General features: G+C 52.5%; 2 protein-coding genes across 2 annotated transcripts; one reads left to right on the forward strand and one right to left on the reverse strand.

Annotated features, from left to right (window-relative positions):
- The first annotated feature begins 14,745 nt into the window (after positions 1-14,745).
- LOC144937987 (uncharacterized) lies at positions 14,746-103,686 on the forward strand. The gene is made up of 35 exons (XM_078865664.1): positions 14,746-14,887; positions 19,339-19,420; positions 37,579-37,841; positions 38,332-38,664; positions 52,863-52,985; positions 67,522-67,755; positions 68,095-68,250; positions 68,388-68,573; positions 69,218-69,331; positions 72,422-72,535; positions 78,669-78,902; positions 79,432-79,542; positions 79,760-79,952; positions 81,130-81,275; positions 81,859-81,972; positions 83,802-83,921; positions 84,893-85,045; positions 85,189-85,417; positions 85,581-85,782; positions 86,862-87,015; positions 87,808-87,992; positions 88,284-88,416; positions 88,792-89,049; positions 89,477-89,589; positions 89,881-90,145; positions 90,527-90,860; positions 91,257-91,625; positions 92,198-92,340; positions 93,105-93,324; positions 93,790-93,886; positions 95,227-95,398; positions 95,885-96,216; positions 96,671-96,818; positions 99,000-99,097; positions 99,258-103,686. The coding sequence occupies exons 1-35, from the start codon at positions 14,821-14,823 to the stop codon at positions 100,665-100,667; spliced, it is 7,605 nt and encodes a 2,534-aa protein (XP_078721790.1). The 5' UTR covers positions 14,746-14,820; the 3' UTR covers positions 100,668-103,686.
- Positions 103,687-105,051: 1,365 nt separating this feature from the next.
- On the reverse strand, positions 105,052-131,305 carry SEC22B (SEC22 homolog B, vesicle trafficking protein). Its single transcript, XM_078865665.1, has 6 exons — positions 131,229-131,305; positions 129,743-129,828; positions 116,703-116,812; positions 109,626-109,786; positions 108,406-108,552; positions 105,052-107,594 (listed from the first exon to the last, which is right to left on the reverse strand). The coding sequence occupies exons 2-6, from the start codon at positions 129,824-129,826 to the stop codon at positions 107,440-107,442; spliced, it is 657 nt and encodes a 218-aa protein (XP_078721791.1). The 5' UTR covers positions 129,827-129,828; positions 131,229-131,305; the 3' UTR covers positions 105,052-107,439.
- Positions 131,306-144,179: the final 12,874 nt, after the last annotated feature.

The following is a 144,179-nucleotide window of genomic DNA, read 5'->3' on the forward strand; positions in this document are numbered from 1 at the left end:
TGATCGAAACGTCGTAGTTTTTTGTTATTTTATTTGAACCTATCTACGTGACTTTATCGAAAGACCCAAAGAATATGAATAAGTTTAAATCCACGCAACAGTCAGGAATCATATGATAAATTAATGCAACAAAAATCTAACTAGAAAAGGTTGTCAACAACCAAGCTAGCTTGTTATATAGGAAAGCCTGGCTGCACTTCTGTAGTGGTGATACGTGCTGGCAGGGAGGATCGTGAGACAGTGCGTGGTGGGTGGCTACATTACGGTCCGCAGGCGGGTGCCCACATTGCGGTCCGCATAGGCCCCGCCCCCTGGAGCGGAGGGCTATGTAAGGCGATGCGCGGGGGCACTCGGGGAGTTGGTAACCGGCGAAGACAGAAGACGGAGGAAGAGATAGGCCCTGGGACCCCTAGCCCCGCTGCCCTTGTAAGGGCCGGGGCTCTGTGAGGCTCAGAGGCGAGGCCTTGGGATTCACGGCCTGACGCCCTTGTAAGGGCCGGGCTGTGTAACTCAGTGGTCGAGACCCGTGGCCTGGAAAGGCGGGTCTGATAGCTCCCCGTGGGGAGAGCGTAGCCGGAGAGCCTGAGTGCAAGGCAGAGTTAGGCACGCGTACCCTACGGGAGAGACTGAGTGCGTGGCCGAGCCGGCGCGCGTAGGGGTCTGATAGCTCCCCGTGGGGAGAGCGTAGCCAGAGGGCCTGAGTGCAAGGCAGAGTGAGGTACGCGTACCCTACGGGAGAGACGGAGTGCGTGGCCCAGCCAGGCACGCGTAACATAGGCGTTATCTCGGTTGTGCCTGTTACTGTGCAACCATTGTGAATAAACAAGTGCTGCCCCGTCAACTCGTCTCCCGCCATTATTGAAGATATTACAACTCGTGTCAGAAGTGAAACTGTCTTCAAGTTATGGATACCAGGAAGACTCATCGGACTCACGAGCGTGACCGGGAGGACGACCACGACGAATCGGGACAGCGAGCATCGGGAGGAGAGGAAGAGGAGATGCCGACGCCACAGAACCTTTCGGGGAAGCCCGACGCTCCGCTGGGGTCCGACACCGGACTCCAGGATGCGCACTCTCGACTGGCGGAGCTGCTACTCGCCGCGGCGTCCATTTTTGCGGAGATCACCGCGTCGGGAGGAGGAAGGACGACGACGGGCGTCGAAAAGAGTCGCGTGGGAGATTCTCGCCAAAATGCGCTTCGCCCCACTGACTTTTAAAATGGTGCCATTTTTACGGAGCGCCCGTCAATTGGCGGGAATCACGAGCAACATGTGACCGGGGACCTCCACTCTCCGCCGCTCACGTCATCGGCGCGCACCACGGCCCGCCATGAACCACCCATGGTAGGGGCCGCCATTTCCCATACCGACGGCGCAGCGCGGGAAAATCACCTGTCGGAAGACGACATGGTGTTTCAACAGCGACTTCCCGCGTTGACGGCCTTCAAAGCTGAGGGGGGTGACTGGGGCGCCTTCCAGCGGAGATTCCTCGCCCATCAAGAAATGTCGGGGTGGTCCGACGCTACGGCGCTACGGGCACTGCCTGCAATGCTGGACGACGACGCGCTCGCAGCCTTCAGGTCCGCCCCGAGATCGGGCCGCTCCACACTCAAGGCCGCGCTGGGCCTTATGGCCAAGGTGTATGGACCACCCTCGGCCTGCCGCCACCAATTCTACGGGCGACTAAAGGGGGACACGGAGACTACGCTCGCCTACCGCACAGCGCTGCTTGCTCTCGCGGACGCCGCCTTCCCTCGCATGGACGAGGAGGGGCAGGACGCCATGGTGATGGAAGAGCTGCTGGCAATAGCTCAGGACCTGGGGGTCCCCATCAACACGGCGGACGAGGTGGACATTTGTTCGTTGCGGGTTGCAACGAGCATCCAGGCACATGAGGTCCTGAAACGGAAGCAGGCGGTCGTCTGCGCTTCTGCCGCGGTCTCAACTCCTGCCCCGGTGGACACCGACCCCCAAGTCATCCGGCCTCGGGAGGAGGCATTCGCTATAGCGCGACCGGGGGATTGGAGGTCGGGAGGTCGTTTGCCTCTGTGATCGACCCGCAAGCTGGAGCAACCGAAACCTGCGACGTCCCTCGTCACGTGCTACAACTGCGGCCTTCGCGGCCACGTGGCGTCCGGGTGCCGCGCTCCGCGTCAGCGCGCCACGGGACCTCGGCTGGACGACGACCAAGGCCTAAAGTCGTCCCAACTACCCCCGGCAAGTCGCGGCACTACACATGCTCGGTCCACATACACGTCACACATGGGCCGCCGCTTCGCGGCGGAGGAGGTGCGCATGAAGGCCCGGTATTCAATTCGGCAAGGGGGGTTCGTACGGGGGCCGGGAGCGATCAAATGGTCCAAGTTGGGCCACAGGATGGTGGCTGCGTCGGCCGGGTCGTCTGTGGTTACGGGATTTATAGACGGTATTGCAGTCAGGGTGCTGGTGGACACGGGTGCGTCGGCGACTATCATTTCTGATCTTATTTACAACATTTTCCCCGTCCAATGTCGGCCCCTGCTCCCGGTAGACGTGCCATGTTGGGGGCTCGTTGGGCATTGTCGGCCAGATTCGGGCGAGCATTTGTATAGGGGATATTAAATTGGCGGGACCTGTTTTGGTCTCTTCTTCCCTGGCGGTTCCATGTCTGTTGGGCACAGACTTTTTGGCTAAAATGCCGATTAAAATTCTCGTTGATCAGGGTTGTATCGAGCTGCCATCGGGTCGCCGTATTTCTTTTTTGTCTAACCCTACAAAACTGCGCACAGCTTGTGCGACGGTCCAAGCGCTGGCGACCCATACGGTGCACGTACCCCCGGGTTCGCAGATGTTGGTACCCCTCTGGTTGCTGAAGCCATTGGGTGGGGAGACTGCGGGGCAGGGCGTGCTGTTGGGTCTGTCGAACAGAGCTGTTGGGGGTCTGGACTTGGCGGTGGCTCAGACGTTGGTACGGGCTGACAGGGACCCGTTCGTCATGGTTTTGAACGCGGGGTCGCGGCCGGCCGTGATTCCACAGGGCACTGTGCTTGCTCACGCGGCACCGGTCCCTGTGGAAGAGCGGCTCATTGCGCACGTTGATCCCGTTCCGGCGAAGAAATTTCAATCGGGGGAGGACCAACAGTGGTTGGACTCGCTATGTGCGGGCTCCAGTAACTTGTCAGGTGTGCAATTGGGGGCGCTGCGTGCCCTGCTGATTGAATTCTCGGACGTGTTCAGCAAGCACAAATATGATATTGGGTGCACGGACCTGTTATGCCACCACATTGAAACGGGTGACGCGGCCCCGGTTCGGCAGAATCCCTTTCGGTTAAGCCCAACCGAGAAGGAACACGTTCAATCGGCCGTCAATGACATGCTGACCGCCGACATCATTTCGCCCTCATCCAGTCCATGGGGAGCACCCATCGTGCTTGTTAAAAAACAAGACGGGTCCTTGCGATTTTGTGTAGATTTCCGCCGCCTCAATAAGATCTCCGTGGCTGACGCGTATCCGCTCCCCAGAATGGATGAATCTCTGGATGCATTAGCGGGGGCGCGTTATTTTTCTACGCTAGACCTACTGTCGGGATTCTGGCAATTACCGCTCGATGAGGAGTCGAAACCTAAGACCGCATTTTGGACCCCAGTAGGCCTGTTTCAGTTTAATCGCTTGCCCATGGGACTCCATTCTGCTCCCGCGACGTTTCAGCGCCTTATGGAATTGGTTCTGTCGGGTCTCCAATGGGATACCTGCTTAATTTACCTTGACGACGTCATGGTTTTCAGTAGAACTTTCGAGGAACACCTCCAACGCTTAAGGGGAGTGTTCCTGAGGATGCGATCGGCTAAGTTAAAGTTTAAACCGGCTAAATGCCACCTACTTCGGGAATCCGTACGGTACTTGGGGCACATTGTCGGCCATTCGGGGATCTCCACCGATCCCGCAAAGACAAACTGCGTCAGTTCATGGCCGACGCCCACGTCGGTTACTGAGGTCCGCAGTTTCATTGGGTTTGCTTCCTACTACCGTCGGTTCATTGAGCACTTTGCCACCATAGCCAAACCCCTGCATGCTCTGACAGCTAAAGGGGTCAGGTTTCGCTGGGGGCCAGAGGAGGAGGCCGCGTTCTGCTCCCTTCGGGACGCCTTGGTGAGTGCCCCGCCCTTGTGTTACCCTAATTTTACGAAACCCTTCCTGCTGGATACGGATGCCAGTAACACAGGCATTGGGGGGGTGCTCTCACAGGTGGTCGGGGGAGTCGAACGGGTGGTCGCCTACGGTAGCAGGGTTTTGTCACCAGTGGAACAGCGCTACTGTGTGACCCGTCGCGAGTTGCTGGCTATCGTTTTTTTGTACAGCAATTCAGACCGTATCTCTACGGCCGTCATTTTACGGTCCGTACGGACCACGCGGCGCTTCAATACGCAATGCGGGTCGCCCAACCCTTGGGCCAATTATCACGGTGGTTGGAGGTCCTCCAGGACTACCAATTTACGACCACTTACCGTAAGGGGTTGCGCCACACCAACGCGGATGCCCTGTCGCGGTTGTCGCCTCGTTCCGAATGTGCGTGTTTTCTGGGGTCGGCGCGCTTTAAGCCGCATGTCGCTGTCCCCGGAGGTGAGTTGGTCGCGGCCGCAAATGCACCACGGGTCGACGTTCCCGCTACTCCTGCGGGCGGGGACTCGCTACTTTCGTTGTCTCTCGTTGAGTGGGGCCGACTCCAGATGTCTGACAGCTCCCTACTTGCGTTGCGTCGTAGGGCAGGGGGTCCCGAGGAAGGTCAGATGGGAGCCGGCTCCTGGGTGCTCAAACAGGGCCTGCTCATGAGATGAGACAGTATGTCCTGGTGACATGCGCTTGTCGTGCCTTCCGCTATGCGGGGCAGAGTTGTTCTGGCCGCACACGAACGCCTCTTGCATCTGGGAGTTAACAAAACGCTCGCTCTGCTCCAGCGGGACTATTATTGGCCGGGGATGGGGAGCGATGTGGTCAACATACTAAAGGGGTGTGTAGGGTGCGCTCAACGGAAACCACCGCCCATTGCGGCTAATCCACCGCTACAGTCCATTCAGGTCTTGCGCACGAACGAGCTCGTTGCGCTGGATATCTTGGGGCCTTTTCCGGTGACGCCTAGGGGTAACAAGTACCTGCTGGTTGGTGTGGAATACTTCACTCGATGGCCCATGGCATGGCCGCTTGCCAACCAGTCGGCAGCGGCCGTGGCGGACGCCTTTGTCCAGGGCTATGTCTTGGACAAGGGTGCTCCCGAACGCTTGCTGACCGACCAGGGAAAGAATTTTTCGAGCATTTTACTGCATGAGGTGTGCGACCTTTTGGGTACAAAAAAGTGCGTACCTCCCCGTACCACCCACAGACTGATGGGATGGTGGAGCGACTCCACAGAATGATTACTTCCATGTTGTGCCAACAGGTATGCGAGGCACAGGTTGACTGGGACTTGCAGGTCCCTGGTGTCCTCGCCGCGTACAGGATGGCCCCCCATGCGGCTACGGGGTTTTCCCCATTTTATCTGATGTACGGTCGGGAGGCCGATCCGCCCATGGAGGCCCAGCTGGGGATTCCAGAGCCGCGGCCTAGATCTAAGTTGGCCGACCAAATTAAATTTAACATAGCGAAACTGGCCGAGGCACGGGAGGCTGCAAGGCTGAATTCGAGGTCTCGCCAAATCGCTAACGAGCGGTTGCGTACACCAAAGGTGTACGTGCACGAATGGAAACCGGGCGATAGGGCCTGGCTGCACTGCCCGCATGCGCCATTGGCTACATCCCCTAAACTACTGAGGCCATGGCGGGGACCAGTGGAAGTCGTGCGGGTTGCACGACCCCAGTGTGTTCAGATAAAAGGGGGAAAGCGCCTTTGGTACGTTCACCCCTCCCGGCTGAAACCATTCTCGACACCATATGGCCTTCCTTTATGTCGTGATGACCGAGCATGTGATGTGGCCGTCGACTCGGGGAGGGAAATGTCTCCGCCTGATCCTCACATGTCTCCGCCTGATCCGCTCCCAGGTGTCTCGGAACTGACGGCTGCCGACCGTCGGCGACCGGATCCCCAAGGCACGTGCGGTTCTTCCAAGCCTGCTCCGTGCCTTCCTGGGCTGCCGGAGCCACCAGACGGTCAACCACGTCCCGTCCCGTACGATGGACCGGCCAGGCGGACTCGCGCTAGGTCGTGCCACTTTTCCTGACTGTAAAAGGGGGGGGTGCGGGACGGTTCCGCCGGATCGTCTCGTCACAGCGTTCCCCGTCGGTCCGACCGCTCTAATGTTCCGTTCAAGGGGCGAGCGGGGTGGGGGGGGGGGGGACCAGGGGGTCGAGGGGACGCTGGACACGTCATTCTTGTAAATACTTTATTCGGTTTACTCGTCGGTGTGTACATATGTTCGTTATTATTACTGTTTAATGTTCGGGGTTATTGCGGTTGTGTTGCGTTGTGTTGTGTTGATGTTACGGGGCGCACATGCGGAGTGGGGTTTTTTTTTGCCGCCGGGCGGGCTGCGAGCTATGTGGGAGGGGGTGATGTAGTGGTGATACGTGCTGGCAGGGAGGATCGTGAGACAGCACGTGGTGGGTGGCTACATCACGGTCCGCAGGCGGGTGCCTACATCGCGGTCCGCATAGGCCCCGCCGCCTGGAGCGGAGGGCTATGTAAGGCGATGCGCGGGGGCACTCGGGGAGTTGGTAACCGGCGAAGACAGAAGACGGAGGAAGAGATAGGCCCTGGGACCCCTAGCCCCGCTGCCCTTGTAAGGGCCGGGGCTCTGTGAGGCTCAGAGGCGAGGCCTTGGGATTCACGGCCTGACGCCCTTGTAAGGGCCGGGCTGTGTAACTCAGTGGTCGAGACCCGTGGCCTGGAAAGGCGGGTCTGATAGCTCCCCGTGGGGAGAGCGTAGCCGGAGAGCCTGAGTGCAAGGCAGAGTTAGGCACGCGTACCCTACGGGAGAGACTGAGTGCGTGGCCGAGCCGGCGCGCGTAGGGGTCTGATAGCTCCCCGTGGGGAGAGCGTAGCCAGAGGGCCTGAGTGCAAGGCAGAGTGAGGTACGCGTACCGTACGGGAGAGACGGAGTGCGTGGCCCAGCCAGGCACGCGTAACATAGGCGTTATCTCGGTTGTGCCTGTTACTGTGCAACCATTGTGAATAAACAAGTGCTGCCCCGTCAACTCGTCTCCCGCCATTATTGAAGATATTACACTTCCATGACCCCTCCCCTGGCAGTGGCCAGACTGTTAGCCAGAATGGTCAAGTCCCAGCGACACCGCTCGTTTATTGCTTACATCTGGCGCGGGAAGGACCCTCGTCAAACTTAAAACCAAAGATATTAACACTCACTTTAGGGAATTCTGAGTCTCTGTACACTTCTGAATCCCAACCGGTGAGGAGATATACACCTTCTTAGCAAAGATTACACTTCCTAATCTGAATCCCCACCAGAGTGGAGAGCTGGTCAGGCCTATTCCTCTCCAAATTTTATGGAAGACATGGTCTTGTCATCTGTAGGGAAAGCGGCTGGTCCAGATGGTATCCCAGCGGAGCTTTACAAGAAAGTTGGAGCCCCCCTTTACTTCCCAACTAATGGTTAACCTCAATGCGACCTTACATTCCTGCTCTCCATGATTGAAGCCAGGATCTCGGTTTTACATAAACCGGGTACCCCAGTGGAAATTTTAGGTAATTATAAATCTATCTCCCTCTTGGATGCAGACTATAAACTCTTTGCACAGATCCTTGCAAACAGACAGGATGAGATTATTCCGACGATCATTGGAGAAGCACAGACTTGTTAAGAATAGGGACTCGGCAGATAATGTGAGGACTCTGGTTAATACAGTGGATATACTATGAGACCTCCTTTTCCAGTGGCAAAATATAGTAATAGGTTTTTACCCTTTCAACTGGTACAGAAACTGACACCTTTATACAAGGCATCATGTTTGCAATAACCACAACACAAGCAGTCAAAATGCAAACAAAAAAAACAACTCTGATGATGATAATGATATGCACTGTCCTGATGCCTTGTATAAAAGTGTCAGTTTTTGTACAAGTTGAAAGAGTAAAAACCTATTACTACAGTGGAGATAGCCACGAAGGACAGCTTGGTCACCTATGCCCTTATTCTGGATGGGGAAAGGCATTTAACAGGGTGGAGTGGGCCTTCCTATTCCGGGTGATGGATAAATTTGGCATTCCTCCCCCATTTATTGACAAATGAACCTTATGGCGGGACCCGGAGTCCCACATGCCCCTGGCTCTCGCATAAACATTATATCATAATGTTAACAAAAACTTTGCTCTTTTTCACCAATGGGTTTGAAGGATGGTGGCAAGTGTTGTCTTGTTAAACTATGCCTTTAAAACTGAAAACTACTTACCTGCAGTACATGTATTTAAATCCACTATCGAAAAAAGTATTCACACCCCTCTGTTAATCATCGTGTTCCTCAGTGTGTATTTGTGATTACACTTTGTAAACAGTACACGAAATAGTACGCATTTTCAATGTGCTGTTCATATTGTAACAAGCGTTTATACCAATGTTACTCTACAGAGTAGTGGGTCGCCGCTCCTCTTATCCGCATTGATACGAGCTATGGCTTAACCGCAACAAAAACCTATCTGCACAGATGCATACGGACAAGAGAAGTATTATCAAACAGGATGAATTAACGGTGCAACGCATCTCATCTGTTAAATATCTGCAGGTAATAGGATTGTTATCGATTGATCCTGGCTGCAGACATTGGTAGGTCACAAATAATAATGAAGATAAGAGAGCAGTTTCACTGTATTATGCATAAGACTTACGATCCTGCCCATACCCGAGCATGGAGTGCATTCACTTGTACAGCTCTTCTACGCATTCGTCCTCGTTGCACTTGGACGACATGACAACAGAATGATCCATGCCAGATGGGTTGCGGCGTTTATGTGCGCGGTGGGATGGAGTCGCCAAAAACAAATTAATTAATTGCGTTTTTTTTTTACTTCCGTTTATTTGGGACCACGGGGTCCCGCCAAAAGGTTCAAATGTAAATTCCTATATGCTAACACATCGGCTCGGTGGTTATAAATTGCTTGGTATCTTCAAGTAGAGGCACAAGGCAGGGTTTCTCTCTCTCTCCGCTACTGTTCACAAGGGAGGGTTGGCCTCTCACTCCGCCATGGTTTACTTTGGCCATGGAGTCATTTGCTGAGTGTGTCTGGAGTAGTCAATAGATCTCAGGAGTAAGGTGTGGAACGGTATCAAGTAAAATTAACCTGCATGACAACGATGCTCTAATCACGTTCATGGTCCTGGAAACTTTGATCTCCGCTATTTTAGCCTCAGTAAGGGAATACGGTGGAGCATCGGGATACAAGTTGAATGTTTCTAAGTCGGAACTGATGCCCCTATCCCCTGTATGCCCACCCCATATAAAACATGGATGTGGCAATCCCTTCTTCCCTAGCATCGCTTTTCCAGAAGAACTTTCCTTCCCTGCTCCAGGATATTACATCTTTACTAGTGGCATGGGCAGATGTCCCCCTATGCCTCCACAACATTTTATTAAGATGATGGTCCTCCCTAAACGTTTATAATATTTACAAATGGTCCCCTCCCAGATCCCAAGGCCCTTTTTCTAAATGATTTCACTCCCAATTCTCGTCTTTTATCAGGAACTATAAACTCACACGGGTAGATAATCACTCCGTTACTCGCCCTGTGAAGGAAGGAGATATACTTAAATGTCATAAGGCAGTCGCCCTCCAGAACATGAAAAGCTGGTTTGACCCTACAAAGTGAGGGATCGGTAAACGGTGGGGGTGAAATCTGTGAGCTCGTGGTCCCTTGCTCGACTTTTTTTCTCCTCGGTCAAAGATAGACCCTGGGGCATTAAGTCAGGTGTGGATAGTTTCCTCGATGCTGGGGATATGTAGGGATAGACGCATCCCCCCATCCAGCGCCTTTTCATCAAAGATCCTCACTTTGGGGCAACACCTCGTTGAAAATGGAGGGCAAAGAGATGAGGAGGATTTGCTGGAGATAGTTGGTGACCTCTTGTAGAAGGAAGGCAACGTGTTGCCCTTCGTTCAGTTGCAAGCAAGATACAACATCCCCCGGTCACATTTCTTCAGGTATTTACAGACTAGGGACGCCATCACTAAAGCCCCTGGAAAGAACATACATTATTTGTTTTACCCGAAAATAGACTGGCTAGAGATACCAAAAGTTAAATGCATATTAGTAGAGGTAGAGTGAGTCACTCGGAGACACTAATCGTAGGAGGCACTTTATTTATTTCAGCCTTCACAGGCACAAGGGTTAACTAGATTAAGGTCAGGATAGCTAACAAGCTCCCTGACTTACAACGCCGGGAAGGTGAAGACGGTGAGGAAGACTCACGCCGCATGACGGTTCCACACCAACAACAGCCCCGAACCCGCACTTGGGGTCTTTCCTTTATACACCCAGCGTGACCTCGCTCCGCCTTCAGCCATGCCCCCTTCTCGAACCATCAAAAGGTTCCTGGGCTTTACCACACATACTCCCTCTATCCCCCTTGCCTCACGTCCCTCCCTCTGGCTCAACACATCCTGCAGGCACAGGGCTACTACACCTCCGATCCCCTTCTGTGCCAGCAACCAGCGCTATGCGCCACAGTGAGACATTCAATGTCAGTACATCACCCCCTCCTGTGAAAAAAAACAGCCATCCCCACTGACCTCCATACCTCGCGTAACAGGACAACAAACACAACAATAATAACCGTCATCCCATTCTGCGAGTTGAATTAACGATAACAATAAATAACTGGAACAATAAAAAAAAAATCGCGAACGCACAGCAATAAACCCGGCCCCCAAGAATATACAACACCCAACGACCTTCAGCATGCCTCAGCCCACGAGCACAGGAAGGACCTCAGTTCAACTGATAGCCACAGCCCGGCTTGTGTTTGCGACTACCCGCCAGACAGTGTTGGAAAAAATAGGACAACGGGAAGGGGCGGGTTATTTGAACCGAATAGTTTTGGAACGAGTCCTCATCGCCAGGCCCCAAGGCGGGGCAAGAATGGGTTTCCTAGGAACCCCGGGGACGTCTTGTAACTGGCCTAATGGGCGCGGCCCCTCCCGGGAAGAAGATGTAGGGGGAGAAGAAGCGGGTGGCGGTCGTTCCGTCCTCCCTGGCCCGCCTGTGGACGGCGTCGCTGGTGGTTCCACGGGTGTCAGGCGCTGGTATCCTGGAGGTGGAAGAATAAAGTCTCACTGAGACGCAATCTCCGTGACCGTATGTCCCGGGCTCAGTGGACACATCAGACACCCGGCCTTCAGGTAGTGGGGATGAAACGACCTCGCAAGTGGGAAATAGGGTTTCCCACCTTGACGGGTGCACATACCAACGCCTGCGACCGACCTGGATCCACACGCACTGCGGCCTCCTGACCTGCAAATTGAGTACAGGGCCGGATGGACACACGCAAACGCGGACGCATTGTTAAGGCGACCTGCGGTGTGCTCCAAGACACGGGCTGAGGAGGCATGCCCATGCTTCATGGGGGGACCGCTGCCAATAGGCAGTGCCCCCCCCCCCCTGGAATTCCTTGAGACTAACCCCCCTCCGTTGAGAGAGAGTGCCATGTGTGCCACAAAGGTCCCTGCGGAATGAGCCGGGGGCCTGGGGGGCCACCCGGCGGGCACAGAGCCCACACCCAGGGGCCCGAAGGGACACTCTGCCCCGCCCGATTGGATCCAAGAGGACATTGGCTGTGCGTTCCCTGGCCTGGATAATGAACAGCTGCGACAGGCCCAACAGCGGGACCCGGATCTGGCGGCGGTGGAGGCGGCCCTGCAGGAGGAGGTCGCCGTACAGGGACCCTGGAATGGTTTGTACCTCCGGTTGTGTGTGAAAGATGGGGTGGTGCGGGAACTAACCGAAGCCGGACAGCCGGGGTGCATCTGTGTTCCCACCCAGGTGCGACCCCAGCTGCTATGGTTGGTGCATGACCACCCGTTCAAGGTCCATGATGGGGAACGGTGTACTCGGGAGACCCTGCGTCGCCAATATCTTTGGCCCAAACTGACGGAAGACGTGGCCGCCTGGGTACAAGGCTGTCGCACAGAAGCCGGCACGGTGCCCCTGAGGCCGTTCCGCGTCACCTGGGCGAACCTGTTGGTTGGGGTGGATCTACAAGGGCCATTCCCACGGTCCCACTGAGACAGTGATAGACAAGGTTCTCACCTATCTCCGTCCCTCCGCCTCTCTCAGCGTCCGTGCAACGCCGTGAGAACAGCTGCGAGGTACATAACACCTGATATTCATTTGAGGCTGAGTCGACCTAGGGGAGGCCCAAGACCGTTTCAGACAATCGTCACTGGTGTTGGCCATGAGCCAGAATCGAACTCGGGTAGCCGGGTTAGTAGCGCAGCATGCTAACCACGCACCACCGCTCCCCCACATCACGCATCGCAGTGAGCGAGACTCAACTCAATCATTAGCGTCGTTGTGAGGAATAGAAAAATATATTATCGCCATATAAATAACAAACATTCTCCATAATAACAATAATGATTATTCTGTTGTGTATTATGTAAAGTTACGGAGATGCTCCTTGCAGTTAGCCCAGAATTAGTGCAGGTGTAGTGGGTTCGAATTAGGTGCACACACACGCAGCTTGGAGGCCACCCTATTTATTAACGGTAAGTAATATAACACTGTACATGAGGTGGTGACCACCTTCCTCAACTCACTAACACTCTGGAACGCGACACAGACTGGACTAGGCAGGCAACGGCCTGCCTGGCCCAGGACGACGACTCGGGACTTGACGACCGATGATGTCTTCACTTTGGAGTACAGTACAACAGCCTCGCTCTGCGTTCACACCACGCTTATATCTGCTTTGGCGTGGCTGGCTCCGCCCCGGCGTGGCTGGCTCTCTTCAGGCCACGCCTCCCTTCCCAGGACACGCCTCACTTCCCCCACCTCTGGGAAGGTCCGGATCTCTTCACCACGTGACCCCCCAGGCACCCCCTTGGGGCCCCCAGCCTTCGTACGGGCCGACACAGTAGTGACCGTTCTATGTCACTACACAGGCAAGCATCACCACTGATGAGATACTGAATGTTGAAAAACTCGTCCAAGGTTTTGGTTGCACTGAAACAATGCTGAACTCCCAGCAGGAGGCCGTGCGGCTGATGGGATGTGTAAAAAAATACTTCACGTGGAGGGCGGATTACATGTGAAGGGGACATTGTCTGCCGGTCAATTTATGGGTTGTGTGTGATTGAAGATCTCGCGGTGGCAGTTGCTGAGTGGCTTAACTTTGATCTCTTTCCTAAATCCAAAGTCAACATTCAGCGACGTTGACCTGATATTGCGATTATCGCGATATCGTGAAGTGTGATACCGAAACGTATCCTGGTCATTATATCGTGCCGACTCGTATCGTACAGAAAGACAACCAACACAGATTCGCCAACGCCTTGTGTGTGTCCTTGAAGGGAAGCGTACACAGACAGGGTGGCCCAAAAGTCAGGACACAGGGTTATTTAATGTATTGTAACACTGACATGAACACATTTTAATTGTTTATACCGTTAAGTTTATCTTTAGTCTCTTATTATTGTTTTCCTGTGGGGTCACCTCAAATCTGTCGTTTAACTAAGACCCCTGAATTAATTGAGATTAAACAGAGTTGATAAATTCTAGTTTTGAAACTTTCGTGACTGCAACGATTCATACTCCTAGGTTTTTTCGGTAAAGTCACGTAGGTAGAAAATAATAGAAATAAAATAATAATAAATGAAAATAAATAAATTACATCACGACGTTTCGGAGGCAGCCAACATCGGCCGTAACCCCGAGCGAGGTGCACCAACTGCACCCTCCCTGCTAGCCCCGCCCCCCCCACACCGTTCCATTCCCTGACTACCACAATCAGATAAGCCCCTCCACCCCTCCCCTTAACTTGTATTTAAGAGCTTGTCTCTTGGATTTTTCCTCACTTGATAGAGTAAATTTAGCTGTGACGGTCCCACTTGAAGACGGAGAGTTGTGTTGCCTCTGAAACGTCGTGATTTAATTGATTTATTTTTATTTATTAGTATTTTATTCATATTATTTTTTACCTACGTGACTTTACCGAAAAAACCTAAGAGTAGAGTTGATGAATGTTCACATTACATCTTAAAAAAAGCCTTACATTAATTTCAAAAGTTAATTTATGCACGCATTAACGTTAACATTTGTAAAAATAAATTAAATAACTATTTGTGATTTGTTTAAAATAAATATAACCCTATGAGTCCGGTCTTTTGTGCGACCCTGTATAATAGGCAACGTTTCGGGCAATTGCACTCCTTCACAACACGTTAGCCCGAACCGTCAGGCATTAAAGCCACACGTAGACGTTGACGACTGCGCCGAGTGGTTTGTGATCACTCCACTCTACTCCACTCTGCTGCATTGTCGGCGCTGATTGAGCCAGTCGCGCACTACGTTTCCTGTCGGCTGGCGGAGCGCTCCACTGTGCTGGAGGGAGCGGAGAACGGTGACGTAGCGGAGGGATACAGCGCGTGGAGAAGGAGGGGGAGTCAAGTCTCACGAGAGGGGCGGGGCATAGGGGAGGGGCGGGGCACGGCAGTCGAAGGAAGGGGGAGGGGAAGTTGATGTCTCACGAGGAGGGGCGGGGTACGGGGGTAGGGGGATGGGCGGTGGAGGGGGCGGGGCGTGGGGTGAGTGGGCGAGACGGGGGGGGGGCCGGAGAGCTCGCGGAGGCAGTCGCCTCGAGAGGAGCAGCGGCAGCAGGAGCAGCAGCAGGAGGAGAGCGGCGCCATGGAGCCCCGCGCGCTGCTGCCGCTTCTTCTACTTCTACTCGCGCTCGGCGCCCGGCTCAGCCGAGGTGAGAGACGGGGAGAGGAGAGACTGTGAGAGGACAGGCGGGGAGAGGAAACTATTCGAGTTGAAGGAAGCGAGGGACGGGAGAGACGAGTGGGAGAAAACTCGAGAGTCGAGGAATGTGAGACGGAGAGGCGAGGAAGGGTTGGGAGAGCCGAGGAGAGACGGGAGGGAGAGTCAAGAGGAGAGACGGGAGGGAGAGTCAAGAGGAGAGACGGGAGGGAGAGAGGTGGGAACAAGGGATGGCGACACGACGAGGAGGGAGAGACGGGGGAGGCGAGTCGAGGCGGGGATGGATAAGGGGAGAAGGCGACGAGGAGAGACGGGGCGATACGTGGGCACGGACGGGAGAGCCTCCAACACACACCCACGTGCAGTACACAGATACAGCACACACGTGCAGCACACACGTGCCAAAGCCCCCGTATAGCCTCTAACATTCTGTTGGGGCAAGTGATGCTCGCGAGCAGCACCTCTGAAGGTCGGCACGGCACACGAGGGGGTGGTGTGGCCTACAGCTGCACATGCTCGTGGTATATATCTAACGTGTGTTTGTGTACACATTAGATAATACCACGTGTGCAGTACACTCACACGTGTGTCGCGGCGAGTCGCTCTGAGTCGGAGTCCTGGGACTGGAGTCATGCGCTGCGGGCTGAAAGGTGGAGTGAAGGTGGTGGTGGAGGTGGATGAGACGAAGGTAGAGGAGTTTGGTTGCGTGGTGGCACGGCTCAGCGGTAGCGTATTCGTTCGCCAGTTATGGAATTTCGTGGTTCTAACCCAGCGGCCGCCCTGATTAATACTGCCGCGTGTTACCCATCATTACGCGCCGACTGCTTCGCAGGAGATGTTACCGATCCCCTGAGGTCATTCGAAGCGAGTAGGCCATTGCGGTATAAACTTGCCAAATGAGTAAAATTACACCGCAAATTATTCAATTAGGATTACATATAGCGCTAGTATGAAGGAGGTCGTGGGCTCAATCCCGACCCTGACGCCTGTATATTTGGAGTTTGCGTGTCTCTTTCCTCGTGGTCGCATGGCATTTTCTCCAGGTCCTCCGGTTTTCCCCTCCACATTTAGAAACACGTGTTTAAAGTATGTAGCTGATATAAATTTCACATGATAAGCCACTTCATTGGGCTGCCATTTATGGCCAGGTCGCTTCTGAAAAAGAGCTACGTAGCTCAGTGGACCTTCCCTGGTAAAATAAAAAAAAGTTTTTTCATGGTTTACTTTTTAGTTTTACCATCGACCCCTTTAACTGTGACAACGACTGCAGACTGGGGAACCCAGCCAGCGCCGTCGTGGGAACCTGGCGCCCGTAAGAATGGCGTGAAGACAACATTTACTCCGTTATTGTTATATTACTGCTTTGCAATGGGGGGTGTTTACAGAGGCAAGGAAGCCGAGGGTTGGTAACCTGGGCAAAGTTCGCTCGCACTAGAAGTTAACGCTCCGCAGTCCGCGCGGATGGGGTGACAAACCTATTTGCTGTACTGCTGTCCCTAGGCCACCGGGCAGGCCAGCCGGCTGGCTATGGGTGTGCAACAGCAAAGCAGCTGATCTCTGTGTGCGCCACCAACCCCACTTGTAAAGCTGTGGCTGTCAGCTGCAGTTTACATCATCATGTGTAAGCTCGTTTACCTAGGATGAGCCGTGCCCAGTCTCAAAACTCCTTTTTTAAGGAGGGTCCTGCCATGTTTTTTGCAGTAGGTCGGTGATGATGTTGCTCTGTAATCCCATTAGAGTAAATGTGCAGGTAATTTTTAAGCAGTCAGATGTTTGGTCAATACCAGTTACATTGCGTGTGTTTATCTAAGGTAGGAAACCCAAGCAGAATAACAGGGTAACATACAAACTCCACGCAGAGAAGACACCCGAGGCAGAAATCGAACCCAGGCACTTCTTGCTATAAGGCACGAATTTCGCCACTGCGCCGCCGCCGCCGTCGCCACCAACCACTGCCTGGCGCCCGTGATGTAGAGGCTAGGAGCACTTGGCACTGCTGCGCAGAGTCGATGGTGCCAGAGCTGAGCCGAGGGAGCCCAGCTGACGTGAGCCCCACTCCCCCGTGTATCCGTGCAATAAAGGCCGTTGGCTCGTGCCTGTTAACCTCGCTGAGTCGGGCCCATATCTATCAGGAAAAGGTTCCTGCTCATCAAAATCTGACTACCACCAGCAGCGGTTTGAACAGCCTGGCTCTGCTGATGAGACACTGAATCTTAAAACTGGTCCAAGGTTTGCATTGAACCAATTGCTTCTGAAAATGTTCACTCCCAGAATGTGGCGTGGCTGATGAGATGTGTGAACATTTTTTTTTTTAAAGTGGAGGGACAGGTGTGCGAAGGAAGGAGGCGGATTGCTTGCTTAGCGATTGAGAACCACATGGGTTCTGTTGTTCCTTGTGGGTGGTGGTGGTGTCTTTGGAGGTCAAGGGGTCGGTGAATCTTCTCATTGTTTACAGATCTCACAGGGCTTGTGGGGGAAGTGCACCATGGATAAACAACTCTCAGGCCTGCCATACAATGGGTTTAATTCCTTGAAAGTTTAATTGTGTTGATAGCGTGGTACAATCATGACCTGCCTTTAAATATGGATGTAAGTTTTGCAGATCACGTGAAAAACAAGATTATACAACTCAAGGGAAATAAAGTTTTTTCATTTTGCAGCCAGACATTGTAAGTCACTGTAAAGTGAAGTTTGTTACCACGTGAAGCCTGACTTTTAATGACTTATATGATTAACTCACCTGCGGGGAAATTGATGTCATGCAGCAGAGTCCCATGTGAACTGAATTCACAAAACTCCCTCTGAGCTGGCCTCTTGGCTCAGCGGTTGGGGTACTGAGTTGGCACTCTTGAGAAGCGGGGTTCAAACCGGGGTCTCGTTCGCCTGCGGGTAAAACAAGCTTCTCGGAGTGTGGCTTTGGCCTTGTCACCAATGACTGCACTCAATTCCCAACGTGTTCCAGTCGCTTTTGTCGCTTTAGTTTGGTAAATTTCCAGCTCTTGAGAATCGTGCTAAACTGCCATGCGACGAACGTTTCTGAGGAAAGTATGTGCGCTCGTGAGTAGATAAAACGGTCACTTGAAGGGAGCTCAGATATAATTTGCCAGGTAAGGCCCACTTATTTACGTAGCTCTTTTTCATAAGCGACCTGGCCACAAATGATAGCTCAACGAAGTGGCTTATCTTGTGGAAATTTATAGCAGCCAAATACTCGAAATGCATGTTTCTAAATGTGGAGGGGAAAAAACTGGAGGACCTGGAGAAAAATCCACATTAATCCACATTAACACGGGGAGAGCGACATCCAAACTCCCAAATATACAGCTGCCTGAGTCAGCATCATACCCACGACCACCTGTATACTAGGCGAGGGAGTAAACATCTCGCCATCGTGGTGAGATGTTAACGTGAACGTTTACCTATGAAAGTTTTGAGTCTGAAGACTTTTTTAGTGAGGCGTGAGCCGTCAACGTTGCACTGCCGCCCCCCCCCTGCCACCGTAGTTATATTACCGTCGCTGACCCTGGGGCAGCTTCTTGGGGCTGTTGGTGTGCTGTACCCTTGCGCTGGTCTGCGAGAGTTTCTCAATGGCCACCTCATCTCGTGTCGCGATGCTTGCCGATAGCGCTCTTGGAGCACAGTTAAGAAATAGACCAGAAGCTGTGCTCACTCCCCCCCACCTCTTTTATATGAATATCACATTTATCTTTCGTGAGTGTATTATATCATGAATAACATTAACCTTTCGGCTCATTACAATTTTCAAACTGCAGACTTGGTGCAGTTGCTATGGTGCAACTGTGTTCCACAGCTTTTATTACAGACGTGACATCTAATTATTTGTGGTCTTTGGTTGACGGTGTTGTGGGTTCTTAACGCTGGGCGGCGGAGGAATACATCGTCGTGCGATCTTTTGTGTTTGTTCTGAACAAATCCCAAAGAGAAATTCCCCCCCCACCACCTCCGTCAGCGACGGCGACGAGTGGCCAGGCACGTGCGCTTGGTGGTGGACGCTGCGTTTCCCACATGTGCTTGCTTATTTTGATGAGTCTTATCTTCGTTGTTGCCCCTGCAAGACCCGTCTGCATTGGCTGCTTTCCATTGTTAAAATGAACAAAGTAAATACAAAAGCGCGTGACGGCACACTGCTGCGGAAAGCCACAGACAGGTGTTTGGGGAGGGGGCCAAAACCTGCACCAACAATTGCCCAAGCTCTAGAGTCCTATTTTGCGATGTTTTTCCAGCTCCATTTAATGAGTATTTATACAGGTGGGAGAAAACCAGAGTTCCTGGAGATAACCCGTGCATGCGAGGGTGTAACACTCGATCCCCCGTACACATGGAAATGGACGGAGATTGATCTGCCACGTTCCGTACGGGTTGCCGTGCCGCCCGTGTTTTTATGGCATTGTGCAAGGCTGACACTTTTTCTTCTGTTTGCAGGGCTGCAGTGCCAGGACTCTAACCAACCGTGCATCAACGGCGGCACGTGCGAGACATTTGCCAACGGCACGGGCATCTGCAAGTAAGTGGGACGCCTCAACATTATCGTTATCATGATCATCATCATCGGCATCAAGAATTTTGGCAACAAACTAAATATGCAGAGGTCGCCGCCTCGCCACGTCTGACACTTTGCACACACACAATGGAAGACATGTTTTTGTCCGTCGTGTTTTTGTCCGTCGTGTTCTCCGCGACGCCGCCAAGGCTTGTTTTGTGCTTTGTGGTTGTGCTTTGGCCACCAGAGCCCGTCGACGCAGTGGTTCACCCTCCCTCTCGTGTTTCTCCGAGAGTCGTGGCTGTGTGTGTGACGCGCCGAAGTCGTTGTCATCATTATCCAGGAAATACTTTTTCAGGAGGGTCCTCTGACGTTTTCACAGTAGGAGGGTGATGTTGCTGCTCAGTGTGATCCCAATTGAGTAATTTTCAGGTACATTTTTTAAGCATTGGTTTGATTTGGCCGGTGTGAGTTCCATTGTGTAGTTTAATTTTTTTTAAGTAAGGGAGAAAAACGGGAGAACCCGGAGGAAACCCATGTAGAACAGGGGGAGGGAGAACACACAGAATCCGCGCAGAAAGTCGCCTGAGTCGGGAATCGAACCGAGGTGCTTCTTGCTTTGAGGTGCGAGGGGGTTACCATGGCGTCATGGCTACCGCCCTCTTAGGAGTGTTGGATGGTAGGCACCTCTTGAACTTTAAACAAGCGGTCGGGTCGGTTCCTGTCGTGTTGCGCTTGACGGGCCGAGGTGTAGAGGACGGGTCGAGGCACAGCCCTGCAACTGCCTGCTCATGCCACTGCTGGCTGAAGGACCTCCACTCGAGAGAGCCCCAGAGAGTCCCTCTAGTGGATATTTGGCTTTCACTTCCACGCCAGCCGCACTTCACCCCACCACATGCGATCTGCTGATCGGCCACCAATGTTTGGGATCGCCGCAGGGGTAGCAGCATTATAATAATGCCCGTGAAATAACCATAAAAATGCTACGTGCCACTTGCTTCATTTTACAGTGGCTGTTGAAGCTCCCTTGGCGGCAATGGGAGGGCCAATGTGCGCTGGCGTCGGGGTCAAAATTTGGGTCCTTATACTGAAAATTACTCAATTGATATCACACGTACAACAGTAATCGTCGCCTCCTAGGGACAGCTGCCATGGGGGTGCCCCGTGTGTGAAGTGTGTAGAGATGAGATGCCATATAAATGGTTCAGAGACACCCCCGGCGTAAGGAGGGTGCTCGATGGCGATAATGCGTTGCGCCAGGGCAGATCGCCGGTGCGTCTCCCTCCGGCTCCCCTGCCCTCACGTTCACTTCCTCCGCTCTCGCCGACCGCACCTGCGGCCCCGCTCAACAGTTACCCTAGTGACGGGGTCATATTGGGTGCCAGCCAACTTTCGCGTTTTGTGGGCGGCTCGCAGGGCCCTGGCGTGAGCGTGGTTTTCTCGTTCGTTACTCACAGAACCCCAGGGAGGAAGGTCAGCACCGACACGCTCAGCTGGGTAGAGGAGACACGGCGCTGCCCACAGCCACAGGGTAGCTCAGCGTCAGGCCGGAGAGGCCCACACGGCCATCGAGACCAGTGGACCTCAGGCCTTGCCTCAGTTGGTGTGGAGACAACGAGCTCTGTCAGAGAGGCTATTTTACACGGATCTTTGTGAGTGAACTGTTTTACACGAAGCTCTGTGAGAGAGAGAGAGAGGGGGGTTGTTTTACACGGAGCTGTGTGAGAGAGCGAGGCTGTTTTACACGGAGCTCTGTGAGAGAGAGACGGTTTTACACGAGGAAGTCTACTGCTAGCTCCCACCACCTGCCTTCGTGTGGATGTATGCTTGATATCTACCTGTGGTGTACAAATCATCCCTCCATACACATTATCTGTCCCCAGGTGGTAACTTCGCGATTAAATGGAACTAAAGCGTTTAGAATGGCGACCTCTGGAGTGCGAGTCTCGTGTGCCAAGTCTGTTCCCCTTGTCACCCCTCATGATTAGAAACAATTCAGCTGCTTGGCACGACGATAGAACGTCTGAGCGTTCACCGGCGGTGTATGAGACACGCACAGATACACGAGCACATGCAAGATGATTATGCACGTACGTATGTTGAACTTCTTTCGCACTGTACGTAGCCAATCGTACTAATCAGAGGTGCGGGGAAGGACAACAAACCAAACACAAAAAAAGCAGTTGACTATTTGGTGTCCACCCCAAACTCTTTTTGAGCGCTGCCACCATTGGTCCGTATTCATGAAATTTGTCCAACATTTCCTTGCCATTGTTCTGTTATGAGGATTATTCCGTTTGATTCTAATTTATTTGTCTGAATACACAGCTGATCGCTGTGTATTCAATGTTTGAGTTATTTTGCCAGTAAGTTTTCTAAATTGCCAAATTTGGACCCTGACGCTGGTACACAATGGCCTACTCCTGCGTAGCCTGCGAGTGGCCCCTGCGTGGTTCCTGCGTGGCTCCTTTATGGTTCTTTCTCAGCCCGTGATGTAGTCCGCAAGCAGCCTGCGGTGAGGCCCAGGTATAGTTGAAGGTGCAGTTGGTAAGTATGCAGCTGGCGCTGCTTGTGCCCGCTGCTGCTGCTTGTACTGCTCTTGTTTTCAAGGGGGGCGTAATGGACCACATGCAGCCTATTCCAGGCTCTCTCAAATTCCACTCCTTGTGCTGCGACGCGGGCTTTTTTTATCCGTCAGTCTCGTCCATTCAGATGCAAATGATGCTGTTATTCAGTGCATACGCATGATAAGTGGAAAAACTGGAACTCTAGACTGCATTGAGTTCAGAGAGCCGCGGTTTGGGAAGCACTGCACTCGTGTGAAAAATCATTTGCAAGGGGACTTACGATGACCAGCAGCAAGTCACCATTAATCACGTGGGATTTAACAGTGAACTAGTGATCAAAAGCACCCTAACAAAACACCTTTGAGGCCAATGTAAATAACCGAATAATGTACGCTGAAGCGTTCCTATTGATCAGGTGCGGTTCTGTGAGCAGTATCGGATAAACGGTTCCATCGCGCAGCTTTCCGTGGAGTTGGCGCTGGATCCGCCTCTCGCTTGGTTGCACCGCACGCGTTGGCAGAGCCGCGTTGGCAGAGCCGCGTTGGCAGAGCCGCGTTGGCAGAGCCGCGTTGGCAGAGCCGCGTTGGCAGAGCCGCGTTGGCAGAGCCGCGTTGGCAGAGCCGCGTTGGCAGAGCCGCGTTGGCAGAGCCGCGTTGGCAGAGCCGCGTTGGCAGAGCCGCGTTGGCAGAGCCGCGGTGGCAGAGCCGCGGTGGCAGAGCCGCGGTGGCAGAGCCGCGGTGGCAGAAGCAGCAGCTCCACGTCTGTTCCACAGTGCGGAGTAAGGCAAATAAAAACTTGCCTGAAAACTCTACCGCCATTGCCCCATTACAGTAAAAAAAGAGATTTATGCAGATTTGAGTTTTTCACCACCGGTGCTGTCAGCGGCCCCGAGCAGGAGCTTCAAAGTGGGCGATGTGTCGGCATTCAGGGATGAGAGGCCTCGGATTGGCTGGCCTGCACTCTTTTATTCGTGCCCATTGAGGCCAGCTGAACGCGTAACAATGGCCCACATTGTGTGCCAAGAGCGTGTTGGCCGGTGGGGGGGGGTGAGGGGGGCTCCAGATCGGTGCACGTGACGGCGCCTGCTAAATCGCACTCCCACCTTTGTGAACTCGCAAGGCCCGACTCCGCTGAAACCGGCCCTGAGTTCGGTCGCGTCGAACCGATGCCGCTGGAATGTCGCGCTCCCAGACGGGGAAGGCTCCTCGTGTGTCTGAAGGAATGTGTAACCTTTTGGTGTGGTTGGACAGGGATGTCAAAGGGTTTGTGCTGTACCCGCTTAGTTGCTGGCGATGTGCCTCTTGCTTGGAGGTCACGTATTTTTGCTGTGGCTTGACCTATGCTGAACATGGCGGCTGATTGCGGCACTCATCCCACGGCAACTGATGGAGTCAGGCAGTGCGCGCGCTAGCAATGGGGCTCGGTGGCGCATGCGAGCATGAGCCGATGAAACCACAGCAGGGTGCTCTAAGGGGTCCGCTTGGTGTTGCTCGGCGTCAGGACGGTGACCCCCCCCACCCCCCAGTCAGATTTTGCATTTGTTGCGCAAGTTGTTATTCTGGTTTCGCCCACAATGATTATTCAATGTTCATTGTACATCACCGGCTTGGAACCTCTTGGGCATCTTGAGACGCAACTGCATTCATGCACTGCTCGAAAGCCAATTGTGTTCCAGTCGTATACATTGTCATGCAAATACAATTTAATATCGTAAAAACACGCATTCGTAAAATGGAAAACCCCAAAATATCTCAATAAGTGTAGAGAGGTCTGTAAGTTATGCACTTTGTTGGGTGCCTGGACGAGACACCGTGGAGACGAATGCAATATCTCTTAACGCAGTCGTCTTTACCCAGACACAAAGCTCTTCGGACGCAAATTCCTTGTTGCGAGGATCATGCAACCAGTGTGATCTGCTGCCAATTCGGGATGCGCTCACTTCCTGAGTCCTGTCCGATGGTTGCCTGAAGATGCTGGGTGTAACCTCCGGTGACGCGTCGTGACAACATTTTTGGTGTGAATTGCCTTCCAAGATGCAATTGCCGCGTTTACTTTTGTTCGTTTGACAACCTGATGCTGTCGTAAGATGTCACACGTTTGGCGCAACGCTCCTTCACTGACTATGCGTTTCATGAATAACAACCTGATGTGTTTGTCCGTGTAAGGTGGAGGAGGGTATACGAGACCATTGCACATTAATGGGTTGTGCTATATCCAACCCAAAAAGGAATTGTAAACGTTGTTGTTGGTTGTGGCTGCATTATACTCCCGTCGCGGGCCCCTGAGCCTGCACCCTCCTGCACGCTGCCCTGTGCAGCGATGCGACACGCCACGGGTGGGAGGCTGACAGCCCAATGGGCAAGGGCGCTCAATAGCAGATGCTGCTCTGCCACTGATCACTCACACATCGTGTATATCATCAAACTAATATGAATACTATTATTAATATGGTGTATCTACAGTCTGTTCTCTTATAACACAAATTGGATATAATGCGATGAATGTATTAGGGAACACATTTTTTTCATAATGCGGACGCGAATTGGATATAACGCGATTGAGAGAACAGAACTACGTCGCGCGAGTAGGAATAAGCGGTTGTACGGCTGCCTCGGCGTAGCATCACACAAGGCATTGGGATGATGCTGGATGCTTCGAGATGCTACCCACGCGCCTCAGTTTTTGTTCAGCCTGCGTACACATCTCACGTGTTATCGCGGACTGTCCTTTACCCTATATTATATTTTATTCATCGTAACGCGATTTTTCCATGATGCGGTGTTCTTCAGGAAAGCAACAAATACCACGTTATAGGAGAACAGACTGTATGACACTGCATAATAGAGGTTTTTTGGGTTAGATCGCGACACAGCCAACTAGTAAAGGTTGTCACGTAAACAAAACATTCGTCACTAGTCAGTCTCTCCAGAAAAACGCGATTATCGATCACAAGATTTCACGCAAAATCAGCCAAAGTCCGCATATTTATGCGGGGGACGCGTTTTTTCAAATACGCCGCACTTTCGCCGCATAAATTGCAGATTTCCGCGCGCAAAATATGCGGGCTTGCTTGATTTCATAATCCCCGCATTTTCGTTGCAAAAAGTCACATATATCTTAGCAGAAAGTTGAAAAATGTTGCGTTTACTTCACACAAGCGCAGCCATTTCCCCTGTTGCCATGGGAACGTTATGAAGTGACGTCACTCATTACGCGACATCATTGAAAAGCTGCAAACCCCGCGATGCCAATGAAACCATGATGAAGCCCGCAAATCTTTCTCATTTGCCAACAAACATAAGCGCAAAAGACCGCGCAAAGCAGTTCCCCAGTGTGTTACATGACAGTGGGGGCAAATTATTTTGCATAGCTACCTCTGTAAAACAGGAAGCACACATTTTATTTTTTAATATTTTATTTATTCATTTTTACAGAAATTGTAGCATATTCATTTTGTAAAGCTACAGAACTTGTTCGACTCAATGTTTTGTAAGTTTGAGCCATCTGTTTGTTAAGGTCTGAAATAAAACAAGATGAGAACTTAAATATTCCCAGCACTTTCTGTGATGTAGTATGCTTGCTTATCATAGGAAGTAATAAGAAATGACTCTTTACATTAAAGTAGTAGCCTAGTGAATAGGGTGTTGGGGGAATCGCTTTTTTCTCTTTTTCATCAAACCGCAGTTTTTGCAAGTTCCCGCAATTTTTGCAAGTTCCCGCAATTTTTGCAAGTTCCCGCAATTTAATCGCATAAAATTGCATAAATATCCCGCATATTCCATCGCATTTTTTAAGAAAACGTGCCGCATAATCAACGATTTTTGCCCGCAACAATCACCAAAAAACTCCGCGTTTTTCTGGAGGGACTGACTAGTACAGCACTAACCGGTGTGTTGTAGAGCCAAGCCACAACATGTACAATCTGAGTACGACGTTTCGCCAGTAATTACAACTAGCTTCATCAGGCGACAGACAGATTTGTGGAGAAGTCTATTTCGTTCCTTATATAGAGGCGTAGATGTGGTGGCCACGATTCTGTGCTCTTGCGCCACGTGGGGGGGGGGGGGATTACTGAGGCAACGTACATTATGCATTATGCGAGCCCTTTGAACTTGTCCTTCCTGTCTATTGTGTGTATTAAAATAGCCGTACCAACGGTAATCTCTCTTGAAGTATGCGGCCCTTTGTGGGCATGCATTTAAATAATGTATTATTTGATGATTCGCTTCCACGCAGCACTAAGGCGGTAGCTATCCGAACAGTTAAATTTATTTTTTATTTATTTGAATTTCGATAGATTATCTAATGAGTCTTGGCCAGTAGTAGATAGTTTTGCACAGAACTTCAACATTATCAAAATCAATTGAGTGTCCTTGTTGGCACGCGTGTTCTGCTACTGGTGACAGTTGTATTTGGGATAATTTAATATTTATCTGATGTTCTTTTAGTCTCATGCTGATCATTCGTCCTGTTTGCCCAACATATTTACCACACGTGCAGTTAATCCTGTACACCTTCTGTTGATAGCTTCGGTAATACATCTTTTGTACCAGATATTCAATTCTGTATTTTATGTACCGTGCCACATCTGACTCGGATGTTTTGTTTTTCCAAACATCTGGCTAGTTTATCAGTTACTCCCGCAATGTATGTATTTTGATTGTTTTAATTACTTGGGCAGTTTCAATGCTCGTGTTATTTGATTTGGTTTTCACATTCAATGCCCTATTGATTTGTGCATCATTGTAACCGTTCATTTGCAGTGCTTCTTTAATATGTTGAATTTCCCTTCTCAGACTGTCACCATCTGACACTTTCTTAGCTTGATGAATGAGCGTCTTGATAAGAGCAGATTTCTGTACGGGATGATGGTGCGACTCTGCATTCAGATAGGCGTCAGTATGCGTTTTCTTTCGGTAAGCACTGTGTTATTTTACCATTTAGATCCCATCCGAGCAGAATATCCAGAAATGGTAGAGTTCTGTCAGCTTCCACTTCCATGGTGAACTGGAGGGATGGGTTTTGCGAGTTGAGATGATTTAGAAATGCGTTCAGTGTATCTTTGCGGTGTGGCCAGACACTGGACTGCCGATTGTTGCAGATGAGAAGAGTACAGACTCATTAGCATAAAAAGCCTTCAGGCTGGAGTCCAACATTTCTATTGTGAGCGTAGTTGAACCTGACTGTGCCCGGTTTGTCCAGTTTGTCCAGTCCCCATTCACTCTGGCGGGGAAAGTGCTCACTCCAGATATCTGCGTGGCGCTGTGAAATATGATGGCTCGATGCACAACAGTTGCAATTGAACACATGGCCGACTGACATGCTACACACGTGTATATGCTACGCATATTATGCAATGTCAACTGGGAAATGCCATTCAATTTTCCGGTATTGCCTCGTGCTCTCGGTGTGACGGTATTCTTACTCTCGACCGGCGTTCTCGGGAGTGACTGGGCCGCCGCAGCCACCGGTTGGCGCACGGCGTCCATCTCGGACCCCGTGGCCGTGCTGCGGGCGAGCGGAGCGGTGCGTCGCATCCTCCCGCTCGGCCCCCCGATGCTTCCGGAGCTGTGGTGGTGACGCACCGAGTAGCGTGCTCGGCTCGGTCCGCGCGCTCACAGGAAGTGGGTATGGAACTTGTGCAACACGCGTGGGGTTGGGAACGGTGGAGTTCTCTCGTCCGCTCGCGTATCTCGAAACGAGCACTGTACACGCGTGCGCGTGGCAAAACGATAAGGCGGCATCGCATTGGGGGGGCACGGACGATCAGGGTCACGGCGGTGTGAACGTGGGCGGTGCAGACTGCCACAGGCGCTCCTTGTTGCCGATCGTGCATTTGCTTCTGCCTCATAGTGAACGTTTATAAAACTTCAACAGAGTTATTTCCTGCTCATTGGAGCATCGAGCCACTGTCGGCTCATCTCTTGTTTACAGCACCCAAACCATTGGTGTGAATTTCATATTCGTGCGGCGTAGAGATTGTCTCTGTATCAAACAATTGCTGTTGACTTACACGTTAAGTGGTACGCATTTTATTGATCCCGTGACCAGGATTTGAACTTGCAACTTTCCGATTGTGAGCCGCTTGCTCTGCTCTGAGCTAAGTATGTCTCACGTGTATTATTTAGCAGCCACTCCTGCTGCTGCAGTGCCTGGTTGCCTTGTCTAATCGGTCGAGGTATTCCAGACGAAGAAACATAAATTTGGAAACGTCGCTAATTTATTCTCCTTCACTGCTACGCACAACACTCCTGCAGCTGTGTACACATTGAGGAAATACCGGTCTGGGGGAGGGGGGCGGTGAGCGCCCACACCCCACTCAGCCTGATCAAGCTAGCAGCACGCTCGGCACGGGACCGGGAGCACAAGCATCACTGGAGGCTCGATACGGCACTTCAGCCCCCCGTTCACAGAAACGGAAAGCCAGGCGGAGCGCGGCACCAGCTCCTTCCATCCTGCCCCACCCTCGCCACGCCGCCGCCGCCTCCGGCTTTGCCACAGTCACTCCCACGGCGGAGCGGGAGGGGACGCCGCTGTGCAGTCCCGATCGCCGCGCTCGCTTCGTGCGGCCCAATGCTGCTGTTGGGGCCCTCGACTCCTCCGTATCAACCCAATGCGAAAGGCTTTGAACCCCCCGTGAAATAACGCTACTCCAAGATTATCCTGAAACCGAACACGCGCACTCACCGGTGCAATACAGTCATACCTCGAATTTGGTATATGTCGTGTTTTGACGAGAAAAAAAAATGTCTTGGGATACGACGTCTTGCATGGGATACGACGCGCTTGCTCGAACTTGTATGGGTCGAGATGAGTCACCGCGTACAGTACCCGCGTACACAATACTGTTACGGCTCTAACAAGCCGCAACAGTATTGTGTGGAATGACCAGACAATGTCACACTTCAGGAACATTCTTAGAAGAAGGCAAAAACGAACTTCAATGGACAGGTTTTTAGTAAAACTCAAACCTGGTGAGCCTCAACCAGGTCCAAGTCAAGAAAAAAAAACAGAAAAGAGAAAGAAAAAACCCCAGAATTTTAGTTTCCTGAAATTATAATGGAAGGGGACTCTCCTTCCAAAAAATAACATTTCCTCCCCTTCCTCACCACCATCCTCGTAGGCTATCAACTCCCCTCAGCAAGGTAAAGTGATGTTACGTTTAATTTCAATTTATTTTAATTTATTTATGCATTTATTTAAATGTATGCATGCATTTTAGTAATAAGTAGTGTCTCAATTATTTTATACAACCCCATTAATGTATAATATGCCATATAAAATATAATTTCTTATACTCTGGAACAGATTATTTCCTTTCCCTTTATTTGTTATGGGAAAAATTCGTTTGGTATATGTCATTTTCGGTATAAGTCCTACCTTCTGAAACGAATTAACGACGTATACCGAGGTACCACTGTATCTCACAAACCGTAGCTGCCGTTGTGGAGAATATAAATAGCGAAATAAATATACGCAAACAACGCGCCTCCTTTGCACGTCTGTCCCTCGTAAACAAACAAAAGTATTTCTTGCACAAGGCATCGTCCCGACGGCCTTCTGGGAGTGCGTAATGCGAACGGCGGTCTGCCCTTTTTTGTTGTTGCTTACGTTCCGCGCAAGGACACTCGTGGTTACGTTACCACTGCATAATCGGTGGTGGTTTTGAGAAGCCGCACTGAAGCACCAAACACTTTGGAAAAACGCCATTTGTTATGAAGGCCACAAAGTAAATGTGTCATCTGCGTGCCATGAACGGGGGCCTTTCACAGTGTGTAAAACATCCAGCCACCCATGCCCTCCCTACAGCAAGTTTTATGGATGAGTGAGAAGGGAAAGAGGTCCCCTTGAGCACAGATTAGCAAAGGGCTTCACTCAGGACTGCTGCCTATTTGGATTCTCCAAAACCCCGCTGGTGCTTCATTTCCAGTCCTAACATTGCCACCGCTAATTTTCATGAGAGCTCAAGCCGTGAACACAAAGTGACAAACGGAGTCGGCAGACCCCTGGGCTTCACGTTCTCTGCCCCTCAGAGGAGACTGACGGGGGAACCGAGCGGGCATGTGGGCACGCGCGCGGCAGCCGTCTCTCAGTCACACGGTTGCTCGCGTTCGTCCAAAGACATGGCTCTACCCAAACACCCCGATGTGTGTGTGTATATATAGGGGCCCGAGTTGTAGATAATTAGTATCGTAAGAGCTGAGTAATCTCTGGAGACTGCCGCCTAATCCAGCGGCGGCTGCCGCTCTCTAGCTGTGAGGCATCGGAGTAGCGGGTGGGCGGCCCGCTCCGTGGGCAAACACGCGCAGGGGCGGGTGGCGTGCGTGCGGGCGAGTATCCCGGGGGGGCGGCTCGTGATCTGGTTTCCCCCGCACGCGACAGCTGCGGCATTCCGCGGAGGCCCCTCACGGAGCGGGGTGGCACGCTCCTCCGGGGCGACGCGCGGCGGCGGCCTGCAAACTGCGGGGCCTGGCTTCCTTTAAACCCTTAAAGCTGCCGTTTAAGGAAGAATTAAAAACAAGCGTGTTGCCACCAATAAATATATCAGCGCCGCTGTCTCTACGTCGCCCGTAGTTTTTTTCGTTAGCTGATGTTATGAGGCGTGAGAAATGTTTGGGTTCGGGCCACGTAATTATCCATTTGCTAAATCTGGGTATGAGAATCGCTCTTTAATATTACCGCTGGTGAGCTGATACAATAATAATAATCGGCGTTCTTTAAACACTTGTACTTGTGACAGTTTAATTTGTTGGCTGCGTTGGGTGGTGGAGGGTTTCATGACACATTTGGTCAGATCATGATGAGGCCTGACACAAAAAATCTATTTGTCTATTGTTGCGGTTTAAGCTTAATTATCTGAATGTTTTTACTGATCTTATTGCGATCTCAGGGCTATTCTCAACATTAAGATACATTTGACACCAATTGTATTGGAGAAAAAAAAGGCATAGAAATCAATGGAGATCATGTGAGCCACCGTGCGGATTTTTAAACGTATGCTTCGTATTGAATTTGCAGCCAGTGTTTGGCAGAACCCACGCACTGGATCCCTCGCACTGGGACTCGTTCACACTGCGCGGATGAATCCAGAAGATGACTGCCTGGCATTGATGTGTATGCCTAACACCATTACATAAACTCAACACAATACGTTGAACTTCTTTTGCACCGTTCATAGCCAACCGCGCACTACATCCGTCAATAACACGGGCCTGAAAAGGAAATGCTGTGTCTGTAATAGGTGACATTTTGGCCAATGGGGGCCCATCTTCATCGCACGTGTGCTATGGAGACTGGTCGCCCATTATCTTGTTTCTTTTGAAGGCCCACACAGTTGTTGTTGACGAATGTCCAGGTGTGTTGTTGTTTGTGGTTGTGCACCACTTTCCGCATGGCAGCAGCAGCCCCACATAATTAGTGCAATACAGTGACAATTGTTCAAAGAGCACGTTTATACTAAGTGAGCTTGCACAACAGTGTAGGACACAGCTTCACCCGACGGACTTTTGAGCACGAGGATCGCACCACGGTTTGTTCGTGCCCAATTGCGCCGTGCAGGAAAGAATGATCGGCGTAACGCGATGGGCACGAGTCGCCGTGTCGGTAAGTCACATTCGCAGCCTCTGCCTTTACGTCAGGGGTAACTTCCTGGCATAGAATAGCAAATCCTTCCGAGGGTTTCATCCCAAACCCTGGCGCTTTATCCGTGCGGGAAGGCTGCTGGTGGAACGGATGGGGTTTGTTGTTCCGGTTGACTCGGCGTTGAGCGCGAGCTGCCCGCGTGCGTGTGGAATGAGAGATCTCATACGTGGCATTTCAAGTGCTTTGGCCAGGTGTCGAGACGTAGCTGCAATATCACCGTGGCCTTCACAGGAGGGAACAGATACATCTACAATGGGCGAGGCTTTCGGCCGTCGCCCTCCTGGATGTGCTCTGAAGAATGGCAATTGGCTGAAAAGACTCTCATTTGTCGACATTTCTTTGACGAAGGTGGCGAGTTTGTGATGTTTGTGCTTTTGTGCACCGTTGCTGATGCAGCAGCAGCATCACTACCACTGAATAATCGATTTAACTTAGTGTAATGAGTGAAGTTTTTTTGTTTTTACACACTTGCTGAGCACAAGTTTTTGGCCCAACACGTCGAGCTTGCCAGCAACAAACAGCACTGTGATTGTGTGTAATAGATTAGGGTGAACACGTTTTTAACAAGGTTATGATTGTAAGAGGTTGGGAGGGGGGGAAGAGACAATGGCAGGGAATTGAGCAGTGCGAGGGAAGACGCAGGAAGAGAAGTGTTGTGACCTGCAGTTTGGTGAGTTTGTGAGAGTAATTGATTGGGTGAATGGGTGAGTTAGTGAATTGTTGTAACCTGCAGTGTGGTGAGTGGGTGAGTTGTGACCTGGTTGAACACCGTGTGATTGAGACAAAACAGTCGGTCGCTGGGAGACCGATTCCTCAATTAGGGTGGTAACCACGGTAGTAGTGATAGTGATAGAATGGTGACAAGGAGGCGACTGAACGCTGGTGAGCGAGTGACCGGAGTGAATCGGTGAGTGCTGGATCAGCCACCCTGACTGTTGCTCTTCTCTGAATTCTATCGGGTGCAGTGAAGTGGGAATTGGGTGCTCCACTCCGGATGTGTTATCTTGCTTACATGCATTAAGGAACACTTACGTAAGAGCTTATGCCACTTGCGTTTCAGCCACGGGCGCAGCGTGTAGGCAAGCCATGTGCTCGCCGTAGACACACGTGCCTTGTGTGTCCACGCGAAGGGAATGCGCGGGTATCTTGACACGCGTGTGCTGGCTGTATTTTGGAATGTGTGCCTACAGACAGACACAGGTGCTACAAAGTGGCCCATGGGAGGAATTTCTATTCTTTTTGGAAGATGGAGTTTTTATTCGGGATAGTTTAGTGCTACACGGTGGGAGCGAGAGAGGGAGCGGCTAAGTTTATATTGAGTGTGGTAAATTAACCCCATGTGGTGTTAATTTGAAGACTCTCCACGCTGCCTCGAGTGATTGATAAACCATTTGTTTGGATGAGCCCTGAGCGAGCAACCAGGGGCGCAGCCGGCGCGTAACGCGATACGTGTGAGAAGCGGCGACTGAAGGACGAGAGGGCACATGTGGGGTTCCCATCGGGGTCGCCACGTCACCCGCCGCACCGGTTCCACGACGGCACCCACCGTCATCCCGGCGCGTGCCGTCGAGCGCGCCCGCGCGTCGTGTTTTACCCGCGCACGGCAGGACGCGTGCCCTCGGTCGCCGGTGGAAACGAGCCGGTACACCGTGCCGGTGAAAAAAAGCGGCAGAGCATGAGGGACCGCCCGGTGGACCCTCCACGCCCATACGGTGACTGCTGCTTGTAGAACCGCAGGTTGGCACAATTTGGTGACAGGGTAGCGCAGTGGTGACGCTTGTGCCCCAAACAGCAAGAAGTGCCTGGGTTTGATTCCCAACTAGGGCACTTTTCTGGATGAAGTTTGTGCGCTCTTCCCTCCTCCGTTTTTCATGGGTTTCCTCCGGCACCTCCGCTTTCCTACCATAGCTAAACAAAAGACAAAGATACCCCGTTAGGCCTAACAGACTGTTGGGGCAGGTGCTGTTAGCAGGCACCTTATGAAGGGCGGAACTGCACACGAGGGGGTGGGTGGGCAGCACCACGTCCGACCGCCTTTGTCTCCCCAGTGGTGATGTTAACACACTGCACCAGGTACTCATTTGAGGCTGAGTCGACCTAGGGGAGGGCCCACGACCAGTTCAGATTATTGTCACTGGTGTTGTGCCGTGAGCGGAAATCGAACGCGGGTCACCGGGTTCGTAGCACAGCGTGCTATGCGATACACCACCGCTGCGCCCTAGCTAAAGACACACATGCAACACAATGTCACAGGTATTGGTCAAACATCCCAATGATAAAAAAATAACCCTGCAAATAACTCAATTGGGATTAACACACAGCAGAAATATTGCCTGCCGTATTGCAACAAAAAACTTTGCAAGGAACCTGCTGAAAAAGAGTTTTGAGAAAAAATGAGGCTCTCCCGGGCAAACAAGTTCAGTGATCAAATAATATGACATTCTCTTGCCACTTGGGAAACACAAGAATCCCCCTCCACGTGGCTTCCCCGCATGGCTTCCTCCACCGGAGTGAACTGGGCTGGCGGCCGCCACCACTCCTCCAGCCCTGCTTCCCAGACGTGCGGGCTGCTGCGATGAACCCACTCGGCTCGCTTAGATCGATGTTTTGCTCTTATTATGAATGAGATTCTACGTTAAATAACAACCCATGCGTTTTAACAACCCTGGGGCAGTTTATTAGCCTATGAATAAAATATTGAGTTGTAATTTTTTTTAAAGCACTGCAGGGAGAATAAACAATATTTATTATCGAAGCTTAGAAAAATTGCATTTGCTGAATTTAAAACGTGAAAATCAGATTTCCCAATAACTCGTTCCCCGAGATGTTGTTTGGACAAACTGCAGTCGTTCGTTGGGCTGCATTTCCTAAGGGGATGTTACAGGTAGGAACAACAGGTTCCACACTGCCCACCAGGGGTTATTTGTCTGTCTGTCGTGTATAGCCACGCCCTCGATTTGTATTTCATTGAGCGCTTCGGGCGGGCTCAGCACCACGTGACGCGCCGTCCCACGCAGCTTTCACCGCGTGACACGGATCGCACGAAAGCGCTGTCCAACCAAGTTCCTACCTGCCCACTCCGAAGGAACGTGTGTTTGTGGCAGAGGAGTGGGCTTCATTGCTCTCGAGGCCTGCTCCAGACCTGCTGCTGCTGAAGCCAGCTATGCTGCTGTGCTGATGCAGCCATTCTGCTGCTGCTGCAGCAGACTGGCTGCAGGCGGGAGGGCGAGGGCTAGGGCGGGCGGGATTGCTAGGGCGAGGGCGGACGGGAGGGCGAGGGCGGGCGGGAGAGCGGGAGGGAGGGCGAGGGCGGACAAGAGGGCGAGGGCGGGCGGGAGAGGGTGAGGGCGGGCGAGGGCGGACAAGAGGGCGAGGGCGGGCGGACAAGAGTGCGAGGGCGGGCGGGCGGGCAGGAAAGCGAGGGTGCGGGCGGGAGAGCGAGAACGTGGGAGAGCGAGGGTGGGCGGGAGAGCGAGGGCGCGGGCGGGTGGGAGGGTGGCGCGGGCGAGAACGTGGGCGGGCGGGAGGGCGAGGGCGCGGGCGGGAGGGCGAGGGCGCGGGCGAGGGTGCGGACAAGGGTGCGGGCGGGAGGGCGCGAGCCGGGTCTCTGACCATGTGGAACTTGGTGATGAAAAGAGGCTGGAGAGGAACATCGCATAGCCGGTGCCCACAAAGAGAAGGGAACAAAAGCTGACATGTGCGCAAAAGAAGCGCGCAGAGGACGCGCGCTTAAATTACACACAGAGAGGGACGCTTGCATTGGAGAGCAGTAACAAATAAGACATCTATAGACTCCATAAGAGGTTTTTGGGTTAGATCGCGTAAATATATAAATGTGTCGTTAAAACCCGCCACCACCCGACAGCCAACTAGTAAGGGTTGTCACGTTAACAGAACATGCCAATTCGTCACTCGTACAGCACACCGGTGTGTTGGAGAGCCAAGCCACAACATTTACAGACTGTCAGAACAGTCATCAGTAGGCTTAGGCAGAACACATGGTAATAATCATAATGACAATGACGTAATTGCGTAGAAATTCTAATGTGCACAGTTGTTGACTCTCAGAGGGAGAGAGAGAAGGATTCAAAGGCACGGGAAGCCTCAGACAAGCGCGGGCGAAGGCAACCAAAACCGGAGCCAACAAAAATGTCCAGTTCTGTGGTCCGATGTTGGGATGTTTGGCCAAGAAAGGGATAATGGCTGATGGACGAACCCGCTAATGGAATACCGAGCCGTAGGAGGGAGCGAGCACTGTGGAGACAGCCACGCCATCGGCTGTTGTGGTGGCTGCCTCCATTGCTTCGCTCCGCTCGGAAACCGGTGGCCACGACGTACTGCCTTGGCGAGGTTCGCTGGCTGAGCGCGAGGTTCGCTGGCTGAGCGCGAGGTTCGCTGGCTGAGCGCGAGGTTCGCTGGCTGAGCGCGGGGTTCGCTGGCTGAGCGCGAGGTTCGCTGGCTGAGCGCGAGGTTCGCTGGCTGAGCGCGAGTTTCGCTGGCTGAGCGCGAGGCTCGCTGGGTGAGCGCAAAGCTCGCGAGCGCCCATGCTCCGAGCCACCCCGGGTAGTTCTGTGTTGGGGGTTCTCCTGTGAGGCATTGCTGGCTCTCGTACGTCTTGGTGTTTTTTACTTTCTTCGTGTGGTCTTGGTGAGACCAGGCTGTGGGGGAGGAGGAAGAGGGTTGGGGGGTAAGATGAAGACTTAGTATGATTGGTTGTGTCGTTGGTGCTGCAGTGGGTGACAGCGCGTGGGGTTTGAAAGAGGACGTTGGCTGCCGTTGGGGTGGTTTGGATGACGGCGAAGCCCTGGAGTCTCCCCGGTGTCGTTTTGTAATCGGCTCAATGGCTGGGAAAGGCCAAACCTTCCATTGTTCGCACGCGGTGCAATGATGAGAACACTTCGCTCGCTGTGCGTCCTGGCGTGTCGCGTAACCTGCCACGGAAGCCGATGCGCAGGCGACTGCCACCGGCGGTGGCGGCTAGATTCCTCACCGATGGTTGTGTGTGTGTCATGCACCCTCCTCCGCCCGACACAGCCCAGGAGAAACTTTGATGTGTTTTGTTGTTGTTATGCATTCCACGTGTGTTTTGTTTCGGACGCGTCCTGATAAAAGTTTTGGTTTTTAAGGAAAGCAGCTTTTTGAGATTTGCATTAGTTAGGAGCGAGTTGCCGTTGCAGCATAAGTCAGGGGGTAGTGACAGGGACACGCACCCTGGGGCCTCGCAATCCTCACCAATCTACGTTTACCCCTGGATTCCTTCTCCTCCTCTGTGCACCGAAAATACGGTCGTGGCGTTGTGGGGTGCTCTGGGTGTTTTTAATGTGGCCCTGCGTTGTGGCCTAACCCGGTGCTCGCTTTCTACCGCTCATGCTGTAGTTGAAGTGTTTTTATGACGTAGTCATTATTATTTTATTGTTTTGTAAGGCAAGGAGTCTCGATGGGTCTTAGGCATCGACACTTTTTCATGACTTTCTTGGGTAATTTTTCAGCATTGATATGTTAGACCAATGGCAGATGCATTGTTTTTTTAATTTTTTTACCTATGGAAATAAATCGGAGAACCTGGACGAAACCCATGCAGAACAGGGAGAGAGCATGCAAACTCCACACAGAAGGGAGCCTGAGTCAGGAACCAAACCAAGGCCCTTGTTGTTGTGAAGCGAGAGTGTTACCACTGGGCCACCACCCACCCTGCTGCCCTTTAACTGGCGAATGACTGTGCAGAGAAGGACACGGGAGGAGTGGCACCGCTCCCTGCTGCCCAACGCCAGCTCCTCAACAGGAAATTAAACCAAACCTCTCCTGTGAGCTGCCGAAAGCGGCGATCGATCGAATTTAAATTGCCTTCTGTTTATGATTCTGCGTCACCATGACCCTGGTGTCTGTGCGTCACCCTGGCTGTGCATCACCCTGACCCTGCTGTTTGTGCATCACCCTAACCCTGATATCTTTTGTGGTTTGTGTGATGCGCAGATGCCAGCGCAACTTTGTGGGCATCTACTGCCAGCTGGATAACCGGTGCGCCAGCTCGCCGTGCCAGAACGGCGGCACGTGCAGCACCGTGGTGCGGGGTGGTGTGCCGGACTACGCTTGCGAGTGCCCGTTGGGCTTCATGGACCCCGTGTGCCTCACCCCCGCCGACAACGCCTGCCTCGGTGTGCCGTGCCACAACGGCGGCACATGCCGCCTGCTCTCCCTCCACAGATTCGAGTGCCACTGCCTCCTCGGGTGGAGTGGTACGTTCCACACGCCAGCCTGGGTAGTACCGCAGGGCGATCGCGTGAGGCGGTGCGAGACTCGCTTGGCGGGAGGGAATGGGATATGGGTTGACTGGCAGATGCACCGACATGTGCTGCCCACTGTGTGAACGGTGGTACATGGCCACGCATGCACACTGCTGTTACACACATGTGCCTTTGGTACGCAAGGTGTTTTTTTATGCTCGGTGACATTCACGATCCACAGTGATATCCACCTCAAATGAGCATCTAGGCGGTGCTCATCTCCTGTTTACCACCCTGAGCCTGTGGTTGAAACTACAAATTCCTATGGCGGGGGTGAGTATACCCTTAGCACAAGCACTTTATTTTTGACACAAAGCAGTGCTCATTTTTTTCCACCCCAGAGGGATGATGGGCCGAGTCAAACCCCCCCCCACCCCAGAGCAGGAATTGAACTAACCCTGACTCTCCCCCGTGCATCTCCGTCTCCGTGTTCGTGACACAGGTAAAACGTGCGAGAAGGCCGACCCGTGTGCCTCCAACCCCTGCGCGCACGGCGGTGCCTGTCGCGCCGTGGGCTCACGCTACGCCTGCGCCTGCCGGCCCGGCTTCTCGGGGCCCATGTGCCGCGCCGACGTGGACGAGTGCGCCGCCAGGCCCTGCCGCAACGGGGGCTCTTGCGCCAACGTGCCGGGCTCGTACGCTTGCGCATGCCCCGCTGCCTACACTGGCCGCCACTGCGAGACGGCGTACGTGCCCTGCGCCCCGTCGCCCTGCCTCAACGGGGGCACCTGCCGGCAGACGGGCGACACGGCCTACGACTGCTCCTGCCTGCCAGGTGACGGCTACCACGTGCCGCGGGGTCGCACTCGGGGTTGCCGTTACGACGGCGCGCTTTCCCAGGGCCGTCTCGCCGAGTCTCCGCTCGTTTTTCAGGAGGGTCCTGCTGAGTTTGCGCAGTAAGGGGGGGAGCGGTATTGCTGTCGTGTGCTACCGGACCTGCCAGTCAGGACGCGTCAGTTAGGAAGTTCCTGTCAGGAGCTGCCAGTCGGGACGCGCCAGTCGTGACGCGTCAGTCAGGCAACTCACCCTTGCTGTGGCACGTGCCTTTCTGCCATTGAACCTTACCAGGGATTGAGACTGGTTATTTGAACTTTGTCTGGCACATATTCTGGTATGTGCTGTCAGTTGGTGACTTAAAGTTATTCAGCTGTGTAGCCTCATAACGACCACTCATGTCTACTGTGGGGCTAAAAATACCCCCCAGAGAGAGCTCCACTGGTGGGTATTTTTGTCTTTGTCTTCCACCCTGCCAGACATCTTGGAAGAGGTGGTCGTAACCACACTTTACCCCACCACACGCGGCCTGGCCGATTGACTAACCGTGGTGGTATAATTTATCCTGCTGAGTGGACAGAGGTGGGAGATTGAATAAACGTTTCCCTATTGTTTCAAGTGCCACTCCAGGAGGTTGAACTGGTGACCTCTGGATTGCGAGCCCAGTGCGCTAAAACCACTATGTGGATTCATCTTCTTGGTTCTTTCGGTAAAGTCACGTAGAAGGGAAGTAATAAAATAATAAAAATAAAACATAATAAAACAATTCTCACGACGTTTCGGCCACAACGCAAGCAGCCATCCTCAGGCGAAGAATGAAACACCCCAAGCTTGGAGCGTATATTTAAGCTGGGTTAGAGGGGGGGGAGGTGGGAAGAAGAGCGCCTAAACAAAATAATTTGCATATCAAGAGGAATTCAGCATATGGAAAATGCGTAGGAGGTGGGCGGGGGGGGTTCCAAATCAATACTATGCCCGTGCATTATGCAGGATTAGCAGCATCAAAGGGGGGGGGGAAGGGGGGGAGCATTAACAAAGGAAAGGAATGTTAATAGTATGTAGCTGTAGTTACTAAACAACCACGTAAAAAACTACAGTATAAACTGCATGACAAACTAAAGTATAAACTACATAGCATCATCAGTAAACTTACTATACTCTACAATAAGCTGAGTTACTAACAGTAAGTAATACATGAAAAATTCTACGTTGTAAAAAATTATATAATATGCTTCCATCTAAACTTTATTCTCTTACATCACACGCGTCTATACCGTACTATATACTTCCATAGGCAAAACCAACATTAAATTACATACTGTATTGCTATAAACCACCCTATACCTTATACATTTTTAATATAACACTATGTATTATTCTACCCACCCTAATGTGTATCAAAATGGTTTATTACGTCCTTCCAGTGATTGCTAAGCCAGAATCCATCTTCTCGGTTAAAATTGTCTCTGTGTTTGTAAATGTGGATCGCCTCATGTACGAATCTCTCATGATAGCCAGATGGCTTGCAGAGAACCTCTGTCTTGGAGAAGTCAATGTCATGTGAGCCCACTGAGTTGTAACAGTGATCTGCCACGGCTGAGGTGTTTGTCCTACAGTGTTTCAGGTCAGCTTTATGTTCACGGATGCGGTCCGAGACATGTCGTTTGGTTTCCCCAATGTAACTGCTACCACAGAGGCAACTTAGTTTGTAGACACCAGGGTACTGTATGTCTGGAACCACATCTTTTACAGACGGTACCAGATCACGGATTTTATGTACTGTGTTGAATCGGACCTGGATCTTGTGTTTAATCAGGATTTTGGAGATCTTTTTTGTGACCCCAGCAATGTAGGGTAAGGTGATGGTCTTGAAAGGCTCCTCAACAGGATCTTTCTTGGTGGTTGGAGTGATGGCTTTGCGGATTGTGTAGTCGGAGTAACCATTAGCCTTAAGAGCTTGGCGTACGTGTTTGAGTTCACTGGAAATGTGTTCATGGTCGGAGATGCATTGGGCTCTATGATATAGAGTCTTGATGAGAGAATTCTTCTGGGATGGATGGTGGTGGGAATCCGGTTTTAGATAAGCATCCGTGTGGGTGGCTTTCCTGTAGACAGAGTGGCTCATTGAACCATCAGGTCTCCTTTTGATTAGGACATCCAAAAAGGGTAGCTTGCCATCATTTTCGACTTCCATGGTGAATCTGATGGCTGGGTGTATGGAATTGATATGGTCGAGAAATTGGTCTAGAGCAGGCCGGCCATGTGGCCAGATGACAAAAGTGTCGTCTACGTACCTCTTCCATAAGGTCGGGCGTAGAGTCGCAGTCTGGATGGCGTCCGTCTCAAATTTCTCCATGAAGATGTTGGCTACAACCGGAGATAGGGGGGAGCCCATTGGGGTGCCCTCAATTTGCTTGTAGAAGGTTCCATTCCAGGTGAAGTATGTATTGGTTAAGCAGTGTCTCACCAGGGGGGGTACCCCAGCATTCAGTCCTTGATGAACCAAGTCTTCAATGATTGCGATGGTGTCAGGCACAGGCACCTTGGTGAACAAGGAAACCACATCAAAACTGACAAGCAGGTCGTCTGGGGACAGGGCAATCCCCTTGATTGTTGATACCAGGTCAGTAGAGTTTAGTACTGCAGAGGTGGTTTTTCCAGTGAAAGGCCGTAGGATTTCGGACAAAAAACGAGCCAGTTTGTAAGTCGGGGAGTTGATAGTAGAGACAATGGGACGAAGAGGTGTATCTTCTTTATGTATCTTTGGCAAGCCGTACAATCTTGGTGGCCTGGCTGCAGAAGGTTTCAACGAGAACTGTTTGGTCTGATCAATTAATGCGGTTGAAGCAGAAATGATGTTGTTGGTTTTGGAGACGAGGCTGTTGGTGGGGTCTCTTTTTATTTTTGTATAGCTGCCATCGGTGAGTAGTTCTTGAATTTTGTTGTTGTATTCTATTTTGTCCATGATGACAGTGGCATTGCCTTTGTCGGCTGAGAGGATGACAATGTCATCCCTCTTTTTTAATTGAGCTAATTCAAAACGCTCATCTTTGCTGATGTTGCTAGCTGGCATCTTAGCGTTTTTGAGGGTTACAGAGATTTCCGATCTTGCTACGTCTGCAGCGATGTGACTCAAGCCCTTGAGAGCTACATCTACTCGAGCAATTATATCATTAACTGGTATGTGTCTAGGTGTGACTGCAAAGTTTAGTCCTTTAGCTAAAACGGATTTCAAACCTTCAGAAATAGGACTGTTACTGCGATTAATTACGACTTTGTTAACATCTAGCTTTTCAATGTGTGGGTCCGGTTTCTTGTTTGAGAGGCGGTTGAATTTGGAAATCAAGTTGTCCTTACATTTAGTCGACATAGCGGCAGCTGAAGAGGCAGTCATTTTTTCCACATGTTCCCAATCCGATGTGGACATTGTTGCACTCAAGGATAAGTGTGATTTGTAGAGTGTCTTGTCTAACTGATCTAGTTCGGTGCGCGTAAGTCTGATTTTCTCTGAGATAAGAGCTAAGCTAGTTCTAGACAGAATTCGTTTCGCATTAGAAGAAGTTACAGCAGCAGATGTTAGTGTAAATGCGTTCGGTATTACCTTAGAGTCGCGGCATCTCTTCAGAAAGGTGAGAGACTCGATTAGCTGAGCCTTCTTGTCCCGGAGCTTGTTGAAGGATCTCAAAGTTATGTGGAAACCCTCCCCGTAGAGGCGGTTAAATTTCGATTTAAAGCTTTCGTGACTGCAGGGATTCATCTTCTTGGTTCTTTCGGTAAAGTCACGTAGAAGGGAAGTAATAAAATAATAAAAATAAAACATAATAAAACAATTCTCACGACGTTTCGGCCACAACGCAAGCAGCCATCCTCAGGCGAAGAATGAAACACCCCAAGCTTGGAGCGTATATTTAAGCTGGGTTAGAGGTGGGGGAGGTGGGAAGAAGAGCGCCTAAACAAAATAATTTGCATATCAAGAGGAATTCAGCATATGGAAAATGCGTAGGAGGTGGGCGGGGGGGGTTCCAAATCAATACTATGCCCGTGCATTATGCAGGATTAGCAGCATCAAAGGGGGGGGGGGAAGGGGGGGAGCATTAACAAAGGAAAGGAATGTTAATAGTATGTAGCTGTAGTTACTAAACAACCACGTAAAAAACTACAGTATAAACTGCATGACAAACTAAAGTATAAACTACATAGCATCATCAGTAAACTTACTATACTCTACAATAAGCTGAGTTACTAACAGTAAGTAATACATGAAAAATTCTACGTTGTAAAAAATTATATAATATGCTTCCATCTAAACTTTATTCTCTTACATCACACGCGTCTATACCGTACTATATACTTCCATAGGCAAAACCAACATTAAATTACATACTGTATTGCTATAAACCACCCTATACCTTATACATTTTTAATATAACACTATGTATTATTCTACCCACCCTAATGTGTATCAAAATGGTTTATTACGTCCTTCCAGTGATTGCTAAGCCAGAATCCATTTTCTCCAAGACAGAGGTTCTCTGCAAGCCATCTGGCTATCATGAGAGATTCGTACATGAGGCGATCCACATTTACAAACACAGAGACAATTTTAACCGAGAAGATGGATTCTGGCTTAGCAATCACTGGAAGGACGTAATAAACCATTTTGATACACATTAGGGTGGGTAGAATAATACATAGTGTTATATTAAAAATGTATAAGGTATAGGGTGGTTTATAGCAATACAGTATGTAATTTAATGTTGGTTTTGCCTATGGAAGTATATAGTACGGTATAGACGCGTGTGATGTAAGAGAATAAAGTTTAGATGGAAGCATATTATATAATTTTTTACAACGTAGAATTTTTCATGTATTACTTACTGTTAGTAACTCAGCTTATTGTAGAGTATAGTAAGTTTACTGATGATGCTATGTAGTTTATACTTTAGTTTGTCATGCAGTTTATACTGTAGTTTTTTACGTGGTTGTTTAGTAACTACAGCTACATACTATTAACATTCCTTTCCTTTGTTAATGCTCCCCCCCTTCCCCCCCCCCCTTTGATGCTGCTAATCCTGCATAATGCACGGGCATAGTATTGATTTGGAACCCCCCCCGCCCACCTCCTACGCATTTTCCATATGCTGAATTCCTCTTGATATGCAAATTATTTTGTTTAGGCGCTCTTCTTCCCACCTCCCCCCCCTCTAACCCAGCTTAAATATACGCTCCAAGCTTGGGGTGTTTCATTCTTCGCCTGAGGATGGCTGCTTGCGTTGTGGCCGAAACGTCGTGAGAATTGTTTTATTATGTTTTATTTTTATTATTTTATTACTTCCCTTCTACGTGACTTTACCGAAAGAACCAAGAAGATGAATCCCTGCAGTCACGAAAGCTTTAAATCGAAATTTACACTATGTGGATATTCTATGAATTTAATATTTCAGTCTGCAGTCACTCACTCTGAACTGGATAAACCAATCATTTCCTGCACCATAGCTACAACACGCGCAGCTGAGCATCGTAGCCGCACGCACGCACAGGGAGCCATGAGGCCGTGGCGTCGCGCGCGTCTGGATGGTGGATTGGCATCCCCCGTAATCGCCTCGATCCTCCATTCCTTGCTGGCTGTGCTCACCAGTGGACACGCTTTTCCAAACCTCACCTACTCTTGGCGCACACGAGGTCGCGAGGTCGTGTCAGCCAAAAGTGCGTACTTGGCGCAGGGTGCGCCCTCGAGCTGTGGAGGAACAGCTTCTCGCGGCTGGCTGCTGCTGCTGCGTCCCATTGAAAGCCGCATTGGTGCCACTCCCGAACGGGTCGTGTGGACGAGCGTTATAAATACGAGCGGTATGAACGCATTCGCGTGTCTTCCATGCGACGACGCCAATGACTATTTTGTGTTACGGTGGGGTGCCCACTGCCAGACCCCACCGCAGTGACTTCGCCCCCCGGTGACGTCACCCCTTGGGCTCGTTCCAAGTTTCGGTCTCCTAAAATTTCCTAACATGAGAAAGTTTTCTTAAGAATAGCTATTTTGCAATATCCGCGCTCAGCATTTCTTGTGATATTTAAAGTTACCAGCCCAGTTAATTAAATGCGTCGCGACACAGCGAGTATTTGCAGCCCTGATACTTGAAGTGGCGCATCAGCCTTGTAGCGCGAGCAGCTATGGGGTAAATCATCCTGGAGCTGGATTAATATTCCAGTTCGAGAAACACAAAACTAGAAGCAATTGTAGAAATGCAGAGGTTGTGAAGAATATTTTAATTTTCATTGTGCATGGGAGATTTCAATTCATAAGAGGTTTTTTGGGTTAGATCGCGTAAATATGTAGTCGCACTCTTAGACTTGGAGGCAGTGCATTTATTTAGTTCCAACACAACAGGGTGACTTCACCCTTTAACAAGAAAACGACCTAGGGTGGTGACCACCCTGGCTAACTACACTGGTTACTGAGTAACTATGAACTCCGGACCCGGGATCAACAACATACTGCCCGGGTCCACGTGCTGGAAGACTCGCAGACCGGAGATCATAGACGAAGGGTTTCGTCCCTGGGATGGACAACCAAGATCCCTTTCCAGCATGGCCGGCTCTGACCTTGGCCACGCCCCCCTTCCAGAACCGTCACGAAGAGCCTGGGTTTGAATCACGTGACCCTCCTAGCCCCCTCTTGGGGGTCCCCCTGTCATTCTAACCGGTCACGTGTCTTCCTGGATCAACCAGTGTCATGGCCTTACCCGACCTTCCCCTTAGATTGGCACACACACACACACCGTGCCCTCTAGGGCCGGCACTGCACTGACAGCATGTTGCCATCCAGCGATGTCACTCCACGCACACCGTGCCCCTCTAGGGCTGGTACTGCACCCAGAACATGGTGACATCCAGCGATGTTTCTACATCACCCCCCCCCCTCCTTCGTAAAACCCAGCCGTCTCGGCTGTCAACTCCCCCCTAAAAACAGAACGAAGCCCCCTAGCACGCCTCAACAAATACATATCAACAACTGGTATGTACAATATGCACACTATATACAGTGACGAACGGGGGATGGGAACAGAGGGACAGAACACAACAATAGGGCAATAACACAATAGAAGAGGGAGAAAGAAAAAAAAACGTACTAACACACAATCTCGGGAACCCCTTCCAGCACCAGCATCACCCACCCTCAACGTGTAACAAGACCCGTGAGCACAATAAAGGCCAGGTGCAGCCAATGACCAATACGACTGACGAGTGCGACAACCAACCGACGGCGTGGGAGTTTGTGTGTGTGGGGGTCACGCGAACCGGAGAGTCTTGGAACGAGTCCTTGTAGCCGGGCCCCCAGGCGAGGTGGGCATAAGCTCCCTGAGATCTTGTTTAGCCGACGAAAATCAACACAAAACCGCAAGGAGCCGTCGTGTTTTTTAACTAACACGATGGCCAAACGTGGGGTGCCACGACTTGCCAGAGTTTGTTTGGTGAGCCTTGGGTAGAGGCGCGTCGTCCGGCCGAGGCGTCGCACCGCGCTGTCGAGGAGCCTGGCATCCCGAAGCCACATGGCCCCGGAGGCCACAGTTGTAGCACCGCGTGAGCGCCCCAGACGGCTTGGGTTGATCCTGGTGACTCGGCCCGTCCCGAGCTGGCGGGCCGACGGATCTCCATTCGGTCGGGCGACCCACAGCGCAGACCTCTTCCGATGGGAGGTTGGCTGCAGTCACGGTATGCCTGGCCGCCGCCTTGCTGGCCTTGCGACGTTGGGACAGCAAGTTTGCGTGGATGTGCCGTGCGGCCCGCAGGGAACACATCTCCTTGTCGTCTTGCGCCAAGACGACGATGTTCAAATCGTCCGCCAACAGCAATATCTTCTCAGCCACCATAGCGTTCACCCCTTCCTCGTCCATCCGCGGGAAAGCCGTCTTCGCCAGGGCCAGGAGAGCTGTGCGGTATGCCAGGGGCGATTCCTTGGCGCCCCGCTGACGATCGTAATACAGCTGTCTGCAGTCAGAAGGTGGTCCGTAGACTGCAGACAGGAGTCGAAGCACCATCTTCAGCGTGGCGCGCGCCGATCTTGGCGCCGAGGTGAGGGTAGCGAGGGCGTCACTGTCAAGCATTGCCGGTAGCGCGCGTAGTGCTTCGTCGTCCGTCCATCACGACATTTCTTAGTGAGCGAGGAAACGTCTTTGGAAGGCTCCCCAGTTGCCGTCTTCCCCCACAAACTCTTTGAGGACCGGCAATCGCTGCTGGAACGAGGCCTCCGCAGCCGTAGATCGCCAACCGTCGTTCCCGCCAATTCGTACAGTATCGGCGGGAACGGCGGGCGCCATCAGCGGTCGCACTGCTGGTGACGCGCTGGCCGCTGATTGGCGTTCGCCGTCACCGGCCGCTGTTGATGACGTGGCGGCTTCTGGTTGGCAACTGTCGGTCACCTGATGTAGCCCGGCCCCGCCCTCAGCACCCACTGTACTGATGGCGGCAAATCCAACTTCCAGCCCCGTTGAAATGGCGGGAACTGGCGTTGCGTGTCGTCCGATGTCGCCCTGTGCTGCTCCTCCAACCCCCAGGCGAGTGATTTCCTCCAACGTGGCGGCTGCCACGTAGAGTAGCTCCGCCAGGCGGGAGTGAGCCAGCCGCACTCCGTCAGTGGACGGTCCCCACCCGTCCGGCCGCTGCGGTGTGGGTGGACTCGGCCCCGGTTGCTCGGATTCGCCTTCGGCGATCTCGGGCTCTGAGTCGGCCGAGGTGTCCTCCTCCCCCGGTTCCTTGGTACGAGCCGTCCGTCTTCTATCCATCTTTAGAAGACCACTTCTGACTCCAGTTGTAGTAGGTTCAAGGAGGCTTGGACGACGTAGTCGGAGGCACACTTATTTATTGAACGTTCCACTATATACAGGCCAAGATATACAACACTCGAAGGGGTATCGGCCCCTTCACCCGCCTAACAGGGAGATCCCACAATCTCTATCCCGGCTAGCCTACTCCCAGGTCCTCCACTACAGGGCTAGGGGAGGCTAGCTGACCCAGCTCTGGTCAAGCTGGGATCACGGCACCCTGAGTCCCCAGACCGGCTCTTATAAGAACATCGGCTCTGGGCTCTCGGGGCCACGCCACTGGCTTGCCCTGGTCGGTCCTTAGAAGGACGGCGATCCAGGGGAATCCCAGGGCCTATCTAGCCAGTCTTCTTTCTTCGCTGGTTTAAGCTAAACACTGAACCCCGAGCCCACCGGCTCACCGCCTTATATAGCAACTCCCCCACCTAGGGGTGGGGCCGTGGGGGATCACAGCGCCGTTTTAGCCCCCCAGGCTAAACGGTGCGGACGTGGATGTAAGCATCCTTCCGCGTGCGGGCATAACCACCCCTGGTGTGTTTGTTCGCCCTCCCGTAACACCTCTACACCTGTAGTAAGGAGAGTTGATGGCTTGAGTGGAAGGTCGTGAGGAGTAGGAGGAGGAGGTGGTGATGTTATTGTTTTGAAGGGGGAGTCCCCTTTGTGTGGGCAAGCGTCATGCATGCTGGCCATATGTGTCTCAGCCGTACAGGTTCTTTCAAGTCGCGATTGCCCATTCGACCTCCGAATTTCGTTCGGTTTGCGGGGCAAAAAATGTTCGGAAATATCGTTCGAACACTGATTTGTTCGGGTTCTGGTGCGTTCGGTCTCCGAGGTTTGACTGTAAGATTGGAGAGCTGATATATCAATATAGTAAAAGAATAGTCTTGCAGGACTTCCAACCAACATGAAAGCTGACCAGACGGCTGTTCAATGCGCAGCGCGTACTGTAGTGCTGCATGGTCAGAGCGCACCTCAAAGTGCCTGCCATAAAGGTAGGGGCAATACTGCTGCACAAATAAAACTATAGCCAAAAGTTTCGGCGTTTCACGTAGTATCGCTGCTCGGCCAGAGCCAGTACTCTGCTGCATTATGCCACAATGCTCTCCACGCCATCCACGACTTCAGACAGAACAGCGCCAATTCTGGTTTTACTAGCGTCCGTATCAAGGATGAACGGGAAGGATAAATCGGGGTATCTGAGGGGAGGGGCGTTCACCAGGCCATCCCGGAGCGCAACAAATGCGGCCTCCTCTTTCCCCCAATGAAATTTCTGACCCTTTGCCGTCAGGCCGTGTAGAGGCTTGGCGATAGTGGCGAACCCGGCGACAAAACGGCAGTAGTAGGACACAAATCCTATAAAACTCCGCACCTCACCCATGGACTTGGGGGTCGGCCAAGAACGCATGCACGCAGTTTTGTCCAGGTCCGTCGCTATCCTTGACTTACTTTGTGGCCAAGGTACCGAACTGATGTTTGAAACGGATGACACTTCTGTGGTTTAAATTTGAGGTTTGCCGCACACATTTTAAGAAAGACAGCGTGTAATCGTTTCAGATGTTCCTTAAACGTGCGGCTAAAAACAATAAGATCATCAAGATATATTAGACACGAATCCAACTGGATGCCAGCTAGAACCAGTTCCATTAGCCACTGGAACGAAGCTGGAGCGGAGTGAAGACCCATCGGAAGCCGATTCAATTCAAATAAGCCTTGTGGTGTGCGAAATGCGGTCTTCGGCTTGGAAGACTCATCCAGAGGCAATTTCCAAAATCCCGATAGGAGGTCAAGCATTGAAAAATAATGTGCCCCTGCCAGAGCATCCAGGGAATCATCCATTTGTGGGAGGGGTATGCATCAGCCACATACATTTGAGTAAGTTTGCAGAAGTCGACGCAGAAGCGCAAACTACCGTCCTGCTTCTTAACAAGAACGATCGGGGCCTCCCATGGACTAATGGATGGCGAGATAATATCAGCGGCCAACATCTTATCAACCGCCAGCCTTACGTAGTCCTTCTCTTTGGGGCTCAGTCGGTAGGGATTCTGCCGGATGGGGGCGGCATTGCCCGTATCGATGTGGTGACTCAAAAGGGTATTGCTAATCACATCGGAGAATTCCTGCAAAAGCACCTGCAACTCCTTCCTTTGAGTCTCGGACAATTCTGGGTTTGCGGAGCAGAGTGCATCCATCCACTTCTCATAGGAATGCTGCTGCGGCTCCGTAACCGAAGCGGGCGACGCGTGGGCTAGCACGGTACCCTGCTGTATAACTGACATGTCCAACCCCGCATTGAGGACCAGAATGAATGGTTCCTGGTCATTGAACACCAGAGTCTGGGCCCCAACCAACATCAACCCACGAACGGCTTTGTTTGAGGGCCCTAGAAGGATTCATCCCGCAGTTGCCTCCTGGTCAAGTGGCATCCGCAACCGCAAGGGCACTAGCATTTGTGCCCCGAGAGGAATCGTTACGGTTTTGCTCGCAAGCACTTGTACCGTAGCGTAGGCCGTATGCAATCGAGTGGGCGAAGGTAAAAAGGCCAACCTGCGGCCCAATGGGAACTCGACACATCCCTGATCTATTACAATTTTCAGGGGCATCTTCCCCAGGAAATCCCAAGCAAGCAGGGAATGGCAAGGGACGTCGAAACAAGAACTGGTCCCGTCAATTTGATCTCTCCAATGCACACTTCTGCCGTTATTTGTCCAATAATGCCCAATGAGCCGCCATTTGCGGCAAAGCACGGAACCCCGACGGGACACAGGATACGACACTTTCTGGGCAAGATGTTATAAATAAATTCAGAAATGATGGTCGCAGACGCACTGGTATCGACGAGCATCCTAATTTTTATATTTCCTGTATCATACCAATAACAGCGGACGAACCCGCAGCCGCGGCAACTACCCTATGAGCCAACTGACGACTGACCCAGTCGGAGTGGCCAGCCGACCCTGGGACGGACAACCAAGATTCCTCTCCGGCGTGGCTGGCTCCGCCCTTGGCCACGCCCCCCTTCCAGAACCGTTAGGAAGAACCTGGGTTTGAATCACGTGACCCTCCTAGCCCCCTCTTGGGGGCCCCCCTGCCATTCAAACCGGTTACGTGTCCTCCCAGGTCAACCAAAGTGTCATGGCCTTACCCGACCTTCCCCTTAGGTCGGTACACACACCGTGCTCTCTAGGGCCGGCACTGCACTTACAGCATGGTGCCATCCAATGATGTCACTAAAAATATATAAATGTGTCGTTAAAACCCGCCACCACCCGACACAGCCAACTAGTAAGGGTTCAATCTTGATTTGAAGCTTCCGTGACTGCAGGAATCCATACTCTTTGGTTCTTTCGGTAAAGTCACGTAGATAGAAAATTAATAGATCATGATGTTTCGATCGCAACACAAGCGACCGTCTTCAGGTGAGAGAGAGAAAGCTACTGAAACAAGGTCTTATGTAGGCCTGAGTAGCTTTCTCTCTCTCACCTGAAGACGTTCACTTGTGTTGCGATCGAAACATCGTGATCTATTAGTTTTCTAGTAAGGGTTGTCATGTTAAAAGAAAATGCCAATTCGTCACAAGTACAGCACACTGGTGTGTTTGAGAGCCAAGCCACACTATTTACAATCTGAGTACGACGTTTCGCCAGTAATTATAACTAGCTTCATCAGGCGACAGCTAGATTTGTCGAGGTGTCTGTTTCATTCCTTATATGGAGGCGTAGATGTGGTGATCACGCTTCTGCGCTCTTGTGCCACGTGAGGGGGGTGATTATTGAGTTATCGTACATTATGCATATACATTATGCGATCTTGTCCTTCCTGTCCATTATGTGTATTAAAATGTCCATACCAACGGTAATCCCTATTGACGTAAGCATGCATTTAAATTATGTATTATTTGAGGATTCGCTTCCACGCAGGCGGTAGCTATCCGAACGGATTTTTTTTTATTTTTTTATTTCAATTTTGGTAGATTCTCTCATTAGTCTTGGCCAGTAGTAGCTAGTTTTGCACAGAACTTCAATATTATCAAAATCAATTGAGTTTCCTTGTTGGCACGCGTGTTCTGACAGTAGCAGAACAGAGTTAGACTTCACAAATCTGGCTGTCGTTGATGAAGCTAGTTTTAATTACTGGCGAAACGTCGTACTAAGATTGTAAATAGTGTGGCTTGGCTCTCCAACACACTGGTGTGCTGTACTAGTGACGAATTGGCATGTTCTGTTTACGTGACAACCCTTACTAGTTGGCTGTGTCATGTGGTGGCGGGTTTTAATAACACATTTATATATTTACGCGATCTAACCCTAAAAAAACCTCTTGTGGATGATATTGGTCGCGAAAGCCTACGTGTTAAACTGAGATTTCAATTAATCGTCGCATTCCAGAATTCATCGTTACAAATACATGCACACACAACTTCCGAGCGTGACATTATTTTGAATCGTTTGCACTTTTAATGTAGAATTGTTTTCCTTTCTCGACCTTTGCCTGCGCACGGATTTATTCTAATGGGGACGCTCAGCAGGGCCGTGCCGAGCCGACATTTGGCAGCAGGTAAGCCCCTCCGTGCCGCGGTGCCGGCCGAGCTGCACGCCGCCACCTCCCCCGCTCCATTCCCTGGACCCCCCCCCCTCCAAGCCCAATCTGGCTCTGGGGGCAGAGCGGCGCTGGGGGTGGCTGCCCTAATGCGTTTTTCCACTGGAGGTATCGGCTCTCTGCGCGTCGGCACTTCCCATATAAAGCAGTGGCGGTGGTGGCAGCTTGTGTTGAATGCCCGCACTGCTGGTATGCATGCCTCTAATTAGCCGCCTGTGAGTGTCATGTGGCGAGCTTCCCCCTGGATCCGCGTTGAGGGCGGCCGCTCGTAAAGGGACCCACGCGGGCTTCCTGTTGTCGGGGCCGTGGCTTGTCCTGGCGCGATCGACCCACATGGTGTAATGTAATTACGGTGTTAAATGGTCCAATTTGTTAACGTCGCCCCGAACAACTTAAACTTCAATCAACAGAGGTGTCCACTGTCGGGAAGCGGGACGCGCCGTCGCTGCGGCAGACGCGCCGGTGCGAAGCGAGGTTTCGCTGCTGCTGCTGCCGCCCCGTGCTTCTCGCGGTTTTGCTGCTGAGCCCTCCGCTGCATCCTCAAGTCGCACCCCTGTATTCGGTTCCTAATAAAAAGCTCCCAGCAAGTGGAGTAAAACGTCAGACACCGCGCCAAATATTACACGCGGTTCAACCCGTAAGTGCACCGGAGAGAAATTAAGCCACCGCGTGTAGCATTCTTAGAATGCACCGGAATGGGTAAACTGATCGTACCCGCGTCGAATCGCGTTCCGTGAGTTTACGTTCGATGCTGTGTGATTTGGCTGCTGCGGCGGCGGCGCAGGCTTCGAAGGAAGGGATTGTGACGTGAACGTGGACGACTGCCCGGGCAACCGCTGCGACAACGGGGCCACGTGCGTGGACGGGGTCAACACATACAACTGCCAGTGCTCCCCGCAGTGGACAGGTAAGCGGCGGGCACCCGTCTGGGTGCGCGAGTTTCACCTCGCCTCCAGGGCTGGGTGGAGGCGTCACGGGCAAGGTTTATTCTGGACTGTCTCTCAGCCGTTTTGTGTGGAGGAATTGGGATCTGTCAAGCATCGGTGTATATCCAACGTTCTCCCAGCGATTTGCATGTTATTGACTACTTAGTTTCAACTAAGCACATGTCCTCACTCTCATCTGTCCCCTCCAAAAACAAAAACCAAAAAATTCACACCTTGCAAAAATTTCAGCAACATTGCTTCAACACAAATTCTAGACCGGTTTTGAGCTAGGCTGTTTAAACCAATGCTGATGGGAGAGTCAGATGTTAATAAGCAGCCAGGTCGATGAACTTCTAGACATTTATAGGCTAAGGGCCCTCTCTCTCTTAGACGTGGGCCCTAGCTCGACGCAAAACTCTGTAATACACAATAACATAAACAATAATAGGAAGAGTCTGTAATGAGACAATCACCGGGGCTCGGTGCCAAGCTTCCACTTGGCACGTGGAGCGGGTGGCAGTGCGGGCACAGGGACCCGGAGCCTCCTGCCGTAGAGCCAGTTCTCTGTGTGGTCATGTAGGCGCGGGCAGGGGACAGGGTAGGGAGGAACCCGCGGGGGAGGGGGTGAGATCCATGGGAAGGATCCCGTGGGAGGGGGAGGGACCGGTCAGGCAGTGGGGTGCAGGGAGGGGGCACTGTGTGTGTTTGTGTGTATTCGTGTGTATATGAGTGCGTCTGTTGTTTGAGAGCGGAAGAGTAGTAGTTGGCGTGCTGTGCTATGAACCCAGCGACCCGAATTCGATTCCCACTCGTGGCCATCCACACCAGTAAGGCTTATCTGAACTGTTCCTGGACCTCCCCTAGGTTGACTCAGCTTTAAACGAGTACCTGGTATGGCGGCCAGGGGTGGTACTGGCCACCCACCCCCTCGCTAATAGCACTTGCCCCAAAGCCTGTGAAGGCTATACAGGAGGGGGGGGGGGCGGAAGCTTTGTGTCCGTAATTGAGTGTGTGTGCTTGTGTGCGTGTGTGAATGAGAGTCTGCACTCTGTTGCGGTTCCCTGCCGGCCCACCGGTAGTTTCTATTTGACTGGAATGATTCCTGTCACTGTGCAACATCAAATGGTAAAAACGTGTCCATTGGTGAATTATAAGAATAGGTTTTACCCCTTCTGGCAATAAAACAGGAGGTGTTAAGATGTTCAGACACCAAATAGATACCTATTCGGTGTTTGAATATCTTAACATCTGAACATCTCCTGTTTTTTTGCCAGAAAGGGTAAAACCTATTCTTATTTTTTATAATTTTGGATCCTGGCAAAAAGGTGATGTAGTGTCCATTGGTGTTATCAGGTTGGAGGCTTTAGAGTGTGACAAACGTAAGCAACAATATACGTGCAAAAGTGTGTGGACAACCTACTTGCTGCTCTGCCAAGTAGCACTGCATATTTGGGAAGTGTCTCGCACGCACGAACACGCACGCGATGATCTCCGTGTGCTCCGGCAACACCGCCCTGCGAAGCCACGCTTGTCACGCTGCGCTCTCACACCCAGTAGTAACCAGCCAAGATAATTTTGCCCGAAGATCATTCCGCAGCTGCCCATTGTTGCAACGGTGAAATGGTTTGTTTAGTTTTTCACACAAGAGTTGCCTGCCGCCTCGTAGAAAGGTGCCGGCGGCCAGACGGGCACGAGCAGAATGTTCGTTATGAGCAGGCGCGACGTTTAGCAAACGAGGCCTTGCGTCAGCGTTGCCACTCGGCAGCGCAAGCCGCCCCTCGCCCCTGGTGCTGCTGCTGGGCGTCTCCGTCCCAGAAGCCAAGGATGGTCGCTGAGATGCTCTGGGAAACTGTCAAAGCAACATTGTTTATGATTATGACATGTTTGTACAATATTAATATAACATGAATACGACCTGAAAAATTACTCCCATTTAACTTGGTGTGCCATAAAAAGCTGACGAGTAACTTAAGTCATCGTGCACCCATTATTTTATGATTATTTATTATTCTTGTTTACCGAGGAAAGCCTCACTGAGGCTCAAGACTGTCATGAAGGAGAGTCCTGCCTCTCAGGTGTACAGACAATTGGCCCAATGTGAGAGATAGCCGTCAGTCCTTCGTGTCTTCAGGCTTTTCATCTCTCGTGTGCCGTCTCTCTTGCTGGCGAGGTTTCATGAAGTGAAGTCTACTTTGTGCTCCTGTGCTGAGTTGCCCTGCCGATTCCGAGGTCCACCCATTGGCTGGTACAGCCTGTTACCCCGTGACCCTGTGACCCAGGAAACGAGTTTTATAATGAGGTGCATCGCTCTTGCAAGTGAGACTGCCGGTCTCTCTTCAATTCTCACCAAGTTCAACAAATTAACTTGGTCGCTGTGTCTCAGAATGCTAGAGAGCTCAGACTTACCTTCCAAATAATCTTGGCGAGGTCAACAGGAAAGGGTGCCGCGGTGGGCGAGATGTTAACTACCTTGCCTGGTATACAGGAGGTCGTGAGTTCGATCCCGACCCTGATGCCTGGTGTATATTTGGAGTTTGCATGTTTCTCTCCCCGTGATCACGTGGATTTTTCTCTGGTTTTCTCCTCCACGTTTAGAATGTATATGAGTTTAAAGTATTTGGCTGCTATAAATGTCCACATGAGCCACTTTTTGAGCTATAATTTGTGGCCAGGTCACTTCTGAAAAAGAGTTAAAGCTCAGTGGGGCCTTCCCTGGTAAAATAAAAATAGTTGAGTTTGGAAAGACACACAAGGGAACGTATCGGTTACCCGTGATGTGCACGCACGCCACCTCTCACGTGGTCCAGGTGGGAGCTTGCGAGCTGCTGGGACCTGGAGCCCTCCCTTGCCACCTATGCGGCTGCAGCTCTTTACCGACCCGGTTCGCGTACGATCCGTAAACCACAGATGTGACGACGCCCATCAGAATTATCTCGCACACCTACATTTGACAGGGCCTCTGCACGAGAGCATCGCCGCATGCCTTGGCCTCCTGACATTGTCTCAAAAATAAAACGCTGGACAAATAAATGCACTTATTATTGTGGACGTTTTATTTCCACGAGACACGCGTTTTCCCGCACCTTTGCGTGCCCACACGATGCCAGTTGTAACCACGTGAGTTGGAGCGCCGAGCAACGTGGGTGGCCATTCTCTGCTTCCATCCGTTACCTGGCCCAGTTCACCCACTGATGAACAAGGCGAGGACTCATTGCTACCCACGTGAGAGGCGAAATAATGTAGTTAGTTTGCATGTGCGGTGACTGTACATTTCCTCTAAGTGGATAAACTGGTTTCATATTTGTGCCCACTGCTACTCGGTTACCATTTAAAATGTATTTCATTATGTCGTGTGACCACTTTATAAGTCGAGCCGTGTTCCCATGCTCTCTCTCCTTCCCATGGGTTAAGCCCTGAAGACACAAGACTATAAACCACTCTTCAAGAGCCAAAGCCACGCATTACGTCTTTATCAAATTCATTTTCCACGGGGAGGGGGGACGAGTGCTGTGTTTTTTTGCCATGAGCTGTGTAGGTGTTTAGCCCGGGCAGCTTTACAAGTGGCGTCATTTTTCTCAGCCCATTGTCGCCACTTTTTCACGAGTCTCGCCAGCTCGTTGACACACCCCCCGCGATTATTTTGTGAGCCAGTTCTATCCATGACTCGTGATAGTTATTAATAACGCTCCGGGTTTGGGGCAGCGCTGAAACCTCCCACGTGCCCCTGGCTCTGTGCCCACCCCCACCGTTCAACTCTCTCCCCTCTTCCCGTGCGAAACTCTTGGTTCTCATTGCGCAAGACATTTGCGTGCTCCCTCGGCACGTGACGGTTCGGTGAAACTGCGACGGTGATGGATCCGTGCCCAGGCCGGGACCGGCGTGTTTTCCCGTCGCGTCCCATTTGCCAAGGAGGTTTTTGATTATTTCCATCCTCGGTGATCTGCCAGTCTTTCTGGCCGTAGCCAATCCCGTGCAGGGGCATTCTGTCAGTGAATCGGGGGGGGGGGGGGAGGCGTCCCATCCGTGCTTCAGAGTTAGCTTGTGTTGAACCAATGCTGCTGAAAATTATGCACTTCCCAGAAGGCCGTGTGAATGATGGGATGTGCAAAACTACTTTCTTTGCTTATGTGCAGGGTCATATCTGTTGAGGAGGCTTGTTTATTTTCTTCCTTGGTTAATGTGTTCTTCTCTCCCCTGCAACGGTGGGGGAGGGTGAGGGAGGGGTTAGGGGGTTTGTATGTTCATAGGATCACCACTTATGCTGATTCCCCACATTTTTTTTATTCAGTCAACCCCAATGGGTTGATTGGCTGAGTCGAATCCTGTTTGGTGTTTAAACTCACAACCAAACCTTCTGGGAAGCCGTGTGCATGAGGTCATGTCCCTCAAAAGGTTTTGCTCAGTATTTTGCACGTTTTACTCATTCATTATTCTTCAGGAAGTTGAGAAGTGTTACTCCAAATACAATTTAATAACGAGATAATCATAGACCTCCGACACGTCGTTTCTTTTCGGTTTCGAGTTCAGTTTTGCAAAAGTACTGCTGCCAGCTCCTCCGTCACGTCTTCAACTTCATCAATTCCATCTCGATGTGATCCCAGGCTGCCTGTGATCTCGTCACCTCGCTTCTGCACGTGTTCTGTTTTCTCATGTATCTTCAGTCCGTTTGGCAGCCTACATTGTTAAGTTCTTATCACATTTAGCCAGGTTGTGTAGGGTTGGGTCTGCGCACATTGAAGAAATCGCAGCGCAAGTAGAGAACCCCTTAGTTTCGCAGGGGAGACGCTCGGCACGCCACGCACACGGGTTGACAATCCACTTGCTGTACTGCTGCCACCTGGTCACCCCGTGACTCAGCAGGGCTGGGAGTTGCACAGAGCACTCAGTCGTTCACTCGAGTCACTCGAGTCACTCGAGTCACTCGCACGCAGGTGGTCAGTCGTCTCCTTTTTCAGTCTTATATAGCTACTTCCACGGTTACTATTTCTGTAAATCATTTCCTTGATTGCTCCACTCGTATTAAAGACCCGGTCTATACCAGCGACTGTCTATTTCGTCTCATCTATGTTGGTCGACCACCACACTGCAGGACACAACCACTCACTACCCATTCCTCCACCCACTATGTCTTTCACTCACACACTCACTCACCACACTGCAGGTCACAGCAACTCATTTACCCATTCACACACACACACACTCACTCTCTAAATCTCACACTCACTCACACACTCACCACACTGCAGGTCACAACACTTCTCTTCCTGCGTCTTCCCTTGCGCTGCTCCACTTGAGAATTCCCTGCCATTTTCTCTTTCCTCCCCCCCCAACCTCTTACAGTCATAACCTTGCTTGGTTAAAAACTTGTTCACTCTAATCTATTACACACAATCACTGTGCTGTTTGTTGCTGGCAGCTCGACATGTTGGGCCTTTGGGGCTGTGCTCGTTAACGCTGCGATGACTCTAATAAGACTGTGTTGGTGTGTTGCTGGCCATGTGATGTACAATGGGTACATTGGGCCTTTGGGCCGATGCTCAGCAACTGTGTTAAATGATAAATCTCCGAGATTAATGAAGCACCCCCCCCCGCCCCCCGAAAGCGTGAGGGTTACAGACCTGCCTGCGCCACCTCTTCCACAGACTTGAAGTTCTCTTGAGAATAACAATGATAGCAACGGTGATGCAGACGCAATCCACGGCGCCATGTTGAGCATTTGACCAGTGTGTATTAATACTCTTTGGTTCTTTCGGTAAAGTCGGTGTGTTTTAAATTCAATATGTAGTGAATCCAACTATTAGCACAACATACTCCAGGCTATTAACACAACACACTTCAGGCTATTAACACAACATACTCTCGGGTGGTGACCACCCAACTAACCACGCTACGGCAGAACTAGACACGGTTCCACTATCTCGGTCCGGACCACAAGCTGGGTCCCGGACCACGTGGCTGGATGCTTCTTCAAGCTTGACGTGCATCTGCTGCCTCTCCAACAGTAAGAACCCCGAGCCCCTCCCAGGGCCCCCCCTTATATTGAGTCGGGCTGGGGCTGGCTCCGCCTCTCGCCCCACCTCTCGCCCCGCCCACCTTCTCGATCTCCCTCGCCCTTTCCTGAAGGCTCTCGAGAGTTCTTCCCGGACCATGTGACCACCCATTGGCTCCCTCCACCAGTGGCCCCCTCCACTATCATCCGGTCACATGTCCCCAGGTCAGCCAAGGTATCATGCCCCCAGGTCAGCCAAGGTATCATGCCCCCAACGTAACCCTAGCTGGCTGACACTCTCTCGCTCTCTCAACGGGAGCCCGCACCGCACGCTGTGCGTGGTGCCACCGTGCTTAACCAACGCTCACCCAAGCCCCCACTAGGGCTGGTACTACACCCCGTGTCCAGGGTGTACACACAACAGTATACATCCGCCGTGGCCTCGCAGGCCCGGCACCACACAGTGACATTCCCAGTCACTGCAAATACAAGACAGCGCTTATAAATTCAACTCAAGGCAGAGCTTCTGTAAATGTAACGCAAAACCACGCTTCTGTAAATTCGACAAGAAGCAACGCTTCTGTGAATTCGACAAGAAGCAATGCTTCTGTGATGCTTTTGTCTCTGCCAAGAGAGGACGTGAAACGTAGTCAGCGTCTTCCTGCAGGAGTAACATAACCATCTGCTACAAGAGCAACACATCGGCATAATAATCCTCTCGGAACAATAAAGATTTAATGAGATTGAAGGCAGGGTTTTAAAAGGCACTTGTCCATGGTTGCTACGCTAATCTCGCTCTGGATGTTGTGCAATGGTGACCGACTATTTGCATAAAATAAAGGAATTGCTCAGACAGGAAGTTTGCGCGTGTGGTATTGGACGGAATGACCACCACCAGAAGCCAGATGTTCCGCTTCCTCGTTAGACATCGTTGGCGGATTGTGCAGCCGAGCCCCGGAGCGTGCAGCTTGGCCGCTGTAGCAGCCGCTCGCTCACTGCCAGCACGGCCCACGTCTGCGTGGGAGCCTAGCGTTGCCTCCGTTGGTCGCCGCTCACTCGTTGCCGTGTAACTTCTGTTGGTAAACGGTTCCACATGCAATCGTGGCATCAGAGTCGGGGGTGGGGAAGAGTTTTACTCTCCAAAGAAGCACTTGGTTCACACAAAAAGCTACTTTTTTTCATCGGCCACGGACAATCCACTGCTGCGCATTTCAGTTGGCGGTAGACGTTCGAAGTGGAACTGCGACCCTCAAAGCAATGGCGCCGCCCCCGTGGTCTCCTCCCCCATGATCCATGGATCAAACAAATAACTCGATACACCGGAGCACAGCAGCAAGAGTAGTTCATGCGAATGCTATCGCAAGAGGTCACACGTTTGGCGCAACGCTCCTTCGCTGACTATGCGTGATGAATGAAGACCCCACAAAGCCACCGCTACCTCTCATGGCTCTAATACATTGTCCGTCCGGCGCCTGCACATTGACTGATCTCATCGTTCTATCTCCTCGGTGGACGCTCTTTTGGATGCGTTACATTCATCAGCTGCCACTTCGTCATTATTCTCAATCATCGGCCATCATCTCTTCAAGCCGTGATGGATTTTGCCCCCAAGCCCTGCTGTTCTTCACGGTTTGGGTGGTGTCACGGACCTGTGTGTGTTCTCTAATCCATGTGGGCCCCTTTTTGGTTATGCAATACATCCTAATTCAGTTGAATTTGGGTTGAGCGGAGGTGCTGGATTGGCACGCTGGCGTTTTCAACCCTTGGCTCGATTCCCTGCCACGGTTCGTGGACAGAAAGCTCGGCAGGGCCTCGTGTCATTAACATTCCTTGTAAGTTAGAGTAAAGATTACATTTGTTATCATCTGTGAGCCCCAAATTCTCCTCAAAACATTTCCATTTTCAACATCATTAAACACTTGGTGTGCCTCTGAGAAGACGTTAACCTCCCATAATTACCTTCATAGTTTGTTGGCCTCTCAATTTAAAATCCCACTGAGAGAAACTAAAGATCAAGATCGGCTTCCTCTACAGAAATCGCTCCTGCTTCTTACGAACCACTCCCCACTAACTCTATTGCTTCCACTCAGCTGACCCTCATGGTTACAGAGGCTTGCGTTAAATACCTCGCACACGGCCTCAGGTAGGGTTGGCCTGCTTTCCTTGTGGCCCTGTGCCCGATCTTAATTTGCCACAATTCTGCTACTCATCACGATTTGCTCCTCTAACGCTTGGCCGCAAGCTGCTATCGGTACAGAGACCGGCGCGGATCCTAAGTTTGTCGTTTCAGCGCCCGCCGACGAGGCGCTCTCCGTTGAGCAAGGCAGTGTGCATCATTTACACGTCGTTTATGCGTTGAACGCTGTTCCGTGGAAATCAGATTCTGCTGAGCTGTCGCGTTTCCTCGGTGGGAAATGAGATTGTGAGCGCTTGTGATTGTTATTCATCCGTGCCCTGCTTCGTTCTTGGTATTGCTCCAAGTCGGGTTTTTTTTAATTCGTGTTCAAACCTGCTTCATAGCTTGCATCCACGTGTAACATAATATTTTTTTGATTTGTAAAATGTTTCTTTTGTTATTTTGTGGTTTTGCTGTCGCTACCTATACATATTTTATGGCAAGCACGTGTGGAGTTATGCTGTTCACTCTGGAATCACTGTGTTTGCTGACTGACCTGGCCCCTCTCGGATAAGATACTTTTAACATTGTGTCCTGTCACGCAGTTAAAAATGACTTGACCCAGGTAACAACCTATTGAGACCGGGAGTCTATTATTCATGGGATGAATTGGGTTATAATGAACATATCAAAACGGCAAATATGGCAATATTGTTAACGAGACACCATAGAGGATTGATACGGTAACAACAACAATATTCACAAATAATCGGAGTTTTGGTGTTCCCTGTTTTAAGATCGCAAGGTGCTTTGTGACAGTTGTAGGATCGCTTACTACATGCCTTACGTTACGGTGTACAGGCAGGTTCCCACGTCACACTGTACTGGCAGGTTCACCCACGTTACACTGTACTGGCAGTTTCACCCACGTTACACTGTCCTGGCAGTTTCACCCACGTCACACTGTACTGGCAGTTTCACCCACGTTACACTGTACTGGCAGGTTCACCCACGTTACACTGTACTGGCAGGTTCACCCACGTTACACTGTACTGGCAGTTTCACCCACGTTACACTGTCCTGGCAGTTTCACCCACGTTACACTGTACTGGCAGGTTCACCCACGTTACACTGTACTGGCAGTTTCACCCACGTTACACTGTACTGGCAGTTTCACCCACGTTACACTGTACTGGCAGTTTCACCCACGTTACACTGTACTGGCAGTTTCACCCACGTTACACTGTACTGGCAGTTTCACCCACGTTACACTGTACTGGCAGTTTCACTCACGTTACACTGTACTGGCAGTTTCACTCACGTCACACTGTACTGGCAGTTTCACTCACGTCACACTGTACTGGCAGTTTCACTCACGTTACACTGTACTGGCAGTTTCACTCACGTCACACTGTACTGGCAGTTTCACTCACGTCACACTGTACTGGCAGTTTCACTCACGTCACACTGTACTGGCAGTTTCACTCACGTCACACTGTACTGGCAGTTTCACTCACGTTACACTGTACTGGCAGTTTCACCCACGTCACACTGTACTGGCAGGTTCACCCACGTTACACTGTCCTGGCAGTTTCACCCACGTCACACTGTACTGGCAGTTTCACCCACGTTACACTGTACTGGCAGGTTCACCCACGTCACACTGTACTGGCAGTTTCACCCACGTCACACTGTACTGGCAGTTTCACTCACGTTACACTGTACTGGCAGGTTCACCCACGTTACACTGTACTGGCAGTTTCACCCACGTTACACTGTCCTGGCAGTTTCACCCACGTCACACTGTACTGGCAGTTTCACCCACGTCACACTGTACTGGCAGTTTCACTCACGTTACACTGTACTGGCAGTTTCACCCACGTCACACTGTACTGGCAGGTTCACCCACGTCACACTGTACTGGCAGTTTCACCCACGTCACACTGTACTGGCAGTTTCACTCACGTTACACTGTACTGGCAGTTTCACCCACGTCACACTGTACTGGCAGTTTCACCCACGTCACACTGTACTGGCAGTTTCACCCACGTTACACTGTACTGGCAGGTTCACCCACGTCACACTGTACTGGCAGGTTCACCCACGTCACACTGTACTGGCAGTTTCACCCACGTTACACTGTACTGGCAGTTTCACTCACGTTACACTGTACTGGCAGGTTCACCCACGTCACACTGTACTGGCAGTTTCACCCACGTTACACTGTACTGGCAGTTTCACCCACGTTACACTGTACTGGCAGGTTCACCCACGTCACACTGTACTGGCAGGTTCACCCACGTCACACTGTACTGGCAGTTTCACCCACGTCACACTGTACTGGCAGTTTCACCCACGTTACACTGTACTGGCAGTTTCACTCACGTTACACTGTACTGGCAGGTTCACTCACGTCACACTGTACTGGCAGGTTCACCCACGTCACACTGTACTGGCAGTTTCACCCACGTTACACTGTACTGGCAGTTTCACTCACGTCACACTGTACTGGCAGGTTCACCCACGTCACACTGTACTGGCAGGTTCACTCACGTCACACTGTACTGGCAGTTTCACTCACGTCACACTGTACTGGCAGGTTCACTCACGTCACACTGTACTGGCAGGTTCACCCACGTCACACTGTACTGGCAGGTTCACCCACGTTACACTGTACTGGCAGTTTCACTCACGTCACACTGTACTGGCAGGTTCACCCACGTCACACTGTACTGGCAGGTTCACCCACGTCACACTGTACTGGCAGTTTCACTCACGTTACACTGTACTGGCAGTTTCACCCACGTTACACTGTACTGGCAGGTTCACCCACGTCACACTGTACTGGCAGGTTCACCCACGTCACACTGTACTGGCAGGTTCACCCACGTCACACTGTACTGGCAGTTTCACTCACGTTACACTGTACTGGCAGTTTCACTCACGTCACACTGTACTGGCAGGTTCACCCACGTCACACTGTACTGGCAGTTTCACTCACGTTACACTGTACTGGCAGGTTCACCCACGTCACACTGTACTGGCAGGTTCACCCACGTCACACTGTACTGGCAGTTTCACCCACGTTACACTGTACTGGCAGTTTCACCCACGTTACACTGTACTGGCAGTTTCACCCACGTCACACTGTACTGGCAGTTTCACCCACGTTACACTGTACTGGCAGTTTCACCCACGTTACACTGTACTGGCAGTTTCACCCACGTCACACTGTACTGGCAGTTTCACCCACGTCACACTGTACTGGCAGTTTCACTCACGTCACACTGTACTGGCAGTTTCACTCACGTTACACTGTACTGGCAGTTTCACCCACGTCACACTGTACTGGCAGTTTCACTCACGTCACACTGTACTGGCAGTTTCACTCACGTCACACTGTACTGGCAGTTTCACTCACGTCACACTGTACTGGCAGTTTCACTCACGTCACACTGTACTGGCAGTTTCACTCACGTCACACTGTACTGGCAGGTTCACCCACGTCACACTGTACTGGCAGGTTCACCCACGTCACACTGTACTGGCAGTTTCACCCACGTTACACTGTACTGGCAGTTTCACCCACGTTACACTGTACTGGCAGTTTCACCCACGTCACACTGTACTGGCAGTTTCACCCACGTTACACTGTACTGGCAGTTTCACTCACGTCACACTGTACTGGCAGTTTCACTCACGTTACACTGTACTGGCAGTTTCACCCACGTTACACTGTACTGGCAGTTTCACTCACGTCACACTGTACTGGCAGTTTCACTCACGTCACACTGTACTGGCAGTTTCACTCACGTTACACTGTACTGGCAGGTTCACCCACGTCACACTGTACTGGCAGGTTCACCCACGTCACACTGTACTGGCAGTTTCACCCACGTCACACTGTACTGGCAGTTTCACCCACGTCACACTGTACTGGCAGTTTCACTCACGTTACACTGTACTGGCAGTTTCACTCACGTCACACTGTACTGGCAGTTTCACTCACGTCACACTGTACTGGCAGTTTCACTCACGTCACACTGTACTGGCAGTTTCACTCACGTCACACTGTACTGGCAGGTTCACCCACGTCACACTGTACTGGCAGGTTCACCCACGTCACACTGTACTGGCAGTTTCACCCACGTTACACTGTACTGGCAGTTTCACCCACGTCACACTGTACTGGCAGTTTCACTCACGTCACACTGTACTGGCAGTTTCACTCACGTCACACTGTACTGGCAGTTTCACTCACGTCACACTGTACTGGCAGTTTCACTCACGTCACACTGTACTGGCAGTTTCACTCACGTCACACTGTACTGGCAGGTTCACCCACGTCACACTGTACTGGCAGGTTCACCCACGTCACACTGTACTGGCAGTTTCACCCACGTTACACTGTACTGGCAGTTTCACCCACGTTACACTGTACTGGCAGTTTCACCCACGTCACACTGTACTGGCAGTTTCACCCACGTTACACTGTACTGGCAGTTTCACTCACGTCACACTGTACTGGCAGTTTCACTCACGTCACACTGTACTGGCAGTTTCACTCACGTCACACTGTACTGGCAGTTTCACTCACGTTACACTGTACTGGCAGGTTCACCCACGTCACACTGTACTGGCAGGTTCACCCACGTCACACTGTACTGGCAGTTTCACCCACGTCACACTGTACTGGCAGTTTCACCCACGTCACACTGTACTGGCAGTTTCACTCACGTCACACTGTACTGGCAGTTTCACCCACGTCACACTGTACTGGCAGTTTCACCCACGTCACACTGTACTGGCAGTTTCACCCACGTCACACTGTACTGGCAGTTTCACTCACGTCACACTGTACTGGCAGTTTCACCCACGTCACACTGTACTGGCAGTTTCACTCACGTTACACTGTACTGGCAGTTTCACCCACGTCACACTGTACTGGCAGTTTCACTCACGTCACACTGTACTGGCAGTTTCACTCACGTCACACTGTACTGGCAGTTTCACTCACGTCACACTGTACTGGCAGTTTCACTCACGTCACACTGTACTGGCAGTTTCACTCACGTTACACTGTACTGGCAGGTTCACCCACGTCACACTGTACTGGCAGGTTCACCCACGTCACACTGTACTGGCAGTTTCACCCACGTTACACTGTACTGGCAGTTTCACTCACGTCACACTGTACTGGCAGTTTCACTCACGTTACACTGTACTGGCAGGTTCACCCACGTCACACTGTACTGGCAGGTTCACCCACGTCACACTGTACTGGCAGTTTCACCCACGTCACACTGTACTGGCAGTTTCACTCACGTCACACTGTACTGGCAGTTTCACTCACGTCACACTGTACTGGCAGTTTCACTCAAGTCACACTGTACTGGCAGTTTCACTCACGTCACACTGTACTGGCAGTTTCACTCACGTTACACTGTACTGGCAGGTTCACCCACGTCACACTGTACTGGCAGGTTCACCCACGTCACACTGTACTGGCAGTTTCACCCACGTTACACTGTACTGGCAGGTTCACCCACGTCACACTGTACTGGCAGTTTCACTCACGTTACACTGTACTGGCAGGTTCACCCACGTCACACTGTACTGGCAGGTTCACCCACGTCACACTGTACTGGCAGTTTCACCCACGTCACACTGTACTGGCAGGTTCACCCACGTCACACTGTACTGGCAGTTTCACTCACGTTACACTGTACTGGCAGTTTCACCCACGTCACACTGTACTGGCAGTTTCACCCACGTTACACTGTACTGGCAGTTTCACTCACGTTACACTGTACTGGCAGTTTCACCCACGTCACACTGTACTGGCAGTTTCACCCACGTCACACTGTACTGGCAGTTTCACCCACGTTACACTGTACTGGCAGTTTCACCCACGTCACACTGTACTGGCAGTTTCACTCACGTTACACTGTACTGGCAGTTTCACCCACGTCACACTGTACTGGCAGTTTCACTCACGTTACACTGTACTGGCAGTTTCACTCACGTCACACTGTACTGGCAGTTTCACTCAAGATACACTGTACTGGCAGTTTCACCCACGTCACACTGTACTGGCAGGTTCACTCACGTCACACTGTACTGGCAGTTTCACTCAAGATACACTGTACTGGCAGTTTCACCCACGTCACACTGTACTGGCAGGTTCACTCACGTCACACTGTACTGGCAGGTTCACTCACGTCACACTGTACTGGCAGTTTCACCCGCGTCACACTGTACTGGCAGTTTCACTCACGTCACACTGTACTGGCAGGTTCACTCACGTCACACTGTACTGGCAGGTTCACTCACGTTACTCGGCGGTGTGAATGTTGGCGTAAGCTGTGGAAGACGCCTGCATGTTGCGGCGCACGCTGCTGCTGCATTGCAGGCCAGTACTGCACGGAGGACGTGGACGAGTGCCAGCTTCAGCCCAACGCGTGCCTTAACGGGGGCACGTGCCACAACACGCACGGCGGATACAACTGTGTGTGCGTCAACGGCTGGACCGGCGAGGACTGCAGCGAGAACATCGATGACTGCGCCATCGCTGCCTGCTTCAACGGCGCCACGTGCCACGACCGCGTCGCCTCCTTCTTCTGCCAGTGCCCGCTCGGCAAGACCGGTGAGGGCGAACGCTGGCAATCGGGTTTCCCCCTCGAAATCGACATTTGGTGTTTTGTCAGAAAGGTCGGGCTCGCTTGAACCACCGCTGGTGAACTGCCGGATATATTTATAGGCAAGGGGACGCTTTCCATGAGATGTGGTTCCTGTTAAACTGTACAACACACGATGCAGGATAATCAGCATATTTGTGGGGAATATGAGTAACAGTGAATGGCGGTTTTCTTGAGCGATGGCACTGTGGGCGGTGCCGTGAGAGAGTTGGTATCACCATGGACGTCGCCGGTTGTGACGCGGTCGGCCATGGTGACGTCTTTTCACCGCACCCGTGTATGCGCAGGTTTGCTGTGCCACTTGGACGACGCGTGTGTGAGCGACCCGTGCCACGAGGGGGCTATCTGCGACACGAACCCCATCAACGGCAAGGCCATCTGCACCTGCCGTGCCGGATTCACCGGCGGCGCCTGCAACCAGGACGTGGACGAATGCTCCATCGGTGAGGCGCGCCCCCCCTTAGCGTGCACGGCACAGTGAGCTGCCCTTTCGACAACGTCAGTGGCGAGCAATGTCTGTAGAGTGCTCCCCTTGGCTGTCACCGTCATTTGATCCTGCGCGGCCATTGCTCTGTTTCAGGAGCGAACCCCTGCGAGCACGGAGGCCGCTGCATCAACACCCAGGGCTCTTTCCGCTGCCAGTGCACGGCAGGTTTCACGGGCCCGCGCTGTGAAACGGACATCAACGAGTGCAACTCAATGCCCTGTCTCAACGACGCTACCTGCCTCGACAAGATCGGAGAATTCACCTGCATCTGCATGCCAGGTATGCTGGGAGATATTTTGCCGGCTGCCGCGTAAGAACCGCAATCTGTAAGTGGCGACAAAAGCAAAGGCACGAGCATGCACCGGTACAGTGCAGTCATCAATGTCTGCCGCTGCCGTGCGCCTCTGCTGTGTACGACGGTGAGAGTTTTTCGCCGACACAGTGCGTGCGTGCCACCTTATTGTGCATAGTAGGGGGCACAGGTGGTGCATCGGCCAGTCATCTCAGTCAGTCAACCCATGGCACCTGTGTCTTTCTGGGGCCTTCTGCCAGCGGGCGTTCAACTCTTCAACTGGACTTAAAGTGCACATAGCCTGGCATAAGCACCTTGGTGATGTCACCGCTACTTAGTGGCAAATGGCGGTTGTTGTTGTTGTGCAATTCCACTTTTGGGGTTCACCCGTCGCTCGCCTGGTGAACCAGAGCGGAGCGAGTGAATGAGCATTCAGGACACCAGGATGGTCTCATTTACACGAGTGACCTGGGAGCGGGCTTGGACCGCGTATGAGAGGTAGTCGCTTGTGGTATCAGCTTCTTGAGTTGTTTTATGAAGCTCTTAATTAACAAGCGAGCAATCCCAGTGTCCGTATGGCTCCTGTTGACATGCGATTAACACGGGCGCGGGGCCGCGGTGTCGCTCGCAGGTTTCGAAGGACGGCACTGCGAGATTGACATCAACGAGTGCCAGAGCGGACCTTGCCTCAATGACGGAAACTGCACGGACCATGTGAATGGCTTCTTATGCCGCTGCCCACCCGGTGAGTCGCATGCTAACGCAACGTCGCCTTATGGACCAATGGTGTAAGATTTTATTCTAACCCACTGCCCATTTCAAATCGGTGCGCTTCATCATTCACTCGGGTTCCCATTCACGCATTGATGGAAACTTTTTTTTTCACTTAATTTTTATGGAAAACGAGACACCGAGGCGGAGGGTGGTGCATGTTTGGCTGCTATGCAGAGTGCTGCCAGAGAAGCCTGTTGTTGGTTTTGTACATTAAGAGCAAACTGGTATTTTTCGCGTTACAAAGTATCTTTATGCAAAATTCTAACACTGTTAGAATGACCGCTTGGGTTCGGCAGGGCATGTGGTGCATGTGGCGGCACCGACCTGCCTCTTGCGCGCAAACGCTGCATTGTGCTCGGCGGAACCACAGCCGGGCTTTGCGGAATGCCTTCTCAGCTCCGACCGCGAGCCGATCTCCTTGGAGCTCCCACTCATGTTGTTTGCTCAGCTCTTGTCGTGTGGTGCCTTTGTCTCACTGTCGCCCATTGTTGGGACGGGCACACCTTTTCAAAGCCGCAATTCGGTGGCCCGAGCGACAATGTGGCCGCACATTGGGTTTTTGTGAGCTGGATGGTCTGGACAAGACTGAGAGCGTTTGTACATGCGATGCTGCATGCGCCTGTGCGTTTTTTAATCAACCGGAGTCGCCTTCACCTGTCCTTGTTTACACTCTTACTTTGTGAATGCCACCTGTACCCGTGACGATGGGTTCCCGACACTCCTTCAGGTCATTTTAAAGTTCTAACTACGTAGTTTAAATGTGGCAAGTGGAACCCTGTGAGCGAGTGGGGGGCCCTGCGAGCGGGGGGGCCCTACGAGCCAGTGGGGCCCCACTCGAGGAGGCCCGGCGTGCGTTTCCAGGGGCCGTTCCCGCTCAGGAGTGGTGGCCGCTGGATAAAGACCGTCTGGCCACTGCGAGCGTGGTGGCGGCGGCGGCGGTGCTGGCTTTGTGTACGGAGCACAGAGGAGGCCATTGTGAGGCTCGCACTGGGATCGAGTTCTGCGCGCCTCTCACGGCGCTGCCCCCGTGCTGCACAATGCTCATGAGCCTCTGCTTTCAAGTGCAAATGTTTTGCAACTCCCTCTCCCGCCGATGCTTGCCGCTAAAAACCGCCGAGCTGTACATGCAGATTAGTCGAGAGGGAGGGTTCATTGGTTTGGTGTGGCCGCTGGCCGGGCCCTGTGTGCATGCGTTTGTCGAACGCTCCACGGCGAAGGGAACATAAACGCCGCGGATCACTCCGATTTGGTTTTTAAAGCGTGTCATTTGTTGTTCGCATTTTTTTGGATTCGATTTTAACCCGGAGACATTTTCGCCTTCACCAGATTGAATTAGTGTGGCTTTGGCTGTTGCGTAAGCTCTTTGTAGATGTTGGAGTAATTTCGTTTATGGGCTGGAAGGTAGTTTGAACCAGTTTGACGGCAGGATTATTCTGGCTTGTGCTGTTTAAGATTGTACCGGCAGTAATTGAATATCCTGTGTGTGTTGTAGTGATGCATTAGCGCAGCTCGTCTCAGCTGGTTGCCCCATTGCCTTCCTGGGGGCTTTACTCCGTGGTCGGCATCGGCTGTGGCTATACCATCATCTTGGCTGCCAAGCAAAATGGGAACAAAATATGACACCGCAGTGGAGGGATTTAATAAGCAGTGACTTGTGCAGTTTCATTATCATCAGCATAAGTCGGGAGACGCACACCAATTCGAAACTGATGTGCAGTGATGTTTATTTTTCTCAACGTTGTCCTCGCAGTTTCACTTCTGCACTTCAGTTTTCTCCGCTCTCGTTTCTCGGTCCATGTGGAGTTCCATTTGAGAGTGACATTGGTTCCACATTGGGACTACGTTAGTAACAAGTTGGTATCAGGTTTGGAACCACATTGGTACCATGTTGGAATCACACTGGTGCCACATTAATACTAAGTTATTACCACGTTAGTACCATGTTGGTACCACGCTGGTATCTTCCTGATGTCGCATTGGTTTCAGAATGAGTGACGAAGGGGGCTGTGCCGGCGCTTGGACTTGTCGGGGGGGGGGGTGCGGGATGCCAAGTGGACCTTGTCTTTCCTGGCATGACGTGCCTTGTTGGTGTCGTGCTCACACTGGCTCAGTGCTTCAGGCTTTTGCGCTTTAACTCGTGAGAGCGGCGTGTCGGCACCCAGCATTTAGCAGTAAACAACCCTCCTGGCCAATCTGCTCTTCCCTGCCAATTGTGAGAGTGAAGATTGGCCGGTGTAACTCTCATTGGCCAAACATCCACGGTGCTTAAATATTTCCTGCAAATCCCTCAATCGGGATCACACACGGCAGCAGCAACATCGCCCCCCATTGCAAAAAAGCTTGACAAGACCCTCCTGAAAAAGAATCCTGAGGCTTTCCCCGGGCAAATAAGCGAAACGGTAATAAATATATAATTACACGATTTACGCTAAGATCCGGACTCTCTTTGTTGACCAAGGGGAGCATGGTGGCCTCGTCTGCGACTGACATGCCCATAGTAGTACCTCCTGCAAGTGCTGGCTGGGGGTCCATGCCAGGGCTGTCTCTTGCTCTCGTGGGTGATGTCAGCGTCTGCTCGCCCTACGGTGCAGCACAGCCTCCTGTGTGTGTGTGGAGAAATGAATGTACATATCCCCCTGATATGCAATTCACTGTAACAATCCTGTGAGTCACGGTAGAAAATACAAGTAACAAAATTAACACGCTCCCCTCCCATGTCTGTCCCTTCACACATAAAATACTAAATTATGTTTTTACACATTTCATCAGCCATGCGGCCAGCCTACTGGGAATGTGTCATTCCATCAGAATTGGTTCAACATGAGCAAACTCTGGACATGATCTGCTGATGAGACACTGCATATCAAATCCTGTCCGGAGGGCTGTCTTGCCGATGGCATGCGTACATTTATTTTATTACGTGGAGGAATAGATGTGCGATGGAGGAGGAATATTGTTTTATCTGCTGATTTATTGCGTGCAACACAACTCTTGCTGTCTTGTACTGCTCGTCCTGGCGCCGTGTCTGACACTGACCCCCCGCGCGTTTCGCCCCCGCCAGGCTTCACGGGGCCCATGTGTCAGATCGACATGGACGAGTGCGCCAGCACGCCATGTCTCAACGGGGCCAAGTGCATGGACCAGCCCAACGCCTACTCGTGCGAGTGCACAGAAGGTATTGTGAAATGGCACCCTCCGCACTACCGGGCCCCACAGGCCCCAGCGTAGCGGTGAGAACTTCTGTGGAAAAATAACTTCACAGCTCAGCGGACTCATCCACTCTAAATACAGATGCTGATTCTGAAATATTCCGATTATGAGAACCGATATAACTATTAAAAAATATGTTTTTATTTTACCAGATAAGGCCCACGGAGCGATATTATAGCTCTTTTTCAGAACCGACCTGGCCACAAATGATAGTCGACCAAAGTGGCTTATGTGTACATTTATAGCAGCCAAATACTCTAAATGTATATTATAATGTGGAGGAGAAAACCGGAGGACCCGGAGAAAAATCCGCGTAACCACGGGGAGAAAGACGCACAAACTCCAAATATGCAGGAGGCGTCAGGGGTCAGGATCGAACCCACGGCCTCCTGCATACCAGGCCAGGTAGTTAACATCTCACCACCGCGATGCCCTACGCCCCTTCTCTGCTTTTGGAGCGAAGTTCACAGGAACAGTTTGCCGTGGCAGCGGCGATAGAAGCACAATTTAAAGTCCGATCTTTGAAAAGTTTGGTAATGGTGTAAAACGTGTGGTGACTTGTTTAGCGATGATCAAGGTTGTGCCTGGCGCGTGACGTTGCAGCGCTCGTGCGGCTTCGAGTTGCGAGTGTGAGCCGACATTTCACGACGGCGACTCCCGATTGGCCCCGGGGAGGACGCTCGCTCGCGAAATCCTCGCCGGAGAAGAAATAACAGAACTCCTTTATTATAGCCTCGGAGGGCTCTCACCTTTCACCCGGCCTTTGTTGGTACCAGGTCAACCGGCTCCTGGGAAGAATTGCCGAGAATTATAATGAGCGGCGGGGCCCCGGGGGCTGAGAAGGGGGCAGCAGCGTGATAGAAATTCTAATGAGTTGGGGGGGGGGGGGGTTGGGCGACCCGCGTGAATAGAAATTATAATGAGCGCCCGCCTGGAAGCCGCTGCACAGAAGCGGCTCGTTCTCACGGAAATGGCGGGAAAGTTGCAGCTGGAGGCATGGCGTGCCTAGGCTGCCCCGCCGGCCGTCCAGGTTGCGGTGTTGGCCTTCCGGGCCCGTGCAGGCAGGCGAGCGAATCTCGCTGCCTGCCCGCGTCGGCGAGCGTCTGCAAGTGTTAGAGGGCGGAGCCCCCTAGCCTGGGCCGATGGTCGCGTTTACTGCAGGTTTCAGTATTAAGTCGCGTTCAGTGAATGCTTGCGCCCGCGTGGTATTGAAATAAAGTTATCTCTGAGCTACGATAGAGGGGAGGCTGCTTCCACAGTTTGATTGTTCGCGCGCTGAAAATTCAGAGGTCACCGGTTCTATCTCCAGGCGTGGCAGTTAAAACAATGGGGCGAGTTCCTTAAATCACTTCCCCCTGTGACCGCCGCCTCTGTCCGCCCAGCGGTGTAACTGGGTCCATCGCAGTCAAATCTGTAGGTAGCATTGAAGAGTAGGCCAAATACCCCTCGTCGAGGAGATCTCTAGAGCCCTCCCCCTAAACAGTGGCATGAGCGAGCGATTGCAGGGCTGCGCCTGTGCTTTGTGTTGGTATTCTTGCTTCGGAGATTTCGAAACACACCCAGACGTCTCAACTCCTGCTGAAGGAGTCCCGACTGCCTCCCCACCTCCCCCCTTCCCCTCCCCACTCTTATTCCCCACTCAACCCACTCCTCCCCCGTTTAAGCCTGTCTCTTCTACTGTACAGCTTCTGGTAACACTACTTTAGGCCAGCACGCTTCAAATCCACATCGTCTCTTGCAGTTCCTCCCCATTCGTTTTGGCCTCTGCGGAGCAGCTTATTTGGACTTTGCTTACAAAGTGATGCAGCCTTTTCAGTGCCTCTGTCTGAGAGGTGGTGCATCACAGATGCCCCCCACCAACGCACACACCTGGGGCCGCCGTGATGCCACGCTCTCGAGTTGGCGCGCGCCAACTCGGCTCCGCGCGTCGCCTGGCCGCGTGGGTCTGCCTGTCAGAGCGTTAGAGTCCACTGTGCCGTGCCACGTGCCACTTGCGGCCTTGCCATGGAGGCATTGGGATCCCCCCGGGGGCACGCCGCCATTGACGCTGCGAGGGGCGGCTGCGTGGATGCCGCCGCCAGCTCGAGCCCCCGGGTCCCTGCAGCACTCGATGGCAGCATGCCGGCAGAGTCCGCACGCCCGTCACTTTCTCTCCTCATCTGTCGCTCCTCACCGTGTCGCTGCTTGCCTGTCGCTCGCTTACCTGTAGCTCCTCACCTATCCCTCCTCACCTGTCGGTTCACTCACCTGTCCCTCACCTGTCGCTCACCACAAATACCCAGACAGTGACAAGTTAGAGTGGCATTTAAATATTTACTAATTCTTAACAAGCGTTTAATTGGTTCTGGAAAGTTGTGTTGTTTTATTATCATTATTGTTATTAAGTTTCCGCAGTGTGACGAGTTGCGTTCCATGCCGTTGCTTTGCAAAACACACAACATTAGAAATGGGAAACAGCAGAGGCGGCTGGAGTTTTTATTTATTTACATTCATTCAGTGAAATTATAGTTTGGGATTTTTGGGGTAGCTGAGCTGCGTTTGGGCCCCACGACGTCGCTGCGCAAGGGGGGGGGGGGCTGTCCAGGCTCACGGGAGCATCCGTCTCTCCTCCCCTGGCTCTGGTGGGACATCTCACTGAGTCACTTCTGCCACTGGGGCCCATCCTGAGAGCTGCACTTCACGTCTCTACCGACTCCTGTGAGCCACCCCCCCGGCCAGGCGCTGAGTTTGTTATTTGGTTCTCCGGCCCCCCCATGGTGCGTTTTTCCCCCCGCTGTGAAACGTGGTGACATTCAGGGCTGTATAAAGCTATGAACCACAGCACAGGGGGGTTGCTTGAGGCTCGCGTTTACCCATTTGGGTCCGGTCGCCCAGTGAACTGGGCCCCTGCTTTATTTCTGTGCTCTCGTTGAACGTGGCAACGTAATTATTGTTTGCTACCGCTTGAAGCAATTGAATTAACTTGCGTGGTGTCGCGGCAGCTGCTGTGGCCGTGCGGCATGGAGGAGCGGGCGGAGGAGCGGGCGATGGGCGGGGTGCAGCGCTCGCGAGCTCTCATCTCCACGCGTCTCGGGTTGCCGTCTCTACCGGCGCATGAATGCGTCTGTCTTTTCTATCCCTGCTTGACTACGTCTCTCCCTGTCCCTTCGCTCGCATCGGAATGCGTTGTTCATATCATCTCCGCTTTCTCTCTCATCCGAACACGCCCCTCTCCCATCGTTGCGTTTCACAGCGATATGTCTCCCCATTCTCTGCCTCGTATCTCCCCTGAATACTCCTCTCCCCTGTCACGTCTCCTTTCTCTCATATGGACGCATCTCTCCTATCATCTCTTGCGTCTCAGTTGACGGTGTCTATATTCACCTTCGCCTACGTGTCTCTCTCTGACACGTCTCGTGTCTCACTGCCCCCTGCGTGCCTCTGTCTATCGTTTGTAATCTCACCACATCTCTCTTCCTCTCTATTTGCATCTCCTCCTCCCTTCTCGCTACTTATCTATCCAAGGCTTTACTATGCGGATCAGTCCGGATACCTGATTAGTTGCAGTGGACCCCCCCCTCCTTCCCCCGTGTGTCCCGGTGCTGCTAATCTGTGGTGCGGATTAACCATCCGTGAAGCTCTCACTCACACGCAAGTGCAGATTTGGCGTGGTGCGCCGCCGCAAAACCCAGACGTGGAGCGTCCACACACGGATCCTGGAGTCCTCTCCCAGGACGGCACAGCCTCTGCTTTGGCTCTGGCTGTTGCCGTCCCCTGCCTGCTCTGTACTGGGTTGGGGTGGGGATGGGGGGTTACTTAACCCAGTTGCTGAGCACAAAGGCCCAAAGCTTCAAGCGGCCAGTGACAAACAGCACTATCAGAGTTGTAATAGAATATAGAGTGAACACTTTTTTTTCAATTGAGCAACGTTGTTAAGAGCTGGGGGGAGGAGGAGTCAGGGGGTGGAACGGAGAGCAGTGTGAGCAGAAAGGGATGAAAGCAGAGTGGTGGGTGGTTGAGTGGGTGAGTTGTGACCTACAGCGTGGTGAGTGGGTGAGTTGTTGTAACCTGCAGTGTGGTGAGTGGGTGAGTTGTTGTGACCTACAGTGTGGTGAGTGGGTGAGTTGTTGTGACCTGCAGTGTGCTGAGTAGGAGAGTGGTTACCTGCAGTGTGGTGGTTGAACACAGTGTGGTTGAGACAAAACAGTCAGTCCTCGACATGGCTGGAGTAAACAATGAGTGAAGTTCACGGGAGCAGTAACCATGGTAGTCGTCCTAGTGATAGAAGAGTGATAAGGAGGCGACTGACCACCGGTGAGCAAGTGACTGGGGTTCCTATACAGATGCATACAAGGGAGATGGTGAGTCGTTAGGCAAGGTGAGCCTCAACACAAGGAGTGGAGCGTCAATAGTGGGATTGGAAAGGCAGCCGTTTGATCGTCTGGAATGTGGAAGGTAATTGCAGGCCTGCTTGTACAGTGCAGCGCACTGTGGTAATTATTTTGAAATGAGGGTCCCCAACCCGTCCGGGCTCGACCCGGACAGTCCAGGTATTGGAATTTGTGTTCAGGTGGCAGCAGTTGATTTGTACCGAGGTCTGGTGCCGGGTGTTGTGTTGAACTTGTATCACAGTTTACTGCACAGTGTTGATTGACCTGGGCTAACAGCAAGGCTGTGTCATGCTGGTTTGGTCTAGAGTGGGAAAAGGTGGCGGTGGCCCTCATGGGATCTTTGTGCCGTACAGTCCAGCAGCAGGAACATGTTACCACTGTGCTGGACCACCACTCGGCACTGGCGGTGTTTTGTCGGCCTATAAAAAAATACCTCCTCGTCCTGGGTGTAAACTCAGCCATGGGGTGTTCTCTCTGCCCTCATTGCTGATTATCCTTTTACGCAGAAATTAAATCGCATATCTCGCTTGTGGGAATAATGCCTTGTTTGTTTCACTGCACACCCGGTTGTTTGCCTCCTGTTTTGCGAGGACGTGACTTATTCATAGAAAACCGACATTGTGGAGGCCGGCCATTGACCCAAGGAACCCTGTACAGCTTCTGGTAACACTACTTTAGGCCCAAAATATTTCCGACCAATCAGAAAATGAGTTTGAGATACCATCTACGCCTGGCTTTCCAACTGCAGCTCGTCACAGCTTTACGACTTCGAACACTGATGAAATCGATGAGGTCATGTGACCCCCGCGAGTGTAATGGGGGTAAATGCTGTTCATTATCGAGCTATTTTTGTTTAATAACTATTGTTCCAGGAAATACGTGTATATATTTACGAGTCATGACCATCACAATACGTCGATATTTAGCAAAATAGGAAATACAATTATTTTAGATCTTATTATTTATGTTGACTTTTACTCAGGAAATCCTCAACGAGTCTCGTGGTTATTTTTTCAGGAGGGTCCTGCCAAGTATTTGCAGTGGAGCAAGGTGGGGGGCAATGATTGCTTTGTATCATTCCGATTGAGTAATTTTGTGGGCCCATTTTTCAACTGTGGCAGATGTGGACCATGATGCTGGGACAGTGTCCTACTCTTGTAAATTATCAAATGAAAAAACCTTTTTATTTATTTTAGCAGGTAAGGCCCCTCATCTTCAGAAGCAACCTGGCCACAAATGAAAGCTCAACGAAGTGGCTTATATGGAAATTGACAGCAACCAAATGCTGTAAACGCATGTTTCTAAATATTTGGAGGGAAAACCTGGAGAAGCCAGAGAAAAATCCACACGACCCCAGGGAGAATGCGCAAACTTAAAAATGTACAGGCATCGTCAGGGTCTGAATTGAACCCACGACCTACTGCATACCAGGTGGGGGAGTTACCATCTCGGCACGTGGATCTTTAATATCCACTGTGAAACAGATGGAGTGAAGTATTTCTGTGGTCATGACACCTGCAGCGATAACCAGGGCGGCTGCTGAATGCAAACCGTGAACATCTGCAACAGGCGAGGAGTGAGCTACCTATGCTGGGCCCCATCACCGCCCCGTACCCCGCGGTCACCAAAGTGAATGTAAATGTAGTAGTGAAAGCGCAATGCTGGGCATTGATTGAATCTCCGGCCGTCAGTGTTTACTCCGTGTGTGTGTGCTCGTGGGTGATGCAGGCTTTGCAGGGCTGGTATGCGAGCTGAACGTTAACGAGTGCCAGCCTGACCCGTGCCACCACGGCAAGTGCGTGGATGGCATCGCCAGCTTCTACTGCGTGTGCAGCCCCGGCTACACCGGCTTCCTGTGCGACTCCCAGCTCAATGAATGCCAGAGCAGCCCCTGCCAGAACGGGGGCAAGTGCGTGGATCTGGTGAACCGCTACCACTGCCAGTGCCCCGAGGGCACTGAAGGTAAACTATCTCTCCTCACACCTTCACATCACTTGGCTCGCGACGTCACGTGTTTTAGCAGACCAGTACCACTCTAGCCCTGCACTTGGGTAGGCTGTGATGTGGATGGGGGGGGAGCCTGGGGGTATATCGGACTAGCTGTGCAGTACCCGAAGTGCCTGGAACCGGCCGGTTATACGACGGAGCAAGTGTACTGCCGGCAGTGAACGTGGGCTGCTGCAGGCCGACTTGGGTCACGCCACCACTGCTGCTGCCTACATTTCGACCAATGGCAACAACAAGAACAACAAAAGTCCACTCTCGATAATGTGCTAAATGTATCCTCCCTCTAAAACAGACGCACGTTGAGGTGTCATGCAGAGTGCGTACGAGTTGATTGACGAACGTAATTCATACGGATGTCGCATCTTGGATTTTTTCCGTCACGAGATAGTGTGTGCCCGTTTAACAGATCGCGGCACGGAATCTCAGTTTCCAAACGAGTTGCAGGTTGGGTTTTTATTTTTTTGTCCACCCATTGCCCCGGCAGGTGTGAACTGTGAGACGAACTTTGACGACTGCGCAGGAGATCCGTGCCAGCGTGGGAAGTGCGTGGATGGCGTCAACGAGTACCGGTGCCTCTGCGACGCTGGCTACACTGGTAAGCCTGGCAAGTGGCGTTACAGTGTGCGAGTGCGCGCCGTGTTCTCTGTTGCCCTCACCGTGATGCTGGGTATGCCCAGGGAAAGCCTCGCTGAGTCTCACGACCATTTTTTATGAGGGTCCTGCCAGGTTTTGGCAGTAGGGTGACGCGCGCTCGCGAGGCTGTGACGCGCGCTCGTGTGTGAGCCCATGACAAAGGCTGTGGCATTCCACAGGCCTGCAATGTGACGTCGAGCTGAACGAGTGCGAGTCGTCTCCGTGCCACAACGATGGTTCGTGCAAGGACCTCATCAATGCGTTTGAGTGCGTGTGCCTGCCGGGGTTCCACGGGCCGCTGTGCTACTCAGAGACTGATGCCTGCTATGCCAGCCCCTGTCTGCATGGAACCTGCCTCGACCATGGGGAATCGTACGCTCGCATGCACGCACGCACGCACCCATGCACCCACGCACCCACGCACCCACGCATGCACACCCACGCACTGGCCATCACACGCAAAGATCCCCCGGTCTAGCTTTTCACAGGCTGTTCGGGAAAGTGCTGTAGTGAGCACCAATGGAGGAACACAATGGAGTGGGTGGCCAGCACCACGCACTTGCCCCAATAGTCTATAAAAGCTATACAGGGGATCGTTGTCTTTGTATATTCCAATGGAGATGCGTTACCGACAGCGCTATAAGAAACAGCGCGATAGGAGGTTACTATAACGTGGTTCCAATGGAGATGCATTACCAACAGTGCTATTTTTTTACCTATGAGCAATATATGAGGGCTTCATTGGGTTATTGGTAATGGCCTTAATAATGATACTGTACACATCATAAACGTATTAAAGCAATTAACAAACAGAATTATACATTTCAATGATAATGACATAAAATACAATAAGTTATGTACTCGCCAGTGCATTCGGTTGAAGCTTGCCTAAGATTAACCACCGTTTGCCATAAACACACATTCCGCGGGATGCCTTACTTACCAATGGGATTACTCTATCCATGAATCGTCAATGAATTGATACAGTGATTAACCCTCGATGAATCAATACTCTTACATGGCTGTCGGATCGACTGTGAGCAAAATCGATACAATAGACACCTCGCTTTCAGGATCCACAAGACCATGTATGGTATGAGACACGCCCCTACGGGCGACGTCATGCCTATTCTCTAACACGTATCGGCTGATCTGCGTCCGGATTTACGTGGCATTACGCATTTGCTACGCATGTGTCAATCTCGGAGACATTTTCCAGTCAAGAGCCGTTACCACATGTTCGCACGTATGTTGAACTTCTTTTGCACCGTACGTAGCCGACTGCACTAGTCAGAGGTGTGGGGGAAGGACAATAAACTATACACAACAACAAGCAGTTCTAAAGAAATTAGTTCGTAAATCTAGATGATGATTTAAAAGTTCGTAGCTCACAGTGGCTTCCTAATATCAGAAAGGAAGAGCATTTCAGACGGCCGCAGAAGCACATTTGAAAAGCGCCGCGCGATGATGCAGTGACTGGGGTGGGGGAGAGGGGAGCGGCGCCTTGTCGGCGTCGCTCACGGCCAGCATGCTCCGTGTCTTGCCACAGCTATCGGTGCGCCTGCGAAGCGGGCTGGACAGGGCCGCTCTGCGAGGTGGACATCGACGAGTGCGAGTCGTCACCGTGCCAGAACGGAGGCGCCTGCCAGGAGCAACTCGACGGCTACACGTGCCGGTGCCGCGACGGCTTCAAAGGTATGCGCCCGCCGGGCTGCGCCTCTCGGCATTTGGCGATTGTTGCCCGGCAATCGCACGGCTTCGGCGCGTTTGCGAGTGGACGCGCGAGCGTGCGTCCGTGGCGCTGTCCCGGTAATTCGTGAGCACGTTAATTCCCTTTTTCCTGCTGACGGTCATGCCTTACCAGCAGGCCGATGGGTTGTGTGAGAAATAGTCTTATGGGTTTTTTTTGCAGCTAGACAGACGCGGGGAACGAGGTGTATTGTTTCCTCGAGGGTCACTGGTCATCGTCTAAATTGACACTAATTATAAAAGTGAATCGTGCTGTTAGGGTATTAACAGAGATTGACATGGGAACATGGAAGTGCCACTGGGGAAGTGCCACTATTGGTCATGCGGAAGCTAATGCTCACTACCGTTTCCCCTCTGTGGAGACTTCATACCTGGGCACGCCGATGCCCCCGAGTCGCCTGTGAATGTGGACTTTGCTCGCGTGAGCAGTGCCCCCCGCCCCCCCCCAGGTGGCTGCGTGTGTGCGGGAACACTCGCCCTGAGCGTGAACTGACACCGGAAACCATCCCCTTCCCTTGCTGGTGCGCAGGCCCTACCTGCCAGAAGAATGTGAACGAGTGCGTCTCCAACCCGTGCCTGAACCGGGGCACGTGCGTGGACGGGGTGGCCGGCTACACATGCCTCTGCACGCTGCCGTTCACCGGCAAGTAACCAAGCGTGCCGCCCCCGCTCGACCCGCTGGGGCCAGCGCCTCCACCGCCTGTCGGCTGAGAGCGCCTCGTCCGTGGCTATAATGTGCAGATCCTCGAACCGCGTTCCCATCCCGAGCTGAATGGCTGATGTTACCCGGTGATGTTACCCGGTGATGTTACCCAGTGATGTAACCCGGTCACGGTGGTGGGGGTGTGCGGCTCGTTTGTTTTCCCGTGAACCATGGCCTCCAATAGGGACGGTCTCCCTCCCTGGGGGGGGGGGAGTGGGGCTGCTTGTGATCCCCTGATGTCGGCCAATCACGTGCAAGCACCCACAGTGCACTGCGCGGCCTGCTTTTGCTGCTGCCATTCCCTTATCAAAACATTCCCCCAGCTGGATTGTAGTGATGGCACTTTTGGCGGCAACGAGGGTTGGTGGATCACACGAACATTGTTGTTATCCTTCATAACGATGATAATAATAGTAAATTGTGCATGAGAGGGCGTTTTCACACCCAGACGACTCGGAGACCATGCCCATGGTGTGGTGCCCGTGTCTCGCAGGGGCAACGCTCGCGTCTGTTGTGCTCCCTCGCAGGGTTCGCTTTGCGGTCTGGCTGCTCCACGGAAGTGAGGGAGATGGAGCCACGCTCACTAGGAATGAGTTCCCAGTCATGACCCAGGGTTTGACTGCAGGGCAACGGTTATTCTCGCATGGTTGTGGATGCTATGTTTGTTCTCCGGAATGGCTCGAGTCATGTCAACAAAAACTCAGAATAGTCAGTAATCAAAGATGCGTACTCCCCTAATGTTGTTATGGTTTGCCGTCTGACGCAGTATTAATTGGACGTTGTAGGAAACATAGCTGTAAATAACCAGGTGTCGTCGTGTCACGCAGCGTGAGTGTCTGTGCCGCCTGCAGTCCACCAGATTGTTGATCGTATTTGTCGCTCTGAGCAGGGAGCTCTAATGGCTGTTTGACTGCAGACCCTAAGGATGATTTGGTAGCTCAGACGCCTGGAGACAAACACTTTGTCGTGACTTTTGCTGTGAATTAAGGGCCATTCCAGCATCCGCTTGTGTTAGTGAGCCATGTTACACATGTGCTGATGTTTGTGTGTGTTGAATTGTACGTGTGTGTACATATATATCAGTCAGTAGGTGAGTGGTAGTGTAGTGCTTAGCGCGCTGCGCTATGAACTCGGTCACCCGAGTTCAATTCCCGCTCGCGGCCAACAGTAGTGACGATTATTTGAACCAGTCATGGGCCTCCCCTAGGTTGACTCAAGCTCAAATGAGTACCTGATGTGGTGTGTAAACAACACCACTGGGGGACAAAAGGCAGCTGGGCGTGGTGTTGGCCACCCACCTCCTTATGTGCCATGCCAGCCTTCATACGTGCTCGCTAACAGCATTTTCCCCAACAGTCTGTTCAGGCTGTACGGGGGTGTTTAGCTTTGTTTTGTTTTTATTAGGCGATAGGGAGACAGCGCATTGGTAACACTTGTGCTTCGCAGAAAAAAAAACCTGGGTTCCATTCCTGACTCAGCCTCATTTTTACGTGGAGTTTTATGTTCTCCCCCATTTTCTGCGGTTTCCTGCCATCGCTTAACAAAATAAAAGCCACGCCATGTAACCGGCATTGGCCCAAACATCCCAATAGTGAAAATTTTACACTGCAAATTACTCAACTGGGATTTGCACACAGCGGCAACATTGCCACCCCCCCTACTGTGAAAACGTGGCAGGACCCTCGTGAAAGGGAGCCTTGAGACTCGGCGAGGCTGCTCTGGGCGAACGAGCACCATGTTGACCATGTGGCTGATGCTGTGTGCCCCAGGCCGTAACTGTGAGGTGGTGATGGCCCCGTGCGCCTCCCAGCCGTGCCACAACACAGCCACCTGCAAGGAATCGGTGAACTTGTCCTCCTTCTCCTGCGCATGTCCCCCGGGCTGGCGTGGTGAGATGCACCATCCATGGTCCCCACGGACACCACAACCTCCACATCCTCCATAACCTCCACATCCTCCATGACCTCCACAGACATCACGACCTTCATGATTTCCACAGACACCATCAGCTCCACATCCTCCATAACCTCCACATCCTCCATGACCACCACAGACACAACGACCTACTTGACCTCCACGACCTCCACAGACACCACGACCTCCACAACCTTCACAACTCCCACCCCACCTGCAGTTCTCAAAACGTGGATCCTGGTCGACCTCTGCGAGCACCCCATCTGGGGCGCTTGGCGAGACTCAGGCTCGCGTGCTCCTCCTGTTTTGTGTTTGTGGGCGAGCATGTACGTGTGTGTGCAAGCGTGTACTTTTGTGTGCAAGTGTGTACATGTATGAGCATGTACGTGTGCCAGCGTGTATGTGTGTGTGTTGAACTTTCGCATCGTACGTAGCCAACCGTGCTAATCGGAGGTGCAGGGGAAAGAAAAGCTCAACCCTGTTGATGGTTCAGCTTGGAACGTGTCGCTGCCAGACGCCGCGCGGGATGCCTGACAATGGCTCCGTCTCCCTGCTTGGTTGGGCATTGAGACGAAGCTGTTAACCAGCATCTAGGTTGTAAATCTAGAGCACAGCGATGATCTCTACCACCCGTGCCCTTGAGAAATGCTCACAGCAGACACAAATTTACACCCACTCGCACAGAGACGCACCGACTCGCACCGAGACCCACAGACTGGAGATGATGGTTGGGTTTTCACAACTCTGCCAGTCCCCCAAGCTGCCCGCCATATAGCTCGGTCTTTCCACTGTGGGGCTTCTCGCTTCGCGGGCTACGCGGAGCGTGAAGGCCAGCGTCGCGCCAGCTGGCGCTGCGCACGAGAGAGGAGCGACCCCACGTGGAGGAGGCCGCTTTGCTCCGAGTAAAACTCACGTTTGTGACGGCTCCGACACCGGCCGCGTGCAGGTGCCACCTGCTCGCTGGACATCGACGAGTGCGCCGGCGCGCCGTGCCAACACGGGGGGGCTTGCATGAACACGCAGGGTGGATTCCGGTGCTCCTGCCGCCCCGGCTACACAGGCCCCACGTGCCAGACGGACATCGACGACTGCAGCCCGAGTGAGTGGCGCGAGTAGACCGATACGTGAAGGAGGCCATAATAACATTCCGCTTATTTAACACAAAGTGTTCGAGTGCCGCTGGCGTTGGTCGGTGCCCCGTGAAGGGGACGGAGCCGTGAACGTCCATCTCGTCCCCCGCAGATCCGTGCCAGAATGGGGGCTCATGCACTGACAGCATCGGCGCCTTCAGCTGCAAGTGCCGCCCCGGATTCCGTGGGTCGCGCTGCGAGACGGAGGTGAACGAGTGTGCCAGCAACCCCTGCCGCAACGGAGGCTCGTGTGCCGACTATGTCAACAGTTATACGTGCCGCTGCCGGCCCGGCTTCAACGGCATCCATTGCGAGCACGACATCACCGAGTGCACCGACAGGTGAACCGCACACCAGCCCTCTTAACTAACAGTGTGGTGCAGTGGTAACGCTCGTGCCGTGCAGCAGTCCTTACTAGCGTGATGGCGTGCGATGCACCGGCGTGTTGGCTCGTACGCATGCGCTTTGGAGGGGGAGGGTGATCGGCGTTGTGTCTGTGCGTAGCTCGTGCCTGAACGGCGGCTCGTGCGTGGACGGCATCAACGCGTACACGTGCCTGTGCCGCGGCGGCTTCACGGGAAGCTACTGCCAGTTCGACATCGACGAGTGCGAGTCCCAGCCCTGCCAGCACGGAGGCACCTGCCTGGACGGCCTGGGCACCTACAAGTGCACGTGCCCGCGCGGGTACACTGGAGGGAACTGCCAGGTATCGTTGGTGCGCCGGCGCGGCCTGCGTGGTTCGATCGCGCCACCCTCGCCGCCTGTTCAATTTCTGTCACGGTTCCTGAGCGCGCAGGCCTCGTTTTGAATTTACAGCAAGACCGTCTCTTCTTGAATTTAAAACGCACCGATAAAATGCTCAACATGGCGGCGTGCATTGGATTGCGTCTACATCGCTGTTGCTTTCGTTGTCTGTGGAAAAGGTGGTGTAGGCAGGCCTGTAACCCCCTGCGCTCTGGGGATGGTGCTTCTTTCATCATGGAGATTTATAATTTAATACAGTTGCTGAGCAGAGGCCTAAATAGCCCAATATACATCACATGCCAGCAACACACCAATACACAGTCCTATCAGAGTCATCGCAGCATTAAGCCCAGGCCCAAAGGCCCAATACGTCAAGCGACCGGCAACAAACAGCACTGTGACTGTTGTATCACCTCAAGAGTTAACACATTTCTTGAATTGAGCGAGGTTATTTTTAGTGTAAAAACTTGGGAGGGGGGGGGGGATGAGGTAAAGACGGTGTTGGGAGGGAATTTCAAAGTGCGACAGTGCAAGGGAAGAAACGGAAAGGGAAGCGTTGTGACCTGCAGTGTGGTGAGTGGGTGAGTTGAGTGGGTATGTATGTCTAGGGTGCAGTAGTGTAGCGGTATGCACGCTGTGCTACGAACCCAGTGACCCGAGTTCGATTCCCACTCATGGCCAACACCAGTGACGATTATCTGAGCCGGTTTTGGGCCTTCTCTAGGTTGACTCAGCCTCAAATGAGTATCTGGTATGATGTGTAAACATCGCCACTCGAGAGACAATGGCTGCTGGGCATGGTGCTAGTCACCCACCCCCTCGTGTGCCGTGCCGGCCTTCATAGGTGCTCGCTAACAGCACTTGCCCCAACAGTCTGTTAAGGCTATACAGGGGATTTTTCTCTTTGTTTTATGTATGTATGTTGAACTTCTTTCGCTGGGTTAGTGGGTGGCTGGGTGGGTTGGTGCAGGCTTACTATGATGATCGGTTTGTTGGCAATAGCTGGAGCTGTGCTTGTGGCTGTCGCTCCGCTGCTCACAGGCGCTCGTGGACTGGTGCTCCTCGTCACCCTGCAAGAACAGCGGGTCCTGTGTGCAGTCGCGCACGTCATACCGCTGCGATTGCCACAGTGGCTGGACTGGCCTCTACTGCGACATCCCCAATATGAGCTGCGATACGGCCGCCAGAAACAAAGGTACCAGCTGCAGCAGCAGCAGAAGCAGTGCTGTGCCGCATCACGTCGAATCGAAGAAAATTGTTAACATTCACTTTTAACACAACAAACAGAAATATAATTTACGCAGCAGGGTGGCACCCGTGGGTGACACTCTTGTGCCTCACCAGGAATGTCTGGGTTCGATTCCTGACTCCGGTGCCTTTCTGTGTGGAGTTTGTCTGTTCTCTCACCGTTCTGCAAGGGTTTTCTTCCAGGTTCTTTGCTTTACTCCCATAACTAATAAAACTCAATGTATCAGATGCTAGCCAAACATCCCATTGCTGAAAGATTCCCTGCAAATTACTCAATTGGGATTATACAGAGCAACATTGCTCCTGGGCTGTGACAAACTTGGCAGGAATCCTCCTGAAAAATAATCTAAACTAAACTATGTAAACATTTTTTTTACCATGTAAGGCCCCACTGAGCTGTGTAGCTCCTTTTCAGAAGCGACCTGGCCATCACAAATGAAAGCTCAATGGAAGTGGCTTATCACGTGGACATTTTAGCAGCCAAATACTCTAAATGCATGTTGATTCTAAATTTTGAGGAAATCCACGTGATGACGGGGAGATAGAACACGCAAAATCTAAATATACAGCAGGCATCAGGGTCAGGATCGAAACCACGACCTTCTGTATACCAGGCGAGGCAGTTAACATCTCGCTACTGTGGCGAGTCTGTGTGGCTCTCCTGGGTAAATGAGCAGAACAACAACAATAATATTAAAAAAAGCAATAAGGATGAGTGAATGCGGCGGATGTTTTGCAGGCCTGTCGGTCAGTCACCTCTGTCGGCACGGGGGCCGCTGCATTGACGCGGGCAACACACACCACTGCCAGTGCTCGCGTGGATTCGAGGGCAGCTACTGCGAGAAGGAGGTGGACGAGTGCACCTCCAACCCCTGCCACAATGGGGCCACCTGCCGGAACTTCCTCGGGAGCTACAAGTGCGAGGTTTGTAGTTGGGCCCCAACCGCAGGAGAAGCGCACGCATTTTGCAGAGTGATTCTACAGAGTGTGATTAATGCCGATTGGTAGAATTTCCCAAACGTCCCAATATAGGGCCAATAGAGCTTGCGCCTGAAAATAAAAAAAAACGCACTGTACGTTAAAAATTGTACGGCGCTTTGATCGGCAATTTGCACGAATGCTGCAGATGCGCGCAAATGATGGCGCTGCCCTTGTTGTTGTTACCTCCGTGCACATCGCTCACCTTGGCGCTCGCCATCTCCTCTCTCCCTACAGTGCCCCGTGGGCTACCATGGCTTGAACTGTGACTATGAAATCAACGAGTGCCTCTCGCAGCCGTGCCAGAACGGCGGAAAGTGCATCGACCTGGTGAATCGCTTCAACTGCGTGTGCCCGCCCGGCACCCAGGGTGAGCGCCGCAGATGCGCGGCATGCACCGCGATCGTCATGCACCGCAATCACCACGCACTGCCATCGCCACGATCACCATGCACCGTGATGTCTCTGTGGAGGGGGAAACCACAACGCGCCGTGGGGCTGCCGCACGATGGATGGGTTTCGCGCATGCACATCGAGTATGCGTTGAGAGGAAACCACACGCCGCTTCCATGTGCGGCAGGGTGGCGGCGGTGCAGCGATGGCACTCACGCCTCACAGCAAGAAGCGCATGCGCGTACGCGTGCTGCACGTGCGTAGGTATGTGCGTGCTCCTGCATGCGAGTGTGCGTGCGAGCGTGTATGCACCTGCGTGCACCTGCATATGTGCGTGCGTGCGGCTGTGTAGGAATCCTGTGTGAGATCAACACTGACGACTGCAACCCGGGCCCCGACGCGCCGATGCCCGGGCCCCGGTGCTTCAATGGGGGCTCATGCGTGGACGGCGTGGGCAGTTTCACGTGCTCGTGCCCGCCAGGCTTCGTGGGCGAGCGCTGTGAGGGCGACGTCAACGAGTGTTTGTCCAACCCCTGCGACCCCAGGGGCTCCCTCGACTGTATCCAGCTCGTCAACGACTACAAGTGCCAGTGCCGGCCCGGGTTCACAGGTTCATTCTCCGCAGCGCCGTGGCATTCTCGCCGCGTCATCACTGGGTTTACGAGCGCTTTGCGTGCACGATGTTGGGTTTAGAATTTTCACGAATCTGCTCCGTGAGGTCACCCAACCCGTGCACTCCAAAGCGCCGCGCTAGAGGCGCATACTTGGGGGTCAACTTTCTCGGCGCGATCTCCACGCCGAGGCCGTAATTTATTGTTTTGGCCAAACAGCCGTTTTTAGTAATTAACAATGATAAACAGCCACATTTGTTTGTTTTCTAATAATTTCACGCAAAACCCGACTGACCTTCGTCACATGCTTTGGCTTCATCGTTTTTTTTCTCGCCTACGTTAATCGCAAATGCTTCCATCAGTAAGCCGACAGTGGTTGCCGTCGTCGTTGTGTGACGCGGGTTTGTGTTGCATGGCGCCACGCAGGTCACAACTGCGAGGTGGTGATCAATACGTGCCGGTTGGAGCCGTGCCGCAACAGCGGCACGTGCATGATCACCGTCAACACGCCGCTGGGATTCACCTGCCTGTGCGCCCCGGTAAGTCCCGTCGCACGAGCCCCACGCGGCGCGCACTATAGACAAGGCGGAGGGCCTGCAGGAACGTTCCTGCGGGCCGGAACACAGACCGGTTGCAGTTGTTGTTGCCTTCGGGCAGGCGCCGATGGGTTCCGCATCGGGCGGAGCTCACGGCCCTCTCCATGTATGGGGCTTCCAGAGGCACAAGGTAGCGGCGAACATTCGTGGACAAAGATTGTGGAAACGAACGAGCAATTAAATGTGCGCGAGCAGTTGCGTTGTGCGTGACTGACCGTGCCGTGTCGCCCACAGGGCTACGCGGGCCATGCGTGTGAGGACAACGCGTACACGTGTGGCAACCTGAGCTGCCGCAATGGCGGCACGTGCCTGCTGGACCGTGCCGCGGGCCCGCTGTGCGTGTGCCCGCGTGCGTGGCGCGGCCCCGAGTGCCAGTACCATAGCGGCGGTGGCGGAGGAAGCAGCGCATGTGCCAGCTCACCGTGCGAGAATGGCGCTGCGTGCTACGAGGAGGTGCGCCCACCATTCTACCGCTGCGTGTGCCCACCCCTCTTCACAGGTGAGCGCCTCGCTGGCGGTAGGTCGCCTTCGCGTCACACTTCTCATTGCTCCTACCACTAGTGTGGTTACCATTTTCGTGACTTTCTACTCATTGATTCCTCCACACCCGAGTTGAGGACTTGGGTCAACCCGACGCTGACCCATTTCATCTCACCCAATCGCATGCTCGCTTACCCACGTGCGCCCAAGTCTTGCTTACCCTCGCACTCAACTCTCGCCCTCGTAGCTCCGGCCAATAGCCAGAGAACCCGGACACCAATCCCGCGCAACCGCGTCACGGGGACGCGGTTGCTCGTCCCCGCGATTGCTCGTCCCCGCGATGCGCCGCATCAAGGATGGCGAGTGAGGGTTTGTGTGAACGTCCGCTTGCTGTGTGAAGGGCCGCGATGCCGGGTGCTGGGCCCAAAGGTGCCCGGCGACGCCAGCTCGGGCCGCGCTCTGCCTGTGCCGCCCCCCGTGCTGGAAGAGAGCTGCCCTGTCGCCGAGTGCGAGAGCCACGCGGGCGACGGACTATGCGACCGGGACTGCAACAACCACGCGTGTGCGTGGGATGGGGGCGACTGTTCCCTGCACTTCCCCTCACCCTGGCGCAACTGCTCCATTCGGCTGCAGTGCTGGCTCCGCTTCCGCAACGGCGAGTGCGACGAGCAGTGCAACTCCCTGGGCTGCCTTTTTGACGGGTTCGACTGCCAGCTCGGCATGAAGAACTGCAAGTGAGTTGGCGGGGGAGGGGGGGGTGTGGCGGCGTCGCCACCGTCGCGTGGATTCTCCATCGGGTTGTCCTGAAGCACGCGTCACGTGTAAACTCCTAGAAGAGTAATTAGGCAGCAGGATCCCCTGTATGGTGTGTGTAACGTGACTGGGCGCGCTCGTCGCCCGTTATCGGGTTGGGCAAGCTCCTACGTTTTGAGTCTGCGTGCACCGCGCGTGATTGTGGAACCGGCGGGGCTGATGCGATCACACCACCGTCGAGTGATGTCCCCTTGCCTCTCGCCCCCACGAACACCGCGCGCTGCCGATCGAGCCTAACGCGATTGCGGTTCTGGTCGTTCCGGCGATCGTGCTCCAAGTGCCGCAAGTACATCTCGCCCCTCCCTTGTGCTCCGCAGCCCGCTGTATAACGCCTACTGCACGGCACACTATGCCGACCAGCACTGCGACCAGGGCTGCAATAGCGACGAGTGCGGCTGGGACGGGGGCGACTGCGCGGGCGAGGTGCCCGAGCGGCTGGCGGACGGCGTGCTGGTGCTCATCGTGCTGCTGCCGCCTGCGCGCGTGCACAACGACTCCGCCAACTTCCTGCGCCAGCTGGGCAGCCTGCTGCATGCCACCGCGCGCTTCAAGAAAGACACCAATGGCCAGGACATGATCTTCCCCTACTACGGGGACGAGGCGAGGGGGGGTGTCGGGCCGCGCCTGGAGCGCGCGTCCCGCTCGCTTTCGCGATTCGTCCGGGAGATGGAGCGGCCACTGATCGGGTGAGATGCTCGCTCGCGCACCGTCAAGCGAACGTGACTCGTGCGATCCACCCTGCGTTCGACCACGCTACGTTGGTTCGCTGGCCGCTTGGCAAGCCATGTCTTTGGGGCCGTTCACTTGAAACAAAATGGAGCCCCTCGTCGTTGAGCCACGTGTCAATTTGAACGCTGCATTTTTAAACCGGTGTGAAACGTCGTTTTGAAACTTTCCATGTGCACATGCACATGCGCACATGCACACACGCACATGGTCGTGTAGTGGTTAGCGTGCTGCTGTGCTACGAACCCGGTGACCCGATTCCCGCTCACGGCCAACACCAGTGACGATTATCCGAACCGGTCCTGAACTCTCCCCTAGGTCGACTCAGCCTCAAACGAGTACCTGGTGTGGTGTGTAATCATTGCCGCTGGAGAGACAAAGGCGGCCGGGCGTAGTGCTGGCTACCCCACCCCCTCGTGTGCCACAGTGCCAGCCTTCATAGGTCCTACTCGCTAATAGCACTTGCCCCAACAGTCTGTTAAGGCTATAAGGGGGATCTTTGTCTTTCTGTGTGTGTGTGCGTGGGTGGCAGCTCCAAGGTCTATGTGGAGATCGACAACCGCCACTGTTACCAGACCTCGGACCGCTGCTTCTCGAGCGCCGCCGATGCGGCGGCGTTTCTCGCCGCGCAGGCGACACATGGCAGCCTCCCCCTGCCCCTCCTGGGTGTCTCCAGTACGACACCCCCACCACCCCCACCACCCTCACCACCCTCACCACCCTCACCACCCTCACCACCCTCCCTCACCTCCCTTCACAGTGGGCAAAATGTAAATGTGGAAGAAGGCCTAGTATGAAGCCTACCTGCATCCCCTATGCCACACGTTCACTGACACTCGCACAGACACTCGCTCGCACACCCTCACGCACCCTCACACTGTGTGTGTTTGTAGAGTGTAGCTGCGTTGAGTGTAGGGGTGTACTCCTAACCAATCTCAGTATTCCACATTCATATTCTTTGGCCGTGCGTGTGTTAGGGCCATGTTGTAGGATCTAGATTGAAAACTAATTTCTTTAGAAGCACTTTTTGTGTGTTAGTTGGTTGTCTTTCCCCCACTCCTCCGATTAGCACAGTTGGCTACATAAGGTGCGAAAGTTCAACATACGTACATACAGGATCACCTCTGCCACGATTGCTATGAATGCGGTGGCTAAACCGCTGTTTCTGAGGTGTGTACACGGTTTATCTCCTCACGTCTGTGACAGGATTTTCGACGCATTTTTTTATTTGTTTGTAAGGACTGTTTATTCTGCCTACAGTGAGTTCTGGTGTTGGTTTTTTGTAAATAATTTGTTGCTATTTTTACTCATGAGTTGGCACATTCCCACCTACACTGCCGTCCTTATAACAGAGCTGCTTTGCGCAGTGGGGCTTTACCAGCTGAAATATAAAGTCTTAGTTTGAGTGTTGTTGATCCGGTGTCTCGCTGTGCGTGCAGGCGAGGTGCCTGACGTGACGGCGCCGCGTATCCAAGTCTACGTGCTGCTGGGCCTCGTGCTGCTCGTGCTCATGGTGGTTGTGCTGCTCGGCGTGCTGGTCGGGCGCAAGCGGCGGCGCGAGCAGGGCACCCTCTGGTTCCCCGAAGGCTTCATCCTGGGCCCCCCCTCTGACAAGAAGAAGCGCCGGGAGCCCGTGGGACAGGACGACGTGGGAATGAAGTACGCGGCACTGCGGCGTGGCGTCGGTGCCAGCGGGGGCGTGTGCCGGGAATCGTGCCGCGATGCAGGGAGGGAAACGCGCAGATCGGATCCTAGAAACGCCACACCCATCCGTGTATGACCCGGACAGCTCTCCGGAATCGGCATCTGTGTCGGACTTCATGAAAGTTTACCTAGCAGTGTTGATAGACCTGGGCTGGCATGTGGAGGCTGAGGGAGCAAGCCCCTTAATGCTTTTCAGCTCAGGCTTCAAGTTATTTGTGCGCCAGTTCCGTCCGTTCATGTTTCTGAGCACATGGTTGTATTTGAGTTTTGTGCGATGCTCGGTGCTGGCCCTGTGAAGTTCTTGAGACGTTGAACAACACTCGTCTGAGAACTAACGCGCTGGTGTTCTGTGCTGTGTGTGGCACCTTCTGTCTTTCTCCGTCTCTCTGTCTCTTTCTGTGCATGGTGTTGTGCTACCAGGACCTTGTCTCAGAGCTCCGTGGAGGACAGTCTGATCGATGGAAACCAGAACGAGGCGTGGCTGGATGGCAGCGTGCCCAGCACCAAGCGTAGGAAGGTGTGTACACACAGACACACAAAAGGTTTCCCGCATAGCCTTCACGGACTGTTAGGGCAAGTTCTAGATTTGAAGCTTTCGTGACTGCAAGAATTCATACTCTTAGGCTTTTTTGGTAAAGTCACGGAGGTAAAAAATAAAATTAATAAAAGTAATAATAGAAATAAAATAATAAATCACGACGTTTCGGAGGCAACACAAGCTTCCGTCTTCAGGTGGAACCGTCACAACACAATTGCTGTACTTGATACAGCAATTGCTGTACTTGATACAGCAATTGTGCTGTGACGGTTCCACCTGAAGACGGAAGCTTGTGTTGCCTCCGAAACATCGTGAATTATTATTTTATTTCTATTATTACTTCTATTATTTTTATTTTTTACCTACGTGACTTTACCCAAAAAGCCTACGAGTATGTTAGGGCAAGTGCTGTTAGCGAGCACCTCAGAAGACCGGTACAGCACATGAAAGGGTGGTGTGGCCAGCACGAACACCGGCTGCCTTTGTCTCCGCAAATACCGATGTTTACACACCACACATGGTACTCGCTTAAAGCTCATGTGACCTAGGGGAGGCCCAAGACTAGTCCAGATAATCGCTATCACTGATGGTTTGCAATGAACGGGAATTGAACTCGGGTAGTCTGGGTTCGTAGTGCAGTGCGCTAACCACTGCGCCGCGGCTCCCCGCATCCAAGCTGTATGATCACTCGGCTACATGCGTGGCCTGCAGCAGAGCCAGCGATTGGCGAGCCAAACCTCCGACCGGGATTTGAACTCGCGACGTGTCGATTGGGAGCCGCGTGCTCCAGCGCTGAGCCATCTGGCTCCCGGCCAAGTTTAGTGTGAACCAGAACCTTGAATGGGTCTTCACTTCAACAAATGATCACGATCCAATGCTCTTACTCTGTTCGTTGACCCAGGGAAGCCTCGCTGAGTCTCAACTCTTTTTCAGGAGGGTCCTGCCAGGTTTTTTGCATTCTGGGGACGATGTCGCTTCTGTGCAATCTAAATCAAATAATTGACAGGTTTTTTGTTTTTTGGAGTGGTGATGTTAGGCCGATTCCAGTTACATGTAATCGATTTTAGCTATGGGAGGAAACGGGGGAACCTAGAGGGGGGAAACCCATACATACGGGGAGAGCATACTAAATTCACACAGAGGCACCCTGGTGAGGAACCAAACCGAGGCCCTTCCCTTCCCATTGTGAGGCGCGAGTGTCATGACTGCGCCGCCACCCCAAGTCCTGGGTGCACACGTGCAAAGGAGCAATCGTAGCAAGCCGCGCTTACAAAGGGAGAGGCTTGCGGCTTGAGTGACGAGGCGACGCGTGCGCTCAGCTGGAGGAGCAGGGGATGTTGCCTGAGGCCGAAGAGCCGGTGGACCACCGCCCGTGGACGCAGCAGCATCTGGAGGCAGCCGACATCCGCACGGCGCCTGCACTCGCGCTGGCGCTCACCCCACCACAGGGCGAGGCTGACGATGGCATGGACGTGAACGTTCGGGGGCCCAGTGAGTCGCCGCTCCCCTCCCGCACGGTTGTGATCCGCACGCCGTGATGCACACGCAGTTACCCGCATGGTCATGACCCGCTCGCAGTTACCCGCACGGTTGTACGGCCGTGACGCGCTTGGCGGTGCCACTCACAGGTTAGGTCGACAGGGGCAGAGTAAAGTGTCCCATTCGCTGTGTGACGTCAGTGTCTGTGTGGAGGTGATCACACCACATCTCTGTTTTAACGGTGTTTCCCATGTGTATAACAGTTGAGATGATGAATACCAGCAGCAATAAAGAGAGATCACGTTTTCTTAATGGCTGTGTAACTCTCTTAAGTGGTGAAATGTTTGTTAGGTTGTTTGGCATAGCCGTGTTGGAGTATTGGGGAGTATTGGGGAGTGTTGGGGAGTGTTGGGGAGTGTTGGGGATTGTTGGGGAGTGTCGGGGAGAGTGTCTGTGGCTGAAATGTTCCCCGCCGCCTCCTATTCCCCGTGATCCCAGACGGCTTCACGCCGCTCATGGTGGCATCATTCCACGGTGGGGGCCTTGACTCGAGCCTCTGCGATGAGGAGGAGAGTAGCGACGGCCTTTTCGAGGACGGCGCCGATGACGGTTCGGCCAACGTCATCACCGACCTCATCTGCCAGGGCGCCGCGCTGCACGCACAGACGGACCGCACTGGTGAGACGGCGCTACACCTGGCAGCTCGCTACGCGCGCTCCGACGCCGCCAAGCGGCTGCTGGATGCCGGCGCCGATGCCAACCTTCCCGACAACATGGGCCGCTCGCCGCTTCACGCCGCCGTGTCGGCCGACGCGCAGGGCGTGTTCCAGGTGAGTGCCCTACCAGGGCTCTGCGTGCGGAAATTAGAGCGGAGGAGGATGAGGGCGTGGTCGCACCGTTGCGTACGAGTCGAGTGCTCGAATGGCAAAATGATCAGTGGCGCAGGGGGGGGGAGGGGCAAAGACGGCTACTGCCTGTGAGCGCCAAGCTGACGACGGAGCACGCGGCACGGTACTGCCCACCCTCCACGGCCCTCGGCAGGCAGGGCCACCTCAACAACCGGCAGGGCCGCCGGAGCAACCAGTGCCTCCTCACAGCCAGCGCTGCCACACAACAAGCCGTAACAGCTGTCGCCGTTCCGGAACGCGGTCGCTCGTCTCCGCAATGCGCTGTACGTTGAGAGTTGAGATGTGAGCCGGTGCGCCCCATAGCGTGACGTGTCACTGCCCCCGTCGCTGTGCGTGAGCCGTGTGCGTGACCCATGCGCGTGCGTTCTTCCGTCAGATCCTAATCCGCAACCGTGCCACGGACGTGGACGCGCGCATGCACGACGGCACGACGCCGCTCATCCTGGCCGCGCGGCTCGCCGTCGAGGGCATGGCGGAGGAGCTCATCAACTGCCACGCTGACGTCAACAAAGTGGACGACCTCGGTACGACCATGCTGCCAGGCACACAGCGCCCACACAGCGCCCACACAGTGCCCGCATGCTCGAGAGGAAAGCCGTGCTGCCACCCCACCCGTAGCGGCGCTGCTGCTGCTTGCTGCTGCTTGCTGCTGCTTGCTGCTGCTGCTGCTTGCTGCTGCTTGCAGCTGCTGCTGCTTGCTGCTGCTGCTTGCTGCTCTCTGCTGCTGCTTGCTGCTGCTTGCTGCTTGCTGCTGCTGCTTGCTGCTGCTTGCTGCTGCTTGCTGCTGCTTGCTGCTGCTTGCTGCTGCTTGCTGCTGCTGCTTGCTGCTGCTTGCTGCTGCTTGCTGCTGCTTGCTGCTGCTGCTTGCTGCTGCTGCTTGCTGCTACTGCTTGCTGCTTGCTGCTGCTGCTTGCTGCTGCTGCTTGCTGCTGCTGCTGCTTGCTGCTGCTGTTGGCTGCTGCTGCTGCTGGCTGCTGCTTGCTGCTGCTGCTAGCTGCTTGCTGCTGCTGCTAGCTGCTGCTTGCTACTGCTAGCTGCTTGCTGCTGCTGCTTGCTGCTGCTGCTGCTTGCTGCTGCTTGCTGCTGCTGCTTGCTACTACTTGCTGCTGCTTGCTGCTGCTTGCTGCTGCTTGCTGCTGCTGCTTGCTGCTGCTTGCTGCTGCTTGCTGCTGCTGCTTGCTGCTTGCTGCTGCTGCTTGCTGCTGCTTGCTGCTGCTGCTTGCTGCTGCTGCTTGCTGCTGCTGCTTGCTGCTGCTTGCTGCTGCTGCTTGCTGCTGCTGCTTGCTGCTGCTGCTTGCTGCTGCTTGCTGCTGCTGCTTGCTGCTGCTGCTTGCTGCTGCTTGCTGCTGCTGCTTGCTGCTGCCTGCTGCTGCTTGCTGCTGCTTGCTGCTGCTGCTGCTGCTTGCTGCTGCTTGCTGCTGCTTGCTGTTGCTGCTTGCTGCTGCTTGCTGCTGCTTGCTGCTGCTGCTTGCTGCTGCTGCTTGCTGCTGCTGCTTGCTGCTGCTGCTTGCTGCTGCTGCATGCTGCTGCTGCATGCTGCTGCTGCATGCTGCTGCTTGCTGCTGCTGCTTGCTGCTGCTTGCTGCTGCTTGCTGCTGCTGCTTGCTGCTGCTTGCTGCTGCTTGCTGCTGCTTGCTGCTGCTTGCTGCTGCATGCTGCTGCTTGCTGCTGCTGCATGCTGCTGCTGCATGCTGCTGCTTGCTGCTGCTGCTGCATGCTGCTGCTTGCTGCTGCTGCTTGCTGCTGCTGCTTGCTGCTGCTTGCTGCTGCTTGCTGCTGCTGCTTGCTGCTGCTGCTTGCTGCTGCTGCTTGCTGCTGCTTGCTGCTGATTGCTGCTGATTGCTGCTGATTGCTGCTGCTTCATGCTGCTTGCTGCTTGCTGCTCTGATCGCGCGAGACGTTCGACCGTTCGGGTGCCCCGCATCGGCATTGCACAAACACGCGGTGGGGTCGTTGTCGGCCACGTGGTGGCCATCGATCGGTCCCCCATCGCAGATTGTATCACGAGCAGCCTCCCAGCGGGCACACCCCGTGCTCCAATTAGCAACCGTGATAGCGAACATTTGCAGAGCGACGGTTTTGGCTACATGCAAGATGGCGCACACATGCTCCGAATGTCACCCACGAATAACAAAACGCTGCCCTTCGTGGTGTGAAAAGAGGGAAAGCTCCTGAGGGCCAGATGTTAAAACTGTGGATGTCGTCAGAGAAGCGGAATCGGTTGTCGGTATATAACTCGATCGGGGAATGATAACACCATCAAGAATTCTTCCATTCAAAGCGCCAATGAGCAGGCGTCCCTGGCCGCTTGCGCGTAGAGATTATTCGCGAGTCGTCAGGAACAGAAAATGTGAAGGTTTCTCACGGCTGGCAAACAATTGAATTCCCAAATCTAACGCGACAGCGATTCCGCAACGAGGAAGCACCCACCGTGAAGAGAAGAGGCGAGAGCAAGGGTGGCATTTTTTTTGAGAGAACGCACCCGAGGAGGAGACGGAACGATGATATTGTATTTTTTGTGGGAGCTTGATGGAGGGAATGGCGACGGCTTGGGGAGGACTCCATCAGGTGTGGCTAGATGGTGGCTGGCTGATGGCGTGCCAGTTCTTGAGTTCTCGTCGTCAATCGCTTGGTAGTATCCGCTCCGTTTCGGCAGTGGGCGCGTGTCCGTGTCGTCAACTCAAGACACGATTGTCGCCTCGCAGGGAAATCAGCGCTGCACTGGGCGGCAGCTGTGAACAACGTGGAGGCCACCCTCGTGCTGCTCAAGAACGGAGCCAACAAGGACATGCAGGACAACAAGGTGAGCGCACGCACAAGCTGGCACCTCGTGCCGCGCAGCCGGGCATTCCCTTTGTACGTCAATGCTGCACTGGCGAACAGTTTCTGGCTACTTTACGAAAATCTTTTTTTGCCGCGACCCGACGTGCTTGCCTGCCCACCCATGTTTGGCTTCTCTGCAGGAGGAGACGCCGCTGTTCTTGGCGGCCCGCGAGGGCAGCTATGAGACAGCCAAGCTGCTACTGGATCACTTTGCCAGCCGCGACATCACGGACCACGTGGATCGCCTGCCAAGGGACATCGCGCAGGAGCGGCTGCACCACGACATTGTCCGCCTCCTGGACGAGTACAACGTCGTGCGCAACCCCTCGGGGCCCAACGGCCTCGTCTCCCCGCCGCAGGCCAACGGCGCCTACGCCCACGGCGCCAAGGCTGGAAAGAAAGGGGTGCGGCGGCCCGGCAACAAGTCGGGCGTGGCGCACGATGCCGCCAAGTGCAAGAAGGCTCAGAAGAAAGTGAACGGCGGCATCGCGAGCGGTGGCGGTGGCGATGGAGCGCCGCTGCTAGGATTGGACGGATCGGCGTCGCTATCTCCCGTCAACTCCGAGTCGTCGCAGTCGGACGCGACCTCCCCGTCCTTGCTGACATCTCCGCACGCAGCGCATTCCCTCTACGCCTCCATGGAGGCCGTCGGCTGCGGCCCCCCTCGCGTCGGCCACCCGATGGCTTTCAGGAACGGAGCCATAGCGGTGGCGTCCGGATGGATAAACCCCATGCAGAATGTGCCTCTGTCGCAGTTCGCTCATCAAGGCCACTCGCTCGGCCTGACGTCATCGCACCCTCAGTCTAACCACAGGGCCATGATGTCACCCCTGCACCCGGCCATGATCAATAGCCAACATCACCAGATGCTGGCCTTTCAACAGAACTTGTATTCACCGAGAAATAAACCCCTCATGGAGGCTCCACAGCATCACCCGGAGCAGGCCCGTGGCGGGGCTTTTTTTCAGTCCAAGATGCCAATGATGCAGCCACAAAGCAACCTGCAGGCCGCATCCCAACAGTCGCAACTCCTAGCATCCATTAGCCAAGGCAATATGTTTCCTTCTCTTCAACAGCAGCATCAGCAGCATCAGGGAATCGCAGTGCCCATGCAGAGTTTTGTAGGGAGCGAATTTGGAGAAAGCTTTACTGCCAATGACTACAAGCCCAACGAGATGTCCCGCTCGCAGACCAGCTGCGTGCTAACGCAGACCGTGCTGCCTCCCCAGGAGGCAAATCCCTCGGCGCAGTCGAGCCAGCTCGCCAAGCGCGAGGGGGCGGCCCCCGCAGAGCAGTTCCCCACGCCGCCGTCCCAGCACAGCCGTGGCGAGGGCAGCCCCGGGCACGCGCCCCCGCCCGGCACCCCCGGCGAGCACCCCTACCTCACCCCTTCCCCCGAGACCCCTGAGCGCTGGTCCACATGCTCGCCCCGCTCGGGGGCATCAGATTGGTCCGACGGCGTCTCCAGTCCGCCCGGCTTAGCCGCACGGGCACAACGCCGGCCCGCCGACCCTCAGCAGCAGCTGCACAACCTGCAGGCGCTCATGTAACCCGGCCTCGCGCCCTCTTCTCTCGCCCACTTCGCTCCTTCTCTCCCAAACGGCACGTGCCGCCGGTCCTGTGACGTGCGGCTGCCCCCTGCGTCGCCGTAGCAATGGCGGTGATGCGGCGGGAGATGGCGTGGCGGAGGGTCGCGGAGCCACGGGTTTGTTTATTCCGGACCGGTGGCGGTTGTGGTTTGTCGTTCACACCAAAATCCCCGCGCGCTCATTCTGCCTGCATCCTCCAAAGATGGAATATCTGCTTCCGATGCCGGCAGAATCTGACCGTCTCCCACCTTGTTGTGAGCGAGCGTCGAGTCGGTAGCTGTGATTGCTGCTGTAGGGGGTCGCGTTGCTACCGCTGCTGCTGTTTTAAGAGCTTGCGTGGGGGCAAGGTTAAACTTGCACGTTCAGTTAAAATATTTCACCCGGGAATGTATGTACGTTGGACTTCTTTCGCACCGTACGTAGCCAATCGTAGGTGCGGGGGAAGGACAACAAAAATGGCTCAAGATGGAACATCTGGTTTGCAAGGGGGTCCCGGCTGCCGTTTTGACACGTGCATAGCGAACACGAGATTACACGGAGGCAAACATGTTACGTATTCAGTTAGTTAAAAAAAAGTTTCACTTAGTTAATTTTTGCACAAATCCTGAGGGCGATCGGACGCAGCAAGTGGTACGGCCAATCACAGCATCCCGTGCTCGTAATTTATGCGACACAATGCAGGCGTTTTGATTTTATTTCCGTCATGGTTTACGATTTTTCTGTTTAGCTGTGGTACCGGCGTAGATGTGTCTTATCAGAGCATGCACAAGCATTTCTGTTGTTGTTCATTTGAAATGGATCAAGGCGTGGGAGTGGAGAGGCCCGCCCGCTGTCTCGCGATGGGAGAGTGGTCGACCTTCTGCTGCTGCTGCTTTTGCAGCTGCTGCTGCTGCAGCTGCACCCTGCCGCGTGCCGTATCCCGGTCGAGTTGTTTCCCACAGTACGCGGACGGTCGGTCGGTCGTCGCGATGAGCACACGTGCATCAAAAAAACTCAAACTGCTCTGCAAACAAATAATTTCCAACTCGGATGAATATTGTTTTGAGCTATGATAATAATTGTGTTTTTTAATGAAGCTCGTTCATGCAAATCGCCTCTCAAGACGCTGCTGTAGAGTCTGTGGCGCCGTAGTATTTCGCGCAGAGATGCATTAAAAACCACAGACAAAGCGAGAAAGCAGCCGGAGCTGGTGCCACCAGTTGTCCAAGCTCTGTGGTCCTTTATTTCGATTTTCAGCCACCTCCATTTCGCCAAAACGCATTGGTTTTGGACAGGGGATGCCGGCGGCGGCACGGCCCGTGACCCAAGTCGCGGCTCGGCTCTCGCCCAGGCGAGCCACTTCAAAGCGACGCTCAACTTGAGCCGGCTCAGAGAACGGTTCCTAGCCACGCACAGGATGTACGTGAGCCATGGCTGAGTCACTTGTGCGTCTGTTTGAGGCAATTGAGCGGCTTACACCTGAGCTGGGCTGTGGCCAAGGTACCGGGCCCGAGTCTGCCAGGAGAAATCACGCGTGGCCACACACACACGCGTGCGTTCGTGCGCGCGCGGGGTTTGTGCGTGGTTACATGAACACACACGCACCGGGTGTGTGCAGTGCTTCCTGGGCCTGGTCTCCAGTGCATGCTGCATCGTGTGTTGTACCGGGAGAAGGGTCACGTCTCAAAATTGTTTAACTTGAATGGATTTGTCTTAAATAGGGAATATATCTTGAAAGCAAAACAATGTCTTATGATCGGAGCTTATTTACACGTGTTTGCCTTATCAGTAAGTGTGGTTTATGCATCACAATAATGGCATTTTTACAAACATTTTGTTTCTAAGCTAGCTTATGTAACCATGTGTAAATTATGATATTGTTATATTCTACATTTTTAAAAAAATGCTTGGGACAGGTATACTTGTCGCGAGTGCACGTTACATTGGTCACGTGTTTGCGGTAGGTTGTCGGCCTGGTGTGAGCGTCAACGTCTCAGGCTGCGGGTGTAGCCTGTAGGGAGTCACCCTCCCGTGGGTTCGATTGAATCCTCCTCCTGTGCCCCTGCTCACTCACAGGTGGGACGAATGTCCCGCAACCACGCAACCCGCGTCTGGTCTGTGCGGTGCTCTTCTCGCAAACCGTGCAGTGCTATTCGTTAATCTCACGGGCTGCTAGAATGCGTGCGTTTTCTTTTCTCTCCGTAACTTGTTCCCATCGTGCATCTGGTATGAACGGTACTCTTAGGAGCGCTTTTATTGGCCGGCGTCTATAGCCTACGGGAACCGTGTGTGTCTTGTCTCTCCGTTGTCGCTCCGAGCAAAATACCGCGGGGAGATGGAGAACGGTGTGGCCGTAAAGAGTCGGGCTCGATGCACATTCTCGATTTAACTTGGTTTGGTACCGAGTCCCTGTGGTACCAGCGCCGCGCGCGCGCGCCCGCTTACTTTCCCACGGTACTGTGGCATGCGTTTAATTGTGAACAGATGTGCTGCTGGTCGGCTGCCAGTCGTGCTGCAGGCGCGGGGGGAGTGCCGAGCGAGGAGCAGGAAGGAGCAACTCCGTTCGTTGCTGCTCGGCGTGGGTACTGCTCGCAGTGTGGCCAGTCGAGCTTTCCAAGGACAATCGTGTCGCCACCGAACGTTTCTCAGTCCCCCTCCCTCAACATACACCAAATCACAATGCTGAATACCGGTACTCACTGTATATGACACTCAACAGATGCTTCAGTGTACATAAGTAATTTGTTTCATGTTTTTATATTTGGTAACTTTTTTCTTACAAAAAGAAAATAACTCCTACTTATTTTAGTATCCAGCGCTGTTGACGTGGAGCCCGTGTTGGTGTTTGACGGAAGTTTGTGAATAAGAAATTATTATACTGTTTAGACTTTTTTTTTTACTCTTAAAATATTTTTTTATTACTAAACCCTGTAGAAATGGTATTAAAATATGTATTTTGAATTGTAAGCACCGACGTGGTAATAAAAGTGCCTATCAGTTGGCTCCGGCTCTGTGATACTGGTGTGCGACCGTGGCGGGTTTGCTTTGGAACGTCTGGGATCCTGTCTGGGATCTTGAGACTCGTGTGGCTCTCAGCGTGCCAGTGTCAAGCGCGCTGCCAGCGGGGGATTTCTCACACAATTAGCCGCGGGGAATTCATGGAAGTTCGATGGAATTCAATAACCACTTTTGTATTTGCATGGCTTCGTGTAAATTCCTCTGCAGCTGAAAGTGCCTTAAGTCTACATCTGAAGCATTCGAGGGGGGGATCCCTAGTGGCAGCTATCCCTGTGCAGGCACTTGGTGACTCAGCAGTGGTCTGTCGGAGGGGTGATAATTGATGGAATCTCAATTGATTTCCAGGAAGTGTTTGGAATTTGGTAAATATGGATCATGAAAAGTGGACTTCGCATAGTGATGTCCGTGGGGTCTTTGAAGCCCACTGACGCGGATGGCGTGCGTTTACACGGCGAATGCGCCTGGCCGCATACATTTAAACAATCGCCACCGCAACAGGGAGAAAGTGCCACCTGCTGGGCCATGCCACCTCCCGGTGAAATTGCTCATCTACTGCTTGGCCCATCAGGAACATTGACGCGGCAGACACACAGACGAGAGCCGTCGCACGGTTGAGAAACCCAGGCATCAATTGTTAAAGTCACCGTTCCAAAATGACCTGCAGTTGCTGATCTCTGCAAGGCGGATGGTGCCTGGGCTTGAATGATTCGCCGGCGCCTCCACATGGTCCCCCCTGCTTTGGTCAGTCTATTGGATTTGCTCTCATTTCACCGTTGAGAGTACGAGTCTCAACTATTCCACTGGAGAAAGTCACAAGGTCGCTGGCGTCTTGTAAAAAGCGCGAGTGAGCAGCGCAATGAGGAGTGGCATTGAGCCACCCACCCCTTGGCACTGCGACCGTATTAGCATGCTTGGATGCAGCTGTAGCAGTGGCCCCATCAGGCGCCCAAGGTTAATTGGGGCTAATGCTGACATCAATAAATAAAACCGTTGAAAAAAAGCAAGAATTTTCGTGGGTTTGATTCTCGACACGGGCACCTGTGCAGAGTTTTATGTTCTCCCCCCCTGTTCTACATGGGTTTCCTCCCTGAGCTAAACACACAGTGTAACTGGCCAAAACGTCCTAATGCTGAATAATTACCTGTGCAGGCTACCCAATTGGGATTGCGCACGTAAACATCGCCCCCTCACTGCGAAAAACTTGGCACGAAGTTCCGAAAAAAGTAAGGCTCATTGAGGCCGAATATAAAAAAAGTAGGCAGTATTTTTACTGTTGCCAAATGCATCCATACATCAAAAAGGGAGAGTAGCTGGTGGATGTGTGAGGGGTCGTCCTATAAGCGGCGAGAACCGCAGGAATATGCAAGTCCCAATCGACCTGTGACTCACTGACCAAGTGACTCAACATGGAGGTCAGAGTCCGGTGTAGGCGTTTGCAGGTGGTATGGTGACGTGCGTACCTTTTTTGTCCCCAGCAAATTGCAAACCTCACGCAGCAGCTTGGACGATTTTTTTTTACCTTCATCGGCCCGAGAATATCGAGGGCAAGAACTACGTTACTACCTGGATGTATTGCAGCGGAGGGTAACAGGATCTCGCTAGCGGCTTCCGCCGGGCACATTACACGCAGCCCTTAAGCAGATCTTGGACGTCGGAGGACATGGCCGGCCAATTTAAGAGTTGCCAGCGTCTTTTGCACTTCGAGATGCAACAATCGTTTATGCACAGCCCATACAACATCGCCACGCAGGGCGGTAGGGACGACAATAGTATAACGGCGCAATCCCCCGTCCCAATACACATGAGCAGCCCACCCCGCAGGACAAACGAGGCGACACCTCGCGGAGACGTGCAGTGTACTTCAATAGGGATTACCGTTGGTAGGGCTATTTTGATAAACACAATAGACAGGCAGGACAAGTTCAAAGGGCTCATGCACAAATGTACGTTACCTCAGTAACACCCCCTCCCCACAGTGTGCAAGAGCGCAGAAGGGTGGTCAACACATCTACGCCTCTATTTTAGGAACGAAACAGTAAGACTTCTCCACAAATCTGGCTGTCGCCTGATGAAGCTAGTTGTAATTACTGGCGAAATGTCGTCCTCAGTTTGTTAATGTTGTGGCTAGGCTTTCCAACACACCGGTGTCCTGTACTAGTGACGAATTGGCATGTTCTGTTTACATGACAACCCTTACTATAGTTTCCTGTGTCGGGTGGTGGCGGGTTTTAACGACACATTTACATATTTACGCGATCTAACTCAAAAACCTCTTATGGATATTGGTCGGGAAAGCCTAGGTGTTAAATTACCAATGCAGTTTTTGCATTCGTGGTAATCGCACAAATAGAATAACAAAACCGATTTCCAGTTTTCTGCACACAAATTATTTGTCTAGAGCCGTAAATAAGTAACATTTTTATGTTTTTAACTGAGACACGAAAGGGAAGCCAGCTTTGTGCGCTGGACTTTCAATCCAGAGGTCGCCAGTTCTATTTGATCTCTCGAGACGGCAGTTGAAACAATGGGGAAAGTATCTTAAACCACACCTGCCTCAATCCAGTAGTACAAGTGAACCATTTGCAGATTGTGTGGTAGGGTAAAATGTGGGTACTTGCAACCCTTTACGATGTCTGGTCAGTGTGGAAGTTCAACGATCCTGTAGCGCTCCCCCTAGTGGAGGCCCCTCGCACCAGCAGTGGGCAGAACGAGCAATCGCAGGGCTCCGCCTTGACCTTGTAAGTGAACCACGCCGCGGCGACCTGAGCCCGCCGCTGGTGCCTGAAGATGCCGCCGACCCAATGGGAGAGGCAAGCGCCGGTGCGGTTCGGACGGCTCCACCTGAATCGATGGCCAACTCTTCGGTCACCACAGTCCCGGACTAGCAACTCTCCGGGGGTGGACATCGCACGCCCCCAGGATCCCCATGAACTGTCCGGCTGCAAGCGTCCCGGGGGCGCGTTGTTACCTGCCACTAGCCCCGGGGGGGGGGGGGGGCGAGCCAGACGCCGACCCATCACTTGACTGCGCGTTCCTCACTCCATTCTACTTTGAAATCCTTAAATCATGTAAAAAAATCACACGAGAAAATTTTTACGAATGTATTTCAGCCAATCGGCTCTCGGGAGACGAACGCGGATCAACAACGCGACTTCTTCCGCTGCAGCAGCGTTAACAAATGCAGGGGGAACTGACCGGCACCTAGAGTTAGGTATAATTTACGTTTGCAAAGCACATTTCGCAACGTGTACATCCACGTATCTCAAGACCTTGTGTCGCCGCTGTACACATCTGTCCTGGCTATTGTCGGGTGTTTTTAAGCGCCGTAGTTTCAACCAAACAAAGTCTTTCAATTTCAAAGTCGCTCCAAACAAACAATTCTCATCTCCGCTGTACTAATGGGAAACAAAGGCATACAGGAAACGGGGTTTAGGTTAAACTGACGCAGTAAGGGAGAGGAACAACGGCCGGTCACGAAAGGCGCCTGGAGGCACCACAGTGCGCTGTGTGCGTGTTATGTGCATGTTATGTGCGTGCTGTGCATGTTATGTGCGTGCTGTGCATGTGCTGTGCGTGTGCTGTGCGTGTGTGGTGTTGTGTGCATTGTGTACGTGTTGTGTGGTGATGTGTGTTGTGGAAGAGGGCAATGTAGAAAGACAGGATAAGAGATGGGTAAGGAGGCACGTGGGAGGAAGTGACTGTGGGGATCAGCGAATAGGACGTGGCCACGGGACACTCAGAGCCACCAGAAGCGAACGTAGAGGATGAACATGATGGAGAAGACGGCCACGGCCGCCACCTTGGCGTAGGTCGAGCGCATGTTCAGGTATTTGGCGTCTTGCCGATACTTTTTGGACAAACTTGACAAGTTGCTTGCCTTTGTGTCAAGAGCTGCAAAGAGGAAAAACAGCACGTGGTTCACGTTCACCAGAGCTCATTAGCCGACAGCGCAACAACGGGGCATGCTTCCACTCGAGGGCAATTAACATGGACAGCTCTTTATTCATGCACTGCAGGAGGAAGGCCTCCCCAAGCTGCTGGCTGGGTGGGGTGAGATGTGTGGGTGATTGAGTGGGTGGGTGAGTGGAGTAAACTAAACGATTTTAATTTTACCAGCTAGGGCTCCACTAAGCTATATAGCTCTTTTTCAGAAGCGACCTGGCCACAAATGATAGCTCAACGAAGTGGCTTATCAAGTGGAAATGTATTGCAGCCAAATACTCTAAATGCATGTTGAGTCTAAATTTGGATGGAAAAACTAGAGGACCCGGAGTAAAATCCACGCGACCACGGGGAGAACATGCAAAATCCAAATATACAGGGATCAGGGTCGGGATTGAACCCACAACCTCCTCCATACCAGGCGAAGTATTTAACATCTCAAGTACATGAGTGAGTGAGTGGGTGATTTAGTGAGTGGGTGGGTGGATGGGCGAGTTGGTGGTTGGATGGGTAAGTTGATGGTTGGATGGGTGATTGGGTGGGTGGGTGGATTGGGTGCGGTGGGTGGGTGGATTGGGTGCGGTGGGTGGGTGAGTGGATGGGTGGGTGTGCCTTACCAGCCTTCATAGGTGCTCGCTAATAGAACTTATCCCAACCGTCAGTTAAAGCTTTACGGGGTATCTTTGTCTATGTGTACGTGTGTGCGTGTGTGCATGCGTGTGTGCATGCGTGTGTGCATGTGCAAGCCACGGGTCCCAACCTGAGAGGGCCTCTCCGCGCTGCAGCACCTCCTCGATGTTCGTCACCATGATCCTCTGCACGTCCTGCAGCTCTGAGTTGATGGAAGTCAGGTTCCTCCTTGCACGCGAGTCCACATACGACTTCTTCGTTTTCTGTATGAACGTGTCTGTTGAGGCACGGAGGAGATGCAGGGCAAAAGGAATACCTCCGACCACATGGTAGTAGACTGTCAGGGCACATATATGGAAATCTGCAAGTCTGCGGGTTTCTGTGTGAGAGTCGAGTCTGCGGGTCTCTGTGCGAGTCTGCACGTCTGTGGGCCTCTGTTTATTTTTGTTATTTGTATTCTCCACAACGATGTTGATGATTATTCTGTGTTATAGAGTTTTGCATTGAATTAGGACCCATATCTACTACGTTTGGCAGTTCAACAACATGGGTTTAAGAGAGCCTGACTTTGCTGATGAGACAATCAATATCAAAACTGGACCAGAGTTTTGCTTGTGTTAAACAAGTGCTTATTGCAGCCGTCTGGAACGCTCTTTCTTCTGATATTAGGAAGCCACTGGAGCTATGCACTTTTAAATCTAGATTGAAAACTCATTTCTTTAAAACTGCTTTTTTGTGTTTAGTTTTTTGTCCATCCCCCGCACCTCTGATTAGCATGGTTGGCTATGTACGGTGCGGAAGAAGTTCAACATATATACAATGCTGATTAAATTATGCACTTCAGAAGGCCATATGGGAGATGGGATGTGTAAAACAATATATTTTTTACGTGTGAAGGAGCGGATTGCTTGCTTAGTGGTTGTGGTACCTCTATTGTATTTATATTCTCCTTGAGAACGCTGGTTGTGATGCTGTGGTGTGTGTGATGGGAGCGGTGGAGCAGTGCTGAGCGCACCGTGCTACGAACCCCACTACCCGAGTTCGATTCCGGCTCGTGACCAAAAACAGTGGCGAACATGAAACCTAGGTCAACTCAGCTTTAACGGAGTACCTGGTGCGGTGTGAAAAACATTAGCTCTGGGGAAACAAAGGCAGCCTGGTGTGATGTTGGCCACAGTACCCCCTCGTGTGCTGTGCCGACCTTCGCAGGTGCTCACGAACAGCACTTGCCTCAACAGCCTGTCATAGGCTACAAGGGGGATAATTGTCTTTGTGACACGTTGCGGCGCGAGTCACGCAGCCTGCAAGTGACAGGAGTCTACGGCGGCGGCGACCGCGAGCGGCGCTCACCAAACTCGATGAAGGAGTAGGGCCGCGACACGGTGGCCACCTTCTTGTGGTAGAGCTCGTGGAACTCGGTGTGCAGATCGTCCAGGTAGGAGAACGCCAGCTTCTTCGGAAAGGCCGCCTCGCACAGCACCAGGTAACACACGCCCTTCTCGATCAGGTAGCTGGAAACACAGCGTCCACACGGGCCTCCAGCAACAACAAGTCGCCGGGTTCGACTCCCAACCCTGGGATGCCTTTCTGCGTGGAATTTGTATTTTATCCCCCTTTCTGCAGAGTGAGAGTGTGTGAGAGAAAGTGTTTGTGTGTGTGTGTGCGTGCGGGGAGCATAAGTGTAGCGGTTAGCACGCTGCGCTACAAACCCGGCGACCCAAATTTGATTCCGGCTCACCGCCAATACCAGATACGATTATCTAAAACCAGTCCTGGGCCTCCCCTAGGCCGACTCAGCCTAAAATGAGCACCTGGTGCGTTGTGTAAACATCGCCATTAGGGAGACAAAGGCGGCCGGGCGTGGTGCTGGCCACCCACCCCCTCGTGTGTCGTGCAGGCCTTCATAGGTGCTCGTTAAGAGCACTTTCCCCAACAGTCTGTTAAGGCTATACGGGGGATATTTGTCTTTGTGTATGTGTGTGAGAAGTGTAAGCATGAATGTGTGTGTGAGAGAGTAACTATGAGTGAGTTTCAATGAGTTTGAATAATTTGTTCTCTCCCTGTTCTGCATGGGTTTCCTCTGGGTTCTCTGGTTTCCTTCTATTGCTAAAAAAAACACACACAATGTAACTGGTACTGCCAAAACATCCCAATGTTGCAAAATTACTCATTTAAGAAAGCAACATAACCCTCTGCTGCAAAACAAATTTGGAAGGAGCCTCCTTCAAGATATTTGACATGCAGCTCTGCTACCTGGGTAAACAAGCATCGCAGTGTAGCAACATCGCCCCCTTGTGAAAAATGTCTGCAAATTCACTATAAAACGCAGCAGCGCCTTCCTGCACGGAGAGCCTTGATCTAAGAGTGGCGCAAATACCAAAGGCACCAGAGCAGCGCTTCCAAAATTGTTCTCCAACAGCCCCCCAATTAATGTAAATAATTTTTTTACGACCCCCAACAACGACCGGAATTTAAAATCATGCCAAGTAAGTAATGTAATGTTGCACGGTGTTAAGTTTTGGTGCTGAAGAACAACAAATGAGGCATGCGACACAGCTTCTAAAAAATATTGTGGTATGGTTGATATTACACATCCCACCTCAGCTGTGATATTAAGATTCGATGCAAACAAGTGCGCTCAATCCGGCTTCACTCACGTGTACAGTACATGCTTGCAAAGGGCACCATCGGTTTTAAGGCACGCGTTGAGGAGGTTCTTTCTTCACCGTCAACTACAATCCTGGAAGAGGAGCTCGCAAATATGTTCCGTGCCAAAGCCAATCACGTGACATTTCAATGATCTGTTCGATTTCAGCTGCGGTCAGATGCATTGTTTTAGGCTGGCATTGAAATGGATTTTGTACCCAGTCACAATATTTCACGTCCAGATCAGGGAAATTGGTTGCGAAGTGTGCTTCCAGGCAGCTGAAGTTGTCAGTCTTCACCCGAGTGAGGCACGGGTCAATTTCGTTGTCAAAGATACATTTTGAAAGTTGATTGTAGGAGCCAGCAGCTCAACTTCGACACTCATCTTCCACAGAGGTCTTTTTTAATGAATGCTGTGATTCGATCACTCATACTGGCATTCAGTTCGTTTAAGTTTACGAAATATTTGAGTTAGATAAGCAAGGAGACAAATCTTCTGCTGACCAATGACATCCATCGCCAATGCGAGCAACTCATTCTGCAATTCAAGCAATCTCTACAACACCCTTCCTGTCGACAACCAGCGAGCCTCGATGTGAAACAACAAAGCCATGAACATCACGATGATCGAGAGACCCCATGTCTTCACAAAATTTTGCACGCAGACGCCCACAGAATGGATGGGGTTCACAGTAGTTCAGAATTGATGTGAATTGCTGCATTACCTCACCAAGTTCTCCGCTCAGTTCTTTCGCTCCCAGTTGTTTTCGATGAACCATGCAGTGCATCAAAACAGCGAACCGAGCAATACTCTTCACTGAGGTGCCCACAAGTCCTGTACACAAGCCCACCATGCAATCCCAAGGCATATTTTCCCCCTCTATTTAGCCAACAGCACACGGAACACTCCCCTGAGCGCTTTCGTGTTCAGGGAAGTGTCAGAACAGAATGTCCTCAAGTATAGAATCATCTGAAATGTAGCGCGCAAAACCCGATGTGCGTGCACCACAGCCGTCGGTGCTCACATCAGTTTGAAGAGCGTAAACAGCAGTGAATTTCAGGCATTCAACTTTGTGTTTATTCCTGATCGCCTGCTATAGATTCCATTCTTCAGTTTTACGGCGTTGTTTTGATGGCGGCATATATTTCAGTTTATTTTCCTCCACTTGCCCACCCATTACAGGGACTCCTCTACTTACGAATCAGTTAGATTCCAGAGGTCTGTTCTTAAGTCGATTTGGTCATAAGTCCTCTTGTTGATTCCAAACATTTTATACGGCATGTACAAAACATGAGGCATGGCTTTAAAAGTTGTATAATCTCCTATAGATATAGATGCCACCACCACCATCTATTGCCCTGCGGTTGAACTTGGTAAACAGAGATACGACATCAAAACGGACGAGGATATCATCAAGAGATAGTATCATGTCCTTGACCATAGAGGCTAATTGGTTAGTCTCTAACAATAATTGAGGACTTGGTCCAACATGGATTGAATTCGGATGTACCTGCGCTGGTTAGGCATTGCCTCACCAACACTTATTTTACCTGGAATGGCACCTTCTACAAACAGAATGAGGGTACCCCTATGGCCACTTGAAACTCCGATCAAAACTGTCACGTTACCATACATAGCAGGCGTGACCAAAAAGATCTCCAAAATTCGAAACAAACATAAGATCCAAGTCCGATTCAGTACAGTACATAAAATCCGTGATCTAATTCCATCTGTGAAGGATGTCATCCCTGACTTGCAATACCCTGGAGTCTATAAACTGAGTTGCAGCTGTGGTGACTTATCTGACAGGCACTATTTTACTTTACCGAGTGTTAACATCCCTAGCGTTTAACAGTACTCTCTTTATTGTCAGCCAACACTGGTATAAACATGGGCATTTTCGTTTCTTTTCTATCATGTGCATCCACAGTGACTTGCGCACAAACACGTCCACGCCCACGCCCACGAATAACCCATGCCCTCTTTTAGCCCCGCCCCCCCCCCTCCCGATACGTTCCATTCATTGGCTACCACATTCTGATAAGCTCCTCCCCCCCTCTCCTCCCCTCTTAACTGGCATTTAAAAGCTTGCATCTTGAATCCCTCCCTCACTTGATGCAGCAAATCTGGCTGTGACGGTCCCACCTGATGACGGAGACTTGTGTTGCCTCCGATACGTCGTGATTTTATTGTTTTATTTTTATTCATTTTTATTTCATTTTTTACCTATGTGACTTTACCGAAAGAACTAAGAGTATGAATCCTTGCAGTCACGAAAGCTTCAAATCTAGAATTAAAGGCTTGTTCGTATCTTTGAAAGTTCGTAAGTCGAATGTTCGTAAATAGAGAAGTCCCTGTACTTTTAAAAGTATCAATTGCAGTGGTTAAAACCATATTTTCCACAATTGTATGTGGCTTCTTTCTTAGCCTGAGCAATCTGGGTAGCTCACCTCGAAGGATGCTCAGAGACAGCCGGCGCCATTTTAAAAGGCACCGGCTGACACGACAGCTCCCGTTTTCTGCATTGAAAGAACTATCTGGGCTTCAGTTTCTAAGCGCCGTTTCCCTTTTATTTGTTTTCGCGCTCTCGTTCGACGGCACAGCGAAACACAAGGCATTTTTGATTTTCTTAGTTCTTCTCGAACAGACTTGTGAAGCCACACTTCAAGAAATATCTCGTGTCGAATTTTCAAAACACGTCTCTTTGAGTTTATTTTCTCGTTTCAACGAGTCGGTGAATTCACTCCTAGAGGTGGAGTTTCAAGTTTCGCTCCATTATGGAAGAATCGACAAGCTCGTTTTTTGTGTTTCATACGTTGTCCTTTCCCTGTACATACGTACGGTGCACGTACAGAACAAACTGTAATTCTCAAAGCTCAATCATCTCCACCAATCAGATAGCCGTATGATCTGAATAAAATAACTTTACAGATTTCTGATGGGTGGAGATGTTTTGGTCTAACAACCGAAAGCAGACTGAGGCATCTCCCTCTACGATGTCGTTTTGCTTTATATGACCAAAACTTTAATTTGTGAGCATGAGACGATTTGTACTGAATTTTACTCCTGAATTTCTTGCGGCCCCATCTTCTGCTGCACTAGAGCCTGAGACCAGGTAAAATGCCAGGCAGAGATGACCTCTCAAGCGAACTATTGAGGGAGCGTGGCATCTGTGTGCTGGCTGCCCTATATGACATCACTAGCTTTACTACCCGACTTCACCCGAGACTTGGATTCTTGTCTTGGATTAATACACGGCCTACGTGGAGGGTTGGGGCGGGGGATGCGTGAACTCAGCAGGCACACTGCGTAACGCTTCCGCATGCGGGTGACATCACAGATGTGACATCCATTATTGCGCCCCCCCCCCCAAAATACAAAAATCTATTTTTATACTTTTGCAATCTGTACAGTCTCGAAGCTACCCACCCACATGCCAAATTTAAAATTAGTTGCATGTCGGGAAGTATGCTAAACATTTCGAACAGACACACATTCACAAATTTCCCGTCTTGTCTCCAGGCTGGGTCCCGCAGGATTGGAAGGATGCATTTATGTACCGCCTTTAAGAAAGGGGACAACGCTGATTGAAACAACTACCAGGGGGCATCTACCTCCTCAATGTCGGGAAAGGTCCTGGTAAGGATTCTTCAACATTTAGTTACCAGGCATGCTGATGGCTTATAGGGCCTCAATGTGGTTTCACAAAGGGGAGATTCACTCACAGATACGATGTCCTCTGTCCGTCTGTCACAACAGAGGTGTAGCAAATTTAAACAGGAACTACATCTCTGCTTTATTGAGCTGGTCATGACCTATGATACCATCAATAGGACAGGGCTTTGGGTTACTCTTCATGCTTTTAGGGTCCCTGACTCTCTGCTCACAATCTTAAAGGACTTTCATGATGATGGGCAGGCCCGGAATAAATCTGCGTCGCCAGGAGTCAGACTCATTCCTGTTCACCTTGGGGTGTGACAGGGATGTCCTCTGGCCCCCACACTATTTAACATCTTCTTTGACAACGTAGTTAGATAAGCTTTCCATGGCTGTACCAGAAGAATTTCCATCTAGTACAAATGGAATGGGAGGTTGATCAATGACTAAGTGCGGTCAAGGAATGACTCGGTATTGGTCAACCATGTTATGTATGCTGATATGGCAATTGCTGCTCAATCTGAGGAATTGAAGACTCTACTGCTCAACCTGGAGTGTATCATCAAATACTCCACCCCTTCAACTCCGCAAGAGTGGTGGGGTGGTTGTGGAAAGAGTGGAGAAGTTTCTGTAGCCGGGGAGCTTGCTTATGACCAGCTCCAATTTGGCAGCTAAGGTCTCATTCTGAATCAGTCAAGCGGCATTATCTTTTCTTCAGCTGTGTAACACTGTGTGGAAGAAACCTGGCCTATTGCTCCACATCAGTGGAGCTCCTCCTTCAGGCAAAAATGCTTTAGCTGGGTCATATAGCTTGCATGCTCAAGCAGCTTCTGTTTGGCCAAATAGAGGGGGATAAATGGGTGCTGCATGGGCTGGAGAAGAGATGGGATCATGTGGTACAGAAAGACATGGAGCTGATTGGACTTGCTGATGACTGGTACCAGCAGTGTCAAAATCGGCCTATCTTCTTCATTCTTATGGCAGGAAGGAAAAGCAACAATTTTTTACGTATGATAATTGAATGCCAAGTTTGTTTCACAAATACAAGAAGGTTTTAGATGGTGTATGGATCGGAGTATTACTGCCAGGATGTGCATCAATGGCGTGTTCATCAGTGATGCGATTGATGGTTTGGACCTCACCAGTTGCAGTTTGGCAATCCTGTGATCGTTTATTTGTGGAAGGTGGTTGCGCATCTCCCACGCTGCATTCCAGCGCGGTGTCGTGAGATCCGTGGTCATCGTGAAAGAGAGGAGCCCCATGCTTCCAGTCGGCTCCTCAATGAGGTTCATGATTGTTTGCCACATCCATAGCCACCCACAATTCCATCCAGCAAGTGCCGAGGTTTTAATTTGACTGCTAAACCGGAGACGCGCATCCAGAAAGTTTTCCTGGATTTCAGGCGATGGCGCGTGTTTTTATGTTTAGGTCTTGATGGAGCGGCAGACCAGCATTGTCCATAATATTGTGGTACTTCAGCATTTTCGCGGCATCTCAGCTGGGGCGATGTGCGCCAGCACACAGGAAACCACGGAAGTGGAGTGGACTTCAGGGGTGGTTATGCTGATGACACAGTGCGGCGTTGATTTCGGCATTGCCGAGGATTGTGAGTGAGCTGACACCCCATGCTGGGGCACACAGTTACTCCACTGCGGAGTGGGACGAGGGCTTTGCGTCAATGTCTTCAACGTTCTGGTGTAATTTCTCCACCTTGTTCCCGCATGTTTTTGAAAAATGTTGACTCGTTTTTTTTCTCCTTTTGGCTTGTTTGAGGTGCTGGCGGTAGGTGAATGTCAGCCTATGTGGAGGAGGTTCGTGAAGGATGCTACTGGTCAGTTGCCCTTCAACAATGGTTGACAGAGGAGCTTATGCTCACAACAAATGAGTGGCGATGCATGTCAGTCATCTCAGTCAGGCAACCCATTACACTTGGATCTCTCCTATAAACTTCTGCCAGCAAGCCCTCCTCATTTCACATGATCTCAAGGTACATCTAACCTGGCACAAGCACCGTAGTGACATCACCGCCACTGAATAGCAAAGAGCACAATATCAGCTTCATAGCTCGTGCATCTCTCCAACCCCACCACACTCTAATACACGAGGAGTTGGACTGTACTCACTGGAATACCATGGGCCCGGCCTCCAGCGTGCAGCGCGACGGGGACTGCTCGTTGAGTTTGCGGAAGAGCTGCTTGGCTTTCGTCTGGTACTCCGTCAGGTTCCTGCCGAACTGCAGCGTCACGCAGAACATCGGGACAACAACTGCCGCTCAGTAACGCACGCCAATGGAAGACGCAGTTAAACGTTCCGAACAAACACGATACATTAAATTTTCCTACGTTTTCTCATGGATTAATGTGTTTTTTATATGAGTACAAGAGGCAAATTCTTTTTAAGCAGAGTTAAGATTTAAACGTACAAATTCCTCTTGCGTCAGTGAAACCTTTACCATCTCATATTCATGAATCTGTTCAGTTGCTTGTAAATGCCATCGCAACATTTTTATAAATAGTAACCGGTAATTTGGGACGTATAAGGTTAAGAGGCAATGTCAGCCATTACCACCGATGACTCCAATCCTCACTCCACTGCACCTCCCGTGAGGTCCTGCAACAGTCGACTCCCAACCTCCCCGCCCCACCTCACAGGATCCCAGCATCTAGCTCCAGGTCTTACCCTGGCCACACACTCAGCACATCCTTATAACGACCCCTACCACAGCATCCCAGCATCTGGCTCCAGGTATCTCATCCTGTTGGTCACCGCCCTTTGCCACTTCAATGCCCGTCTCGGTATCCTGCCCTCCTCCACCCTGCACACGTATCCCACCCATCATAACCTCCTCCTGTATTCCCAACCTCCAAGTTTGCTTACCTTATCCTCATCCTCCTCCACCATTCACACCACGTGTCTCTCCTATCACAACCTCCTCTCTCAGATCTGATCTGCATACAATATCCCAAGTCATGGGACCTCCTTTGACAGTGTAATACGAGAGTTCACCGCCGATCACCGATCAGTGGGATAGGCTCTGCCGCCTGGGCCATCAACCAATCAGAGGGAGGAGCCGAAGTTAAGTGCGGAGCTTAAAGGCTCTGGGGAATACCCATCTAGAAGGGTCGTGAGGGGGCGTGGCTGTAGGCGGGGCTTGGTGACATAGGTCAGGGGATATAAGGGAAAGCGGGAAAGAGCTCGTGGTCAGTGTGTGGAGTCAGAGAGCGGGACCACGTCTCGCGCCTCCGGAACGCCAGCGGCCACGTGGCGGGTCGGAGGCTTCCTCCTTGCGAGCCACCTGTCAGCGGCGCGCGGGAGCGGGAGAGGGTGTGAGCTAGCTGGCGCGAGCGACAACATCTAACCGCGCGGGAACAGCAGTGCAGCCGTGTCAGAGTGAAGAGCGCGGAGCTGTCCAGCTGTGAAGGAATGAATAAATAAAGACACAAGTTCCATATTGTCGTCGCAAGTGGTTTATTATACCAGTACCAAAATATGAGAATAGGTGTTCCCCTTTTTTCTGGCAAAAAAACAGGTGTTAAGATGTTTTAGGCATCCTCTGGTCTAACACCATTTGAGACAAGGCTCCAAAGAAAGCTGTCTCTGGTGTGGACCAATCAGTTTCAAAGATAATGCATATATTATCAGTGTTTTTTTTTGCATTCTGACCACAAATATTGTGGTTAATGCAGACATGATTTCTTGTACAAGGTTTCAGTTTGGTGTTGTAACATCTTAACACCTGTTTTGTTGCCAGAAAAAAGGGGAAAACCTATTATCAATATCCCAAGTGTGCGGAAGCACGTAGAGTGCAACAAACGGCACCTTTCTCCTCAGCAGCCACCGGGTCTCTTGCAAGACCTCATCATAACCTCTCCCCTCTGTCCTTCACACCACGCCGGTGCCACTGGTAAACCGCAGCTCTTTATTTCATACCATTATTGTGCGTATGTAGTGGGAAGCGGTAGTGTAGTGGTCAGCACGCTGCACTAGGAAGCCGGCGACCCAAGTTCAATTCCCACTCACGGCCAACATCAGCCTCAAATGAAGACCTGCTGCGGTGTGTAAACATAACCCCTGGGGAGACAAAGGCAGCGGGTGTGGTGTTGGCCACCCACCCCCTCATGTGCAGTGCCGGCCTTCATATGTCCTTGCTAATAGCACTTGCCCCAACAGTCTGTTCAGGCTATACAGGGGATCTTTGTCTTTCTCTTTGTTTGTGTAGTGTGGTAAAATACGCGGTGTGCACTGCTGCCCGAGGGCAAACGAGGGCAGGCAGGTGCGCGTGTGCAATGTAAGGTTGCACGTGCAAATCGCCACCTCTTTAGCAGGAGATTCGGTTGCAGACGGGGTCGGTCCGGGGTCGTACGCTGGCACCGGAAGTGTCGCCTTGGAGACGTGCGATAAGGAGTGATTGATGGCCCGACAGGCGCCGGCCTGTCGGGCCCTAAAGAGACACAAGGGAGGAGCTGGATAATTGGGAGGAGGATATAAGGGGGTGTGTGAGAGCGGAGTGAGAGTTCGGCTTCTGGGACCAAGGTGAAGACATCTCGCCGCTGCCGCTCAAGCCAAGGATGGACCTCAACCCTCACAAGTCGATGGGGGGGGTGATGGTTGATCCTCCTGCCCAGATCGGACGAGTGAGTGGGTCTGAGGGAACGTAGGTGAGGGCAGCGGCACAGAAGGAGAGCAGCTGTGTGCAAGCTCTGTGTGAGCAAATCCTCTGTGTGAGCAAAGCCACTGTGTGAGCGCTGCCGTGTGCAAGCTCTGTGTGAGCACGACTGTGTGCAAGCTCTGTGTGAGCGGCTGTCTGTGTGCAGAGCTGTGAGGGCGAAGCTGCTGTGAGGAAGAGCTGCCGCAGGCAGGTCAGCGAGGTGTAAAGTAGATAGGGGAAGTTGGTTAACAAAGTGACCGTATAGACAGAGATAGGGATGCCTACAACTGGTGCAAGAGTAGAGTAATAAAGTGTAAGCAGGTGACTTGGAACAACGTGTCCGACTGAGTGATTCTACACAACACTACATTTGGTGTTAGAAGGGCCAACGAACCTGTGTCGTCATGTCCAAGTCGGCATCGAAACGAAGAAACCCACCTGCTGCGTGGTCAGATGATGAAGCGGAGCCGGACGTCGTCCCTCCAACGGCTCCAGTTGCCGGGGCTTTCAGCGGTCGCTCCGACGACGTTCTGCAGTCGGCGCAGGAGACCGTGGTGAGTCCAGCCCTGCCGCCTCCTCCGCAGAGCTGGCTGGACATTGCCAGTTATTTGGGGAGGCTGTTGTCGGCCGCCGCTAAACTGTTCGAGCGAATGACGGCCGCGGCGACCACCAGTCTCTAGCGCGTGCTTTCCACCGCTGTTGGGCCCGAGGCGTTGGGAGCGCTGGACCCATCCGCCATTTTGGAGGCTGCAGCGGGGCTCCGCGTGTCCGCTATTTTGAACGAGCGGCCCACGCCACAGCAGCAGCTGCCGTCTCCCAAGCTGGACGCCTCCAGGCTTCGACAACTGCCACCAGTGCGCCAATTCGTAGCTGCGGACGGCGATTGCACGACCTTCCATCGTCGGTTCAAGGCTGCCTACATCTTGGTGGGATGGACGCCCGGCAAAGCGCTCCGAGCTCTTCCCACAGCCCTCGAAGACCACTCGCTTGCCGCCTTCTTCGCCATCCCTGAGGCGTATAGGGTGACCCTCACACTTACCTACACCGAGATGGCCGCTATCAACGACCTCCAGTGGAATGTGCATCGAAGATTCCGCCTGCGACGACGGGGCGCAAACGAGATGCCATTGGCGTTTCGCAGTGCTCTCCTCACTCTGGGGCACGCGGCTTTTCTGAAAATGGACAGCCAAGCGCTGGACACCTTGGAGCGACTTCTCTCCAAGACTCGGGAGTTGGGGGTCACCCTCGCGGTGACGGAGGACGATAACATCACCTCCCTGCAAGTGGCCCGCGGCATCCAGACACACCTTGACCTAAATGACCGGCCGGCGGTGGCGGCCAGCACATTGGGGCCGAACGCGGACGCGCTCGGGGGTGCCTCCTTCGACCGTGGGTTGGAGGAAAGGGGTACCGCACAACGCCAGCAAGTGCGGAAATAGCGCCCCAGGCTACGCCAACCGACCAGTCGCCCCTACCGTACCTGCTACAAATGCGGCTGTGCAGGACACATCGCTATCGACTGCCGCCGCGGGGCCAGAGGGTTCCCGCCGCATCCATCCTACGGCTTCGACGACTCCTCTTCCCGCAACGTATAGGTGAGTCCGGTTGCATCAGACACACGGCCGTCCTTGTCCCATCATCCATCTAGTATAAGTTGCGTAACATCTCATCCCATCGCGAGTTGTAAACGGGGTGCGCGTTCGTTCATGTGTTGGCCACGCGGCGCTGATCAGTGGGACGTGCTAGCTCATTGTGTTGTGGCCACCGCGGCTGGTTCTTCAACAATTGAGGGGCTGATTCAGGGGATTCGAGTTCGGTTGTTGTTGACACGGGAGCCGTTGCGACTATGGTTTCCGAGGCCATGTTCCACACGTTGCCTTTGTCATCCGATCCACTTGCCCCCATGGAGAACACTTGTGTTGCGGCTAACGGGGGAAGCCTGGGTAATCTGGGGCAAATGTCGGCCACTGTTCAAATCGGGGAGATCCTTCTGGAGGGTCAAATTTTGGTGTCAGGAACGTTGGCCATGCCCTGTTTGTTGGGCACCGAATTGAGCAGGATGCCCTTGAAAATCCTAATCGACCAGGGATGCATTGAATTACCGTCGGGGCAGCGGTTGCAGTTCCTACATTCCCCTGGTCGACAGCCGTCGCAGAACGCTGTCGTTCACACGATGACTAGCTAAACCGTTAAAATACCTGTGGGTTCTCAAATGCTCGTGCCTCTGCGTTTGCGCAGAGAGTTGCCTTTTCCAGGGCCGGAGGGGATCCTGTTTACCCCATCTAACATTCGTTAGTGGGGGCTGTGACGGTTGCGTCCGCCGTGCAGACACCGTTTCTGCAAGTGTTGAATGCGGGACACGTGCCGGTTGTGATTCAGGCGGGTACGGTTCTGGCACACGCTTCAGCAGCCCATTGTCTTGATGATGCAGGGCCGGCTCGATTGGTTGTGGGAAATGTCGGTAATGCTGAGGAGCCGGATTCCACGTGGTTGGAATCCCTGTGCTCTGAGAACCCTGCACTTACGGTAGTGCAGAGAGCTCAACTACGCCGGCTTTTGAACGATTTTTGACATTTTTAATACTGACAAATTTGATATTGGGCGCACTTCCCTCCTTCATCACATTAATACGGATGCACTCCCAATTCGGATGAATTCCCATAGGTTCACCCCACAGAGAAGAAACAGGTGCACCTGGCTGTTGATGAAATGCTAGCAGCAGACATTATTTCTCCGTTGATCAGCCCGTGGAGAGCGCCCATTGTTCTAGTGAAGAAGCGTAATGAAAATTTGAGATTATGCGTTGACTTTTGCAAATAAAATAAAATATGGGTGGCGGATGCGTACCCTCTGCCACATATGGACTACTCGCTCGATGCATTATTGCGCGCGCAATTATTTTCGATGCTCAATTTGTCCGGATTTTGGCAATTGCCCCTCGACGATGAGTCGAAACCAAAGACCGCTTTTCGTACGCCCCAAGGCCTTTATAACTTTAATTGTCTTCCGATGGGATTGAATTCAGCGCCGGCCACCTTTAATCAGTTAATGGAGTTGGTCCTAGCAGGGTTGCAATGGCATTCTTGTCTCATATTTGGATGAGGTCATTGTCTTTAGCAAAACCTTTGATGAACATTTGCAGCGATTGCGCTCGGTCTACGAGAGAGTGCGTGCGGCCAAATTGAAATTCAAGCCACAGAATTGCCATTTGCTTCAGACGTCGGTTAAGTACTTGGGGCATGTAGTTAGGTGCGGCCGGTGTCGCAACAGATCCAGAAAAGACTTTGTGCGTGCGCACGTGGCAGGTGCCTAAATCGGTAGCAGACATCCGCAGTTTCGTTGGATTCGCTTCTTACTACCGACGGTTCATTCAAGATTTTTCCACCATTGCTAAACCACTCCATGCCCTTAAGGCCAAGGGCCAGAGATTTTGGTCGGATAAGGCTGAAGAGGTTCCTTCCTTGCCCTCTGCGCTGCCCTTGTCGATGTCTCCCCGCTCGCATACCCCGATTTCACTAAACCCTTCGTTTTGGACACCGACGCCAGCAACACAGGCATCGGGGCGGTCCTTTCCAGCTTATCAAAGGAACGGAGAGAGTGGTTGCTTATGGCAGTCGAGTCTTGTCTCCTGCTGAGCAGCGCTATTGCGTCACGTGCAGGGAGCTACTGGCCATGGTCCACTTTATTCAGCTCTATCATCCTTATTTGTATGGACGGGACTTTGTAGTCCACACGAACCATGCGGCCCTCCAGTATTCCCTGCGCATTGACCAACCGTCTGGCCAGTTGTCTCGTTCAGGGTGGTGCACAGGAAGGGCACCTGGCACGTCAATGCTGACACCTTGTCCCGGCTGCCGCCCCATGCCGTATGCACGTGTGCTTCAGGCACGTCAAGATGTGAGCCCCCGCAAGGGGAGGCGCCCATGGTGCTCGTGGCAGCAGGGACAACACGGGATGCGGGCGCTCAGTCGCCATGTGATTCTATTCTGAATCTCGACCACGAGACGTGGGCTAAACAACAGTTTGATGATGCTTTGCGGTTGACGTTGCGCCGGCGTGCTTCTCGGGGCCCGGGTCCTGTGGGTCGCCCTTCCATCGTGCTGCGGGAGGGACTCCTCATGCGGTGGGAGGGGGAGTCCCAGCGATATGCTGTGATCATACCCAGGGTCCTTAGGGACAAACTTACAAAGGCCGTACACAAAAAAGTTAATGCATTTGGTTGTGCATAAAACGTTGGCGACGTTGAAAAAGGACTTTTACTGGCCCAGGCGATTAAAAGTTGTGTCGATTGTGCACGTCCGAAATCTCCTGCCATGCGACCGCAGATTCTGCTACAGTCTATTGTTGTGTCGCGGGTGAATTCATTGCTTGCGCTGGACATTGAGTCCCTTCCCAGTCTCCTGGAGAAGGCACAAGTACCCCCTCGTAGTCGGTTGATTATCTGACTCTTTGGCCTATGGCCTGGTCCTTGGTTGACCAGTCAGCTGCGTCTATAGCCGACGCCTTTGTGAACGGCTATGTTCTGGATAAGGGAGCCCCGGAGCAACTGCTCACGAATCAAGCTCGGAATTTCTCCTCCAAATTGCTCCAGGAGATGTGCGAGTCCTTGGGCACGACTAAAATACGCACCTCACCGTATCATCCGCAGACTGACGGGATGGTTGAGCGGTTGCATAGAACCCTCACCGCTATGCTATGCCAGCATGTGACCGAGGCACAGTCGGATTGGGATCTGCACATCCCGGGTCCTTGCGGCTTATAGACTTGTTCCCCATGCCTCGACGGGGTTCTTACCGTTTTATTTCATGTATGGGAGGGAGCCCGAACTCCCTGTGCAAGTTCAGTTGGGACTGAGCCCCCCACGGAAAGGTTCGGCAGTGCCTGACCACATGTTGAAAGCACTGGAGCAGCTGCGGTTGGCCCGTGAAGCCGCTAGGGTCAACTCGGCCCGCAAACAGGCCTATAACGAGTGGCTGAAGGGTCCTGAAGGGCCAGGAATACCATGGCAAGTGGGGGACAAGGTTTGGCTACATTGTCCCTAGGTGCCTGTGGGCTTGTCCGTAAAACTGTACTGCCCCTGGAACGGATCCGTCGAGGTCATTGAGGTTTGACAGCCACAGTGTGTGCGTATCCGATTGGGCCGGTAGTGCTATTTTGTGCATCCTTCGCGTTTAAAAACATACATTCCGTCCGGTCTGGTCGATTCATCCCCACATCCCTGTCGGCCGGTGTCTGATGCGTCCGGTACTCAGACCGCCACGCCTAAAGTAACAGGCCATGAGGAGGAATGTTCTATACTGCCTGCAGGACCTAAGGACCACGGGCGGAGCGTTGCGGACTCCCGCATTGGACCACTCATCACACTCAAGCGGAACGGTCTCTACCCACGGAGACGGGCCTGCTGCACACACTCGTTCGCGACGTGTCGTTTTTAGTTAATTCCCCATTCCCTTGTTATTGTTCTTCTTGGTTCTTTCGGTAAAGTCACGTAGAAAGGAAATAATAAAAATAAAACATAATAAAATACAATTCTCACGACGTTTCGGCCACAACGCAAGCAGCCGTCCTCAGGTGAAGAACACGTCTGTCGGAAAGACAGCGTCTGAATGAACACCACCAAGCTTGGCAGCGTATATTGAATCTGGGTTAGAGGAGGAAGAGCGCCTTGACAAAGGAATTTGCATATCAACAGATGAATTTAGCATATTTATGGAAATTGCAGATATGGGATTAGTCACTACTTGTAGAATGTGTAGGAGGTGGGGGGGGGTCTCAAAGTCATATTATGCTCGTGTATTATGTAGGATTAGCAGTAATAAAGGGAGGAAGTAGGGTTAGCAGTAATAAAGGGAAGGAATTTTAATAGTAAGGAGCTGCAGCAGCCAAACCACCACGTAATAACTAAAATATAAACTACATCAATATCATCAATATACTAAATATACTCTCCAATAAGCTGAGCTACTAACAGTAAGTCATACATTACAATTCTATGTCACAAAAAATATAATATGCCTGCAGCTAAACTTTTTCTTACATCACACGGATCTACCCTGTACTATATACTGCCATAGACAAACCCAACATTAAATTATATACTGCATTACTATACACCACCTTAGACTATACATTGTAATATTACAGGTAGGAACAATGTTCCACACTGCCCACCAGGGATTTTTTGTCTGTCTGACTGTCCGTCTGTCTGTTGTGCATAAATAAATATATAACATAAACAGCTCTTTGATTGGTGGAGACCTACTTCCGGGTACAGAGAGGGGAGGTGCTTAAGGGAAGAGGGTCAGGGGAGGGGCCTAAGGAAGGGGGGAGTCAGGAGAGGGGCCTGAGGGGGGGGGGGTCAGCGGAGGGGCCTGAGGGAGGGGGGGTCAGGGGAGGGGCCTAAGGGAGGGTCAGGGGAGGGGCCTAAAGGAAGGGGGGTCAGGGGAGGGACCTAAGGATATGGGGGGTGGTCAGGGGAGGGGCCTAAGGGAAGGGGGGTCAGGGGAGGGGGCTAAGGGAAGGGGGAGGCGATTGTTAAGGGGGCTACCTAAAGTCAAGTTATTTTTTATATAGGTAGGAACAACAGGTTCCACACTGCCCACCAGGGATTATTTGTCTGTCTGTCGTGCATATTATTCACTGCGTTAACTCTCCCATGCCACTCGAGGGCATCTTGGTGCCAGTCCTTTCCCACCCCACCACCTCTGTGCTCTCTCCCTCCCCCGCCGATGCTGCTTCAAGCAATGTTGAATAGGCTTCAACGTAAATATTAAGAGTCTTCTATTAAGAGTCTTCAAGGCGGTACGTGACTCCACAGACATTTGCTTTATCACTAAAAGCACCATGAGTATATTGATCAGCTTTTCTCTCGTATCTCTTGACGCAGAGTAAGCTGCCTATGCACATATAATATCGTATTGTAAGTTAGGGTACTGGCGAAGCGTACTCAGTGTTTTGTATCTCCTGCACTTTTATTATCGATTTCTACCGTTTGCTTATGGAATATTGTATTGATTCCTAAGTCATGGAGTCTATAATCTTCTTTTTGAGTGCTTGATCAAACTGCTTGGCGCATGGGACGCATTTTTACAGACACATGTTGTAATGTCATTGTTCTGATCATTATAGATACAATATAAACAATATAATAGACGTACACCCCTTGGTCAAGCCACTGCTAGATGAAGGCCTAACCACGCCATGTCAGTCATTGAGCTTGTTTTGACCATACTTCACTCCGGTTATTGTGGGTGTGGTGAAGATTGGTCGTGGTTTTTTTAATAGGCTTTTGTGCATGCAATTATCGTAAAACCCTTAAAAATTCAATGAACATCCCTAATTGGGCATGTGTGCATGGTGACAATGGCTGCCTGTAGCCATGTTTACGATTCAACTGGAGTCCCCCCCCACTCCCAGCACACTTTCCAGTTATTCAATTAATTGTGATTGATTTACAGTCATTATTTCATTATTTTTATTTCATTTTGACCATCTCTATTTTAATTCATACAGTTATTTTTTGGTTACTTTACTTTATCCTCAATGCAACATTGCGAAAATGCAAATTGAGTTTTAATTAGGCTTGGGGCAAGACACGTCGTGGCTAAAAGGGATAATAGCAAGTGGACAGAGCTTGAGATGGAATGTCAACCGAAGGATAAAACACGTCTGAGAAAATAACCACCACAGAGATGAAGCAATGAGATCATCTCATGCGCATGAGCTGGGTGGATCGCAGGATCATGAGGAATGGTGACAATATTGGGGAAAATATTGGGGAACCTTTTCTCCCAGCAGTCGATTGAGCATGGCTGATGATGATGATGAACATTGGCATGTAATGTATATGCATCGTAAATAATCTAATCTCACGTGCATTGTTTATTTGTCAGGAGCATAATAAATTTCAGTTTTTGAATATATTTTACGTGCCTACTCAACACTTTGGGTAGTTGCTAGATGTGTAGGTAAGACACGAGGTTTCCATTTATTCATTTGAAAAATTCTGTTTGGCATTTATTAATTATAAAAAATTCTGACATGATACATTATTTAATTTATTATTTTATCTTTATACGTGACTTTACCGAAAGAACCAAAGAATAATTCCTGCAGTCACAAAAGCTCCAAAATTAAGATTGAACCACTTCTACGGGGAAGTTCTAAGTTTACCTTTTTCTCTCTCTCTGGGTTTTTTGTTCTCTCTCTCTCTGCCTGTATATTTAGTGTACTTTTTTCTGTCTACACTCGTTTTTTGTCGTTCTTATGTTCTGCTCTGTCTGTGTGTCTCCGTTCCTCTTGTTTTTATGTTTTGTCTTTCTTTAGAATTTTCACACTTAAATTCTAACTTAGCAATCTTTGAAATACGTAATCGACCAGGCTATGCGTTGTGTGTTGACCGACTCTCTGTGTTGTATTACATAACATTTCGATATTTTGCTAGGTTATTTAATTTAGTGTGTTCTTTCTCCCTCTTTCCTAATGTTCAAGCTTGCGTACAGGACCACGCGTCGCCGTACTCATTGACATGTTAATTTTTTCTCTAACCCCTCTCTCCGCCCCCGCCCCCCCCTCTGTCTATTTAAGGCCTCGCCACAGAGACGATCTCCCTCTCTGTGCCTATGTGTTACTCTCTCTCTATGTATCTTGGTGATATCTGTCTGCTTATATGTCTGTCTATAGTTTTTTGGTTAGATTTTTGTTGCTATTTCATTTATACCTGATGATGATTGCTTGTGTTGCAATCGAAACGTCGTATGCTATTATTTAATTTATTATTTTATCTTTATACGTGACTTTACTGAAAGAACCAAAGAGTAATTCCTGCAGTCACGAAAGCTCCAAATTTAAGATCGAACCACTTCTATGGGGAAGTTTCAAGTTTATCTTTTTCTCTCTCTCTGGGTTTTTTGTTTTCTCTCTCTGCCTGTGTATTTAGTGTACTTTTTCTGTCTCCACTCGTTTTTTGTCGTTCTTATGTTCTGCTCTGTCTGTGTGTCTCCGTTCCTCTTGTTTTATGTTTTGTCTCTCTTTGGAATTTTCACACTTAAATTCGAACTTAACAATCTTTGAAATACGTAATCGACCAGGCTATGCGTTGTGTGTTGACCGACTCTCTGTGTTGTATTACATAACATTTCGATATTTTGCTAGGTTATTTAATTTAGTGTGTTCTTTCTCCCTCTTTCCTAATGTTCAAGCTTGCGTACTTGACCACGCGTCGCCGTACTCATTGACATGTAAATGTTTTCTCGAACCCCTCCCTCTCTCCGTCCCCGCCCCCCTCTGTCTATTTAAGGCCTCGCCACAGAGACGATCTCCCTCTCTGTGCCTATGTGTTACTCTCTCTCTATGTATCTTGGTGATATCTGTCTGCTTATATGTCTGTCTATAGTTTTCTGGTTAGATTTTTGTTGCTATTTCATTTATACCTGATGATTGCTTGTGTTGCAATCGAAACGTCGTATGCAATTATTTAATTTATTATTTTATCTTTATACGTGACTTTACCGAAAGAACCAAAGAGTAATTCCTGCAGTCACGAAAGCTCCAAATTTAAGATCGTATTTGGTATAGCCCTGTGAGCCATTCGGCTCTTGAATCGGGTGCAACCGCAACAAACAAAAACATGAACAAAAAAACATCTTAAAGAGACTATGTGCAAATCTTAAAGTGACCATGCGCATAACCCAACCACCGTATACCCAAGCAGCTTCTGTTTGGATGGATAGGGGGGGTGGCTAAATGGGTGCGCGGCACGGGCTGGAGAAAAGATGGATCAGGTGTGGTACACGAGGATGTGCAGCTGATTGGAATTGTCGATGACTGACACCAGCGGTGTCAAGATAGGCTTCTGTGGAGGCTCATTAAGGACATTACTGGGCAGTTTGAGGAAGTCGCCTTTCAACAAAGGAGGGCAGAAAAGGGACGCTCACAACAACAAACGAAGCACCGGGTGTCTAAAGCGCAAGTTGGCGCAGTGCGGGGCACAGCTGGTGCATTTGCCAGTCATCTCGGCCAACCCAAAGTACCTGGGTCTGTCGCGTGACCTCCTGCCAGTGAGCTTTCCTTACTTCACATGGCCTCAAGGTACACCTAGTCTGGCACAAGCACCGTGCTGACGTCACCACCACTTGGTGGATATTCGCGGCTGTTGGTGTGCGTGCACATACATACATAGTTGCACGCTGTACAGATGGCGTGGAGGACTGGCGGGCAGGAGCGTGGGCTGATGGTGGAGCGCGGGTTGATGGGAGCGCGGGCTGGTGGTGGAGCGCGGGCTGGTGGTGGAGCGCGGGCTGGTGGTGGAGCGCGGGCTGGTGGATGAGCGTGGGCTGGTGGATGAGTGCGGGTTGATGAAGCGTGGGCTGGTGGTGGAGCGTGGGCTGATGAAGCGTGGGCTGGTGGTGGAGCGTGGGCTGGTGGATGAGTGCGGGTTGATGAAGCATGGGCCAGTGGAGGAGCGCGAACTCGCTGCGTGACAATTGTTAGCGTGGCGCCACTTCCCGTTCTCACCTGCTCGTTCTGCTGGTTCTCCTGCATGGAGGCCGCCAGCGGAAGCCCGTCCGCCACCCGCGCTATCATCGTCATCGCCACCATGGCTGCGGAGGAGACGCAGGCGGGACTCTCGCGGGGAGAGACGCAAGGAGAGAGTACGGCCTGCGGGTGACGTGGCCCTGCGACCCCTGACCGGTGACGTCACCGCTCCGGCACACGTGTCGAAAACAGCTGATGGCCGGTTCGAAGCGCCAGAATCGATTCCCGATTCACTCGCGCAGCGATTGCTCGTGATGATTCCAATGATTGAGGGGAGTCAGAATTGATTACTCATCTAGGAAATGATGGAATAGATTCCCAATCTACCCCACCGAAACAAACTAACTTCTGCGTTGTAGAATATTTTATTATCGTTTTAATTGTTGTATTAATACAGCACGAACAATGCACGAACGACTACGCGATGAAAACGAACCCATGTACAGAAGAATAAACATGTAAATGACGGATCTGAATACTTTTGTAATACCTGAATGTTAAACCATTCAGATACATATAAATACTGTACTGCATACTAAAAAATAATAGCAAAAATATGAAAATAACCTATACATATTCACAATAAAAATCTAATTTATAAATTCCAACCCATGAATAATCACAATTCATACCTATCACCGTTCATTAAAATGAGTTTACTTTATGAATAAAAAAACGATTGTCTTTTATAATTCAAGGTTTGGAATCAATGACGTGGCTGGATTCTGCTCGATTCAGGCCAACACGAGAATCAATTTCGAAACTCGCCTTAAACGGGGGCTCTCAGGAATCGATTCGAGTGGGAAGGACTCCAGCACAAACCGCGTGAACCGACAGCCTTGTCCACACCACCAGCTTCAGCAGAACTAAAAGTGTGTGTGCATGTGTGGGGGCTACTGCCCCCCGATTCCTCTCTGTGAGACATAACTCTCAGCTGGCCCCTTGGTCACCTTGTTCATTCAAACACCCTCCGCATGCCTTCCCTCAAACATTGGTAATAACTACCCGCACGCTACTGTTCAACTCCGTGCACGCTCTAAAAAGGGCATGGCAGCTGGGAGTCGGAGGTCAGAGGGCAGTGGCGTTGCTCGCACACGCGCGGCTGCCGTGAGCGGGTGATAACGCTCGTTTAAAGAGACCGTGGAACAGGTGTTTACGGTGGGTGTGAGCCCTCACGCAGCACGAGGCTCCACAGCGACAGAACAGAGCGGGCACCCGCGAAAACACCGACCACCCACGTTACGAGCGTACGTACACACAGCACCACGCGCTTTCACACGCTCGTCGAAACCACACGAGGCTGCGATTAGCTATTAATGATTTATTACCGGCCGACTGTGATTCACTGTTGGGTCAGTAGGGATCGGCAAGGCAGGCCTACACTATCGCCCGAGGGTCTGTATAGGCTTTAAGCGGTTTTGGTTTCTCTAGCCTCAATCCCAATACTCTCTTTTTTCTTACTCACAGTTTCGATGCGTACGGCGCTCCGGTGGTCTCGTCCTCTCTGCACACTTTGATGCGTCGCACGGACGTTCGAGTGGCCGAACTGGGGACCGTCCCGGGCGCTGACCTCAGGAGCAAGACCGTTTCTACCTTTCTGCGCCCCCCTTTTATGGCTAACCCACATCAAAGAAAGCTGCCGCTGAGGGTCTTCTCGGCCAATCAGATCGCTGTGCTTGCTCAGCCGTTACTCGCGCTCTACATCGCCGTCCGCCGCCCGGTTTCCATAACAAAGGGCCCGCCGCTGGCTGCGGCGCGGGCGGCGGTCCACGAGCACATTTGCTATGCTAATCAGCCACCCACCCTGCTTTCTCTCTTCGTTCGTGGCTGCGTCCCCCTGCCTGCCTGCCGATTCGTGTGTGGGGGTGCATTTTAACCGTGGTGGCTGGATAGCCCCCGCCGTGACCATGTAATCTCAACCCAGGTCACAGCGCCGTGGTGCGAATTAGCATCGGGGGGAGATCGCCCAATTCCCTGGCCGCAGGAAACCGTGAAGATTATCCCTATGAGGGCTTTCGGGTGAAAACCTGTCGGCCAGGTGACCTCCCCTCGGAGCTCTATGGGGGGGAAATGTGTGAGGGTGTGTTTATGTGGGGGGCGGTGAGGGAAAAGCAGGGTCGGCCCCGTCGCTTGGTGGTGGCGAGGTCGTAGATGGGGCGCCCGCCGAGCGGCTTCGCGGCGGCGGCATCACAGACCTCCCCTCGGAGCTCTATGGAGGGGAAATGTGTGAGGGTGTGTTTATGTGGGGGGTGGTGAGGGAGAAGCGGGGTCGAGCCCGTCGCTTAGTGGTGGCGAGGTCGTAGATGGGGCGCCCGCCGAGCGGCTTCGCGGCGGCGGCATTACACATGCGTGCGCCATCCATGTTGTTTAGACCACCAGCTTTCTCACTCTATCTGTAGTACGCAACTAGAGATAATTGTTCCACGTCGTTGTGGAGAATACAATTGTAATGGGTTCCGGAGACACTTGTAGAGGTAACTCCTTTATTACAACACAACACTCCAACAGTCCTGATACTCTGTTACAGCCTAGGTACACAGCCTCGGTACACAGCCTAGATACTCTACTCTGGCTACGCTCTGGAACTCGCCCTCACAAGGTCGTAGAGTCGGGAGTTCCAGAGTCCCACCACTCGCTCTCACAACATTCCAGGGTCTTCAGATGGCTGGTCGTGGGTCTTGGGTCTTGAGTTACAACTGGCCCTGATCGTCTAGGGAGCTCTGCTTTTATAACTACTCCCCAACGAGGGGTGGGGCCGTGTGCGCCCCCAGATCTCCCACAGAGCACACACAGCCCCCCCCTTTGGCGGCGCCAAGGGGATTAAGCGCCTGGGAACTTAACGCCTGGCGCCCAGAGGCTTAAGCGTCTGGACCCCCTGGGAACCCAGCGCCTGGCACCCAGAGGCTTAAGTGTCTGGACCCGCCCGGGAACCCAGAGCCCCCAGCAGCCCCTCCCTTCTTATGTCACTACATTACCCCCCTCTACGTAGCCTCCAGCCGACCCGGCTGTCAAAAAAAATAATACAATTGTACAATAAATAATTTGTTAACCATCAGAATGAGTGTGTGACAAATCAAGAAAAAAAAATGAGAAGAAAGCGCCTCTCCCCCTCCTGTGGTCACCGATGCAGAACAACACTGTATAAACACATATATGCAGGATGAACGCACGCCCCAATCGCCCACTATACATGATGGCAAGGTGAGTGGTGTCGCGTTGGGACGAGAGTTCGTGGGCGGGGGTCATGAAAATCGTTTGAGTTTTGAGCGAGTCCGAGTGGCAGGTCCATCGGTCGCGACGGAGGCGGGAGGGGACCGACGACCCACTGTTGCACTTGTGTCCTGGGTCGCTGATCCCGCGGGCAAGCTTGTTCCCGCTGGGTCGGCCGTGGCGGGTTTCATTCCCAAGGCACCTGAGGGCGGGACAGCGGGACCTGCCCGAGAGTTAGAAGCAGCATCATCGCGGCGCGGCTCGTCAGACATGTCGCGCTCTCGGCCCCGGAGAAGTGAAGGAGGTGTGTAGGGTTGAATGTAAGGTTTTAGACGTGACGGGTGCACGAACCAACGTCGCTTGCCATGCTGGATCCTGACACACTGCGGGCGGAGAACGCAAATAATAACAACCGGGCCTCTCCAAAGCTTAAGCAGTTTTGAGGAAGTAGCCAATGGTACCTGCGGGCAGTGAAGCCAGGCGCGGTCCCCTTCTACCCAAACGTGGCGTGACGTGCGGAGATTCCGCAACCGCTCGTTGGCAAGCTGACGGGCTTCTGAGTTATTTTGAGCAGCCTCCCGGGCATCCACAAGACGACGCACATTAGCACGGATGTGGTCGGCAATCTTAGCCTTAGGTGCGGGCTGTTTAATGTGCAATTGTACGTCGATCGGGGGGAAAACCTCCATACCATACATAAGATAGAATGGCGAGTACCCCATGGTAGCATGGGGCGCCATTCTATAGGCGGCCAAGACACCAGGTATGTGGAGATCCCAATCAGTCTGTGACTCAGACACCTGGTGGCTTCGCATGGAGGTAAGTGTCTTATGTAATCGCTCGACCATACCGTCAGTTTGGGGGTGATATGGCGAGGTGCGAATTTTGTGTGTCCCTAGCAGGTTGCACACATCCCGCAACAGGGTGGAAGAGAAATGTTTCCCTTGGTCAGTCAGCAGGTGTTCGGGAGCACCCTTATCGAGGACGTAGCCCTGGAAAAAGGCTTCCGTAATAGCTGCTGCAGACTGGTTGGGGAGTGGCCAGGCCATGGCCCATCGGGTAAAATATTCGAACCCCAACCAAAAGGTACTTACTACCCCGAGGAGTAGCGGGAAACGGACCCAAAATATCCAATGCGACGATCTCATTGACCCGGGAAACCTTAATGGATTGGAGCGGCGGGCAGGACGGCCTAGCAGGTGGTTTCCGCCGTGCACATTCTGTGCAACCTTGCACAAGGTCAGCCACATCGTTTGACATGCCCGGCCAGAAAAATTCCAATTGGATTTTAGCTAGTGTTTTCTGAACACCCAAGTGCAAGAGGCGACTGTGGGTTTCCCACACAAGTCGCCCCCGCAGGGAGGTGGGCACCACCAATGTGTGGGATTGGGACCCCCCATCCCAATGCATGAGGACGCCTTCCCGGATGACATATGATACGGGGCCCCCCTGCCCCCTGTGACCCTCGGCATCCCTAGTGCGGCGTCTCAATTTGAGGAGGGAGACGTCTTCCATCTGAGGCCCAGCAATGCGTCCTGCGGAACTTGCGTGGAGGGAGCCCCGTGGTTCCCGACCCCATCCCCGGCCGCGGCCGCAAGGGATGGGGGCGGTACCCCATCAGGCTGCCTACAACGCCCCGCACCCAAAAAACAAGCACAGCGCCCATTGTTCGGCAGTCGCGACAACCCGTCGGCGTTCCCGTGTTGAATCCCCTTGCGGTAAATGACAGTGAACGCAAAGTCCTGGAGGATCTCGAGCCAACGCGAGAGCTGTCCAGATGGTTGGTCCACTCGCAAGGCGTATTGTAGCGCCGCGTGGTCAGAGCGTACTGTGAAATGCCTGCCATACACGTATGGCCTGTACTGCTTTATGAAAAAACGATAGCAAGCAATTCGCGGCGCGTCACGCAGTAACGTTGCTCCGCAGGCGACAGCACCCTGCTGCCATAGGCGACGACGCGCTCCACTCCATTGACAATTTGCGACAGCACCCCTCCAATTCCGGTGTTGCTGGCATCTGTATCCAGAATGAACGGAGTGGTAAAATCTGGATAAGACAGGGTAGGAGCATCGACCAGTGCTTTTCGGACGGCATTGAACGATGCCTGTTCTAACTCTCCCCAGCGGAATTTGACCCCTTTGGCCGTTAATGCGTGGAGGGGCTTCGCGATGATGCGAATCCCGCAACAAATCGTCGATAATATGAGGCAAAGCCGATAAAACTCCGCACCTCCCCAACAGAGGTAGGAGTTGGCCATGAGCGCACGCAATTTGTCTTTTCGGGGTCCATGGCAATTCCCGAGCGGCTGACAATATGGCCCAAATAACGAACCGAATCCCTCATGAGGTGGCACTTTTGTGGTTTGAATTTGAGGTTAGCCGCTCGCATTTTAAGGAAAACTGCCTTCAATCGCGTGAGGTGTTCATCAAAAGTTTTGCTGAACACGATTACATCGTCGAGGTAGATTAGGCAAGAATCCCACTGGAGCCCAGCGAGGACCAGCTCCATCAGGCGCTGGAACGTCGCCGGGGCCGAGTGAAGACCCATGGGAAGTCTGTTGAATTGGAACAGTCCCTGCGGCGTGCGAAAGGCCGTCTTTGGTTTGGATGCGTCATAAAGGGGTAGCTGCCAAAACCCCGAGAGGAGATCCAAGGTGGAGAAGTAGTGCGCACCTGCTAAGGCATCGAGCGACTCGTCCATCCTGGGAAGCGGGTAGGCGTCGGCCACAGAAATCTTATTAAGTTTCCTGAAGTCAACACAAAAGCGGAGGCTCCCGTCGTGCTTCTTAACAAGAACGATCGGCGCCCCCCATGGGCTATTTGATGGCGCAATGACATCGGCCGCCAACATATCGTTGACGGCCACCCGTACATGTTCCTTTTCGGCCGGGCTCAACCGGAATGGGTTTTGACGAATTGGAGCGGCATCACCCGTGTCGATGTGGTGGCTTAGCAATTTAGTGCAGCCAATGTCGAATTTGCTTTGACTGAAAACGTCGGCGAAATCGCTCAGCAGCGTGCGTAATTTAGCATGCTGTAATGGTGACAAATCGGCAGAAGTGGAGCAAAGCGCGTCGAGCCATCCTGTGTCAGGACCTGGCTTGGCAACGGAAGAGGACTCGCCCCCTACGTGACCCACGATCACATCTTCTGGCGGGGCTGGCGTCGCGTGAGCAAGCACCATTCCCTGACAGATAACGGCCATTTCCAATCCCGCATTAAGAACCTGGATAAAGGGGTCGTGGTCGCTTCGCACGAGCGTTTGTGCACACACGAGGTCCGACACCCGCTCAGCTGAACGCGAAGGCCCGATCACAGCACCCCCCATGAACGCGTCGTAATCAAGGGGTTTACGAAACCGGAGGGGAACTAACATCTGAGAGCTGGGAGGAATGTGAATTGTGCACGCCGCCAACGCCTGCACCGTCGTAGATGCGGAGTGCAACCGAGTGGGTGTGGGTAGGAAGGCCATGCGTCGGCCGGAGGGGAGCTCAATACACCCTTTGTTAATGAGAATTTTAATGGGCATCTTCCCCAAGAAATCTGTTCCGAGGAGGCACGGAACGGCGAGGGTTGATGAGACCAAAATGGGCCCAACTAATTGGACGTCAGCAATGCGGATCTGAGCATTGATCCGTCCGGTGATGCCCAACGAACCCCCATTTGCGGCATAGCATGGCACATCAACTGGCTGCAAGGGACGGCATGTATCGGGCAGAATGTTATAAATTATGTCTGAAATGATGGTCGCTGACGCACCCGTATCGATCAACATACGAACATCAATGCCCTCGATGGAACCCACTACGGCAGAGGACCCTGCCGCCGCGGCAACGACCCTATGGGCCAACTCGGACCATTGACCTGGTCCGAGCGCCCGGTTGTTCAATGATGGGCCCGAATCCCCCTCCTCCGAAGCATGACCCCCCTGTGTGGTGTGAGGGTGCGTGCTTGTTGTAAGTGGGGGCCGAGAGTGCGAGGTGTCGTAACTCGCCTGGGTATGCCGAGGATACGGTGGTGGCCGAGGCGCCGGAGGTCCTGAAGTCCGGCGTCGAGGGACCCGGCAGCCGGACGCCACATGGCCCCGAAGGCCACAGTTGTGGCAGACGATGGACGCCCCATCCTGGCGCGAGGTTGGCCGGTCCCGCTGGTGGTGATCTCGCTGGGATCACCAGTTGGACGATCCACGATTTTCTGTTGCCACGAAGGCCTGATGAGGCCCCGAATGCACGTCATAGGCTTGTGCATCAGGTGGGCCTGCGCAGGCGGCGATGGTCGTGTCCTCATCGCAATGTAGGTGTGCTTGGATGCACCTGGCAGCACGGTGCGACGTGAAGTCGTCGTCGGCTGTCGGCATGGCAACTCGAAGCTGGCGGGCCAAGCTCATGAGCTTCTGCAGCACGAGTGACTCCACAGCGTCTTCATCCATGTGAGGGTAGGCAACCCGCGCCATGGCCAGCAGCGCGCTGCGGTACCCCATCGCCGACTCGGAGGCCTTCTTCCTCCTCGCATCGAAGCGGTGACGTGCTTCGGACGGGGGTCCATAAATCAGCCGCATCTGATGAAGGGCATCCGTGAGCGTGGCACGTTTCGCCCGTGGCACCGCAAGGAGTGCTGCGAGGGAGTCGTCGTCGAGCATGGCCGGGAGGCCCTGGAGCACTTCATACTCCGACCAGCCGGACGTCTCTATAACAGAGACGAACCGGCGTTCGAACGCTGCCCACTCACCTCCCTCTGAAGAAAATGCCTTGAGTGCCGGCAGGCGTTGGTGGACGTGAGCCCCGCGCTCGTTGCCTGGCAACCCGGCTGAAGCTGGCTTCGCGTTCCCAGTGCTGTCACTTGGCGGTGAGGGACGCAGCGCTGATGACGCGGCGTTGCTAGGTTGCAAACAGCTGTCACCCGGCGGTGAGGGACGCAGCGCTGATGACGCAGCGTTGCTAGGTTGCAAACAGCTGTCACTCGGCGGTGAGGGACGCAGCGCTGATGACGCGGCATCGTCGGGTTGGCCCACGCTGGGCCCGGAAGTGACGTCGCTCCCAGCGGTCATTGCTCCCCCGGCAGAAGTAACGACACACCCGGATGTATTTGCGGCGGGAAGGGCTGCCATCTTTGTGTTGGAGCCAGCGGAATGGCGCGGCCGCTGCGCCGCCTCTCTCCCTCCTGTCTCCGCCTGTGAGCGACGCATGTCGTCCAGGATGGAGACGGTGGCGTGGAGCAGCTTGGTGAGGCGAAGCAGCGTTTCCTCCATTGCTGCTCCCGACGCTGGAGGAGGATCGGCAGGTGTGGTGGACGACTGCTCAGCCGGCGGTGCGGCGTCGTTGTCGGCCCAAGTTGGCTGCCCCGTCGCCGCTTGCTCCTCAACATCGCCGTCAGGACTGAAGGTACGTGGCTTACTTCTTGTCTCCATTGCCACTTCTGACGCCAAATGTAATGGGTTCCGGAGACACTTGTAGAGGTAACTCCTTTATTACAACACAACACTCCAACAGTCCTGATACTCTGTTACAGCCTAGGTACACAGCCTAGGTACACAGCCTAGATACTCTACTCTGGCTATGCTCTGGAACTCGCCCTCACAAGGTCGTAGAGTCGGGAGTTCCAGAGTCCCACCACTCGCTCTCACAACATCCCAGGGTCTTCAGATGGCTGGTCGTGGGTCTTGGGTCTTGAGTTACAACTGGCCCTGATCGTCCAGGGAGCTCCGCTTTTATAACTAGTCCCCAACGAGGGGTGGGGCCGTGTGCGCCCCCAGATCTCCCACAGAGCACACACAGCCCCCCCCTTTGGCGGCGCCAAGGGGATTGAGCGCCTGGGAACTCAACGCCTGGTGCCCAGAGGCTTAAGCGTCTGGACCCGCCCGGGAACCCAGAGCCCCCAGCAGCCCCTCCCTTCTTATGTCACTACACAATCAGCAATATTTGGCCAATACGAGTTTACGTTGAAAGTTGAGTATATTGCATATCTGTCAACGCCTTATCAGTGACTTCCTTAGAACAAACCAATTCAGACGTTATTGTTCACCAGGTTCCCTTATAAATCTCAAAGTTCATCCTACAAAGTCCAATCACAAGGGAGAAACACATATAGACAAAAAATGTTGCCCGTATTGAAACGGTTGTATGCCGTATGGACCTGAAAACTAAATTTCCCTGTACAAGAACATTGGTAAACCGTATGAGTTGACATATATGATATTGTCACTCCAAGACAGTGAGGAAAGTGGAAACAAATGACAAAATCTGCCCATGGATAGTGACGATGATTTAAGCAGGTGTGGGGGCTGACGCCCACCTCCCCCCTCCCCGCGAGAGCTTCTCGCCGGGCCACCGCTGATCGGGTGAACGCCCCCCCCCCGCGCCAGCAACCTCTTGGAGAGACATGTCTCACGGCTGGTTCACCACCGCCCTGGGATTATTACGCGTGCGCCCCTATGGGCACTCTTCACTCCACAACACGCACGTCCGCACTCGCGGCGTTCCACCTGCCCGCGCTGATTGTGCAATATATGTGTGTGTGTGTACCCGAGCTCTCCCACGGGTGGTGACTGATTAACCCGCTGGCAGCCACGGCTCGGCTCTGCCGCTGTTCGGATATAAATTAATTAATCTGCACTCACGCGATACCCACCCACTGATTTTTCTCTGCGCGATACACGCGCGTGTCTCTCCGTTAATACTGCGGTTCTCGCATGTACACGCGCTGGCGTGGGCGATCGTTTATATTTTAATATGCGCGCACATCATACACACACTGATTTATATCACCCACACACACCGATTTATATCACCCACGCCCACCGATTTGTATCACCCACATACCGCAGTGCGCCAATCGCTGTTCCACCACTCTTCACACACACACGCACAACGCGTCAACCATCAATCTGTACTAAGGTTTTATTCTCGGCGCGAATAGTGAACCCCTGTTTATGGCTCCTAGCGAACACCCTACAGGTAGCACCTAGCCTCTTATTTCCCACCCTTCATGATGTGTGACTATCTCAGGCTAAGTCGAACGAGCGAACTGGACTGAATCGACCAACTGAACGATCACTCACCTCGCAGACACACTCACGGCGTCGCACGGGCACGGTGGGAGTTGGGGAGGACGCTGGACAGCGAAGACTCTGTCTGGTAGACGGTTCGCAGCTACACCCGGCAGGCGTCACGCGGACGCTGCGAGCGGCTTAGATTCTCGACGGTCGGAGGAGAACTCTGATTCAAATTCGCTCTCTCCCTTATCGCTCTTATCCTCTCAGAGCCTGTTAAACCCCCGGGTGACATGATGTCATCCTGCCGAGTTTTGAACGCTCTGGCCGTTACGGGGGGCATCATGATATCCTCCGCCCCTCTTCTCCCCCTTTCCATTGTCCCCGTATCTGCATTCCTCATCTCTGATTCACCGGTAATTTCCTGTGTCTCTCTTATAAATCGCTCATCCTAGGGCACCCAGGGATTTTCCCCCACCCCACTGTTTGCACTGCCCGTAGAGTGTTTTCCTTCAAGGTCCTAGGTTTCGTGTTGTGTATGCTTCATCACGGCCAGCCTGTAAAGCTCTATGCGCCCCTACGACTTTTTTAGGGGGGGCGCCATGCAATCTGGCCTGGGGGAGGGGGTCGGCCAATCTCCTCGCAATGAGAAACTGGGGGACATCTCTACTAGGGGCCCTTCGGATGAAAACCTGTGGTGCCAGGCACCCCCCCCCCCCATCGAGACCCTACGTGGGTGCGTGTGTGTATAGTGCGGGTGTGCGTGCGTGCGTTCGTGTAGAGGGGTGCGAGGGGATTGCGGCGCCGGCGGAGTTGCTCCGTGCAAGACTGGCCGAGATCAACCATGGGTGTTGTGTCTCGTAGAGAGAAGGGACAATGTGTTGTTAAGAGCTGAGTTCGGCATGAACCGACAGAGTATCGCTGAAGTTGTTTTCTACATTTATCCTGATGTTTTGAGTCGCTTGCAGAATCGAGGATTGCGAAAAGTTGTATTGCAACTCCTATGACTAATTGGGCATGGGACGCAAGCGTAGGATTGATCACCCTGTCGCTGGCCGCCTTTGGGGAGGGTGTATAGTGTGAAAGGCCGAAACACCCTAGGAACCAAAGGTACACTACTGACGATGCGCTCCCCAAATTTCACCAGGCTCACTGTTCATGAACTCTTGGAAGTGCTTGCACAAAGGATAGTAACATCTCATCCTGTGTTCTTGGAATCTAAGCTATCAGAGTTGTGTAAGAGGTGTGCTAATATAAGCACGAAAGTTGAGCAACGACAAGGCGAAGCTCTGAAGTAAGGATGGAGAGCAGTGGAAAGAGCCTGAGCCAGCGCAGCCCTGAAGTGAGGGCGGGAGAGGCACCAGCGGGTGGCCGTGTGAAGCTGGCAGCTGCACGATAAAGGAGAGAGCATGGAGAAAACAAGGAGAGAGAACGGAGCAGTGGAAAGAGCCTGAGCCAGCGCAGCCCTGAAATGAGGGCGGGAGAGGCACCAGCGGGTGCCCTGTGAAGCTGGCAGCTGCACGCCAAGGGCGAGAGCACGGAGAGAGCAAGGGGAGAGCACGGAGCAGTGGATAGAGCCTGGCCAGCTGCCCGTGAGGAAGAGGAGAGCGCCGGCGAGAGCGCCGTGGGTTCGACCCACACACATCGACCAGCACCAGCTGGGAACCAAGAGAAGAGTGAGGAACCCGCGCAGCGGACGAGCCGCGCGCTATCTGACGACGGAATCATTGCGCACCGCCGACGGCGAGCATCGTGCCAACTCAACCAGCAGTGGAGAGAGCTGCAACGCCAAGAGGAAGAATGTTGGCGCAGGCAAGAGCGCCGTGTGTTTAATACACACACACGCCATCCAAACGGCCCTGCTGGGAACCCGAGGTATTTTCAGCACAAGGAACGCCATACCGCGTAAGTCGCCAAGTCAACAAGTGGCAAAGAAGACACACGCACACAACATGCATATCGGGACTAATAAGATTGTTCCAAAGAGTTATCTTTGTGTTTCAAGAAGGGTTGCCATTCCAAGGTGGTGCGTTAAATATCAACTGATCGTGAAAAGCATTGCTGCCCATCGAGTTACATGAAAACGATTGTTAGAAGTATTTTAGTCATTCGTTTTCGTTAATTGCATAATCTTTCCAATGAATTAATTGATAACTACTCTTGCTTTAGGAACAGGTTCCTTCATTACTTTTTGTGTAATGTGAGGATATATCCGTGTTGCTGATGGATCACACCTTGTTACGATGATTGTCTCTACCGGTCCTGGCCCATAGCCAATGGGGGGAAGTCTAGGGGCGTGGCCCTGACGTAATGGGAAGGTGACATCTGTAAGTAGAGGATTGGATCTGCTGGCTTTAGCCACAGCCAATGGGGGGACGAGTCAGGGGCACGGTCCTGGGAACGTACGATGGAGTCTAGAAGATTCCATAGAGGTTAACCAGGATTGGTGGAAAGGTACCACGTGACCCGGGTATTAAAAGGGGTGGAGACGAACAACACGTGGTCAGATCTGGAACGAACGGAGGGTGAGGCCACGCTGGAACGGGGTCCAGGCTGCCACGTGGCCGCGCGTGTCTCTCTCTCTCTCCCTCTCACGCTGTCTGTCAGCAGCGTGAAGGAGTAAGATAGGAGTGTTGTGAACGAAATAAAGACCGGATTCCAGAAGTCGCTTCCATGACCTTTATTACATTGGTGACAGAAGTGCTTCTTGAGACCGTTTGGACAATTATTAGAAAATGTCCAAGCACCTCAAGAAAAGAAACCCACCGGATCCTCCATCGGATGAAGATGTCGAGGCGGACAAGGACGAGCTGCTGGGAGCCACGGGTCCTCTATCACCGTCTGCCGCTCTCCCCGACACCGCGCATCGACGACAGGCCGGCGAGGCGACGTCTCCGGCTGCGGACGAGGGGTGGCATCGGGTGGCGGAGCAGATAGAGTCGCTCCGTGCGATCCTGCTAAATCTTGCAACGGCGGTCGCATCATCAGCGGCCCTCGGTCGGCCGCGTGGAACTCACCCAAGGGCCGATGACCAAGATCTTCAGCGGGAAACGCCATCCGCCATTACTTCTGCCGCGGAGGGGGAGGCCTCCATTTTGGGCGGGGCTGCTGCCACGGGGCCGCCGGACGCCATCTTGGGCGGGGCTGCTGCCACGCGGCTGCTGGACGCCATCTTGACGGAGCCGCGTGCTGCGCGGGGAGCGGGATCTGACATGCCCGAGGCCTCGGATATTCACCGCGGCCATCGCCTTCCTCAAATTAAAGAATTTGTCGCCGGGGGAGACTGGAGCGCGTTCACGTGGCGAGTCAGCCTTTCGGTCTGTGCGATGGACGGAGGCAGAAGCGCTGGAGGCTCTGCCCACGCTATTGGACGACGTCTCCTTGGCAGTCTTCCACTCCATCCCGGCGAGTAAGAAAAAGATGCTGCATGACGCTTTCGCGGAAATGGCGGAGTTCTACGAGCCGCCGGCGGCGGCTACCAGGAAATTCATGCAGCGGCGTCGAGGAGTGGATGAATCGCCCTTGGCCTACCGAGGGGCGCTGTTGGCGCTTGCCATGGCTGCCTACCCCGATTCGTCAGCCGATCTCCTGGATCCTCTCATCCTTTCTAGAATGATTGAGTTGTCCCAGGAACTTAACATATCATTACCGGTGTGCGGCCACGAACCGCTAACATCTCGATGGGCGGCGCGCTGTTTGGAAACCAAGTTCATCCTCAAACGCTGGGACCAGATGGCTGCATGGACGGGAGATCCTGAGATAGACGGGCCACCGTTGGGATGGGCCCCACGTCGTGTCGTCCACGGCTCCAACGACTCCAGCGACGACGAGGTGATGGCAGCCGTTCCTTGCTGGGTCTCGAAACGCTGGCTGCGCGACCAGCATGACGGGGCCGGACGTCCACGAGTGGGGACCAGGGTGGCCGACCACCGGGTGGCGACGGCCATTTCGCCCGGGATTGCCGCTGCCGACTTCAACCTCCTCAGCTCCCGTCGGGCCGACTTCCATCTCCTCCACCGGACGCGGATCCACGGCACCCTCGGGCAAGTCGGCACATATCGGACACCCGGCAGGTCTTGACACATCACGCATCCACTCGCACCCATGTTTGCACTCCTGCACCGGCAACGTTCCAACGCCTGATGGAACTGATGCTAGCGGGGCTGCAGTGGGAAACGTGCCTCATATATTTGGACGATATCATCGTATTCAGTCGCAC

The sequence above is a fragment of the Lampetra fluviatilis genome, chromosome 20, assembly GCF_964198595.1.
Source record: "Lampetra fluviatilis chromosome 20, kcLamFluv1.1, whole genome shotgun sequence".
Taxonomy (NCBI): domain Eukaryota; kingdom Metazoa; phylum Chordata; class Hyperoartia; order Petromyzontiformes; family Petromyzontidae; genus Lampetra; species Lampetra fluviatilis.

Bases quoted from the DNA above. Each gene is read 5' to 3' on its own strand.
- LOC144937987 (XM_078865664.1), top strand. From the start codon at position 14,821: ATGGAGCCCCGCGCGCTGCTGCCGCTTCTTCTACTTCTACTCGCGCTC. The intron at 68,574-69,217 runs GTATGCTGGGAG...TGTCGCTCGCAG, and splicing joins CACCTGCATCTGCATGCCAG to GTTTCGAAGGACGGCACTGC. The intron at 89,050-89,476 runs GTTCATTCTCCG...GGCGCCACGCAG, and splicing joins GTGCCGGCCCGGGTTCACAG to GTCACAACTGCGAGGTGGTG.
- SEC22B (XM_078865665.1), bottom strand. From the start codon at position 129,826: ATGGTGGCGATGACGATGATAGCGCGGGTGGCGGACGGGCTTCCGCTG. The intron at 116,813-129,742 runs GTGAGAACGGGA...GTGACGCTGCAG, and splicing joins AGAACCAGCAGAACGAGCAG to TTCGGCAGGAACCTGACGGA. The intron at 108,553-109,625 runs GTGAGCGCCGCT...GTGCCTCAACAG, and splicing joins CTACTCCTTCATCGAGTTTG to ACACGTTCATACAGAAAACG.